The 144,179-nt window shown below is 38.3% G+C and overlaps 1 long non-coding RNA gene across 1 annotated transcript; it reads left to right on the top strand.

Moving 5' to 3' along the window:
- The first annotated feature begins 55,399 nt into the window (after positions 1-55,399).
- Positions 55,400-115,045, top strand: LOC123599417. The gene is made up of 2 exons (XR_006713200.1): positions 55,400-55,504; positions 114,966-115,045. It is a non-coding gene; the product is annotated as an uncharacterized LOC123599417 (long non-coding RNA).
- Positions 115,046-144,179: the final 29,134 nt, after the last annotated feature.

The following is a 144,179-nucleotide window of genomic DNA, read 5'->3' as shown; positions in this document are numbered from 1 at the left end:
CTTCAAATAACTCTTACTGACCCCTGGCTACCCCAGTACTCCTTCCTGCCTGGCTCCCTCTCTGGTTCATCCTCTATATTTCAACGTAGGTTGAAATATAGGTGTCTCTTAGGTGTCTCTTCTCCATGATGTGTTCCCTGAGTCCTTCTCCTGTGTTAAGTCCCTTTCCCTCTGTGTGCCCAGAGCATCCCCTACTTGATTAGCACTTGATCACTCCATGTCTCCATTTACCATCCTGTATCACTCACTGAACAGACAGAACAGTAGGAGCAGGGGATGGGACTATTTTAATACAATTATAAGTGTAGTGAACATTACTAAACACTCGCATGCTACTCATTGTGCTAAATGCCTTGGGTGGCATATCTCATTTAATCTTCATAGACCTCATCAACATGCATTAGCCACAGAATCTGATGCTGGCTGAGTTAAATACCAAAAGCAAATGGGGGATCGGGGTGGGGGAGGGCGTGGAGTAATTCACAGAATCCAAGAAAAAGTTCAACAACAAAGTTGTGGTTGGGAATCAGGGAAGTCCTGGGAATTTAGGACAGTATGTACCAGGTGCTGCCCTGTAGAAGATTCACATCAAACAATTACTACGTGAAAACATCCTAACACTCATACAAGAGGGAGGAATATTTCTGTAAAGAAAATTCTTTTCAGCTCTATTGAGGCTTAATTGACAAAAAAATTGTAATGTTTTTAAAGTGTACCACACAATGATTCGATATACATATACATTGTGAAAGGGCTCCCACCATTGAGTGGATTAACATGTCAATCACCTCATATTTACCTTCTACTCTTATATTTTCTGTTTCTGGTAAAAAAAACACTTAGGTGCTACTCTCTTCGCACATTTTAATGATACAACCCAGTATTATTAACCATAGTCATCATGTTACACATTAGATACTCAGACCTTATCCATCTTATAACTGACAGTTTGTAATGTTTACTGACCTCTTTCTTTTAAAAAAGTTTTTTTTAACGTTTATTTATTTTTGAGACAGAGAGAGACAGAGCATGAACGGGGGAGGGGCAGAGAGAGAGGGAGACACAGAATCGGAAGCAGGCTCCAGACTCTGAGCCATCAGCCTAGAGCCTGACGCGGGGCTCGAGCTCACAGACCGCGAGATCGTGACCTGAGCTGAAGTCGCTTAGGTCGGACGCTTAACCGACTGAGCCACCCAGGCGCCCCTTTACTGACCTCTTTCTATTTCCCCCGCCCCCCCAGACTCTGGCAACCACCTTTCTATGCTCCATTTCTAGGAGCTCTGTGTTTGTTCTTAGATTCTACATATAAGTGGTACGATGCAGTATTTGTCTCTCTCTTTCTGCTTATTTCACTTAGCATAATGCCCTCTAGGACCATCCAGGTTCTTGCAAATGGCATTGTTTCCTTCTTTTTAAAGGCTGAATAATATCCAATTCCGTGTGTGTGTATGTGTGGATGGATGGATGGATAGATAGATAACATTTTCTTTTTCTGTTGAGCCATTGACAGACACTTTCGGGTTTCCATGTCTTGGCTATTGTAAATATTGCTTCAATGAACATGAGAGTGCATATATCTCTTCAAGACAGTGACTTCCTTTTTAAAAGTATATACCCAGAAGTGGGATTGCTTGACCATATGGTAGTTCTATTTTTAATTTCCCGAGTTAGTAACTAAAAAATTTGTCATAGTGGTTGTACCAATTTACATTGTTTACATAAAATAGTGTACCTAGGTTCCCTTTGCTCCATATCCTTTCTGACATTTTTGATAGTAGACATTGTGACAGGTGTGAGGTGATATCTCTTGTGGCTTTGATTTGCATTTCTCTGATGACGAGTGATATTGAGTACATTTTCATGTACCTGTTTGCCTTTTGTATGTCTTTGGAAAACTGTTAATTGAATCATTTGATTTTTTTGCCATTGAGTGTATTTTTTTCCTTCTATAGTTTGGGTATTAACACCTTATTAAATTTGAAAATATTTTCTCCCACTTCATAGTCTGCATTTTTATTTTGTTAGTTGCCTTTGCTTTGCAGAAGTTTTTTTGTTTGATATAGTCCCACTTGTTTATTTTTGCTTCTGTTGCCTTTGCTAGGTATGAAATCAAAGAACTATTGCCAAGACCAATGTCAAAGAACTTACCCTAATGTTGTCTTCAAGGAGTTGTATGGTTTCATGTCTTGTGTTCATGTTTTTAATCCACATTGAGGTGGCTTTTGTGTGTGGTGTAAAATAGGGGTCTTTATTCTCCATGTGGATATCCAGTTTTCCATCACCACTTATTAAAGACCCTATCACTTCCTCATTATACATTGTTGTTTCCTTTGTCCAATATGAATTGACCATTTCTGTTCTGTTCCATGGACGTATGTGTCTGTTTTGATGCCAAGACCGTACTGTCTTTGATTACTAGAGTTTTGTAATGTTTGAAATCAGTGTGATGCCTCCAGGTTTGTTCTCTCATAAGTTTGCTTTGACTATTCAAGGTTATTTGTAGCACCGTACAAATATTAGGATTGTCTTCTCTGTTTCTGTGAAATATTCAGTTGGAATTTTGACAGGGATTGTGTTGAATCTGAAGCTTACGTTGAGGAGAATGGACATCTTAGCAATACTAATTCTCCAAATCCATGAACATCAAATACCTCTGTTTACTTTTGTCGTCTTCAGGTTCTTTTACCAGTGTTCCATAGTTTTCAGTGTCTACATCTTTCACTTCTTTGGTGAAATTGATTCCTAAACATTTTGTTCTTGATGCTGTTGTAAATAGAATTGTTTTCTTCATTTTTCTTTCTAATAGTTCATTGTTAATGTATAGAAAATGTTGGTTTTGTATCCTACAACTTTAGAAATTCACTTATTTTTTCCAACGGGTTTTTTTTTTTTTTTTTTTTTTTTTTTTTTTTTTTTTTTTTTTTTGTGAAATCTTTAGGGTTTGTCCTGTTTCTGATTAAAACGAAAACTTTCAGCTTTTCACTGTTAGGTACGATATTGGCTCTGGGCTTGTCATAGATACGTTTCATAATGTTGAAGTACATTTCTTCTATAAATAACTTGTTGAGAGTTTTGATCATAGAAAGATGTTAAATTTTGTCCAATGCTTTTACTGTATCTATTGAGGTGACCATATAATTTTTATGCTTTATTTTGGTAATGTAGTTTAACACATTGACATATTTATGGATGCTGAGCCATCCTTATATCCCTGGAATAAATCCCACTTGATCATGGTGTATGATTCTTTCCTTAAATTTATTGTTGAGTTCACTTTGCTAATATTTGTTGAAGATTTTGCATCTATGTTTATCAGAGATACTGGCCTATAATTTTGTTTTCTTGTAGTGTCTTAGTCTGGCTTCGGTGTCAGGGTAATGCTGGCCTCATAAAATGAGTCTGTAAGTATTCTATCCTCTTCTAATTTTTAGAAGAGTTTGAGAAGAATTAGTATTAAATATTCCTTAAATGTTTGATATACCAGTAAGCCGTCTGGTACTGGGCTTTTTTGTAGTTATTGGAAAATATTTGATTACTGATTCAATCTCCTTACTAGTAATTAATCTGTTTGGATTTCCTGTTTCCTCATGATTGGTAGGTTATATGTTTCTAGGAATTTATCCATTTCTTCTAGGCTATCTAATTTGTTGATATGAGTTGTTCCTAATAGTTTCTTATGATTCTTAGCATTTCTGTGCTATCAGTTATAATGTCTTACTTCTGTTTCTGATTTTATATATTTGAGTCTTCTGTTTTTTGTTAGTCTAGCTAAAAATTTGTCAGCTTTTTTTTTTATCTTTAGGAAAACCAGCTTTTAGTTTTGTTTATCTTTTCTATTGCCTTTTTAGTCTCCAGTTCATTTATTTCCACTGTGACCATTTTCATTTCTACTAACTTGGTAACAGTTTGTTCCTCTTTTTCTAATCACTTGAGGTATAATATTAGGTTGTTTACTTGAGATATTTCTTTTTTTTTCCCTAACATAAGTGTTTATTGCTATAAACTTTCCTCTTAGAATTGCTTTTGCTGCATTCTATACATTTTATTATTCTCTGTTTCCATTTTCCTTTGCTCAAGATATTTTTTATTTCAAATTTTAATTTCTTTTTGACTCTTCAATTATTCAAAAGCATGTGGTTTCACCTCCACATACTTGTGAATTTTCTAGTTTTCCACCTGTTACTTATTTCCACTTTCATACCATTGTGGGCAGAAAAGGTTATTGAAATGATTGTAGTGTTCTTTAATTTATTAACACTTGTTTTATAATGTAACATATGATCTTTCCCAGAGAATGTTTTATGTACCTTTGAACAGAATGTGTATTCTGTTGCTATTACACAGAATATTCTCCTCCTCCTCCTCCTCCTCCTTCTTCTTCTTCTTCTTCTTCTTCTTCTTCTTCTTCTTCTTCTTGACACATTTTTAAGTTATCTGTTGTTTCCAAATTTGAGTCTTCATGGAGATGAGAGGAGACTGTTATGATTTCCAAACAACTCAAGTAAGTCACTGGAGAAGCTCCAAAGGCCAAGTCATCAGGATGCAAATGACAGGAGTGTGCTCCTGGATGCCTCCATTTATTCAAGGGGAACTGGAGGCACTGGTCAGCACAGGCCTTACATGGCTAGCCTCTCTCTATCCACCCCAGTCTGGTCAACCATAACAGTCAACACAATCAATATATAGAACAGTCCCATCATCCTCCAAAATGGAATATTTTAAAAGTGTGTCATGCATAGAATCTATTCACTAAGTGTTGGTAGGTGAGGGGGCGGAGAAGGAGGATGACATATGCCACTATCTAATTGTACAACACCTGGAATATAGTAGGTGCTTATTAAGTAACTGTTGACTCATTGGAGGCAAGCTTTAAAGCTTCCCCCACGTAGAATATTTCTATATATATCTGTCAAGTCCATATGGTCTAACACGTGGTTTAAGTCCAATGTTTTCTTACTGACTTTCTATCTGGATGATCTATCCAATGATGAAAGTGGGGTATTAAATTTCCCTACTTTTATTGTATTGCTGTCTATTTCTCCCTTCAGGTCTGCCAGTATTTGTTTTATATTTTTAGGTGCCTCACTCTTGGATGTGTAACTATTTACAAATGTCATCTTCATATATATATATGTATATATGAAGATATATCAAGATATATATATATATATATATATATGAAGATATATCAAGATATATGTCAAGATATATATATCAAGAAAAGATGACATTTGTAAATATATACATACACATATATGAGCTTTTTCATTATATAATGACTGTCTTTGGAGAATTTAATATATTTACATTTAGAGTAATTATTTATAGATATGGAGTTACTATTGCTACTTTGTTAAATGTTTTTTGACTGTTATGTAATTCATTTGTCCCTTTCTTCCTCTCTCATTCTCTTCTCAATACAGAACATTGGTGGTTTTCTGTATTGGTATGCATAGATTCCTTTCTTTTTATCTCTTGTGTGTCTACGGTAAGTTTTTACTTTTGATTCCTAGTAGGTTTACATGAAACACCTTCTAGTTATAACCATCTATTTTAAGCTAATGACAACTCTGAATACATACAAAGTTCTTCATGTTTACATTACCTTCCACATTGTATGTTTTGTTTTTTGATGTTACAGTTTACACATTTTAAAAATTTATATTGAGAGAGATGGTGGGGGGAGAGCGTGTGTGAGCAGGGAAGGGGTCGAGAGAGAGAAAAAGCAGGAATCCCAAACAGGCTCTGCACTGTTAGAGCAGAGCCTGATGGAGGCTTGATCTCACAAACTGCAAGATCATGACCTGAGCCAAAATCAAGAGTCAGATGCTTAACCAACTGAGCCACCCAGGGGCCCCACAATTTACATATTTTTATATTGTGTATCTATTAGCAGATTATTGTAGTCATACTTATTTATAATACTTTTGTCTCTTAACCTTTATACTAGAGTTATAAGTGATTTTCCTACCACCATAAAAATGTTAGAATATTTTGATTTTAACTATATATTTATCTTTACCAGTGATTTTAATACTTTCATATGTTCTCATGTTACTAATTAGCGTCTTTTCTTTTAGCTTGAAGAACTCTCTTTGACATTTCTTATAAGACCAATCTAGTGGTGATGAAATCCTTGAGCTTTTGTTTGAGAAATTCTATGTGTCCTTCAATTCTGAAGGACACGTTTTCCAGATAGAGGATCCTGGTTGGCAGTTTTTTCTTTTAGTACTTTGAATATATCATGATACTCCTTTCAGCCTAAAAAGTTTCTTCTGAAAAATCTGATAGTATAAGATTAAGATTCTTTTATACATACCACATTGCTTTTCTCTTGCTTCTTTTAAGATTATCTCTTAATCTTTAACTTTTGACAATTTATAATGTGTGTCTGTATGTATTTTTGGTTCCTCTTGTTTCATACTTTCTGGATCTGGATTTTTTTTTCCATCAGGTTAGAGAATTTTTCACACATTACTTTTTTAAAAAATATTTTGAATAATAATATTTCTCTTCTACTTCTGGGACCCCTATAATATGTATTTTGGTCTCCTTGATGGTCCCATAAGTCCCTTAAGCTATCTTCCTGTTTTCATTCTTTTTTTTTTTCTCTAATTGGATGCATTCTTTCTTTCATTTGATCTGATAGTCTGTGTTCGAACCACTTGAGTGGATTTTTCAGTTCAGTCATTATATTCTTCTGCTCTATGGTTTCTATTTTGTACTTTTTTATGTTTTTATCTCTTTGTTGAAATTCTTGCTTTGTTCATGTGTTGTTCTTCTGACCTCAATCAGCATCTTTATGACTGTTCTCTTGAATAGTCTTTATCAAGTAAGTCACTTACCTCCCTTTCGTTAAGATCAATTTCTGGAGGCTTCCTTTTTTCTTTTGCTTGGAACGTTCTTTGTTTTCCTTTATCTCTGTATTGGTTTTTATACGTTAAATACAACAGCCACCTCTCAGTCTTGACAGAGAGGTCTCGCGTAGGAGATGAATCTTGTCAACCAGCCCAGCCTGGGTTTTGTTGCCTCTCAAGTCTTTGTGATTGTCCAAGCTGCTGTTTTACCAGCTCCCGGTTCCTAGGGTGTACCAAGACCCACCAGTACCCCAAAATGGAGGATCACAGTCAGCACCAAGATGCAGGCTGATTAGAAGCCAGACCTTCAGGCAGCAGCTGGGAAGGTATGCCATTAAGCTCCTTCCCGCAAGGAATAGGAAGGCAAGTGTTTTTGCCCACTTTTTCTGCTCTGAGTCCTGGGAAAATAGCTATGGCAAGTGCTCGCATGTGCACTCATTAATAACTGTTTCTTTGTTTGCTCTAGTCCTAGGGAACTCATGAATGCATGCCCCATTTGGCTATCAGAGAGCTAGGCATTCCAGGGGCCTGTCCCTCAGTGGCATCTGCAAAAGCTGGCATATCAGATGTGTAGACAAGCTCATTCTAGAGAGTGGCTAGTGATCAGGTTATATGATTGGAGTGAGCCAGAGGGAGACGGTGGGGGAAGTACCCATCAGCAATGTTGGGATCCAGGGAGGATCTTAGCCAGCAGACACGTGAGTGCTAATTAGAAAATCAACCTTCGGTGGTATCTTGTAATGGGTGAAAACTCCTCTAGGAAAAGACTGGGGAGATGGGCTTTTCTGCCTCTTTCCTCTGTACTAAGCTCTGGGAGGATAGCTACAGTGAGTGCTCATACACTCATTAAGAACTGCTTCCTTGTTTGCTATAGTCCTGTGGGACTCCTAAACACAAGCCCCATTGGCTTTCGGAGCTAGGTGTCCAGGGGGTCCATCTCTTGGATGAGAGCCTTAAAAGTTGGGGCAATTGATGTGCAGTACAAACCCTTTGTGCCTCAGAGAGAAGCTGAGGTTTAGACTTCTCTTCTGACTGTGTAGCGCTGTGCCATGGATGCAGTTGACGGCAAGGATGTGTCTCAGCCATACCAGGTTCATATGGTATTTTTTCATTTGCCTGATGTGTAAGGACCCCTCAACTGTTTTCTGGATTTCTCTCAGAGGGAACTATTCCATCTTAGGTGCACATTTCAGTAGATTTTGGGGAAGAGGGAAATTCAGAAGCTTCTATGTCAGCTTCTTGGTCCAGAGTCTATAAAGAAAATTGATAAGAAAGAATGAAGGCTAGGCAGAAGCATACTGACTATAACAACCCCATGAGGTATTCTTATTTGGTGACAACACAACAAATTCTTTGAGAGGTTAAGTAAGTTGTTCAGGTTATCGTTAGCAGAGCCAGACCTTAACCAAGTCTATTTGACTACAAAACCATGTTTGTAACCAACGTGTTACAATGATCCCCTACTCATCCTTGGACCCTCAAGTGACTGGTACAATGTTAGCATAAGGTGAGCATTCCACAAACATTCCTTGGGCGACTCAATGAAAAGATAAATAAATACATGGATACAGTTAATGGCATGTGGTCAAAAGTGGCTGAAGTTTAGGATGTGTGGACATCTGTGCGGTCTGTGAAGATGGAGGGGTAGGATGGCCCTACACTTCTCCACCCGTCTTGCTTCCCCTAAGTAGGCCTTTCTTCCCTGTGTTTTGCTGCTACATGCCATAAACCTTGCCACAGCGTCTCTTACTTCTTCTTTGCCAATAAGGCATCTGCACTTCCCGCTGGCTCATTTAATCTCATTTGTGCTGGAAGCCTTCCTAACTAGTTTGTTTTCCCAGATCTTCCACATCTGAGAACCTGAAAGACAGTTACACCTGTAAAACATTAATTATGCTGATAACACTGACTTTCACAGCTTGCTTATTGCTTAGTGTCTAATACATACTAAACAGTGCATCTTCCCAATCAGATTAGCACTAGCTATACAAAGACAGATCAAGGTTACTCCCACTTGCTCCCAAACAGTGCAAAATAAAAGTGCTCCCTTAATAATTATTTCATGATTAATTGTTGAGGTATTGGTTAGCGCACCAATAGTCTGTCTCTGGAAATCGCAAAGCTCAACTCTCTGGTTGGAAATCAATCAAACCATGATAATTTAAAGTTTGTAGACTTAGGATCTGGCCCTGCCATTGACTCACTGACCTGAACCCAGATATTTATCCATATGGTGCTTGAATTCTTCCCTATATGCTGTGTATCCTCTCTGGATGGGAATGCCAGAAGTCATGCAAAGTACTGAGAATCCATTAAAAAACACTTAAAAAGGCAACTAGAAAATCAGAATAAGCCACTGCTTCCTGAATGTCCTGGCTAATTTGTAAAAATCAGAAACACTCCCCACCTGGTCCTTTCTTCCATTTGAATGTAGAACTATAAAATGCCTTTACAATAAATCACTATGATTCACTTTGTCTTGGGCAACATCCAAAATACTGTTTATTTTTCAGTGGTTTCCTAGCTTTCTTTCAAGGGATTATTTTTCTTGTTGTGAATCGGGGTTTAAGATATTTTTTGTGTATGTCAGATGTTTTCTCTGGAGAATTTTTTTTTTATTCTCTCAGCAATACTGTACGGATTTTGACATTCTTCTTCCAAACACGTTACATGATGTTTTTAGTAAGTACTTAGAGCAAGAGGCACCAGAGATTAACAGTAAGACAATATGTGCAGAACAAAAATCAGGTGTCTCAAATTTCCTTTCTTGAGAGCAGAGATTCTGAAACTGACAAAATGAAAGGAGTTTTCAGAAGGTGTTAGGAAGTACAGCAAAATACACACACACACACACACACACACACACACACACATACACACACTTACCCTTATGAACCAGAATAAACATAGCTCTCAAATATCCTTCCACCCTAAAAACATTTTACAGGACACTGAGTGGGTAGATGTTACTGAGCATCTGTATCAAGGCAATAATTAAGGATCATCATCTATTTCCTTTCTCCACCTAGTCAGTGGTTTTAGGTGAGGTGAAATTTTAGCTGCGGTAGGATTAGAATTCCCCAGAGCAGCAGGATGAGTGTCTTAGTCCATTCGTGCTGCCATAACAAAAATACCATAGACCGGGTGGCTTATAAATGATAGAAATTTATCTCTCCCAGTTTTGGAGGCTGGGAAGGCCCTGATCAAGGTGCCAGCAGTTTTGGTGTCTACTGAGGAGCTGGTGAAAACCTACTTCCTGGTTCATGGACACCGTGTTTTCTCGGAAGGGGCAAGGGAGTTCTACGGGGCTTCTTTTTTTAAGGGCACTAATCCCATCCATGAGATCTTCACCATCATGCTGCAATCATGTCTCAAAGGTCCCCACCTCCAAATGCCATCACATGGGATAAATTCGTAAGTGAATTTGGACACAAGCATTCAGTTATAACAATGAGTTATTTCAAGATCTGGAAGATGTTAAAGTGCAGCACTGGCTGAAATCACCGATGTAAAGGATGATATTGAACAGAGTATTAGGCAAAACACGACTTGAGGAAACCTGCCCATAACTGTGAAACATCAGACCCGTCTGCGGTGTCAGGAATATCTTTGTACGTTAATACCCAGAGGTGAAAACCTTCAGGGCGTGGGCTTTCTCTTTTTAAAAGATTCTAGAGATGAAACCTTGAAGTTTTCTAGACCCTGTGGGTTTAGCTGTCAGTTTGTGTGTTTCTGTTCTCTTTTCTTCTGTCTCCTTTAAGTATAAAACCCCTGCTGCTACATGTTATGAAAAGCTGCGTTTTCTACTTTTGATCAGTTTTCATATATTGAAGCCACAGGACAAATGCAGGGAGGGTGACGTGCTTTTCTGTGTAGAAGGTAAGGCAGGAGAAAACAGAGGCATAGTCTCACCAGGCACCTTGAAGGCACCAAAAGGAAATGGAGAGTTGACCTCTCCAAACTGCCCAAATCTCCTTTGTCATTAATTCCACAAGGTAAATAAGATAGGGAGAAAGCACATATCATTGGGTGATTTGAGGGGATCATTTACTGCAGGGGTAGGAGGAACAAAGATGACAGGGTAAACTGAGGGCCTTGAGGTGCAGAACATTAGTGCTTTTTTTTTTTTAATTTTCATTATAAAGATTAGAACCAAAGCAAGTTTCAGAATTTTATGACTTTTACATCAGTATACCAACTGAATGTTTGGGGATTAAGATATGTAACATTTCATGATATATAATTATCAAACTGATACATCTTCATGTAAATATATTGAATCTACGAAGCCAGTTTCTAGAATTTTATAGCAGACTGCCAAAATTCGAAATTGCAGATAATAAATTTAAGAAGCTTAGGACTGCAGCACACATCTTTTCAGAGAGCAATGAATGCATTTCTCAGAATCATTTTTGTATCCATTATCATAATTATCTCCAAAGAATTCTGGCGTTGCTTCTGAAACACAAAACCGAAGGCAAGATCAGACAGGGGGATTCTTTGAGTGGGTTTATAAGGATAGGTTCTTGGATGGAGAGCAGCCCTAAAGATACCATAGTAGGAGAGGAAAGGGCCTCCAAGTGGCCCATGATTCCTGGTAGGGTTCCTTCACGATGGAGGAAGGGAAGCTTCATTACTTACTAACCTTAGATAAGTCAATTATCCCCTGAATCCCAGTGTTCCCAGATATACGATTAAGATAGTAATAGCTATGCTGGATTTTAAGAGGGTCAAATGAGATAATGTAGGTGAAAGTGTCATCTACCCAATACTAGATGTGAAAGAACTCAAGGTTAAATACTCTGGACTGCTGCCCCCAGAAAAGATGTGCATATTAAATAGGGAAGATAATGTATTTGACCCCGTGGGGAATCCTTTCCAGCCCACGTTGAAAATGAAAATCATTCTCCCCACCGAAAGAAAAGGCCCTCCGTTGAGGTGATGTGGACAGAATGCAAAAGCGAGAAAGCAGCAGAGACAATCAAATGGAAGGAAAAGTCATGTGTAGCTTATTTATAGCCACTGGCAGGAGTTTTCCACCTTATATTAAATGAAGCAAACCTCATTAGGGATGATGTTGATGACGAACCAGTTACTTCTTGTCTTTGAGGTCAGTAAAGTGGACTAAGCTGCTGCAGAAGAGAGAAAAACCTCTTTAACCTCTGGCATGTAGAAATGCTGAATATAATTTTTCTAAGTGTTTAATATATACTTCAGCTCAAAACCAAGAAATGAGCAGAAAAGTCCAGGTCAGGAATGTGAGGGAAAGCTGAGGCCAGATTGCTACCAGGAACTAGTTCTGGGTGTGAGACCAGACGTGGGGACCTAGTTTTGCTGCCAGTGTGTGTGCCTGAAGACGGGATCCATGAAAGGCACCTCCAGTGAGAAAGCCAAAGGAAGTTGGCCTGCCCCTCTGGTGGATAGGAGAGAAAGAGCCGTTCGTGAGAAATCTGAACCCTGCTCCTGTACCATGCATACATGTGAAGTCTAAGTTCATGATCCTCCATGGTGGAAAGACACCAAGTAAGAACTTAACATGAAAAGAGAGCCGGCACAGGAGGAACCCCTTGGCTCCCAGCACGGGGGAACACCAACCACTCTGTAAGGAGGTGGCAACCAGGAAACAGGAGGCTCCAAGGAAAAACAATCCAATGAAAAGTGCTCACGGTAAGAAATAATGCTAATAAAAATGTTCAAAGTTACATGATAAAACAAAGAATCGGGAGAGTAGACATTGCTTGGAGATGTGCCTTCCCAAGAACTGAAGATGATAGAACCATACCAAAGAGAATTTAAAATAAGCATGTCTGAAATGTTTTAAGAAAGAATGACATATAAGATATTGACAGTGAAAAAATAGCAAACCTTTGGCAGAACGAAAAAGATAATCTGGAAATTAATATAGCCGTTGCAACTCAAAAGCCCAAAGAACAGAAAAATCGATGTATAGAGTGAAAAATAGTAAATTTGTGCAGTATAAATATAGCAACTAAAAGGCAGCATAGAGGATAAAAAGAAAGTGAATTAAGAACACATGGCGCTAAAAATGAAAAGCTCTAGCATATATTTTGGAAGATTTTTGGGAGGGGAGAATGCAGAGAACGGGATAAAGTTATTTTTGAAGAATAATGGACGAAATTTTTCCTGAACTGAAAAAAAAAAGAGGCCTTTTGTAAAAGCACATTGGTCAGGTCAATAACTATAAAACATGAAAGACAAAGACAGAATCACCAGTGCAATTATAAAGAGAGAAAACAACTTCAAGAAACATCAATTGATGTTTCAAATAGTAATTTGTTAAAAGTAGCACATGGTTATCAGAAAAGTAAAATAATATTTCACAACGCTGGTGAAAAATGACTGTCCAAAATTCTATAAGCAACTAAATATCATTCAACAATAAAGACAAAGGTATTTCGGAAGATAAAAAGATTAAGAGAGTTTACTACTCACAGATGCTTACTAAAAATGCTTGACCTATATGTAGAAGAATATTGAATTAGCAAGGACACGAAGAAAAAAATGTATTGCAAAAAAAGATAAATTTATTGATAATTCAAAGTAAATTTTGACTAATAATACTAATAACTTTTTTAAGTTTTTTTTTTGTTGTTGTTTATTTTGAGAGAGAGAGAGCAAGCCAGGGAGGGGCAGAGAGAGGGAAAGAGAATCCCTAGCAGGCTCTGTGCTAACAGCAAAGAGCCGGACATGGGGCTCGAACTCACGAATCACAATATCATGACCTGAGCCGAAATCAAGAGTCAGATGCTTAACCAACTGAGCCATTCAGGCACCCCAATACTAATAATTATGATTTTGAAGGTTAAAACCAGATACAGGTGAAAAAAAACCTGGAAGATGGGGAGGATTGGAGTTAAAATATTCTACAGTTCAGGATGTGGGTTGAGGTGTTGATCATCGTCAGACATTTGCAAAATATGTGTGTTAAACGTAAAGGGTAATCACTAATATAGTAGAAATAAAATGTATTATTTCCAAGTCAGTGACGAATAAAAAGAGAATAAAGATGAAATACTCTAACAAAAGACAGAATGAAGGGAGGCAAATCAAAATCATGGCATATAGAGTTCACAAAATCATAATGTAGTCCCTACTTAATATATTAGTCAACAAAAGGTAAACCTGGAAAACAAAATGATAAATGAAAACAGGAAATGATAGACTCATATGTAAAGTCTTATAATATTGATACATGTTTTGAAAGGACACAAAACAATACCATACTTGAACACACACATGTACTAGAAGAATGTGCACCAAATTTACTGTGGTGCTTGGTTCTCTGGAGAACGGCTCACGAGAAAGAATGGATGCGGAACCAGCCCTGTTCCCTTACTGTACTAATGACCAAGTGCCACATTTTATTTGAGGCTAGAAACTGGCTCCTTACATGAGAACATATAGTATCCTTGAAAGTCTATTTCATGCAAGCATGAATAGAAAATTGCATATATTTAAAAGAAAGAGAGAGAGACAGACTCCGTGCTTTCAGTGAGTTTTGGCTTAAGTGCTTAGAAAAGGCATGAGCCTTTCTTCAGATAATGGTAAGGATCTCAGTACAAGCCTCAGCCTCCAGAGGACAGAAAGAGCAGGTTGCACCAGGAATGTCAGTAGGGCTGGGAAACCAAGCAGCAGAGGAGTTTAAACCAAACTTCTGGACCAGAACAAGGCTTTTCTTACAGTTACTCTTGCTGTAATGTTTCCCCAGCAATTTAAACAGAGGGGCTTGGTATGAAATACCTGATAAATACTTGGTATAAATACCTATAACCTAATGTACATAATGGTTTCACAGACTCAAGTTTACTTTGTCTAAGTAATGTCAGTACAAGGGTCAGAGTGCTCTAAGATGGTTTGAATTCTGGGTTGCTTCCACTTTTATTTAAAGCTACCAAGGTTAGGGTCACCTGGGTGGCTTAGTCCATTGGGCATTGACTTTGGCTCAGGTCATGATCTCTGGGCTCGTGAGTTCGAGCCCCACATCGGGCTCCGTGCTGACAGCTCAGAGCCTGGAGCCTGCTTCGGATTCTGTGTCTCCCTCTCTCTCTGCCGCAGCACCCCCCCCCCATTTCTGCCTCTCTTTGTCTTTCAAAAATAAATAAAACATAAAGCTACCAAGGTTATCAGGCAATTAAACTCATTTGGACCCACAGCACAATTTAGCCCTTGAGTGTGGAGTTAAGGCCAGTGAGCAAGGCTGGGCTGGCTGCCGCTGCTGCCTCAGAGGGGATCTGGGTCTGCTCATCCATCAAGCCTGACATCAGGCAGCGGGAAGCAGAGAGCAGGAAAAGAAAGCACGTGAACACTTAGCGACTTGGTCTGTGGTCTCTGCTAGCCCAGTGGTCACTTGTTTGGCAGTAAGCTATGAGCTAGTGCAAGAATTTTAGCTGAGATCCTGATGCACTAGGAAGGAAGGCACTGAACCCTATAGGGTACAATTCAGAGGAGCTAGATACTAGGAATTAGACTGCACACGTTACCCAAAGTGTGAGCATCAGAGTGCTGCGTAGGAGAGCCAGGCAAGGGCCAAGGGAGCCAGAAGAGCAGTGGGCCTCGGGAACAGATGGGACTGAGCCAGTCTCCTCAACACTGTCCAGAGGGGCCACCTCCACCCCCGCCCCCTCAGCCACATCAAGAAGACAGGGGCAGTTCAAGTTGATTCTCACAAGAGAGGGGACCATAACCTTGATACAGACAATCATATGAGGAGATTGTTGTGCTCCTCACTCTCCTCCGTGGTTCAACACCAGAGGAGTAAGGGCAGAGAAGGGAGAGAGAGAATGGTGAGAGAGGACACACAGAGTCCCCCATCTTAAGACCCCCAGAGGCCCAAGTCTACCCAGCACTAGGGGGAGGAGAAGAGCTTGAATAGAACTTCAATAGAGAAGAGCTTGAATAGAACTTGAATAGAACTCGAATAGCTTGACTAGAGCTTGAATAGAACATGCAGGACCGGTGATATAATTTCTGGGCCCAATGCAAAATGAAAATACTGGGCCCCTTGTTCAAAAGTATGAGGAATTTCAAGATAGCGACAGGAGAAGGGCCCTGTGTGAGTGCAGGGGTCACATGCCTGTGAAGCTGACCCTGAGAGCATGTGAGAATAAAATTTGAAAAGAGCTAACTTACAATGGAATCCAGAATGAGACTGTTTGAACAAAGAAGTAATGCTGAAAAGTCATCAAATCTGGAAGAGATGCCCTTGAGGCAGTGTATCAGTGGGAGAGGATTTTCAACAGAACACAGTTGGTAAAGATCGCTGGGACAAAAACTCACGTGTGATCCCAAGTTGCAACTGCTCATTAATCCTGTTACTGTCTAAATATATTATGCATCGGAGCTTAGCCTTCTTACAGAAAACATTACAGTTGGTCAGGAAGAAAGAGCCTGATACATACAACTTTTATAGGGAGGAAGATGGCAGACAAAAGCAAGGTTTGACATAATTCTCTCTGAAGAAATCCAAACTGTCTTCATTGAGGCTATGAGGACTTCAGAGATTTGCTCAAGATCACAGAGCTAGTAAGAGGTGAAGGTCAAATCCAAATCTAGGCCATAAACTCCAATCCCTGTTCATTTCACCTCATCGTGCGGCTCCTGGTCTCCACCTTATATCCTGTGTGCTTTGTAGAGTACAACTACGTGCAGGTTAACCAGAGAACAAACTGTACAGTTCTCATGCCATAGTATGACACATTCAGTATCAATCCTTTGGTTGTCTTCAGGAAATCCCATGAAGGTATTACTCTCCCCGTGCACCCCCTCAGCCAATCCCCGCAACGTGCAAGTATTTGTGGATCGATACGTGGGCTAGGTAGAGTCATCTCAACTATTGCAGTCAAGGTTCCAGGAGCCAGACGAGAGAAAGCAGGTAGGCTCTAACTCCTTAGAGAATGCCAGTTTTGCTAGACTTATTTCTGGCTTCGTGTACTGAAAACTAAAAACTTTTTATAAATTCAAGTCCTTAGGTAAATGTAATGAATGCCTGTGTTGGGCTTAATGGAGCTCTAGAGTGAAGTTTTAATATATACAATTAGGTTAGTTGATTTTCTTACTCCGAGTATGCAATGAAGAGTGTTTTTCATTTAGAAGATGAGGAAATCAAAGAGGGGTAACTCCCAGGATTTTGCTTTTCATTCTGCCGAGACAATCTCCTTCTCTACTCCTGGATCACAGTGTGGTGCAAAGCAAGTAAAATCCCCATAGAATCCCATGAAATTGTCTTTGTGAAGAGACTAAATTTAGTAGTTATGTAGAAAGGTAATATAGTTTGATGAGGGTGAAGGCAGTCTTCTGAGTCTCTCTGATTTGGGTGTAGTTTCACTGTAACCCTTACTAGCTGTACGACCTTGAGCAAGCTCTTACTTCAATTCCAAGCTTCAGTTACTTCATCTGTAAAATAGGGAGAACATATATATTCCACAGGGCTGTTGTTAAGATTAAATAAGACAGAATCCCTTTTCTAGCCATATCATGGACTGTTTAAAGAACTCACTATACAAATTATCTAGAAATTCTAGATAAAGTAGGGAAGCATCTGTTAAAATGCAAAGTGAGAAAAAGACTAGAATGGTAAATTGAGTGGAGCCTGGCCATCCAAGAGGGTGCTGTACCCCATTACCAAGAAATTCCCATGTGCCACCTCTGTGGAAGACAGAAGACAGAGGTGAGGCATTGAGAAGTGGGATGTGGGGTCAGAAACTCTAGGCTGGTACCGTTGAATGCTTGGGACTGGATCGAATGTAGACTGGATAAAATTTACCTTCAAGCAAGGAAAGGGAACAAAGGAAGTGGCTTGTGTCTGCCTGGACTCTTCACATGAATCTTTCTCTCACATCGTCCAGGTATCTGTTCAAACATCACCTCTTCTGTTGTTCTTCAGCCTTTACCTCACTTCCTTCTTTACATTTATCACTTCCTGTCATTCTATCTTCCATGAACACAGAGACTTTTTCTTTCCTGAGACTAAACCCCTGCACCAGGAACATAGAGAGTTCATAAAACGATTTGTTGGATGAATCAATGAACATTTAGGTTATGAAGTGAAATCTAATCTTCACATCTAGTTACTAAATAAAGTAGAAATTGCTCTAGGATGAGAATTTGAATACCTAATAATCAAATGTAATGGTAAGAATGCAAGCATTTTTACCTAAGACCAGTAAGTTCAATATCTACCCTAAGATAGAAAATACGACAAGTTTTAACAAAATGAGCTGTAAAATCTCACAAATGGGGACACCTGGGTGCCTCAGTCAGCTGAGCATCTGACTCTTGGCTTCAGCTCCGGTCACGATCTCACGTTCATGGGACTGAGCCCCTCACTGGGCTCTGTGCTGACAGCACGGAGCCTACTTGGGATTTTCTCTCTCCCTCTCTTTCTACCCCCCTCTCACTCACACTCTCTCCCGAAATAAGTTAATAAACTTTAGAAAAAATCAAAAACCAAGTAAAATTAAATCCTCAAACGTGGCAGAGGGATTGACTGAGACAGCTTGAATCTGTCCTCATGTTATTTCTGTGACTAGTCACTGACACTTGGCATTTCAAGTCACTAGTCTTGAAGGGTGCATGTAAGGGAAAAGGTCAGGAACATTCCCATTTGAGCAGTCACAGAGCTCTGGCCCTAAACCCCTCTCCTTTTTAAGAGAACTGATGTTCTGGAGGACAGGCCTCCAGGCTAGTAGAGCCAACTGATTCCGTGCAAGAAACATGTGACAAAAACATCTGCTTTGATCTGGCACGTATTTTATTATTTATTTTCTAATTTTAAAAGGTCTACCTCGCTTCCCCAAGATACTTGAAGAGGAAGTGGTGCATGTTCTCAACTCAGCTCCATAGAGATTTCCTGCTTCACTCATTGCTTTCCATACAGTGAAGGGGGTGGGTGGTTTCTTGGCAGAGTCTGCTCTTACCGGTTACTTACCCCATCCTCGCAATGCCTGTGCCCATACACATCTGCTTTCTGTCATCTGGAAGTTACTGTGTTGGGGTGGTTGTATCTTGAGAAAGATGGATGGCTGTGATTCTGATATTCACTCAAGTTTGAGAGCCACTGGACTAGAAGAACCAGCCTTTGAGCAGAATGAAGGGATTTGTGTTCTTCTGAAGCAGAAACACAGCCACGTGATGTGTTTGAGATGCATCCTCCCTGCTGCACTAGGGCTGGGAACCTCTAATTGACTCCAAACCCAGAGAAAAAGTCAACATGCTTCTAAAGAGGTGGGGCCAACCACTATCAATTGATTAGATTGGGCTAATGGGATGCTATGTATTTGCCACCTAACAAAGACTTACCTTGATCAAACTTTAGACAAGCTCCTCTGAGCCCTTTTTTCAACTAGGCCTCATCCTTGTGCTCTGTTCTTGGCCTACCAAGCCTGGTTTTAACAAGAATCTTGCAAGGTTGGTTTAGGGAGAGTCCCTCCATTTTTGGTATCTGATCAAATTCCTCATCCGCACTCATGATGTCTAAATCCTTGACCTGCCTTTAGCAAGAATTCTGTTAGATCCATTTAGCAGGAATCCCTTTGCTCTTGATGGCTCTCATAGTAATTTTCTACCTACTGCCCCCTCTCATTCTGCTAGTTGGCTATAAATTCCCAGATGTTTTTGCCGCGTTTGGAGTTGAGCTCAGTTTTATGGTAGCCTCTCTCCCTTACGGTAATAATACTGAATAAAATCTGTCTTTACCAGCTTTAACTAGTGTCCAGACCTGTTTCTCTATGATACACCTTAGCCACTGGTAAATAAAAACTCTGTCTTGGGAGACATATACTATCCATTATCTCATATTGTAGGCCAGGCTAGAAAGTGAATTTTAAATGAGATGAGGACAGACACTGAACTTCAGTGAGTCCTATCCCTCACAGCCCTAGCATACGATGAGCCAAGCCCCTTCTGTACCCATTTTTTTTTTTAAAATACCAGTTGCAATCAGAAGGTAATTAAAATTGGTGTAAAGTTTACTGAAAGCTCAGAAATAAATACTTGTGTTACAATTAGGACTAAGTCATCAGTAGCCTGCAAATTTCTAAACCCAATCGCTCATGTTCTGCTTTAGGCAGTATCTGGTTTTTACCACCATTATCCATGCCTGAATTTTGTTTCCCTGATAATTTCCATAATGATTCTCTCTGAGCACAAAATCCTACTTTGAAATAAATTCATGTGACCTACTTATTTCTCAGAGACTCTGATTACTATTACAGCATAGCCTGAATAAAAGGAAAACAACCAGATTTCCTTAAATGATGAAAATTTAATTTGGACAATACAAGAGGAAGAAAGGGGAAAAAAGTCTTTATAAGGATCCCAAAGGAGGCTCATCAGCTCAAAGGCAAATGACATTTGACTTTCTGGAAAAGGAACTGTGCTGCACTGGATGGTAATTCATTTTCTGTACTTCACGTCCTCTCATTCTCCCTCTGTAATCATTACATAAATTTTAAAGAACAAAAGGGAAAGTGACTTCCCCCCTTTCTAAATCAAAGATAAATGCCAGTTTGCTTTGGAATTAATTTCAAAGCATGGAGTACATTTTAGGTACTTTGCATTTACATCAGGCGCTTCATTAGAATTTACTTGTAAACGAGGTGAAATCATAATGCTTTGTTTTCTGAAGGTTGGGGGAGAATGAGTACTGTTCTCTGGTGAGCTGTCTAGAAAGTGTATCTGAGAGATTGGTTTCAAGCTGACATTCCTGTGAACAACCCAGAACTATGGAAGAAATGCCACATTTCAGATATGCCACAGTAGATGTTTCTGGTTAAGGGGGAGTGAGCTAGCCAAGTACAGAGAGGGACCGCTGGGGAGAGTGCTGGTGGTTCAATAGCCAGAAACGATGTGCTGATTGGAAGAGGTGATTGTTCAAGGCCTGCCTGGCCATGTACCCACAGACACAAACACAGGATACCCTCCTCAATCCACACACTTTTCAGAGTGGCTGGCTGACCCTGCCATCTGCCTCCATCATCCAAAGCTACCATGGTAGCCCCTGATGGCCCTTCACCTTGTAACACCATCACCCAGCCCAGTGCCTGGCACTCAATGGATGGGCAGCGCTTGCTTAGTAACTCAATAGTTAATCAGCTTTCAGGCCTGACCTCAAGTTGCTCCCAGCTCCAGACAGCTCCAATCTACTGCCCTGGAAATATTTCTATTCTGGGTCTCATTTCCTCCGCCAGGGAGCAAGGAGTGATAAATCGATTCCAGCTAGCTAATTCTAGCTAACTAATTTGTTACTGTTTTCAGCTACCAAAAGTCCCTCGTTCAGTTCAAGCCCACAGGCATATTTTCAGGTCAGTGGGAGAAACATTTTAGGTTTGGAGGGCCTGTTTAGGGCCCTCAAAAGTCACCCCAGAAGTAGTGCTCCTGGGGAATAAGCTGTAGAAAGTTCTCCTTGGAGGAGAGGAACCAACGACTCGTCATGCAAATGCAGAATGCTGCCCAGAGGGCAAAAATGTTTATAGTATCCAAGTTCTAAAAATAACAGCTATTTGAGCATGCAAACAGTGTCTCAGCAGGCCGGCAGTAAGTATGGAAAGAACTTATTGAGAGGTCCTCTGCTTTGCGATTTCCCTCCTTTACAAACCAGGCATCTTTTAATTCTGTATCTCAATACTTTGTGGGTTCAGAATCTAGAGTAGCTGATAGGGGAGGCAACTTTAAAAATATTAGAAAATGCACTAGCCATAAAATTATCCCAGAGTGTCTCATGTGGTGGGATGTTGGGTAAACTAAGGCAGAATGCTGTCTCATTTCTTTTGTGTTTCTGTGTGTAGCTTAACATCCAGAAGCTGTCTTAGCAAGAGGGATCAAGGGTCTAAGACATGGGGCAAGTTCTGTTTGTGTTGCAACTAAAGGCATGTTGTGATGTCATTAAATGACATGCTAATGGCAAAGCAACACAGCCAGAAATTCAAATTCCTGTTGCCTTGAGGAGCAGAGGTATTTTTTTTAATCCTTTTTAATTGACTGTATTTTTCATCCTCATTACTCATTTATTTTATAACTAGAAGTTAGTACCTCTTAATCCCCTTCACCTATTTTGCCTATTCCCCCCATCCTTACCCCCTTCTTCTCTGGCAACCCCCAGTTTTGTCCTCTGTGTTTGTAAGTCTTTTTTATGGGTTTTTTGTTCATTTGGTTTGTTGTTTTTAGATTTCACATATAAGTGAAATCATAAGTATTTATCTTTGTCTGACTTATTTCACTTAAGCATAATGCCCTCTAGGTACATCTATGTTGTTGTGAATGGCAAGATTTCATTCTTTTAATGACTAAGTAATATTCGATTGTGTGTGTGTGTATATATATATATATATATATATATATATATATATATACATACTACTTCTTTATCTCTTCAGCTATCGATGAACACTTGGACTGCTTCCATATCTTGGTTCTTGTAAAAAATGCTACAATACACATAAGGGTGCATACATCTTTTTTTTTTTTTTTTTTTAATTTTTTTTTTTCAACGTTTATTTATTTTTGGGACAGAGAGAGACAGAGCATGAATGGGGGAGGGGCAGAGAGAGAGGGAGACACAGAATCGGAAACAGGCTCCAGGCTCTGAGCCATCAGCCCAGAGCCCGACGCGGGGCTCGAACTCCCGGACCGCGAGATCGTGACCTGGCTGAAGTCGGACGCTTACCCGACTGCGCCACCCAGGCGCCCCCACATCTTTTTGAATTAATGGAGGGGAAGAGCTTTTTTATGATGGTATAGTTGATAGAAGGAAGCATATTTCACGCCTTTTTAGTTAAGAGGTATTGGTACAAATTCACCCAAGTAAATTAACATTTTCATCTGGGGATAACAAAGTCATTGTAAATTTAACCCAAATTTACTAACAGCAGGCTGCCATCACATTTTCCCTCTAAGAAGCAATGAGAATTACCACCTTTTTCCTTTTTTAATGGCAATGTGTATTTGAACTTGCTTTGCCATTTTAAGTGGCATTGATGAGCTAGCAAATGAAATTCAACAGTGAAAAATGAACTTAACACAGAAAGAAGGAAAGTGATGAGAGGTGTGGTTTATCAAGATATTCTATTTTCCCTTTCCCTAGAAAAACTAAGAAAAGCATGGCACAGGGAATGACCTTGCTAGAGATCATTGTAGATGTAAATTTCTCATAAGACAATAGAGGTGTTACTTTTTGTGTAATGTCTTATGTTTCTATCAGGAAATAACAATTATTAGCAAATATAAATGTCCTATGTATATTGCGAATTTAAGATTATTAGTTTGGGAAAGACTATATGAGTTTTCAGGAAAATGAATTAAACATTCAGCTCAAGGAAAAGACAAAAACAAAAGGAGGTTAGGCAAGATGGCAGAGCAGCACCGAAGTTCTCAGCTGGTCTCATCCCTGAAATGCAGCTAGATCAGCACCGAACTATTTTTGCACACCCAGCCAGGAAATCGATCTGAGGATTAACACAACAATCTGCATAACTTGAGCCACAGAACTCGGCAGGTACATGGTGCAGAGAGATGAACCGGGAGAGAGAAAAGCCATGGAGGGTAGGGAGCTGTTTTTGCAGAGAGAGGACAGAGAAAGGGAGAAAGGGTATGGTGCACTGGGAGAGTGCAGGAAAAACACTCCCTGAAAGGAGCTGGAGAGAAAGAAAAAGAGTGAAAACACTCACAGGGAACTGAACAAGAAATCTGTTTCCCAAATCCGTTGATGGGAAGAAAGGAGAGGGTTTCAATACCACCAGGATTCTATAAACAGTAGAGCACAGAGTCAGAAATGCTGGAGCTCAGTGCCTGGCGGTGCTCTGGTGAGGAAAAAGGGTGAATCCCCAGGAGCAGGCAGCGGAGTATGAGGGGTCCGTGTGCCACATGGGGAGAAGCAATTCCCTGCTTGGAGAGCATTTGGTAGAGGTCATATGGCCTCCCCACAGGCAAAGGGGCAAGCAGACCCCCGAGAGCAGCCACATTTGCTGGTATTGGGACAAAGATGCCAGAGTGCAGTGAAACCTGGCACCAGCTGTGTGTTGTGATTTGCTGTAATTTCTGAACCTCTGCCACTGCATGATCACATGAACATTTTCTGGGGCAAGCCGGCACCCAGCCACTTCTCAGTGAGACCCTTCCCCAGGGAGTTGGCATGGGTCCAAGCCACAGGGTTCTCTGAAGTGAGGGGTTTTGAAACACAGCCCCATCTGAGATAAAACTCCAGAGGGAGGTGCCACCTGGCTGGTTGACAGCTTGGACATGGACAGGGTAGAGGCCGGGACTGGACAGAAGCCTGAGACAAAGGAGGGGTGCTTGATTGTGGGTCAGTGAGAGCACAGAGTTCCTGTGCCAGAGATTAGGAAGCTGGGTGAAGCCTTTTCCACCTTTCCTGCAGTATGCATACATGAACCCACCCCAGTAAGCAGTGCCACCTAGTGCCACCTAGTGGAGAATGGAGGCATTACACCAAGCCCCACCCAACTGCGCCTGCAACCACATCCCCTAGAAGACCAGTACAAGTCTCTCTGCCTACTTAGTGTATGGACTATTGAATGCTTCATAGTTTGAATTCTAGGGGAAACTGGATGTAACTTCATTCAGGTTTCATTCTGTGTGCTGGTTTACTTATTCTTTTTTTTTTTTGCTTCTGTCTTTGTTTAAATTGTTTTTTCTTTTTTCCCCGTCCTTTCTTTTCTTTGTATTGCATACAGAAAGAGAAATTTTTATTTTTATTTTTTTTAATTTTTTACTGTTTTTTTAAATTTTTTTGTAAATTTTTATTCTATTTCACTTTATTTTATTCTATACATATTTCTTAATTTTTTAATTTTTTAGTTCTTTTTTTCTTCTCTCTTTTCTTACCCTTTTTTCTCTATTCTATAAATCTTCTTTCAACAAGCAGACCAAACACACCTAGGATCCAGCTACCTTTGCTTGATTTTTTTGTGTTTTTATTTTTTTAACTTTAATTTTTAGTTTATTAATTTTTTCATCCTCCAAAATGACAAAATGAAGGAATTCACCCCAAAAGAAAGAACAGGAAGAAATGAGAGCCAGGGTCTTAACACAGATATAAGCAAGATGTCTGAACTAGAATTTAGAATCACAATAATAAGAATAGTAGCTGGGGTTGAAAAAAAGCATAGAATCCATTTCTGTGGAGATAAAAGAAGTAAAATCTAGTCAGGATGAAATTAAAAATGCTATAACTGAGATGCAATCTCAAATGGATGCTGTGGCAGCAAGGATGGACAAAGCAGCGTAGTAAATCGATGATATAGAAGACAAAATTATGGAGAAAAATGAAGCAGAAAAAGAGAGGGAAACTAAGGCAAAAGAGCATGACAGAAGACTTAGAGAACTCATTGACTTATTAAAAAGGAATAACATCCAAATCATAGGAGTCTTAGAAGATGAAGAGAGAGAAAAAGGTTTATGTGAGAAAATTCTAGTGGAAAACTTTCCTAATCTGGGGAAGGACACAGATATCAAAATCCCCAAATCCAAGAAGCACAGAGAACAACTTTGTTGTTAATAGATGCAATAAAAACCAAACATAACCATGGCATATTATAGTCAAATTCACAAAATACACAGACAGGGAGAGAATTATGAAAGCAGCAAGTGCAGAAAGGTTTTAACTTATGAGAGAATACGGATCAGGTATGGAGCAGACCTATCCACAGACACTTGGCAGGCCAGAAAGGAGTGGTAGGATATATTCAATGCCCTGAATCAGAAAAATGTACAGCCAAGAATTCTTTATCCAGCAATGCTGTCATTCAAAATAGGAGAGAGAGTTCCCAGACAAACAAAAACTGAAGGAGTTTTGACCACTAAACCAGCCCTGCAAGAAATTTTAAGGAGGACTCTTTAAGTGGAGAAAAGCTGACACAAAACAAAAAAAGACCAAAAGCAACAAAGATGAGAAAGGACCAGAGAACATCCCCAGAAATTCCAACTCTACAGGTAACACAATGGCACAAAATTCATATCTTTCAGTACTCACTCTAAATGTCAATGGACTAAATTCTCCAATCAAAAGACATAGGGTATCAGAATGGATAAGAAAACAAACCCATCTCTATGCTGCTTACAAGAGACCCATTTTAGATCTAAAGACACCTACAGATTGAAAGTAAGGGGATGGAGAACCATCTATCATGCTAATGATTGCCAAAAGAAAGCTGGTGTAGCCCTACTTTATCAGACAAGCTAGATTTTAAAACAAAGACTGTAACAAGAAATGAAGAAGGGAATTATATCATGATTAAGGGGTCTATCCACCAAGAAGATCTAACAGTTGTAAATATTTATGCCCCCAATGTGAAGCATATATAATAAATTAATTAATAATTAATATATAAATTGATCACAAACATAAAGAAACTGATTGATAATAATACCATAAAAGTATGGGACTTCAACACCCCATGTACAGCAACGTACAGATCATCTAAGCAGAAAATCAGCAAAGAAACAATGACTTTGAATAACACATTAGACCAAATGGATTTAACAGATATATTCAGAACGTTTTATCCTAAAGCAGCAGAATACACATTCTTCTCAAGTGCACATGGAACATTCTCCAGTATAGATCACATACTGGGACACAAATCAGCCCTTAACAAGTACAAAAAGATCAAGATCAGACCTTTCATATTTTCAGACCACAAGGCTGTGAAACTCGAAATCAACCACAAGAAAAAATTTGGAAAGACCATGCATACTTCGAGATTAAAGAACATCCCACTAAAGAATGAATGCGTTAACCAGTAATTAAAGAGAAAATTAAAAAGTACATGGAAGCCAATGAAAATGAAAACACAACAGCCCAAAACCTCTGGGATGCAGCAAAGGTGGTCGTAAGAGGGAAGTATATAGCAATCTAGGCCTTCCTAAAGAAGGAAGAAAGGTGTCAAATACACAACCTAATCTTACACCTTAAAGAGCTGGAAAAAGAACAGCAAAGAAAGCCCCAAAACAGCAGAAGATGGGAAATAATAAAGATTAGAGTGGGTATTAAATGTACCAAATGAGAACAAACAAACAACAACAACAACAAAAACCAGTAGAACAGATCAATGAAACCAGGAGCTGGTTCTTTGAAAGAATTAACAAAATTGACAAACCCTTAACCAGATCAAAAAGAAAAAGGAAAAGACCCAAATAAATAGAATCAAGAATAAAAGAGGAGAGATCACAACCAACACTGCAGAAATACAAGCAATAATAAGAGAATATTATGAGCAATTAAATGCCAATAAATTGGGCAATCTGGAAGAAATGGACAAATTCCTAGAAACATACAAATTACCAAAACTGAAACGGGAAGAAATAGAAAATTTGAAGAGACCCCATTACCATAAAGAAATTGAATCGGTAATCAAAAATCTCCCAACAAATAAGAGTTTGGGGCCGGATGGCTTTCCAGGGGAATTCTACCAAACATTTAAAGAAGAGTTAACACCTGTTATTTTGAAACTGATATAAAAAATAAAAATGGAAGGAAAACTTCCAAACTCATTCTATGAGGCCATCATTACCTTGATTCCAAAGCCAAAGACCCCACTAAAAAGGATAACTACAAAGTTCCCTGATGAATATGGACGCAAAAATTCTCAACAAGATACTAGCAAACAAGCTCCAACAATACATTAAAGAATTATTCACCACAATCAAGTGGGATTTATTCTTGGGATGCAGGGCTGGTTTACTATCCATAAATCAATCAGTGTGATACATCACATTAATAAAAGAAAGGATAAGAACTACATGATTAATGGATACAGAGAAAGCATTTGACAAAACATAGGATTCTTTCTTGATAAAAACCCTCAAGAAAGTAGGGATAGAATGATCACACCTCAAGATCATAAAAGTCATATATGAAAGACCCACCACTAATATCATCCTCAATGGGGAAAAACTGAGAGCTTTCCCTAAGGTCAGGAACACAAGAATATCCACTTTCACCACTATTTTCCACATTGTGTTGGAAGTGCTAGCCTCAGAAATTAGACAACACAAAAATAAAAGGCATCCAAATCGACAAGGAGGAAGTCAAACTTTCACTCTTTGCAGATGACATGATAGTCTATGTGGAAAACCCAAAAGATTACACACACACACACACACACACACACACACACACACACACAAACTGCTAGAATTGATCCATGAATTAATTAAAGTTACATAAAATCAATGTAAAGAAATTGGTTGCATTTCTATACCCCAGTAATGAAGCAATAGAAAGAGAAATCAAGGAATTGTTCCCATTTATAATTGCACCAAAAACCACAAAGTACCTAGGAATAAACCTAACCAATGAGGTGAAAAATCTATACACTAAAAACTATAGAAAGCTTATGAAAGAAATTGAAGAAGACACAAAAAAATGGAAAAACATTCCATGCTCATGGTTTAGAAGAATAAATATTCTTAAAATGTCGATACTACCCAAAGCAATCTACATAGTCAATGCAATTCCTATCAAAATAATACCAGCATTCCTCACAAAGCTAGAACAAACAGTTCTAAAATTTTTGTGGCACCAGAAAAGACCCTGAATAGCCAAAACAATCCTGAAAAAGAAAACCAAAGCTGGAGGGATCACAATTCCAGACTTCAATCTGTGTTACAAAGCTGTAATCATGAAGACAGGATGGTACTGGCACAAAAACAGACACACAGATCAATGGAACAGAATAGAGAACCTAGAAATGGATCCACAAACGTATGGCCAACTAATCTTTGACAAAGCAGGAAAGAATATCCAGTGGAAAAAAAGACAATGTGTTCAGCAGATGCTGTTGGGAAACCTGGACAGTGACATGCAGAAGGGTGAACTTGGACCACTTTCTTATACCATACACAAAAGTAAACTCAAAATGGTTGAAAGACCTAAACATAAGACAGGAGGCCATCAAAATCCTAGAGGAGAAAACAGGCAACAACCTCTTTGACCTTGGCCACAGCAAGTCTTAACTGACATGCGTCCAGAGGTAAGGGAAACAAAAGCTATTGGAACCTCATCAAGATAAAAATCTGCATGGCAAATGAAACGATCAACAAAACTAAAAGGCAATCGACAGAATGGGAGAATATATTTGCAAATGACCTACCAGATAAAAGGTTAGTATCCAAAATCTATAAAGAATTTAGCAAACTCAACACCCAAAAAAACAAATAATCCAGTGAAGAAATGGGCAAAAGACATGAATAGACACTTCTCCAAAAAAGACATCCAGATGGCTAACAGACACATGAAAACATGCTCACCATCACTCATCATCAGGGAAATACAAATTAAAACCACAGTGAGATACCACCTCACACGTGTCAGAATGGTTAAAATAAACAACTCAGGCAACAGCAGATGTTGGCAAGGATGTGGAGAAAAAAGAACCCTTTTGCACTGCTGTTTGGAATGCAAACTGTTGCAACCACTCTGGAAAACAGTATGGAGTTTCCTCAGAAAATTAAAAATAGAACTACCCTACGACCCAGCAATTGCACTACTAGGTATTTATCCAAAGGATACCAGAGTGCTGTTTTGAAGGGGCACATGCACCCCAATGTTTATAGCAAGACTATCAACAATAGCCAAAATATGGAAGGAACTGAAATGTCCATCAACTGATGAATGGATAAAGATGTTGTTCATATATACAATGAAATACTACTCAGAGATGAAAAAGAATGAAATCTTGTCATGTGCAACAACGTGGCTGGAACTGGAGCGTATTACACTAAGTGAAATCAGAGAAAGACAAATATCATATGACTTCACTCATAGGTGGAATTTAAGATACAAAAGATCAACATAAATGAAGGGAAGCAAAAATAATATAAAAACAGGGAGGGAGACAAACCCTAAGAGACTCTTAAATACAGAAAACAAACTGAGAGTTGCTGGAGGGTGTTTGGGTGGGGGATAGGCTAAATAGGCAAGGGGCATTAAGTAAGACACTTGTTGGGATGAGCACTGGGTGTTGTATGTAGGTGATAAAACACTAAATTCTATTCCTGAAATCATTATTACACAACATGTTAACTAACTTGGATGTAAATTCAAACCAAACCGAACAAAACAAAACCAGGGAAATAAATTAAAATTTAAAGCTGAAAAACTAGAAAACTGAAAATAATAAAATATATGGAATCTAAAGCTGATTATTTTTTAATACTTTTAAATTAAATTTCTAGCAACCTTAATAAAAAAAATAGCAGAACACAGTTACAAAGCAAACAGAGTTAGAGATGAGTTTGAGAACATAACGAACGAAGAGATGATGAAGCATTAATAAGCAGACATTCCGTGGCTAAATTATCTATGCCCTGGGCAAGACTATAGGTTCACGCTAAAGAAAAAGTAATAACACAAGCTGATCTGTTATACCAGTGGACTGGTAGCCTGACATAAGCCTTCCTAGTCTCTCTCCAAGGAGCAGAATCCCTGAACGTGGCAAAAAACAAACAAACAAACAAACAAAACATGTTATGTTTCCATATTCCTCTGCAAGAACAGAAGCTACATAAAAGTTATTCACAAGCTCTGATGTTTTACATTTTATAAAACACTTTTGAGTGAACCATTTTGTATTTTTTTAATGAGGTAGGTATTATCATCATCCCATTTTACAGTCCTGGAAATGCAGGATTCAAGAGAGGCTATAAACTCCCCCAGGACACTTGCCTGGTCAGGAGGTCCAAGTCCATGTTCTTTGTTCTTTCACATATACCACATTCTTCCTGGTCTTGCTTCATTGTTACATGGAGAATACTTTAAAAATCTCAATCACAAGGACATTTTCATTAAAGAATGATAATAGCCAAAACTCAGGCACATTATTTGTACCTGGAAGAGGAGAAAAGTTATTTCTACAGAGAGACGATTTAACATGGGTTTGCAGCAGCAGGCGGTTTAAAACGGGTAGTTCCTCAAAAAGAATTCCAACCAAGCTGAGTGATAAGAGATGGTGAGGAAACAGACCCAGAATCTTTAAGGAAATTCTTAAAGAGCCATAGCAAAGATCTAGCGCTGAGTGTCAGCATTTCAAGTTCTTAGGGGATGGTGCGAGGCTTAAGAAACTAATAGGCATTTATTGCGGTTATCACAAGACCCCTAAATTTCTAATTTTTGTAATCATCCCTTGGTCTTGAAAGGTGAAACAGTGACTTCTTGATGGTATTGAGCCTTAGGAGCCAAGGAGAGCCTTATTGCCCGTGCCCTTAGGAAAACACTTAGCCAAGGGGAAGAGTAGTGTTACATTTCCACTGCAGCTGTGAGCAAAACATAGGAGAATGTATCACTGACAAGCTAGTGAAACAAGAAAGCTTTCAAAGACTGGACCAAAAAGAGTCCAAATGCTGTCACGGCTGAGGACTAGAGAAGCTTCGATCACCAGTGGTCACGGCCAGCCAGTCCACTGAAGCCACAGGGGAAGGTGATGTCTTTTTTTTTTTTTTTTTTTTTTTTTTGGTGGGGAAGGAGTTGTTGCAGAAGCCAATATAAGTGGCACTACAGGATTGGAATATTTCTGGAGTGTGTATTCCGTGTGTAAATTCATTTGACGTGACATGAAACAAAGCAAAGGAGCATAAGTCTTCACCAAGTGCCTGTTAAACAAGCCTGTGTGTGTGTGTGTGTGTGTGTGTGTGCGCGCGCGCACGTGTGTGTGTGTATGTGGCAGGGAACTTATGTTTGAAGTGAGCTTTTCCTTTGATAGAATTGTCAGGATGTTATAAAAGAGAGGATAATTGTGCTAGCTGTCAAAAACCTTTCTCAACAGAGCTCCAAGTGCTGAGCAATTGGCAAAGTTCAGTCGATTCAAGCCACTCAGAAAGGGAATAGCTCTAAACTCACAGGCGAGGGTGAAACCTTGATTTCCGTTCAACGAAGATAGAAGAATAATGAACATGATGTAAGCTGTAGCCAGGATTGAGCGGTGAGCAGAATGCTGACAGGACAGGAATGGGGTGAATATCGCTATTCCTGAAAGGGGGTGTAACCAGAATATCTTCCACTTCTAATTTGGTACCTCATAGCGGTAGGTATGCTAGCTACCTATTCAGGCACTTCTCTCAGTGGCCTAATGTGTCTTGTAAGTTACTTCGACTGTCAATAGCAAAACCTTGTTCCTTTGGGGAGTGGCATGCAGGACTTACAAGCATGCTTTCTCCTTAATTGAGCTTCCCAGCTTTCCCTGGATTCTGTTGAGCCACTTCCGTCGGCACCTTTCACCTGTATGTTGGATACATTTCCACTTGGGTAAAAGAGTTAAATCATTCTCCAGGCTAGTTTCTACTATGGAGGACACACTGTAAGAAGTTTCTACTATAGAGGACATACCCTCCCATTGGGTGTTTAATTCTGCTCGTGGATTCAGTTTCTTTACATTTTTTTTTTAATTTCAGGCAGATTTTTTTTTAAACCATAAGAAATTAATGCCAACAGCAAATATATAGGCTAATAACCAGAGTGGGTTAGTTAATATTTTCTGTAACACCTGAACTTTAAAGGTCGATTCAAGTAGAAAAGCTTGACAGGCCCATAACCAAGAAGGGGTTTGAACAAGTTATCAAAGAAAGCACAACCAAGGGTCCTGGACTGTGAGGTTTTCCTTTCAAAATACAGATGATTCCCTTTAAATTATAACTTGGTATAGAAAAAAAAATACCAAATGATTTCATAAAAAGTAAGATAATCTCTATTTTAGTAGAAAGAAAGGTATAGGCCAATCTCATTTAAGAAAATGCATACAGAAAATTCTAAATAAACCACTGGAAAATAAAATTAGAGGGGCGCCGGGGTGGCTGAGTAGGTTAAGCGACCGACTTTGGCTCAGGCCATGATCTCACTGTTTGTGGGTTCGAGCCCCACGTCAGGCTCTGTGCTCACAGGTCAGAGCCTAGAGCCTGCTTCAGATTCTGTGTCTCCCCCCTCTCTCTGCCCCTCCCCTGCTCAGGCTTTGTCTCTCTCTCAAAAATAAATAAACATTAAAAAAAAAGAAAAGAAATTAGAGAGTATACTAACATAATAATCTGCCACAATTAAGAAGATCTTATCTAGAAAGAAAAGAATGGATTAATATTAGGCAAGCTAATGAAATAAAACATCACTTTGATAGATCAAACAAAAATGAATCATCTCAGTAGATACTGAAAAGGCATTTAATAGAATTATTATCATTACTGGCTTCACTTCTTCTAAATTTAATTTTGGAAGTGTGTTAGCCATCTATTGCTACATAACAAGTTACCCCAAAACTAGCAGTTTAAAACAATAAGCACTTATTATCTCACAAAGTTTTTGCAGGTCAGGAATTCAGGAGCGACTTAGTTGGAGGATTCTGGCCCTGGGTCTTTCATGAGGCTGCATTCCAGGCATCAGCCAGGGCTGCCGTCATCTGAAGGCTAGACTGGAGCCAGAGTATCTGCTTCTATGGTGGCTTACTCACATGCCTCGCAGGTTAGTGCTGCCTGTTCACAGGAGGCCTCGGCTTCTCACCACTATAGGTATCCTCACAGCACGGCAGCTGGCTTCCCTCAGAGTGAGTCCTCAGGGAAGAAGCCCCAGTAACCAGGCAGAAGTCCCATGCCTTTTACGAACCCCAAAGTCACAAAACACCATTTCCATCATATCCCTGTTCGTTATGTGTGTCAGTCTTCTTCACAATGGGAGGAGACTACACAGAGGTGTGAATACCAGTAGGCAAGAATCATTTGGGAAATCTTGGAGGCTGACTGTCCAAGATAGTTTTATGCAAGAAAATATAAATAATATCTACTTTAAAACCATAGGCAACATCAGAGTTGAAATGCTAGAAGAAATTCCAGTGAAACTCAGAATAAAACCAAGACGCATGCTAGAGTCTTATTATCCAACATGTTCCAGAGGTTTTAGGTGATGCAAGAGGCAGAACAGAAATAAGAGATACATTTATTGAAAGAGAAACTTTTCAGTTATTCTCAAACCATATGGTTGGGGACACCTGGATGGCTCAGTGGATTAAGCATCTGACTTCAGCTGAGGTCACAATCTCCCAGTTTATGGGTTCAAGCCCCACATTGGGCTCTGTGCTGACAGCTCAGAGCCTGAAGCCTGCTTCCGATTCAGTGTCTCCTTCTCTCTCTGCTGCCCTTCCCCTGCTCTCACTCTCTCTTTCTCTCAAAAATAAACATTAAAACAATATATAGTTGCATAAAGAGGAAATTCATTTATGCCAACAATAACTAATTAGAAAAGGCCTTTTACTATGGCACCAAAAATCACCAAGCGGCCAGAAATCTAAACAATAAGAAAACTAAACCTTACTGAGAGGTATAAGCAACTAAAAACTGCAGGAGTGCACCCTGTTTTCTGATTGGCAGGTGTAATAATGAAAACGTTCATTGTTCTTAAAATAATTTATAAGTCTCTTGTGGGAGGCATCTTAATAAGTTTTTAAACACTGTTGATCATTTTAAGTAATACTAGGTTAGGAAATAGGTAAAATAGCCAAGTATATTCTGAAAAGGAAGAGGGGGGTTAGGAAGTCATCTTGTCACATACTAAAATACACCTTAGAAATACAATTACCAGGCTTGATACTAATGCAAAAATAAGGATATAAATCAATGTCACAAAATAAGTAGTCCAGGAATAGTCCAACACATATGAATTTAAAATAATAATTAAATTTCCAGTGCAACTTAATAGATATAAGAATTCAAAATCCTATCACAAATTGGAGAGGAAACAAAAGCGTGTTAAAAATATGGTACAGTAGTCCTCCCTTATCTGTGGTTTTGCTTTCTGTAGTTTCAGTTACCCATCTGTGGTCACTTGCAGTCTAGAAGCATCATCCTATTCCTGACATGTCCTCAGAAGGTCGGTAGCAGCCTAACACTAAGTCACAGTGCTTCTGTCATGCATCTCACTTCCTGTCATCACATAGGCATTTTACCTTCCCATATCATCCCAAGAACAAGGGTGAGACAGTGCAGTTCGATACTTTGAGAGAGAGAGACCATATTCACATAACTGTTGTGACAGTATAATTGTTCCATTTTATTATTAGTTATTATTGTTCATCTCTTACTGTGCCTAATATATAAATTAAATTTTATCGTAGGTATGTGTGTGTATATATATATATATATATATATATATATATATATATATATATATGAAGAAACATAATATATGTAGGGTTTGGTCCTATCCATGGTTTCAGGCATCTATGGGCTGGGGTGGGGAGTTCTTGAAATGCATCCCCTGTGGATAAGGGGGGACTGCTGTCTTGGCTTACTTGGTTAGAGATGTGAATAAGCTGAGCTAAAATAGAGAACATAGAGTCTTAGGAAGTAGCTCCATTCTGGGAGTTTGATAAGACCAAATTTCAAAAGATAACAAGATCCCCACTTTCAAGTCTTCCCATATTCTGACCTGCTCTTTCAAATAAATAGAAAGTGAATATGCCTGGTGTCAGGTTTTCTCCACAATTTTCAAAGGCTGGCCTTATGAAGTAACTGATTTTGATCACGTTTTCAGGAAAACTCACTTTGCCTTTGGGCTGGGGCCTGATCCCAAGAAAGGAGACAAGTTATTTTAATCTCACAGTTTCACTTGTAAAAGTTCAGAAATCTGGTTCAGGCTTTCAAACTTTGTGAAGGTTTGAATTTACTCACTCACCAAGTTAAATATTTTTCTTGTTTTGTCTCTGCCTCATCCTACCAAGGTGGTTGAACAAAAGAGAAGGGTGGGGTCGGGGGATAGACTAAATCTCAGGCTTATTTTGATTTTTTTCCCAGTATTTTGAAACATCTACTGCCAAAAGACTCAGAATGTATGCGTGTGTGTGTGTGTGTGTGTGTATTTCTATATGGCATCTAACCATAAGAAAATGGGATGTGTTAGTAGCCTTGAAAGTAACACTCATGAGGAAAGAGTTCCTGCCTAGGGCTTTCCTTTATAGAAACCCCTCACCCTATGGCAAAAGATTATAGTAGATTTGAAAATAAACACCTTTTAAATGTGAACTCCAAACAGAAACATACAGTACAAGTTGATGGATTCATCTGAGTTGAATGGATTATTCTAGTTTGTGGCTTGGTAATGTTGAGTGAAATTCACTGATTCCAAATGCCTGAGCAGTTTATCTGACTCCCATTTTCACCCCACACCCAGGTCTTGGCTCCCCTTTCATTCTGTGTCTTTCTGTCTTCATTTTACATCAGACTCAAGTAGGGATTTTCTCAAAAACGCAGAAGCCTGGGCCCCCGTTATGCAGCTAACAGGCTCCCCCAAGGGATTCTCACACGAACCAAGTTTGAAAATCACTGTTCTAAGGCATTGTCGACTGCGACTCTACCTGGAATTTTTTTTCTCCAGTTCAATATACCACCAATCCCCCTAAATTTTAGAATAGTTCAATAATTATAGATTTGTAAAAAAAAATGTTCTTTTACAAGTGTTATTGGAATTTACCTCTCCTGGATAACTTGGTAAGTGAATTATTCTCCCCGGCATCCATCGTACTGTAAAGCCCAATAGAGTCTTCAGGGTGGCTCAGTTGATTGAGCATCTGACTCTTGATTTCAGTTCAGGTCATGATCTCATAGTTCATGAGATCGAGCCCTGCATCGGGCCCTATGCTGACATCACGTAGCTTGCTTGGGATTCTCTCTCCTTCTCTCTCTGCCTCTCTCCTGCTCTCTCTCTCAGAAATAAACAAACATTTACAAAAGCTTGATACCAAATGGCTGATACTTATATACAATTTATTATGTACCCTACACTGTCTAGGTATTGTACATACCTCCTTCAATCCTCACAGTATCCTCTGCTTTAAGTAATATTATCATCCCCATTTTCAAATGAGAAACTCAGGCCATGGGGAAGTCAAGTAATTTACCCAGCAGTCATGCAGCAGAGCCATATCTAATCAAGATAGAATTGATGTATTATCAGTCTTCCGGGCTTCCGGGCTTGTTTTTCTTTTCCCATAAGTAGGCAAATAAGTCAAGATTAAAATCACACAGAGAGAGCAAGAATCTAATTGTGAATCACTTGGGCCTTTGGCAAACATTAAAAGTCCCTCAAAATCCCTGACAATTCTGCCCTATAACCAAAGATGACCTTGGTGTTGAAGGCTTACCCAGTAGGTAATTTTATGTGTCATTGTGTATCAAATTATTCTAATCACTTATTGCAATCCCTTTCTCCTATGTGTAGAGAAAATCAAAAAACAAAACTAAACAAAAACAAACAAAAAAACTCCCAAAGACCAGAAGCCACATACACATAAAAGCCTGCATTGACCACTCTGCCCCCTAAGCATTTGTTCAGGACCAACTACAGGTGTTGTGATAGGTATTTCCAGGAACACGAACGTGTGGGAACCATCTCTGATAGCGACACTGTGAAATCCTAATTGATCTGAACAATGATTTAAAGTCTGCAGCAGCCATGTCTCAGGGTCTTGCACAAGACCATGGGGAAGGCACTCATCTCTGATTCCGGGCAACTCTCTGAGCTGCTTGGGTTTATAGACCATAAGACAGGATAGAACACCCTCCCAGGGAGGACTCAGTGAGCCTCATGAGAAAGATAGTGCCGGAACTGAAGTTGGACAAAATGAAAAGTCATCAAAGTTTTTCTAGGCAGAACCTAAAACTATTTCCATTAACTTTTAATTAAACGTATTCCTAGAGATAAACAATCCTCCCTCTGTACTCTTCATTAGAAATGAGACAGAAATTCTACTGGTAGTTAGTGATGAATGCTTATACTTAACAATTTTCATGCAGTTGTACTTATTAAATTATCTTTACTCCGGCAACTGTGTCTGCTGGAGACCCGGCTGCTTTAGGTAATTCATCAGCGACACCCAAGTTACAGATTTGACAGCCAAAGAGAAGAAGCTAGCATCCTGAGACTTAGCTTTGTTAAACCTAAAACAGAAGTCTGTAGCTAATATCTCCATGAAATTTTTCTTCATTTATTTGTTAGATATTCTGTGAGACTTGGGTACACTTGGTACATTTTCAAATTTTCCTTTGCCTCATACTATTTGCATTTTTAAAACAATTTCATGTAAATATAAGTAAAGCCTATTTTTCCTATAAATGAGAAGCTGCTATGTTTCCTAATCCCTCTTTAATTAAGGACTAAAACTATAGCTTGAATGATAAGATCAGAAAATGAGAAATAACCTTTTAGCAACTCCGTGTATACAGAATAATGAGTGAATGGTTTATGCTTTTTTGTGAGTGACCCCAGAAACCCACTTAAATCAACATGGAAAAGGCTTCCCTGAATCTCTGATTAATGTTGCACTTATCTGTGGAGACAAAGATACTAGTGATTAATAAAACAGACAGCAAAGTCGTATTTTTTTAAAGTTCTGGCATCTTAGCATTTTCAAATGCTGAAATTAATCTGAGGATTGATGATGAAGAAGGTTTGTAAGGCAGTTTTAGCTTACACATTTTGTGGGATAGAATTAAAGAGAGGAACTAATCTCCAAAATGGGAGAAAGGAGTCAGAGAGAGAGAGAGAGATCATAAATTCATTGACGCCCGTGTACTTGGTTTGCAGAATGGTCCAACATCTGGGATTTCCTTGCCATTGGCCTCGATTTATTGGTTTATTTGAGTTTCGCAGTTGGAGTATAAATTATGTCACACTCACTTAAACAATACTAGTTATACATTTTGTCTTCATTCATCAAATCTTCGATAACACGCAAACCCACCACAGCTGTCACCAGCCCGGCCACCGCCAAGAGTCTGTTTTCATCAGGACACCTAACATCATACCTTGTCATCATCTCATACACTCTGTGACTGTAGAACCACAAAGATAAAATAATAATGAATTTTAATCTTCACTTTTCCTATAAAATGTATATAATACATGAGTCCTGTAGGAAATAGGTTGTCTTGTTAAGGCTTATGAGAAAGCCTGAAAGTTATCAAAAATGGGAAGTGAATTTCTTTAAAGGGGTTTCTATTACAAAGTTGGATGGAGACTTCTGTCAGACTGAAAGTGGCTTAAACTAGCGCTGGATCTATTAAATGGTGTATTTTTATGTGGGGAGGGCTTTAAAATAGAGTTAGGTTGAAAATGTAAACAAAATCTCAAGATCTCAAAACTCTTTGACTACACTGTGATCCCACAATCCGGTCTGGTCACACGTTGCTCGTGTCTAACTGGGGCCACTGTTTCCTTCCTGCCTCTGGTTTCTCATTTATATGGCCGTTCTATAGCCTGCTGTTAGGCAAATATTTCTAAAATGCCATTTATTGGGGCACCTGGCTGGCTCAGTTTGAAGAGCCTGTGACTCTTGATCTTGGGGTCTTAAGTTCAAGCCCATGTTGGGCATAGAGTTTACTTAAAATAAAATACCACCTATTAAATTTCCTTCACATGGCTCAATAATATACATTGTCCCCAGCCTGGTCTTTCAAAGTTCTCTGGTATCTTCTCTTGCCCCACAAGCAACAGCATCTCAGAACTGCCCCCTTGGGGAAGAACCATCTACTCAGGTCAACTCATTTGCTTTGTAGTGCATATGGTACTCTTGCCATTCTGAATTCCTGCATCTGTGCTCGTGTGTGTGTGTGTGTGTGTGTGTGTGTGTGTGTGTGTGTGTGTGTATGCTCTTTCCTCAACCCAGAAGGTCACACCTCTCCCCCATACCCCTGTTTGGGCCTAGCCCTCCCTCGGCTACAGCTCATCCTCTCTGGATGTTTGCATCTCAGCTGATCTTTTCTTTCTTTGAATTCCCATGACCTTTACAGCCCATGCCTGAGCGCCCAGTCCTCTTAATGCTTCCTGTGACTGAATGATTTTTTTTTACCTCCTGAGCAGCAGGAACAGTCTCTGGCATGTCTCTTGTGTTTCTCACGACACAGGTGTGATGCTGAGAAGAGAGAAAATGTACAACACCTTTTGACTAATGCCCATATAAATTACATCATATCCGTTACTCAGTAATTAATAATTTCTAATTAATTCTATATGTACTGCCTCCATAAAAATCTGCAGATTATAGACAGCTTGAACTTGTAAGAATGGCCTAGGTACCATCATGTGATGTCCCCAAATCCTCCAGCCTTGCAGAATCATCTTCCCTTCAGCATGTATACTTAGATAGCTTGGCACTTGTCCCACAAATGATGGGAAACAGAGCATTGCCACCAGTGTTTCCAGGGATTCTCAAGGAGATTATGTTTCTCTAAGTCAGACCTTATTTCTTACCTCTGTAGAATTTTCCATTTCATTTGTGGTCCCCCCTCCCCTCTCTCTTGGTTTATTTATTTATTTTGAGAAAGAGAGAAAGCACAAGCAGGAGAGGGACAGAGAGAGAGAAAGAGAGAATCCCAAGCAGGCTCCACCCTGCCAGCGCAGAGCCAGACATGGGGCTCAGTCCCACCAACTCTGAGATCGTGACCTGAGCTGAAATCAAGGGCTTAAACGACTGAGCCACCCAGGTGCCCTGTGTTTCTCTCTTATGATTGATATTTGCTTCTCGCCTTATATTATAAATATGCATGGTTTGTCACTCTTGATTCCCACAAAGATTACTTATACCAGTTTCCTGTAGAAATATTTTATTCAAAAGTTTGTAGAGGGAAGAACAGGAGAATAATATTGCAAAGCATAGGACAAAATTTGCAGTTAAATCTTAGTCTCCGATCCCTCTCAGCACTGCTGATATTCTCTCCCTTCCCACCTCAGGGGATTTCTTGCTGGCTGCTACTCATCCTCAGTCCTTGATCTGCCCCCCAGCTTGACTTCCATTTCTTCCTTCCCAGACTGCTTCTGGAACTTCAAAAATCCCACACCCACCTCTCCACTTTTTTCCCTAACCTATTCAGACCACTTTCTTCTTCCTCAGTGGAGAAAGTCATCAAGATGTTTAACACTGTTCTCTCATGAACATGAATCCTGCCATTAGCATGAAAATCGTTTAGTCTTAATAATCCTTCAAACTTTTAAAGGAGAAAATTAGTATATATGTTAAATCATTTTTCTGATTCTTTCTTCAGTATTTTCTATTATTTCAGGTGCCCAGAGCTAGTGGGCAATTACTTATTTGCGGTGAGATTAGATTGTTGAGCCCAAATTTCTTTTATGTAATGTTCAGCATTTTCCCTTAAGCTTCAGTCTTCCTGCAAATCAACCCAGGGATTTTCTCCAACTTTCAGATGCACCAAGTAATGAAAACTTAACTTTAAAGTATTTGTTGTGATGTGTTATCTGGGAAATACTCTTGATAATGGGGTTTGTTTTCTCTTGGCCCATCCAGGTCATTAAAGAGATGGGTAGCTCTTGATCTTACAATGCTTCATCTTGTAGATGTTTCTTTGACTCATTAGAAAGCCCATAAAAACTTTCTTGGTGATTAGGTAGAGGGGGGAAAAAAAGAAACGATATTCTTCAGTATTAATCAAGATATATGGCAGAACACATAGAACTTGAGGTGCCGGGTGACAATTTCAGCCACCATACATGTAAGAAAGAGTTAAGAAGCCAAATCAGTGGTAGGGGGGCTTGAGGACATTACCAAGAATTAATTAATATCAACTAGGCATTAAGTGGAGGATTCCAGAGCTGGAAGCCAGAATCAAGCTGGAGCAGGCAACTGAGGTATAGAGGTTGAAATACGAAGCAAGACCTCACTAACATTTGTAGGGCCCAGAATCAGGGTACAAATGTAGGCCCTCACATGTGTCTAAGTACTTAAAGGTTGTAATAAATCCTTGAACAAACTATTAAAAGAAAGATGTTTTATTCTCCTACCTTGACAAATGTGCCTTCCTAACAACTTGGAAGGCTAGATTTGAATTCAAAATTCTCAAACTCCTCAGAGTTCTACACTACCATATGGTGGCACAGAGAGAGAGCTGGTCCAGCTCTTGCTTCCCAATAGTTCCCTCTCTCTCCTTACCCCCAGCTCAATTCAGAAGGATGAAGAGACTTGTACACATGCCTGGGGTCAACCCAGCCTCTCGTATCCTCACATCATCCACCCACCTTGTAGTCACCCATTCCTCAGCTGTCTGGACCTATGGTTTTACATCCAGGTAATGTCTGCCTCAGAGAGACAGGCCCAGCTATGAAGCACACACATTTTTTTAAAGTGGGCTTTGGGCTGTTTGGACGGGAGATCCTGAGGTGCTGTGTACCTGAAGCATGTTGCAGAAGGAGCCTGTGTTTCCTTGACTCTGAGTACTCCTTGCCTTATGGGATGAAGTACAGCCTGAAGAAGTCAAGAACAGGAGTACCAGGCCCAAGACTGGGTCCCTCTTAACCAAATTTAATGGCAACGTTGACAAAAGGAATTGCCCATCAACCAGGAGAACTAGGAAAGCCTAGTTGAGTCAAAGGAACTAAGCATCATGGTGTAAGGCAGAGGTCCCAGGTAAATCAACTGGAAGATTCTTACATCTCTAGTGTTAACCTAAAATTGGTTCCACTCACCTGTACTCCAGTTACTTTTTAATATGGATGAGTATCACAGCTTTTAGAATCCATCACTCATTTCTTATGCCGTAAACCTCTTTCTTGTAAGGTCCTCACCAAGTTCCCCACTGGAATAGTGTCTTTCACTATATTTCCTCAAAAGGGTCTTGAGGACGTATGATGGCAAGAAGTGACCTGCAGGGAGTGAAGGAATGGTCCAAAAGAAGATATATGCTGGTCAAGTTGACAACCATAAGAGATCTATAAGACATGTAAGCATTCTCTGGAGAGTTTCTGAAATTATTGGGGAGAACTGATAAAAACACTGGTTTTCCTATAGTTATACAAAATGGAGCCTCAATAAATGTTAGTTTGGCATTAAAGGGAAGGATCCCTTCAAACATCTGGGAACAAAAATACTAAGTGTTGGCAAATGGGTAGAATAACAGGAACCTTTGCTACTGGTGGGAGTATAAATTGGTCTGGCCATTTTGGAAAAGTTGTGTATTATTTAATAAAGTTGTACGCACAGATTCTCTCTAACCTAGCCAGTCCGCTTGTGGTATATATCCTGCAGTAATGCACATATGTATGCACCAAGAACATGTATAAGAATATTGTAGTATGAGCCCTGAGCAGGAAACAACCCTAATATCGTTCAACGTTAGGTTGGATAAGTAAAGTATGCATAATCATCAACAAAATTGTATGTGGGACTGAAAATGAATGAATTACTGCAACATACAACATGGATATATCTCACAAACATGCCATTGAGTGAAAGAAATCAGACAGCAAAAAAACGCATATTGTAAGATTCAGTGTATATATAGTTCGAAAACAAAACTGAATTATATCAGCAGAGTCAGGATAGTGATTACCTTTGGGAACAAGGGGAAGGATGGCAAGTGGGAGGGACCTAAGGATGATTGGCTGTTCTCTCTTTCTTGGTGAGCACACAGATGTTTCATTAAGACACGGGTTCATATTTTGTACCTTTTTCTATGTGTATTATACTACAATAAAGAGTTTTAAAAAATTGGGGAATACAATCTGATACCAGATAGCATTATTTTGTGCGTGTTCTCAGTTTTGATCATGAGCATAGGCCTTTTTTTCCTCACTTCTGTCGTAGTAGAAAGGAGTTTGCTCCAAGGAGCAAGAAATGATTCTTATTTTTCCCCCAAATGAGGGTCATATGTTAGAAATGGAAACTTGGAAAATAAACACAGCAATCCATGGGGGCTTTTAAAAGTTGAAATCAAACATAATCAAGAAAAGTTGGTAAAACCCCATCGCAAAGAAAGCTATCTGCTTACCCCTAGCTCTTTTGTTTTCAGGGTGTTGTCTTTCCTGGTAAATTTGATTTTACAGCTAAAGTTTTCAAAACATGAAACTGGATCTCTGGGAAACAGAACAAACAACAAAAATGGGAGGCCTGGGCTGCTTCCTCCTATACCTGCCTCCCACTAACATGGAATTTTGCCAAGGAAAAACGAATAACTTCAACTTGGATTTGAAACTCATTAAAGTCCCTTCTGAACAATCAGGATGGATTTCCTCTCCTCCCCCTATAGAAAGGCAACAGCAAACAGCCTTGTCTGACAGAAACTTCCAAGAGTAGAAAATCAAAGGCCATTGGCCCATGGAGACTGGAAGAAATTTTGAAGGCAGAAAAATTGAAACTGGCAATTCTGTTGTCATGGCCAAATGAAACCTCCAGAGAGAATCGGGGGGAAAGGAGGGGGATAGAATTTTAATGGTCCCAGGAGAGCCAAAATGTGTCGAATCGTGTTCCCCATCCACAACTGGGTGGATGTAAAAGTCCTTTCCCTAAACATAGGCATAGAAATAAAAACGGAAAGAGAAGACAGCTTTAACATACTCTGGGCTTTGGAGTCGGTGTGTGATTAGTGACTGTGTGAATTTGGTGACAAACAGGCCAGCAAATAAATGGGAAGCAGTTGAGTATTCTGCAGGAAACTGTATTTAAGTTGTCATGGGGTTTTAAACCTCTCTCTACTGTTTAGTTGTGTGACCTTGGTTACTTCATCTTTCTACACCTTAATTTCTTCATACGTAAAATAAACATGATATTAGTACCCACCTGGTAGGGTAATTATTAGGATTAAGTATGTAGGCTTTGTAAGGCACTCAGCACAGATGCTTGCGCATAGCCAATATTTGGTATATATTACCTGTTTGCTAGACCATGCAATATGTAGCAGACATCATTAGATTTAAAGGCAGAAATTGGCCACGCACAAGTGTAGATGGATAGCCCTGAAGTCACTTTGTAGTCAATCTGCTCCTAATACAAGCCAAGTATTCACCAAACAAAAGGAATATTCTCCTTGAATAAAACACTCGGCAAGCTACAGCGCTGCGATTTCCAGAGGCAGGTCTTGCAACATGCAGCGTTCAGGCCAATAAATCTTCTTGAGATGACTTACCATTTCTCAGGAAAGAGAGGAAAAACTAACGAGAGTGGGTGGAAGGAAGTGTCAAGAGTGAGTGGGGGAGTTAGCAAAAGTGTAGTGACCAGAAAAGCTGCAATAAATTATTGCAAAGTAACACAGCGGCCCCAGTTGTGCTATTTGTGAGGCCTCAATGCCACTGAGGAGGACAGAAGCCGCAGGCTTTACAGGAAAGGGATAGTTTCGCAAGAGCAGGAAAGCTTTCCTTTCTTTAGGGGTGCGTTGGTAAAGATATTGGGTGGGAGTAGCATTACAAGGATTTAAAGGGGGGCAAAAGAACTGTTTGCAGTAAAAACGAAAATGCTGCACTGCCATATGCAGTTAATGAGTATTAATAAGTCATACTTTAACTATTAATTAGCAATAATATTTGAGAACAGAAAGTAAGAGATGTATGGTGGCCAATCCTAAATTGAAGGTGAAATGTGATGGTTTTTTGTTTGATTTTTGGTTGTTGTTGTTGTTGTTGTTGTTTTTGCCAGGTTTGCATCTAGGGTGGGTGTCTGGGATGATTATAATGACACAGATACCAAGTTCTGGAGTCAGAAGGCAAATCGCTGATCTGAACTAGAACCCACTTCCATTCTGCCAAAGAAGCATCCCCTAGAGTAGCTGTTCGCAAAGTGTGGTCCCTGGACCAGCAGCCTCAGCATCCCCTGGGAACTTGATAGAAAGGCAGATTCTCAGGCCCCACTTTCATAATGACTGGTTTTACATCTATTTTTAAAATCATATGGAGGGGTGCCTGGGTGGCTCAGTCAATTAAGTGACTGACAGACAATTAAGCAACTGACTCTTGGTTTGTAGCTCAGATCATGATCTCAGGGTCGTGAGATCAAGTCCCACAACAGGCTCCATGCTTGAGTGTGGAGATTGTTTAAGATTCTCTCTCTCTCTCTCTCTCTCTGCCCCTCTCCCCCGCTGGCACCCTCTCAAAATTAAAAAGAAATCATATGGTTAACTAAGAAAAGTAGTTACAAAATGAAAATTCAAGATGGCTAGCTTTTATATTTAATTATGTAGTTACCTTTACTCGATTCCTTTATTTCTTTGTAAGGCTCCAAGTTATATCTGGTTCTTTTCATTTTTACTGAAAGATTTCCTTCGTCATTTCTTGTCGGGCCTGTCCAAGAGCAGTGAATTCGCTCCACTTTCGTTTATCCAAGAATGTCTTCGTTTTCTCCTTCTTTTTTAAAAGACGGTTCTGACAGAGGATTCTTCGTTTTGTTGTTTTTTGTTGTGATTGCTGTTGTTTGTTTTTTGGGTTTTTTTCTTCGGCCCTTCAACAATGTCGTGTTATTCTCTTCTGGCCTCCGTGGTTTCTGACACGTTTGTAGGACTACAGACTCTGCCTATGAGAAGTCTGTCCTATGGTTTGGGAATAGTGTCTTTCTTCTTTGTCTTTCAACAATTTGATTATAGTGTGTCTAAGTGTGGTGGTCTTTGCATTCATCCTTCTGTAATTTGTCCAGGTTCTTGAATACGTAGATTCATGTATTTTTATCACATTTGTGAAGACTTTAATCCATGTTTCTTCAAATGTTCTCTCTGCCCCTTTCCCGCCTTTTCTCTCTCCCAAGCTTCTATTTTGTCTATGTTGGTATAATTGATGGTGTCTCAAAGGTCTGTTGGGTTTTGTTCATTTTTCTGCATTCTTTTTCTTTTTCTGCTCCTCACCCTGGGACTTTCTTTTAAGCTTTCAGCAACATACTCATTTGTGGGCGAAGAAATTCAGGTAAATTTGTCAGTTCCTTGTACTGTTTTATGGAAACCATCCTTTCAGGCCACAGAAAATATAATTTGTACAGTATCTTATTTCTCTACCATATGTTCAGTGTAATTAGATTTTCCAGATGCCTAAAAGTCTTGTTGTGAAAACTTAAAAGAAGTAAGTTTGGTTTTTGTTTATTAATTTGTTTCGCTTTTTAGACTTCACATGTAGTATTTATTTAAATATAATACTTATTTAATATTATTTAATATTTATTTAATTTATATTAATTTATATTTAATATAATTTAATATATAAATTATGATATATATCATTTAATATAAATTAATTATAATTTAATTTATAATTAACATTATTTAATATTTTTTAAATATAATAGTTGTCTTTGACTGACTTATTTCACTTAATACCCTCTAGATCCATCTACACCGTTACAGATGGCAAGCTCTCATTGTTTTTTATGGCCAAATAGTATTCCCCTGTGTATACATACTACCTCTTCTTGACCTTCATCTATCTCGATGGACACTTAGGTGGCTTCCATGTCTTAGATATTGTAAATAATGCCGCGAGAAACATTGGGGTGCATATATCTTTCCAAATTAGTCTTTTTGTTTTCTTTGGGTAAATTCCAGTAGTGGAATTACTGGATAATATAGTGTTTTTAAGTCTTTTGAGGCAACGCCATACTGTTTCCACAATGGCTGCATCAATTTATGTTCCCACCAACAGTGCACAAGGGTTCCTTTTCTCCACGTGCTTGCCAACACTTGTTATTTCTTGTCTTTTTTATTTTAGCCATTCTGCTAGGTGTAAAGTGATATCTCGTTGTGGTTTTTATTTGCATTTCCCTGATGATTAGTGATGTTGAGCATCTTTCATGTATCTGTTGGCCATCTGTAAGTCTTCTTTGGGAAGATGTTTATTTAGGTACTCTGCTCATTTCTTCATTGGATTGTTTGGGGATTTTTTTGTTTGTTTGTAATGTTGAGCTCTGTAAGGTCTTATATTTTGGGCATTAACCCCTTATCAAATACAACATTTGCAAATATATTCTTCTATTCTGTAGATTGTTTGTTCATTTTGTTGATATTTTCCATCACTGTGCAAAAGTTTTTATTTTGATACAGTCCCAATATTTTTTTCTGTTTCCCTTGCCTGAGGAGACATCTAGAAAAATATTTCTACAGTCGATAATAAAAAAAAATACTGCCTATGTTTTCTTCTAGAATTCTTACAGTTTCAGGTCTCACATTTAGGTCTTTAATCCATTTTGAGTTTATTTTTGTATATAATCTGAGAAAGTTTTCCAGTTCCATTTTCTGAATGTAGTTGTCCAGTTTTCCTAACACCGTTTATTGAAGAAACTGTATTTTCCATATTTTATATCCTTGCCTCTTTTGTCATAGATTAACTGCCCATATATGCATGGGTTTATTTCTGAGCGCTCTATTTTTTTTCCCATTGATCTATGTGTTTATTTTGTACCAGTACCACACTGTAGTGTATCTTGGAATCTGGAATTGTAATACTTCCAGTTTTTTTCTTCTTTCTCAAGGTTGCTGTGAGTGTTCAGGGTCTTTTGTGGTTTCATACAAATTTTAATATTGTTGTTTATATTTCTGTGACAAATGTTTTTGGTATTTTGATATGGTTTACATTGAATCTATAGATTACTTTGGGTAGTATGGACATTTTAACAATATTAATTCTTCCAATCCCTGAGCAAGGAATACCTTTCCATTTGTTTGTGTCTTCTTCAATTTCTTGCATCAGTGTTTTATAGTTTTCAGAATGCAGATCTTTGGGGGCACCTGGGTGATTCAGTCAGTTAAGCTTCCAACTCTTGATTTCAGCTCAGGTCATGATGTCATGGTTCATGGAAGTGGGCCCCTCCCTCATCAGGCTCCATGTTGATAACATGTTATCAACATGGAGTCTGCTTGGGATTCTCCCTCTCTCTCTCTGTCTCTCTGCCCCCCCCCCAAATAAAAATAAATCAAATTAAAAAAAATAATGCAGATCTTTCACCTCTTTGGTTAAGTTTATTCCTAGGTATTTTATTCTTTTTGGTATAATTGTAATGGTATTTTAATTTCTCCTTCTGTTACTTTGTTGTTAGTATATAGAAACATAACTGATTTCTGTGTATTAATTTTGCATCCTGAAGCTCTGCTGAATTAACTTATTATTTCTGCTGGTCTTTTGATGGAGTCTTAAGGATTTTTTGTGTATAGTATCATGTCATCTGCAAATAGTGACAGTTTAACTTCTTCCTTACCAGTCTGGATGGTTTTTATTTTTTTTTTCTTGTCTGGGTGCTGTGGCTAGAACTTCCAGTACTATATTGAATAAAAGTGGCAAGAATTGACATACTTGTCTTGTTCCTGATCTTAGAGGAGAAGCTCTCTGTTTTTTACAAATATGACGTTAGCTGTTAATTTTTCATATATGGATCTTCATTAGGTTGAAGTGTGTTCCCTCTAAACTCACTTTGTTGAGAGATTTTATTATAAACATTAATTGAATATTGTTGAATGACTTTTCTGCACCTATTGGGATGATCATATGAGTTTTATTATTTGTTTCGTTAATGTGATGTGTCATATTATTTGCAAATATTGAACCATCCTTGCTTCCCCAGAATAAATCCTGCTTGATGATGATGAATGATCCTTTTAATGTTTTGCTGAATGTGGGTTCCTAATATTTTGTTGAGGATTTTTGCATCTATGTTCATAAGGGATATTTGTCTGTAGTTTTCTTTTCTTGTAATATCTTTGTCTGGTTTTGGTTTCAAGGTAATGCTGGTCTCACAGAATGTATTTACAAGCTTTTCTTCTTCTTCTATTTTTTATAATAGATACTAAATCTTCTCTGAGAAGAATAGGTATTCTTTCTTAAATGTTTGGTAGAATTCACCGTGAATAGATCTGGTTCTGGACTTTTGTGTGTTGGAAGTTTTTTGATTACCATTTCAATTTTGTCACTAGTGATTGACCTATTCAGATTTTCTATTTCTTCTGGATTCAGTTTTGGACGATTATATGTTTGTAGGAATTTATCCATTTCCTCTTGGCTTTCCAATTTGTTGGTATATAATATTTCATACTATTCTTTTATAGTCTTTTGTATTTCTGTAATTTCAATTATTCTTTTTTGGTTCTGATTTTGTTTATTTGGGTTCTCTTTTTTCTTAATGAATCTGGCTAAGGATTTATTAATTTTCCTTATTTTTTCAAAGAACAAGCTCTTAGTTTCATTGATCTTTTCCATTGTTTTTACTCTCTATTTCATTCATTTCATTTACTTCTTTATTATTCCTTCCTTGCACTCATGTTGGGCTTTGTTTTTTCTTCTTTTTATGGTTCATTTAGGTGTAAGTTTAGATTGTTAATTTGAGTTTTCTTGTTTCTTGAGGTAGGCCAGTATTGCTCTGAATTTCCCTTTTAGAACTGCTTTTGCTGCGTCCCAAATATTTTAGAGTTATTTTCATTTTCATTTGTTTCAATGTATTTTTTAAATTTCTTCTTTGAGAACTTTGCTGACTCATTGGTTATTTAGTAACATGTTATTCAAACTTCACATACTTGTGGGTTTTTATCTTATGATTCATTTCTAGTTTCACACTGTTGTAATTGGAAAAGATACTTGATAATTCCGTTTTCTTAAATGTATTGAGATTTGTTTGTGTTCTAACATGTGCTCTACCCATGGGAATGTTTTATGTGCCCTTGAAAAGGGTTTGTATTCTGTCCTTTTTGTATGACATGTTCTGTATACATCTGTTATCTCCATCTGTGAAATGTATCATTCAAAAACACTCCTCATTGATTTTCTGCCTAGATAATCTATCTATTGTTGCAAGTGGGATGTATTATATTATGGTCATTTTCTTTCTTTATATTTGTTAATATTTGTTTTTGTATTTAATTGCTCTGATGTTGGATGCATAGATATTTATAATCCTCTTGTTGTTGATCCCATTATAATTATGTAATACCCTTCTTTGTCTTTTGTTACAGTCTTTGTTTTAAAGTCTTTTTTTTCTGATGTAAGTATTGCTATGCTGGAGGATTTTTTTCACTTCCATTTTCATGGAATATCTTTTTCCATCCTTTCATTTTCAGTCTGTATGTATCTTTAGGTCTGAAGTGAGGCTTTTGTAGGCAGCATACTGATGGGTCTTTTTTTTTTTTTTTTTTAATCTATTCTGTCATCCTATGTCTTTAGATTGGGGCATTTACACAATTTATATTTAAAGTAATTTTTGGTAGGTATTATTTATGTATAGGCATTATTTATAGATAGGTATTATTTATCACCATCTTATTAATTGTTTCTGATTGTTTTTGTAGTTCAATTCTGTTCCTTTATTCTTCTCTTGCTCTTTCACTGTGATTGGTGAGTTTCTATATTATTGTTTGGCTTTTTCTTTATTTTGTCTTATTTTTTATTTTGGTGTGTGTGTGTGTGTGTGTGTGTGTGTGTGTGTGTCTGTTATAGGTCTTACATTTGGGGTTATCATGAGGATCATATATAACATCCTGACTATAGCAGTCTATATTAAGTTGATGGTCATTTTAGTTTGAAGACATTCTCTGTTTTACCTTCCCTTCCACATTTTATGTATCGTTGTTGTAGTTTACTTCTTTTCATTCATAATTTTGTATGTCTAATTATGACTTTTTCCTTTCCACTTAAAGACGTCCATTCAACATTTCTTGTAAGACTGGCTTAGTAGTGATAAACTCCTTTAACTTTTGTTTGTTTGGTAAACTTTTTATCTCTCCTTTAGTCCTGAATGATAACCTTGCCTGGTAAAGTAATCATGGTTTATAGATTTTTTTTTTCCCCTTCAACACTTTGAATATATCATGCCACTCCCTTCTGGCCTCCAAATTTCTGCTGAACAATTAGTTGGTAGCTGGTGGGATTTTCCTTGTATGTAAATTCTTGCTTCTGCCTTGCTACTTTTAAAATTCTCTCTTCACCTCTAATCTTTGACATTTTAATTACTGTGTGTTGTGATGTGAACCTCACTGGGTTTATCTTGTTTGGAACTCGCTCTATATTCTGAATCTGGATGTCTACTTCCTTCCCTAGGTTAAGGAAACTTTGTGCTATTATTTCTTCAAATAAATTTCTGCCTCTTTCTCTTTTATCCTTCTGGGACCCCTATAAGGCAAATGTTTGTTTGCTTGATGTCCAAGTGGTCCTTTAACCTATCCTAATTTTTTAAATTCCTTTTTCTTCTTGCTTTTCAGCTTGAGTGTTTCCATTACCCTGTCTTCCAGATCACTGATCCGTCCTTCTGCATCCATTAATCTGTGGATTCCCTCTAATGTATTTTTTGTTTCAGTTATTGCATTCTTCTACTCTGACTGGTTCTTGTTTATATTTTCTATCTCTTTGTTGAAGTTCTCAGTATGTTCTTTCACCCTTCTCTTCATTCTGGTGAGCATCTTAACAATAATTGCTTAAACTCTTTATCGGGCCTATTGCTTATCTCCATTCACTTACGTTTTACTTTCTTTTTCCTGAAATTTTGTTTTGTTCTGTTCTTTCATTTGGAGCATATTCCTCTTTTCCCCATTTTTACTTGACTTTCTGTGTTCATTTCGATAAATTAGGTGGAACAATTATTTTTCCTAAACTTGAAGGAGTGGTCTTGTGTATGGTCATCCCTTGTGTGGGCTGTGTGTGTCTGGTGACTTTCTCTGGCTGGCTGAACCTGTGGCTGGCATGGGTTGTGGGGCACTCTGTGCTGGAGCTATTTTGGTGGGATAGCTGGAGCTGAAGTGTGCATTGGCCAGGGCAGTCCTGTGGCTCTCCATTCAGAGGGTGTCTTGACAGGACAGCCAAAGTGGGTGCACATGGGCAGAGCAGGTTTTAGGGCTCTACGTGGAGACAGTACCCTGGTAGGACTGCTGCTTCTGAAGCTGAAGAAGGTGTAAGCTGGGTTATCTGGGACTCTTTGCCCAGAGGGTGTCCTTGCAGGGTAGCTGGAGCCAAGGTAGAGCACAGATTGGGGAGTCCTAGGATGCTCTGAGCCGGGGACACCCTGGCAGGACAGCTGTAGCTGAAGGGGGCATTAGCTTGGGCAATCCCAGGGCTTTTTCCACGGAGGCTGCTCTGGAAGGACAGCTAAAGTTGAAGTGGATGCAAGTTAGAATGTTCTGAGGCTTTCCACACAGGGGAAAAGGACAGGACAGCTGAAGCTGAAGTGGGTGCAAGTTGAATGTCCCACCATGCTCAGCACAGGAGGTCCCCTGGTGGGGGTCTGGAGCCAAGGAAGGCATGGGCCTGAATTTCCCATGGTGCTCTGTACAGGGGACACCATGGTGGGGTGGCTGCAGCAGAAGCAGGCATCAGCTGGGAGGTCCTGGAGCACTCTTCACCAGGGGTGCTGTAGCAAGCCATCTGGAGCCAAAGTAGTACAGGCCTGGAGTGTTCCAGGGTGCTTTGGGATTGTGTCAATTTGGTATGGCAGCTGGAGTTGTAGTGAGTGCTGACCATGGGTTTCTCAGTGTGCACCACCCTGGGACCGCCTCGGTAGGATGGCTGGGGCTGGTGTAATCTAGAGACCTGGGACTCACTGAGGCAGTAAGCCAGTTAGCGTGATAAGATTCTGTTGAAGTCCAAGCCATCAAGGTGGAGGAGGAACAAAAATCATGGCGTTCACCAGCCCTTCTGACCAGGAGAGAGTTCTAGCAGCTCCTCCACTGTTTACATCTAGTTTCTCTATATTCTAGTTGCTCTTTTTAACTGAGGCTTTTTATCTTTCCCCACTGGGGTCCAGGGCAGACAAATCTGCTTGTGGCTCCTCAGTACTGTCCCTTCCACTGTAGTTCACGGCATCTGGGGTGAGGGTTTCCTTTATCTGTGTCCATTTTTCTTGCCTTCCTCTTTGTTTTATTTTGTTGTTGTTGTTGTTGTTGTTTGGTTTTTTGTTTTGTTTTGTTTTTTGTTTTTTGGGTTTTGGGTTTTTTTGGCTGTGCAGAAGCCGTTCGGTCAGCCCTCAGTTCTTCAGGAGGAATTTCTCTGTAAATTGCTGTATCTGTGGAGGAGGTGAGTTCAGGATCTCTCTGAGTTGCCATCTTGGGCCAGAACTCTCCTAGGCTGGGAGACCTAAAAAGCACTTATCTTCAAGTTTGGTGATGCATTTTTTCTGCCTGCTCAAAGCTGCTATTGAAACCCGCTAGTGAGTTTTTCGTATCAGTAATTGTACTTTTCAGTTCAAGAATTTTTGTTTGGTTCCTGTTTATAATTTCTGTCTCCTTATTGATATGTTCTATTTACTTGTACGTATCTCCCCTGGATTCCACTAGCTCTTTGTGGCTTCCTTTAGCTCTCTGAGTACATTTTAAACAGTTGCCTTAAAGTCTATGTCTATCAAGTATACTGTCTCTGCTACCGTAAGGACCTACCTCTTATTGAGCTAATCCTATCTATGACTCTGGATTGGCCTATCTCTCCAGATTTTAAGGTGTCAGTTTTCCCTGTGACCTCAGTTCTTTGATATTTAGTTTGCTGACTGTTTTTGGTTGTTTGTAAGCCTAGAAATGATGACTTCCAAGCAATCTGCATATGGAAGCTGAAAATGGAAGTTTCTTCCCATTTGTATTGTTTTCCTTTTTGTTCTCTCCATTTTTTATTTCTCTGTTTTGTTTTTTTTTCCCCTGTCTTCCATTTGGTAACTTGAAAATACTTTAAAATTACATTTTTATATCTTAGAGTGATTTTGAGAAAATCTTTCTGTATCAGTGTTTTTTATAGTTCTTCCTCTAATTATTCAATTATATATGATGAGGGGTTTTTTCGGGGGGGGGGAGGGGAGGGTGATAGTGAGGTTCATGGAGTCCAGAGCCGACAAGCAAGAAAGAATTCTTGAAGACGTCATTGGTGCAAAAAGGTGATTTTATTGAAGCTTGGGGACAGGACCCATGGGCAGGAAGAGCTGCCCAGGGGCCATGAGGAGAAACTGGTTATATACTACTGAGTTGGGGGAGGTAAAGTCCAAGGGAAGTTTCCAGTGAGATTTTCATATGCTAAAGAAGACTCAGAATACTGGAGGTCTAGCTATTGTCAAGCTAAGGTTGTTTTTCCCTCTAGCAAAACATTAACATTAAGACAGTAGAGTTCCTATAGAAACATTTTACTCTGCCAGCCTCAAGTATTTGTCAATGGACTGCAGGTTATAAGGAAATTTAGTTCTATCTGCCACTTCCTTCAGCCTTTGTTTCCCATATCACTATGGAGGGGTGATGGAGACTTAGGTCCTGCAGGACTATGATCTCTATCAGTTTTCCATTTCTTTACCCCTTTCCTTTGTTCTTGGGCAGCAAAGAGTGCCCGAGAAATATCACACATATCCCACCTGCTTGGAAGGGGGATGTTTGTAGACTGTCAGCTTGCCTTATGCTCCCTCATCAATATAAACATAACAAGTGTAATGCACAATATATATGTTATATATTCATACATACACACACACATGTTCAACCAAGCTTGTAGTACCTATATTTTTTAGTTTTCTAGTTTCTGTGCTTTATCCTTTGGCATCTTAGGGTCTTGCAGATCCTGGAGAACTGCCCCCTCCAGGGCTGCTAATTCCTAGAAAAAGTAAACGATTTACCTGTAAATGTGCCTTTCATATGCAAGCCAATTAATCCAGTGCCAACCGCCCCCACCCATCACCTCCTGTATCTAGCTCTTATACCTCTATCCTCCAAACTACTGTCCGGCTGTCCTAACCAACCTAAGATACCAGACAGCTCAAGACAGCCCCTGTACCCTAGAGCTCCCTGAAATTATTCAAAGTAGCCGATACCATGCCTTGTTATACTGCTTTGCTTTGTTTTTCCCACAGAAACTACAGTAAAGACTCTTGCCCACATTTTCCCTGCCTCCTGACCAACCATGGTGCTTCCCCATGTGACCCTGCATGATGTGCCAAGCACCCTGTTTCTAGGAATCTGTAAGTATAAAAACTTACTCTTTCACGACAGTCATGTTTGTGTCTACGTGTCTTGCCATGTCTGATTAAAACAAATGCTGGGTAGTATTAAAACAGCGGTCTGCTAGTATTGACATTTACCAGTTAGAATCCCTCTCTCTTTTTACATGTCTTAACCACTCCCATTTATATAATGTGTCTCAACTATTTCCTCTACATACATTTGAAACTACCCAGACATTACTGTAATTTTGGATTTAACCATCAGATATCATTTTGAAAACTCAGTAGGAAAATTACCCATATATTTAGTCTTTCTACTATTTTTTTCATCCTTCCTGATATGGCAAGAGTGCTTCTGATGAGGGATCAAGGGGAAGGCTGAGGGTAAAACACAAGCTAACAACCCCCCCCCCTGCCCCCCCCCAGTGTGAGATATGTGTGATATTCCTCAGGGACTCCTGGATGCCCAAGGACAAAGAAAGGAAAGACAACAAATGATTAACTGATAGACATCACAGTCATGCAGAGCATGAGTCTCCATCAGTTTACAAATGTTTTGGTAAATTACAAGAAAAAGGCAATCTTATTAATAGCCTAATCTACAGGAACCTGTAGCCTCAGTTTCCTGGAGCCCCACCATCACCCCTCCATAGTGATATGGGGAACAAAGGCAAGTAGGAAATGGCAGGTAAAACTAAATTATAACCCACAGCTCATTGGCAACTACTTGAGGCAAATAAAGAATATAACATTTCTCCAGGAATCTCCTAATGTTAATGTTAATGCCTTACTAGAGGAAAAACCACCTTAGCTTGATAATAGCAAGGCCTCAGGTATCTTAGGAGTCCTCTTTAGCATATCAAAGCCCCTCTGGAGGCCTCCCTTTTGTCTTTACCTCCTTCCATTCCATTGTATGTAACCAGTTACTGTTTACAACCCCACTGTAGCTCTTCCTGACCTTGGATCCTGTTCTGTGCTTTAATAAAATCACCATTTTTGCCCCAAAAACATCTTTAAGAATTCTTTCTTGGCCAATGGCCCTGGACCCTAAGAACACCCATCACCTCAAAACTTAATCTCTTCTATTATCATTTCCTTTCTGGAAGAAGAGAACTTCTTCTTACAGCACCTGGGAAGTGTGTCACTGCCTTCTGTTCCCCATGATGTTTAGTGAGAACTTGGAGCCATTCAAATAGTTTTTCCATAGAGGTGGAAGTCATTTTTTTCCCAAGATTGACTGTGATGTGTTTTGGTCTGGTCTGATTCTTTGGGTATATCCTATTGGGGATTTGCTTAGCTTAGTGCATCTGTAGTTTTATATCTTTTGCCAATTCGGGAAGTTTTCATCCAGTGTTTCTTTGAGTGCTTTTTGAATTTCACCGTCTTCCCCGCTCCTTCTGAGACTCCTATGGCAAAAAGTATTTGATCTTGCACTATAATCCCACAGGTCTGAAGCTCTGTTCATCTTTTTTTTTTAAAGTGTATTTTATTTGTGTCACTAACATTGGGTAATTTCTGATATTTCTAATACTGTTCTACTTTTATATTCACTGATTCTTTCATTCTGTTTATTCGGCCTTGGAGCCCATCCACTATGTGTTTTACTTTACTTATATTTTCTTAGTTTTAAATTTGTATTTGGTTATATTTAGTATCTTCTATTTCTTTGGTAAGACTTTCTATATTTTTCCATTTTTTTTCAAGAATGCTCACAATTGCTCATTGAAGCATTATTGTAATAACAGCTTTAGAAATCTTTGGAAGATAATTCTGACATTCCTGTCATCTTGTTTGCATGTATTGGTTGAGTGTTTTTGGTTTTGGTTTTCCTAATTCAAGTTTAAATTTCCTGATTCTTTGTATGACAAGCTCGTGATGTTTTCATTGAAATCAGGATATTTTAATATTGTATTATGATATTTTGGATATTTTAGGATTAAATATCTATTAATAGAAGGATTAAAACCTTCTATTTTAGCCAGCTCCCTCTATACTACATTAGCAAGAGAAGAGGGGAAAGGTGATCCTGCTGCATTACTCCCTGCTGGAGTAGAAGTGTAGGTTTCCCACTGGTTTTCTATTGACAAACAAGGGGACGAGAGTCTTCTAGTTACTGGAGTCAAGGGGTGGGAGCTTCTACTCTCTGAACAGTATCTTCAGATAACACTCTGGCTGAGAAGGTTAAGAGTGTCTCATTTCTGCTCCCCCCATGGCCTCTAATTATATCACAGGGGAATATGAGTTTTGGGGATCACTCTCATTCTCTACTAGGCCTCCTCCAACATTATCCCTGTGTGTGGGAGAAGAGGAACTTCATTACTTCTCTGAGAAAATAGAATTCCAGTCTCCCCAGTGACACCATGGGGCTGAGTGGGCCTTCAGAATATCCTGGGGATGAAAATCCCATCTTTATACTTAGCTTTCTTTCATAACACACCATGGTGAGTGTCTTGGGGGTACCTTATTACAGCATGGCAAGGATGGAAGTCTGAGTTTTTCACTCTGCCTTTGTGGGCAAGGATGAGTGGGTCTCTGCCATATTTTCTGTGGTAGTTGGCTAGAGTAGAGAAATTAATATCTAATAGTTTTTAGTCTTACTAGGCTTTCCCTTTTCCTGTTTTTTGTTTTTGTTTTTGTTTTTTGTTTTTTGTGTTGTTGTTTGGTTTGGTTAGAGAGGGCTTTTCTTTTCTGCACTTACTGGTGTTTCTGGGTTGCCAGCTACATTGGCATTTGTTTTTTAAATAAATGTTTATTTTTCCCATTAAGTTATGAAGGGTTTTTTTTTTATAGGAAAGCCCAACTTTGCTTTTTAAAATTTACTTTGGAATCTTAGGTATTTGTCATTTAAATAGCTATTAATCAACTGAGAAGGAACTTTTGAAGGCAGGGGCTGTGTCTTATTGACTTTTCTCTGTGGAGTCTGGCAAAGCACCTAGAAATCCCACAAATATTTAAGAAGTTGAATACTAATAATTCATTAAAATATATGGTGAATTCATGCAAACAGTAAATATCAACAGAGATAAAGGAGAGAAACATGGCTTCCAGCAGGGGTTTTTAGTGAAATATACCAACAAGGTAGAATTTGAGCTCCACTTTAAAGAATGTGTTAAAATTTTAGAGGCATAGATGGAGAGGAAGATCATTTCATTTAGATGTAGGGTGAAGGTAGGTTCAGACACAGAAAAGCACCAGGCATTTCGGAGCCATTTTGTAGTTAAAAGGCTTATGAAGACAAATATTTAAGGCTTAAAATGCATGTTGCAGCTGACTAGGGAATTGTATTTTATTCTATGTGCAACAGCGATCCATTGTAGGCTTTCAGGAAATGCTTCCTTAATGTGTAAACACCACAGGAGCATTATTCCATATGTGATTGATGGTACTTCATTCTATGACATCAGGCACTTACAATTGAGACCAGCTTTTGCTTCATCATCTTGCTAGTATTTTTAAGTAACAAATGCACTTTTTTAGTCTTGGATCTTATTATGAATAATGTCCTACCACAACAAAATAAACAAAAACCCCTTCATATTACAAAATTTGAATAGCCTATCCTTTATAATAAAAGCATACAAAACCTTAAAGGTGGAACAAAATCTATTCAGTATCATGTCCTACTGGTGATGTGTTATTGAATGTAATGACCTTTTAAACTTTGAAAATTAATTAGTCTCTTTTTCCTACTGAAAGCAGATTTTGAAAGACAGACAGCATATATTGGTGGTTAAAATCTTGGACTCTTCCTCCGACTGCCTGGGTCTAAATGCCATCTCTGTTACAGCCATATAAACTTGAACAAGTTATTTAAACTCTGTAAGCAAGAATTCATTCATCTAATAAAATGAAGTTAGCCATTTTATTTGTTTTCTGTTACTGTGTAAAAATTATTGCAAATAGGGTAGCTTAAAGTCGTACCTTTCTTCGAGTTTTTTATTGTGGTAAAATGCATAAAACTGACCATCTTAACCATTTATAAGTGTACAGTAAAGTGTTATTAAATGCATTCATGGTGTAATACAACCATCAGCAGCATCCATCTCCATAAATCATTTAATCTTGTAAAAACAAATGTTGTATTATTAAACAATAACTTCCCATTCCCGCATCTCCAGACAAACACTGTTCTACTTTCTGCCTCTATAATATTGACTACTTTAAGTACTTCCTATAAGTGGCATCATATAGTATTTTTCTTTTTGTGACTGGCTTCTTTCACTTAGCGTGATGTCCTCAAGATTCACCCATATCACATCATATTGCAGAATTGTCTTCCTTTTTAAGGCTGAATAATATTCCATTGTATGTATATACTGCAGTTGGCTTATCCATTTATCAATTGATAGACTCTTGGGTTGCTTCTACATTTTAGCTATTGTAAATAATGCTGCTGTGAACATGGGTGTACAAATATCTACTTGAGACCCTGCCTTTAATTCTTTGGCAATCCAGAAGTGGGACTGTTGGATCATTTACTTAGTAATTATGTTTTTAATTTGGGGGGCAACTACCATACTGTTTTCCATAGCAACAATACCATCTTACATTCTTATCAGTAGAATAAAAGGGTTCCAATTTCTCTATATCCTAGTCAACACTTACTGTTTTGTTCTTTTGATAGTAGCCATTTTAATGGATCTGAGAAGCATCTAACTGTGGTTTCGATTTGGATTTCCCAAATGATTAGTGATAATGAGCATCTTTTCATGTGTTTATTGGCTACCTGTATATCTTTTTTAGAAAAGTATTTACTCCAGTATATTACCCAATTTTTAATTGGATTGTCTGGTTTTGTTGTTGAGTTTTAGGAGTTCTCTACATATTCTAGATATTAATCCTTGTTACCAGATATAAGGTTTGTAAATATTTTTCCTGTTCTGTGAATTATACTCTGTTACAGTGTCTTTGATGCACAATTTTTTTAAAATTTTATAAAGTCCAATTTTTATGTTTTGTTACCTGTGACTATGGTGTCATATCCAAGAAATATTTGCCACATCCAATGTGGCAAAGTCTTTGTCCAAGAGTTCCTCTTCTTCTAGGAGTTTATTGTTTTGGGTCTTACATTTAGGTCTTTTATCCACTTTGAGTTAAGTTTTCTACACAGTATCAGGTAAGGGTCCAACTTCATTCTTTTGTATAAGGATATCTAGTTTTCCCAGAACCATTTGTTGAAAGGACTGTTCTTTCCCCATTGAACAGTCTTGGCACCCTCATCAAAAATCATTGGACTAGAGGATGAGGGTTTACTTCTGGGCTGTCTATTCTATTCCATTGGTCTATAGTTGTCTCTATGCCACTACCATTTTGGTTTGATTGCTATCATTTGTACTCAGCTTTGAAATCAATAAGTATGCGTCTTCCAGTTTTGTTCATTTTTAAGATTATTTTACTCAAAATCTCCTAAGATTCCATATGGCTTATAGGCTGCATTTTTCCATTTCTGAAAAAAAAATACGAAAAAGTCATTGGGATTTTGATAGGGATTACATTGAATATGTAGATCACTTGAGTAGTATTAACATTTTAACAACTTTAAGTTTTGTAATCCATTAACATGGAGTGTTTCCATGTATTTATGTCTTCTTTAATTTCTTTCAGGAATGTTTGCAAGTTTTCATTGTACAAGTCTTTCACCTCCTTAGTTAATTCCAAAGTATTTTATTCCTTGGGACTGTTTATTCCTTGGGACTGTTTTTGTAATTTCCATCTCAAATTGTTCATTGATAGTGTATAGAAATGCAACTATTTTTGTCTTTTGGCTTTATATCCTGCTACTTCATTAAATTCATTTACTAATGCTAACAGTTTTTTTGTGGAATCTTTAGAGTTTTCTACATATAAGGTCATATCTGTGGACAGATATAAATTTAATTCTTCCTTTCCAATTTGGAAATTAGAAAATTATTCTTGCCTCCTTTCTCTGGGTAGAGATTCCAGTACTATGTGGAATCATATGGTTACAGAAGGCATACTTGTCTTGTTCCTGATCTTAGAGGAAAAGCTTTCAGTCATTCACCATTGATTATATTGCTCACTGTGAGTTTTTCATATATATCTTTTATTATGTTAAGATAGTTTTTTTCTAAGCCTCATTTTTTTTTTGTTTTTATTATGAAAAAGTGTTGAATTTTGTCAAATGCTTTTCCAGCATCAATTAAGATGATCATATTGGGTTTTTTTTTTCCTTTATTCTGTTAATGTGGCGTATTACATCAATTGACTTTTATTGAACCATACTTGCATTCCAGGAATAAACCCAACTTGGTCATGGTGTATAATCATCTTAATATGCTGCTGAATTCAGCTTGTTAGTTAGTTGTATAGCTATTTTTCTGTAAATATCCATAAGGGATATTGGTGTGTAGTTTTGTTTGTTTTTTGTAGTGTCTTCATCTGGCTTTGGTATCAGTGTAATAATACAAGTCTCATTGATTGAATTAAGAAGTGTGCCCTCTTCAATTTTGGGGGAAAAGTTTGAGTAGAATTGATATTAATTCTTCTTTAAATGTTTGGTAGAATTCATCAGTGAAGTCACCAGACGTACAGCTTTCCTTGGGAGATTTTTAATTATTGATTCAATTTGCTTCCTGGTTGTAGATCTATTCACATTTTCTATTTCCTTGTGCAGTCTTAGTAGGTTTTGTGTTTCTAGGAATTTCTCCATTTCTTCTTGGTGATCTGACTTATTGGCATGTAATTATTCCTAGTGAGCTTTTATAATCCAATTTATTTCTACAGTATCGATAGTAATGTCTAAACTTTCATTTCTAATTTTAGTAACTTGAAATTTTTGTCCATTTTTATTAGTCTAAAGGCTATTCAATTTTGTTGATGTACTTAAACCAATTTTAATTTTTTTTCTACTCTTTTTATTTATTTCCATCTGTTCTGATCTTTATTATTTCCTTCCTTCTGCTAGCTTTGGGTTGTTTTTCCCACCTAGTTCCTTAGGTTGTAAAATTAGGTTATTTGAAATGTTCTTGTTTTTTAATGTAGGTGTTTATAAATATGTTTTCCCACTAGTCCCACTTTCACTTGTCCCTTAAGTTTTGGTATGTGTGTTTTCATTTTAACTTATCTAATTGGTTTATTTCTTGTTTTACTTATTTACAATTTTTATTGAGGTATAATTGGCATATAGTATTAGGTTAGGGTGTATGGCATAATGATTTGGTATTAGTATACACTGTGAAATGATCACAGTAAGTCTATTACCATCCGTCACCTTGCAAAGTTATAAATTTTTTTCTGATCAGAAGACTACTTAAGATTTAATCTCTTGGCAACTTTCAAATATGCACTATAGTATTATTGACTATAGTCAATACATTGCATCCCAGGAATTTTTTTTTAAGTTTTTATTTTAATCAGCCAGTGTTTCCCACAAACAGGGTACTCCTTAACCCTCATCACCTATTTCACCAATCCCCCCACCTACTTCCCTTCTGGTAACCATCAGTTTGTTCTCTGTATTAAGAATCCATTTCTTAGTTTGTCTCTCTTTCTTTTCCTTTACTCATTTGTTTTGTTTCTTAAATTACATATACGAGTGAAATCATATGGTATTTGTCTTTCTCTGACTGACTTACCTCACTTAGCATTATACTCTCTGACACCATCCATGTCATTGTAAGTGGCAAGATTCCATTATTTTTATGGCTAAATAAAACTCCATTGTGTATACACACTGTATCTTCTTTATCCACTCATCAGTCAGTGGACACTTGGGGTGCTTCCTTATCTTGGCTATTATAAATAGCTGCTGTAAATTTAGGAGCACACGCATCCCTTTGAATTAGTGTTTCTGTACTTTTTGGGTAAATACCCAGTAGTGCAATTGCTGAATCATAAGGTAGTTCTGTTTTTGTTTTCAGATTTTTTTTATTTATATGAGAGAGAGACAGCATGCCAATGAGCACATGCACACAAGCAAGGCAGAGGGAGAGGAAGAATTTGAAGCAGGCTCCACACTCAGCACAGAGTCTGATGTGGGGCTTTGTGCCATAACCCTGGGCTCATGACCTGAGTTGAAATCAAGAGTTGGTTGCTCAACTGACTGAGCCACCCAGGCACCCCAAGGTGTTCTATTTTCAACTTTTTGAGGAACCTCCATAATGTTTTCAAGAGTGGCCGCAGTAGTTTGCCTTCCCACCAATAGTGCAAGAGGGTTCCTTTTTCTCCACAGCCTCACCAACACCCGTTGTTTCTTGTGTTGTTGATTTTAGCCATTCTGACAGGTGTGAGGTGATACCTCATTGTAATTTAATTTGCATTTCCCTAATGATAAGTGATAATGAGCATCTTTTCATGTATCTGTTGGTCATCTGTGTGTCCTCTTTGGAGACATGTCTGTTCATGTCTTCTGCCCGTTTTTTAACTGGATTATTTAATTTTTGGCTGTTGAGTTGGATCAGTTCTTTTCTTAAAATTTTATTTAAATCAAAGTTAGTTAACATATAATATAATAATAGTTTTGGGAGTAGAATTTAGTGATCCATCACTTACACAGAACACCCAGTGCTCATCCGAAAAAGTGACCTCCTTAGTACCCATCACTCATTTAGCCCATCCCCCTACCCACCTTAGTCTGTTCTCTGTATCTAAGAGTTTCTTATGGTTTGCCTGCTTCACCGTTTTTATTTTATTTTTCCTTCCCTTCCCCTATGTTCATCTGTTTTGTTTCTTCTTTTATTTTTTTAAGCTTATTCGTTTTTGAGAGAGAAAGACAGAGTGTGAGCAGGGGAGGGGCAGAGAGAGAGGCAGACACAGAATCAGAAGCAGTCTCCAGGCTCTGAACTCTGAGCTGTCAGCAGAGCCAAACATAGGTTTCAAACCCAGGAGCTTTGATATCATGACCTGAGCTGAAGTGGAATGCTTGACCGACTGAGCCACCCAGCACCCCCATCTGTTTTGTTTCCTAAATTCCACATATGAGTGAAATCATCTGACTTTCTCTGATTGGCCATCTGGATGCCTTTGGAAAACTGTCTGTTCATGTCCTCTGCCCATTTATATACTGGATAATTTGTTTTTTGGGTGTTGAGTTTGATGATTTCTTTACAGATTTTGGATACTAACCTTTTATCTGACATGTCATTTGCAAATATCTTCTTCCATTTGGTAGGCTGCCTTTTAGCTTTGATTATTGTTTCCTTCACTGTGCTTTTTATCTTTTTTTCTTAATTTAAAAAAAATGTTTATTTTTGAGGGAGAGAGGCAGAGTGTGAGCAGGGGAGGGGCAGAGAGAGAGGGAAACACAGATCCAAACCAGGCTCCAGGCTCTGAGCTATCAGCACAGAGCCTGACGCAGTGCTGAAACTCCTAAGCTGTGAGATCATGACCTGAGCTGAAGTCGGATGCTTAACCAACTGAGCCACCCAGGTGCCCCAGAAGCTTTTTATCTTGGTGAGGTTCCAATAGTTCATTTTTGCTTTTGCTTCCCTTGCCTCCAGAGACATGTCTGGTAAGAAGTTCCTGCAGCTGAGGTCAAAGAGGTTGCTGCCTGTTTTCTCCTCTAGGATTTTGATGGTTTCCTGTCTTACATTTAAGTCTTTCATCCATCTTGAGTTTATTTTTGTGTATGGTGTAAGAGAATGGTCCAGCTTCTTTCTTCTGCATATCTCTGTCCAGTTTTTGTAACACCATTTGCTGAACAGACTGTCTTTTTTTCCACTGGATAATCTTCTCTGATTTGTCAAGGATTAGTTGGCCATACATTTGTGGGACCATTTCTGGGTTCTCTATTCTGTTTCATTGATCTATGTGTCTGTTTTTGTGCCAGTACTATACTGTCTTGATGATTACAGCTTTGTAATCCAGCTTAAATCTGGAATTGTGATGCCTCCAGTTTTGGTATTCTTATTCAGGATTGCTTTGACTATTGGGGGTCTTTCCATACAAATTTTAGAATTGTTTGTTCTCGTTCTGTGAAGAATGCTGGTATTATTTTGAAGGGGATTGCATTGGATGTGTAGATTGCTTTGAGTAATGTGGAAATTTTAACAATATTCTTCCAATCCATGAGCATGGAATGTTTTTCCATTTCTTTCTGTCTTCTACAGTTTCTTTATAAGCTTTCTATTGTTTTCAGCACACAGATCTTTTACATCTTTGGTAAGGTTTATTCTTAGGTATTTTATGGTTTTTGGTGCAAGGATAAATGGGATCAATTCCTTGATTTCTCTTTCTGTTGCTTTATTATTTGTGTATAGAAATGTCACTGTAAATTGATTTTATATCCTGTGACTTTGCTGAATTCATGTATCAGTTCTAGCAGTTTTTTGATGGAGTCTTTCAGGTTTTTCACATAGAGTACGTGTCATCTGCAAAGAGTAAAAGTTTGACTTCCTCTTTGCTGATTTGGATTTCTTTTTGTTGTCTGATTGCTGAGGCTAGGACTTTCCCAGCACCATTTTTGAAGAGACCGTCTTTTGCCATTGGATCTTCTTTCCTGCTTTGTTGAAGATTAATAAACCATTTAATTGTGGGTTTATTTCTGAGTTTTCTATTCTGTTCCATTGGTTTATGTGTCTCTTTTTTTGCCATACCATACTGTTTTGATTACTACAGCTTTGTAATATAACTTGAAGTCTAGGATGGTGATGTTTTCAGCTTTGCTTTTCTTTTTCAAGATTGCTTTGGCTATTCAGAGTCTTTTGTGTTTCCAAACAAATTTTAGGACTGTTTGCTCTAGTTCTGTGAAAAATGCTATTGGTATTTTGATAAGGATTGCATTAAATATGTAGATTTCTTTGGGTAGTATAGAAATTTTAATATTTGTTCTTCCCATCCATGACAATGGAATCTTTCTATTTGTGTCATCTTCAGTTTCTTTCATCGGTATTTTATAGTTTCCAGAGTACAGGTCATTAACCTCTTTGGTTAGGTTTATTTCCAGGTATCTTATTATTTACAATTGTATTGGGGTTTTCTTCATTTCTCTTTCTGCTGTTTCATTATTGATGCATAGAAATGTAACATATTTTTGTAGATTGACTTTGTATCTTGCAACTTTACTGAATTCATCTAACAGATCTAACAGTTTTTTGGGTTGAATCTTTCAGATTTTCTATATATATTATCATGTCATCTGCAAGTAGCAAAACTTTTACTTCTTCCTTACTGATTTGGATGTCTTTTATTTCTTTTTATTTGAGTGTCATGGTTAGGGCTTCCAGTATTATGTTGAATAAAAGTGGTGAGAGTGGGTATCTTTGTATTGTTCCTGCCCTTAGGGGAAAGGCTCTCAGTTTTTCCTTATTAAGGATGATGGTAGCTGTGGGTTTTTCATATATGGTCTTTATTGTATTGAGGCATATCCCCTGTAAATCTACGTTTTGAAGGCTTTTGTCATGAATGGATGTTTTAACTTGTCAAATGCTTTTCTGTGTCTCTTGAAATGATCATATGGTTCTTCTCCTTTCTCTTATTTATGTGATGTATCATGTTGATTGATTTGTGGATATTGAGCCACAGCCATACTTGCAGCTCAGGAATAAATCCCACTTGGTCATGGTGAATGATTTTTTAAATATATTGTTAGCTTCGTTTTGCTAGTATCTTGTTAAGGATTTTTGCATCTGAGTTCATCAGAGATATTGGTCTGTAGTTCTCTTTTTTTTTTTTTTTTTTTTGGTCTGGTATCTTTATCTGGTTTTGGTATCAGGGTAGTGCTGGCCTCATAGAATGAATTATAAGTTTTCCTTCCTTTTCTATTTTTTTGGATAGTTTGAGAAGAAGAGGTTTTAACTCTTCTTTAAATGTTTGGTATAATTCATCTATGTGGTCATCTGTTCCTAAACTTGTGTTTGTTAGGAGTTTTTTGATTACTGATTCTGTTTCTTTGCTGGTAATTTTTCTGTTCAAACTTTCTATTTCTTCCTGTTTCAGTTTTGGTAGGTTGTATGTTGTATGTTTACAGGAATTTATCCATTTCTTCCAAACTGCCCAATTTGTTGGCATGCAGTTTTTCATAATATTCTTTTATAATTGTTTGTATTCATGTGGTATTTGTTGTTATATCTCCATTCTCATTTGTGATTTTATTTATTTGGGTCCATTTTCCTTTTTTCTTGAGAAGTCTGGCTAGATGCTGTCAATTTTATTGATTTTTTTCGAAGAAGCAGTTCCTGGTTTCATTGATCTATTATTTTTCTTAGTTTCTGTATCATTTACTTCTCTAAACTTTATTATTTCCTTCCTTCTGTTGGTTTTAAGTTTTGTTTGTTGTTCTTTTTCTAGCTTCTTTAGGCATAAGTTAGGTTGTTAGAGATTTTTCTTGCTTCTTGAAGTAGACCTGTATTGCTATGAACTTCCCTCTTAGAACCACTTTTGCTTCATCCCATATGTTTTGGATTGTTGTGATTTCATTTTCATTTGTTTCCATGTAGTTTTTTATTTATCCTTTTGACCCATTCATTGTTTAGTAGCATGGCATTTAACTCCCATTTATTTGTAGTCTTTCCAGATTTTTTCTTGTGTATGACTTCTAGTTTCACTGCACCATGGTCAGAAAAGGTGTGCAATATTTCAGTCTTCTTTAATTTGTTAAGGATTGTTTTGAGGGATAACACGTGATCTCTTCTGTAGAATGTTCCATGTATACTTGAAAAGAATGTGTACTCTGCTGTTTTAGGATGGAATGTTCTGAATATATCTGTTAAATCCACCTAGTCAAGTGTATCATTCAAAGCCACTGTTTCCTTATTGATATTCTGTTTAGATGATCTGTCTTTTGATATAAGTGGGGTGTTAAAATCCCACTTTTTATTGTATGTTATTGTATTTTTTTGTTGTTGTTGTAATTTTATTGTATTGCTATCAGTTAGTTCCCTTATGTTTGTTATTAACTGTTTTATGTGTCTTGGTGCTTTCATGTTGGGTGCATAAATACTTATAATTGTTTTATGTTCTTTTTGGATTGTCCCCTTTATTATTATTTAATGTCCTTCTTTGTCTCTTGTTACAGTCTTTGTCTTAAAGTCTATTTTGTCTGATATAAGTATTGCTACTTTGATTTTCCTTTGACATCCATTTGCGTGATAAATGTTTCTCTGTACCCTCACCTTCAATCTGCAGGTTGTCTAGGTCTAAAAAGTGTCTCTTGTAAGCAGCAAATAGATGAGTCTTGTTTTTGATCCATTCTGTCACCCTATGTCTTTTGGTTGGTGTTTCAGTCCATTTACAATGAAAGTAATTATTGACAGGCATGCATTTATTCACATTTTATTATTAGTTTTGTGATTGTTTCTAAAGATTGTCTCTGATCCTTTCTTGTTTTGCTCTCTTTCATGGTTTCCTGGTTTTCTTTAGTGATATAGTTGGATTTCTTTCTCTTCATTCTTTGCATATATATTAGTGTTTTTTGATTTGTGGTTAACATTAGGTTTGTATAGAACATCTTCTGCATATAGCAGTCTCTATTAAGTTGATGTTCACTTAAATTGCAACCCATTCTTTACCCTTATCCTCCCCACATGTTAGGTATATGGTGTCATATTTTACAGCCTTGTATGTTGGGAGTTCCTTGACTGATTTTTTTACTGAAATATTAATTTTTACTGCTTTTATGTTTCCTACCTTCATACTGTCATTTTTGGTCTTTTCTTGGTATTCAAATTCCCCTATAATATTTCTTGCAAGACTTGTCTAGTGGTCACGAAGTGCTTTAGTTTTTGTTTGTCTGGGAAACTCTTATCTTCTATTCTGAAGGATAACCTCACTGGATAGAGTATTTTTGGCTGCAGATTTTTCCCATTTAGCACTTTGAATATATCCTGCCACTGCTTCTGGGTTGGAAAGTTTCTGCTGAAAATTCACTGATAGCTTTACGGAATTTCTTTTGTATAGAACTGTCTTCTTTTTCTCTTGCTGCTTTTAATATTTTTTCTCTGCCACTATATCTTGCCATTTTAGTTACAATATGTCTTGGTGTGGAACTGCTTCTGTTGATTTTCTTGGGGATTCTCTGTGACTCCTGGATCTGGATATGTTTCCTATCACACATTAAGGAAATTTTCAGCTATTATTTCTTCAAATAAATTATCTGCCCCCTTTTCTCTCTTCTTTTTCTTCTGGGACTGCTATAATATGAATGTTATTACATTTGGAGCCACTGAGTTTCCTAAGTCTATTCTTGTTTTGCATAATTATTTTTTCCATCTTTTGTTCACCCTGACTACGTTCCATTGCTCTGCCTTCTAGGTCATTAATTCATTCCTCTGCTTCTTCCAGCCTACTGTTCATTCCATCAAAGGCGTTTCTCATTTTGTTTATTGAGCCCTTTATCTCTGCTATGTTATTCCTTATCTCTGTGTTAATGATCTTACTGATGTCCCCTATTCTTTTCTCAAGTCCAATGAGTATCCTTATGATCACTTCTTTAAATTCTCCTTCAGGTATGTTACTTATGCCTGTTTTTCTTAGACCACTGGCCATAGCCTTGTCCTGTTCTGTCATTTGGACAAATTCCTCTGTCTTCTCATTTTGTCTAAGTTTCTGTGCATGTTCCTGTATGCTAGGAAAGCCAGCTACATCTTCTGTTCTTGATGGCTATGACTTTATGAAGAAGATGTCCTGTAGTGCCCTCAGTGTAGTGTCCCCCTCTCCCCAGGGCCTGGCGCTTCCAGGAGTGTCCAGTGTGTGCTGCTTGCACTCTGTTATTGTGTCCTGGCCATTTTATCCTTCAGGCCAGCCATCTGCAGAGGCTCTCTTTGCCAGTTGTGGGAATCGTGGGGCCCCTGTCTTGAATGTGGCAAGTTTTAACTAGTTGTGCTATGGTCTGCTTATGAAATGAGACCTGTCACTGCTGCCCCCAGAACCAAGGCTTCTCAAAACTCCCTGGTCAAGAGATTCAGTATTGGCAGGGATTTGGGCTGATTTTCTGGGAGAGAAGGCCTGACTCACTGGAACTGAGGCCAGCATGACTGGGAAGGTGGTGCTTCCAGTGTGCAAGGTTGGGGCTTGATGTAAGAAAGTTAAGTAGTGAGTGTTGGTGCTGTGCAACTTCTTGCAGGAGGCCCTGTGCTTATGCTGAGGGGCAGGGGAGGGAAATGACATCTGCCAGTTCTTTATTCCTGGAGAGGTCTCTCTGTGAACACTGCCTCTCTGGGATGTACTCTGAAATGAGCAACTAACCTCTCCACACTGTGCCCCAGGTACTCTTCAGATTGCTGTTTCTATGCTGTATGTCTGTAGGCTGTTTGCCCTCCCTTTTCTCCAAGAGCAGTCCCAATGTCCTCCGAGCTGTCTTAGAGCTAAGCGTGCTGACCTTTAAAACGCCAGGCTTTAAGTCCCACCGGTTGCAAGAACTGATGAAATATGGGTCCTCTTGCTTTCCAAGCCAGTTTCTGTGGGGATTCCTCTTCCCTGTGTGCTCCCCTACATGGTAGTCTGTTTCTTGCCCTTTTCCTCACCCATGGTTACCTCCCCACCTCAATGGCCACAATCTGTTTCTCTCCCAAACCTTGCCTCCACATTTCCTACCTTCTTCAATGTGGCCTCTTCTCAACCTTTAGTTGTAGAGTTTGTGTTGCCAGTCTTCAGGTCGATTTCTGGGGGTTTTAGGATGATATGATAATTATCTATTTGTATTTGTGGGACAAGGTAAGCCTAGGGTCCTCCTACTCCACTGCTGGCATCTCCTCTCCTCATGAATTATTATTTTATAATGGACAGTTTATACCTCTTGACTCCACCCATTTTACCCACCTTCCCAACCCTTCTCCACTCTGGAAAATACTATCCTGTACAATATATCTGAGTATTATTTTTTTCATTTTGTTTGTTCTTTGTTTTGTTTTTTAGATTCCACATATAAGTGTAATCATATGATATTTGTCTTCGACTTATTTAACTTAGCATACTTTCAAAATCCATGTTATCAAAAATGGCAGCATTTTGGTTTTTTTTAAACTGAGTACTATTCCATTTTGTGTGTGTGTGTGTGTGTGTGTGTGTGTGTGTACATCCCACACCTTCTTTAATCATTTGTCCATCAATGGACACCTGTTTCCAGCTCCCATATCTTGGATATTGTAAATAATCCTGCAGTGAATATAGAAATGCATCTATTTTGTCCAGTTAGTGTTTTTGCTTTTTTTCAGATAAATACCCAGAAGTGGAATTACTATATTATATGGTATTTCTATTTTTAATTTTTTGAGGACCCTCCATACTGTTTTCCATAGTGGCTGCCTGAATTTACATCCCACCTACTGTGCACAAGCATTCCCTATACTCCACAAGACTCGTTATTTCTTTTTTTGTCTTTCTGATAATAGCCATTCTAACAGGTGTGAGGTATTATCTCACTTTAATCTTGGTTTTTATTTCCCTGGTGATTAGTGATTATGAGCACCTTTTCATGTACTTATTGACCATCTTGTGTGTCTTTGTTGGAAAAATGTCTATTCAGATTTCCTACCCATTTTTAAATCAGATTGTTTGTTTTTCTTCTTTTGAGTTGTATTTATTCTTCATATATTTTATATATTAATCCACTATTGGATATGTAATTTGCAGGTATTTTCTTCCATTGCATAGGTTGCCTTTTGGTTTTGTTGATTGTTTCTTTCACTACGACAAAGTTTTCCACTTTAATGTAATCCCATTTGTTTATTTTAGCTTTTGTTGTCATTGCCTGAAGAGACTGTTCACCTTAAATAATGCTAATATCAATTCAGAGAACTTACTGCCTGTGCTTTCTTCTAGATTTTGTAGTTTTAAGTTTTACATTGAAGTCTTTAATTCATTTGAAATTTATTTTTGTATGTCGTATAAGATAGTAGTCCAGTTTCATTATTTTGATTGTAGCTGCCCAGTATTTCCAAGAAAATTAAAGACACTGTCCTTTCCCCATTGTATAATCTTGCCTCTTTTGTTGTAAATTAGTTGACCACATACATATGGATCTATGACTGGGATCTCTGTTCTGTTGATCTATATGTCCATGGTTGTGCTTGTACCATACACTTTTTATTACTATGGCTTCGTAGTATATCTGAAATGTGGGATTGTGATACTTCCAGCTTTTTTCTACTTTCTTAAGGCCACTTGGGCTATTTGGCGTCTCTTGTGGTTCCATACCAATTATAGGATTATTTGTTCTAATTGTGTTAAAAGTACTATTGTTGATTTTTATAGGCATTGCATTGAATCTGTAGATTGCTTTGAGTTGTATTGACATTGTAACAATATTAGTCCAAAAGCATGATAGATATTTCCATTTGTTTGTGTCATCTCCAGTTTCTTTCATCAATGTCTTATGGTTTTCAGAGTATAGGTCTCTCATCTCCTAGATTAAATATATTCCTAGGTATTTTATTCTTTTTGATCTAATAGTAAACGGTATTGTTTTCTTAATGTTTCTGCTACTTCATTATTACTATATAGAAATATAACACATTTCTATGTATTACTTTATTGACTGAAATCATTTATTAGTTCTATTAGTTTTTTGGTGGAGTCTTCAAGGTTTTCTATATATAATATTATGTCATCTGCTAATAGTGACAGTTTTATTTTTTCTTTTGATTTGGATGACTGCTACTTCTTTTTCTTGTCTGATTGATACAGCTAGACTTCTACTATTATGTTTCTTGTCTTATTCTTGATATTAGAAAAAACGTTTTCAGTTTTTCACAATGGAGCATGATATTAGTTGTGGGTTTTGCCATGTATGACCTTTATTATGTTGAGCTTTTCTCCCTTTAAACCCTCTTTGTTGAGAGTTTTTATCATCAACAGATGAACTTGTCAAATGTTTTCTCTGCATTTATTGAGATGATCATATGGTTTTTAACCTTCATTTTGTCAATGTGATGTATGGCATTCATTGATTTATGGATATTGGACCACCCTTGCATCCCTGGGATAAAACCCATTTGATTATAGTGAATCATCTTTTTATTTTCATTGTCGAATTCAGTTTGCTAATATTTTGTTGAGGATTTTTTTGCATTTATGTTCATCAGGGATGTTGGCCTGTAGTTTTATTTTTTCTTTTCCTTTTAAATTTTTTTTCTTTCTGTAGTGTCTTTGCCTGGTTTTGTATCAGGATAATGCTGGACACATAGAATTAATTTGCAAGTTTTCATTTCTCTTCTATTTTTTGGAAGAGTTTGAGAAGAATAGATATTAAGTCTTTGATTCAATTTCATTACTAGTAATTGACTTGTTCAGATTGTCTACTTCTTCTTGACTCAATTTCAGAAGAATTTATGTTTCTAAGAATTTATTTCTCCTAGGTTGTCCAGTTTGTTGGCATATAGTTTTTTGCAGTATCATAATTCTTTGTATTTCTGTGGTGTTGATTGCTACTACTCCTCTTTCATTTCTGATGTTATTTATTTGACTCCTCTCTTTTTTCCATGTAAGTGTGGCTACAAGTTTACCAATTTTGTTTATCTGTTCAAAAAACCAGCTCCTGGTTTTATTGATCTTTCCTGTTGTTTTATTAATCATTTTCATTTACTTCTGCTTGATCTTTATTATTTTCTCTCTCTACTGACTTGACTTAGTTTGTTCTTCTTTTCCTAGTTCCTATAGATGTGACATTAGATTGTTTATTTGAGATTTTTCTGATTTCTTATGGTAGGCCTGTATCACTATGAATTTACATCTTATAACTGCTCTTGCTACATCTTCTAGATTTTGGAAAGTTGTGTTTCTATTTTCATTTGTCTCAAAATATTATTTTTATTTCCTTTTTTATTTCTTTGTTGACCTATTGATTATTTAGTGGCATATTGTTTAGTCTCTGTATGTTTGTGTTTTTTCCAATATTCTTCTTATAATTAATTTCCAGTTTCATATCATTGTGGTCACAAAAGATGCTTGATACAATTTCATTCTACTTGAGTTTATTGTGACTTGTTTTTGACCTAACGTGATCTATCCTAAGTCCATCTGGTCTAATGTGCCCTTTAAGGCCAATGTTTCCGTATTGATTTTCTGACTAGATTATCTATTGATGTAAGTGTGTCATTAGAGTCCCCTACTGTTATTGTATTACCATAAATTTCTTCTTTTCGTTCTATTAATATTTGCTTTCTATAGTTAGGTGCTTCAATGTTGGGTGCATATTTACAAATGTTTTATCCTTTTGTTGGATTGACCCTTTTATCAGTATGTAACACCCATATTTGTCTCTTACTATAGTCTTTGTTTTAAAGTCTATTTCCTCTGATGTAAGTAGAGCCGTCCCAGCTTTCTTTTGGTTTCCATTTGCATGAAACAGCTTTTTCCATCCCTTCGTCTTCAGTTCATATGTATCTTTACATCTGAAGTGAGTCTCTTGTAGGCAGCATATTGATAGGTCTTGTTAAAATCCATTCAATGTCTTTATGTCTTTTGATTAAAGAATTATTTCACTTACATTTAAAGTAATTCTACATAGGTTAGTACTTCTGCTATTTTGTCTATTGTGTTCTGGCTGTTTTGTAGTTCCTTTCTGTTCCTTCTTCTCTTGCTGTCTTCTCTTATGGTTTGATGACACTCGTTCGTATTATGCTTAGATTTCTTTCTCATTATCTTTTTTTTTTTTTTGTCTACTATTGGTTGTTACACTGTAGTTACTATGAGGGTCACATATAAGAGCCTGTATATATATATAATAGTGTATTTTAAGTTGATAGCAACTTAATTTGAGCGCATTCTAAAATACTACATTTTTACTCTTCCCACCATGTTTTATATTTTGTGTCCTATTTTACATCTTTTTATTTTATATGTCCCTTAACTAATTATTGTATAGTTATTTTAATACTTTTGTCTTTTAACTGTCATCCTAGTTTTATAAATGGTTAGTCCACTGCCTTTACTACATATTTACCTTTACCAGTGAGAATTATACTTTCATATGTTTTCTTATTACTAATTAGTGCCCATTTTTTAGAGCATAAAGAAGTCTCTTTAACATTTCCTATAAGGCTGGGTTTAGTGGTGATAAATTCCTTTAGCTTTTGCTTCTTCAGAAAACTCTTTAACTCTCCTTCAATTATGAATGATAACCTTGCTGAGTAGACTATTCTTGGTTGGGAGCTTTTCCTTTAAACACTGTGTATCATGCTACTCCCATATGGCCTGATAAGTTTCTACTGAAAAATCACCTGATAGTCTTATGGAGGTTTCCTTGTATGTAACAAGTTGTTTTTCTCTTACTGCTTTTAAGCTTTTCATATTTAACTTTTAACTTAAATTTTTTTTAAGTTTACTTATTTATTTTGAGAGAGACACAGAGAGACAGAGAGAGAGACCACAAGCAGGGGAGAGGCAGAGAAAAAGGGAGAGAGAAAATCCCAAGCTGACTCCACTCCATCAGTGCAGAACCCAATGAGGGGTCAAACTCATGAACTGTGATGTCATGACCTGAGCTGACATCAAGAGTTGGACACTTAACCAACTGTACCACCCAGGTACCCCTTAACTTTTAAAAAAAAATTTTAACGTTTATTTATTTTTGAGAGACAGAGCATGAGCAGGGGAGGGGCAGAGAGAGAGAGAGAGACAGAATCCAAAGCAGGCACCAGGCTCTGAGCTGTCAGCACAGAGACTGATGTGGGGCTTGAACCCACGAACCATGAGATCATGACCTGAGCCGAAGTCAGACACTCAACCAACTGAGCTACCCAGGCACCCCATAACTTTTTAATTATGTCTCTTTGTGTAGATCACTTGGAGTTTATCTTACTTTGAATTCTCTGGGCTTCTTGGATCTGGATGTCTGTTTCCTTCCCCAACTTAGGGAATGTTTTAGCTATTATTTCTTTAAATAAGTTTTCTGTCCCGTTTTTTCTCTATTCTCTTTCTGGGACCCTAATGACAGATCTTGCAAATGTTAATTCATTGATGTTTTCCCATAGGTGCTTTAAGCTATCTTCATTTTTTAAAAATTCTTTTTTCTTTTTGCTGCTCCACTCGAGTAAGTTCTGTTGCCCTGTGTCTAGCTTGGTGATCATTTCTTTTGCTTCATCTAGTCTGCTGATGAACCCTTTTAGTATATTTTTCAGTTAAGTTATTATATTCTTCATCTCTGTGATTTCTGTTTGGTACTTTCTAATATTTTCTTTGTTGAATTCTCACTGTGTTCATCCATTCTTCTCCAAAGTTCAGGGAGCATCTTTATGACCATTAATTTTATCTCTGTCAGGTAAATTATTTACTCTATTTCATTAAGATTTTTTTTCTGATGTTTTATCTTCATATTTTTGAAACATATTCCTCTGTTTCCTTATTTTTCTTGACTCTCTGTGTTTTCTTCTATGTAGTAAGTAAAATAGTTACCCCTCCTGTTCTTGAAGGAATGGCCATGTACAGGAGATAAAATTTATCATTTAAGCTTGTCCTTACTCTTTGTTGTCTCCAAAATCTTTGTAATTGTCTATGAAGCCTGATTTCTTCTTTATAGATTCTAGTTGTTGCGGGTGTGCCAAGACCTGCCAGTGTTCCAAATGGAGGCATCTTATCCAGCCCCTTGTTTCACATTTATTGGAAGCCAGTCCCTCAGACAGCAGGCCTTAAAGTTTGCAAATAACTATATTTGTATGGGACTGTAATTGTAAATGCTGCACATCTCCAAATAGGTGGTCTGGAGATGTACCTTGGGCAACACTGGTAAAAACTGGGACTTCAGTCAAGTTTATAAGCTCCTTTCTGGGAGGTACTGCTGCGCTGTAGTAAGTCTGAGGTTGAGCACAAACATGTCACCCCTGGCCTGTGTTTTTTGAGGATACCTCCATAGCCTCTAGATGTGTGGTACCCCCTAAAGCCTGTTGAAGCTTCAGGACAAGTAAATAGGCCTTTTTTTGTGGAAAGACTGGGAGTCTGCTGTCTGTGCAGTGCCCCAGGGATGGTAGCCTGGCGAGAGCCTTCTCTCTGGTTCTTACAGTCCCGGGAGACCCAGGAATGCATGCCCCTTGATCACCAGAGCCAAACAATCAAGGAGCATCCCTGTGTGGACTTCATGTACCTGCTGGCTTTAGCAAGACACCCAGAGATCACAGTGCTAGGGCATACCCCCTGGCTTCAGCAAGACACGAGAGAGTGCAGAGCTAAGACATACCTGCCAGCTTTAGTAGGGCAGAGAGAGAGAACAGGGCCAAGACATGCCTGCTGGGTTTAGTGGAGCAGTGGGGGAGTGTCGGACCGGGGTGTACCTGCCAGTGTTAGCAAGGGAGAGAGAAAGAGCACTGGGCCAGGGCATACCCACTGGCTCTCTTGAGGTGGTAGGAGAGCGGACTGTACAGACCTCTCAGTATCAGCAGTGACACAAAAGTGACACCCACCCGTACCTTCATCCCCAAAGAGCGTCCCAGCAGTCCCCTATCTCTCCAGCAGATGCTTTCAGATTAAAACATGAATCCACGTCACGTAGAGTCTAGGCATTTGTCACTGATGCTTTTGTGCTGGCCCCCAGGGTGAGCGAATCTGTACATGAGCCATTTAAGAGCAGTATCTGTGTTCCCCACAGCCTCGTGTATCTCTCAGACATAAGTCCCATTGGTTTTTAAAGCCAGACATTTCAGTGTATCTCTCCAGTGTAGGTCACAGGGTTATGGTGCCTGATGTGAAGCACAAACCCCTTGCTGTTTATGGAGGAGTTCCAGATTTGTGTCAGCTCTCCTAATTGTAGTTGTCATGCCAGAAGTTTTTGGGCAAGAACTTGTCTTTGCCTTTCCTATCCATCTTGATCTGGCCCTGTTAGCATTAGTGTTTAAGCTAGTTTTCAGGTCTGCTCTAGAGGGAATCGTTCCATATGTAGCCGTAGATTCAGTTTTTCTGTGGACGTAGATGAGTTCAGGATCTTCCCATGCCACTATCTTGGGCTGCCATCTCATCTCTAAGTGTGGCACTTTAAAAAATAAAAAGGGGGAAATGTATGGTAGCGGAGGCAGGTCTATATTTCAGATGTGATGCCACAGAGTATATAGTTTTCACTATATCTTGGTCTTTCCAGCTATCTTTTTTAGACCCTTTGTAGTTTTCTTCTGAGTTTGAGATATACAGTAACTTACAAGTGCATACATTACCTAAGGGTCAGAAAATACAAAACAATGCATTAAAAGCCATGAACGTTGTGTGGTGGGCAAATTTATTCTTTGGTATCTTCCCAGTTCCTTCTTAGTGTCTTCATGGGAATGGTATTATTGATATCTCTTATTTTTATGAGCTATTCTTCTCTCTTTGAGAGAAGCTCATTTTTATGAGCTTTTCTTCTCTCTTTGTCTCAATCCAGTTGTAAATTAATTCTGAATAAGTGTCAGCTGAAAAATTTTAAGATATTACCCATACCAATTGACTTATATTTTACTAGAGGACTCTATAAATGTCTTGAAGGAAAAAGATTAAACATTTTAACATAAATAAAAATCTTTCTTGGTCAAAAGAATAAATAAAGTCTTTAGTGATTGAAATATAGACCCTTTGAAAAGCCATGTTTGGGGTTGAGAAGCCTTCCCTAGGCCATTAAACAAGATAATTTCATGTGACACAGCTAATGTCCTATTCCTTTCATCAGCAAATGCATAATATCCAGTTCATTCAAGGTTATTTACTGGACTATGTTCTCTGGAATAGTCATAACACATTTGTATCCATTTTCTGAAGGACACTGAAAAGCAGAAGTGTGTCCAGAGGAAGTTCATCAGCATAGTAATGGGACAGGAAACCATTTCAATCAAGGATTACTGAAACCTTTGATAATATTTAGCCTAGAAAAGCCTCAGTACAAGCATAATAACGCCTAAATATTTAACATATAATCATATAGAAGTGGGAAGAGATTTATGCTCTGCTGTTTCAGAGAAGGCCATTGAGAATAAGAAAGATATTTTAGAAGACAGTTTAGAGCGGCCCATCAATGGAATGATGAAATGGAACTGGATATGCCTCACCAGAAGCATTCAAATAGAAATAAATGAAGGATAATTAGTCAGGAATGATAAATAAGTACCATATGCCTTAGGGAAATGTTTAACTGGATGCCCTCTAAGGTTTCCTCTAACCGTTATGATTCTGTAAGTCCAAGATGTACACATGAATTTTTATCCTGGAAGCAGCTGTATTTTAATGAGAAAAATCAGGTTTTGACATTTATGCAAAATAAATTATTTTACTTCCAAATGTTACATAATACACAGACTGCATTTCTTCTACCCATGCTTTAACATACTGATCACTCTTTATACAGCAGTCAACTGGACCCCTGCATAGTAGTAAGAGATCTTGTAATAAGACTCAAAGTGTGTGTTTTTGTTACATTTTATGCAAATATTGTATCAACATTTTCAAGGAGAAGTAAATGTTGTAATCCTATTGTTTAAATCATCTCTTACCAAGAAAAAATAAGTTCTTTATTCTTCCATGAACTAGCCTATGCAGACAATTGTAACACCAGCTTCACTGCTGGGCAGTAATATAGTGAAAACCAGAGTGATGCCAAAATAATAGGAATTACCCCGCAGAAAATTTTGACAACTTGAATCTTACAATATATTCAGTATCATGGCTAGTAGTGAACTACTGTGTTCCTAGTTATAAGATAAAGTAGGCAAGCTGAGGTTGAGTTACTGATTACTGATTTGACCTTAATGAAGGAAATACTGGCTATCACGATAGATGGTGGCTTCCCAGTAATTCTGTGGATCATTGTACATTTGACTAAGTAACATTTGTCCCTGGTTTTTTATACAGTGTTGTTCCATCTAAAAAAAATTTTTTTTTTTAATCTGTGTAGACCTTGGGTTAAAAGCCTCCAAAAAAATGTAAGGGTTGAAATCAATTAAGTTTATATTGTTTAGATAAAGGTTTTCTAAGTGTTAAGCAAGTTGCTATATTTTAATTGTTGGCCTTGTTCTTATACCGAGAAGCATAAATAAGCTTTTCCCTATCTAGCAAGAAAAAGGTTGTTCTGAAATAAAATGCAACTATGGATAGTGATTTCATCAGAACATTTTGACATCATTATGTCTGCGAGAATGCATGTTTACTAATCTGTCAATTTCATCTCTGGAAGCTGGGACTAAAACCTGCAACCTGGACTATGAACTGAGTTGTTTTTAACTTTTTAGCTGAAAGATAATGCATATTGTTTATGGCACACTGCTAACGGTTCCCCAGAATTTTTTCCCATAGCAATTCAATTAATTTAAACTGGGCCTGTGATCATCTGTGTATAAACTCCATTTCCCAGCTTCCCTTGCTGCTAGATGTAGCAAATGAATAAGTTCTGTAGGGCTGGTTTCTCAATGATAAATTGTTTAAGCAGGTAGTTTTTTCAACCTTGGCAATTAGGATATAAAGAGTAGACAGGGCTTAATGGAAATGACATTTGTGTCTTTTACTTGCTAGATCCCAGAATAGGTGTGTAAGCTCTTTTAAACTAGTGTTGTGATACTATACTATGGTCGGTTCCCCTAGAGAATGTTTTAAGTTGTGGAGTATGAAGGAACGTGGTATATGCTTCATCCATGTTACTTGCTTTCAAAACACACATCACGTGCCCTCTACATCCCAGGGGCTAAGACAGAAACAAGGCGGTGCCCTAATTCTCCCAGACTGATAAATTCAATACCCTTGGAGGTTGTGAAGCAATAAAATGGAAGCCCTGAATAATAACCTGGGTCTCTGAATGACCATGTGGTACAGTCACCCCAATAACAAGGATTTTAAAGGGCATTAGTGGATAATTACAGCTGATTAATTATAATTAACTGGCATTTGCGTATCCATTTCTCTCCGACAATAGAGTAGGTAGGGGCTTCACCCAGCACAAGAGCTGGTTATTATCTCAGAAGGTGTAGAAACTGTTCTCTTGTTCATTCAGCTCTGACTCTCTGCTCATGCTGAAAGATCACGGGCATGTAACCATAGTAGTTTTCTTCAGTATGGCTACATTTGATATAAGGGCTACCTGGGTAAGTGATTTAATATATTTAGGTGCAGCCATTCATTCATTCATTTGCAGAATCCAAAGCAGTGGGGAAAAGTGACTTTTAAAACAATTTGTCCTCTAAATATATTTTCCTAGAACATACAACAGTTTATTCCAGCAGCACAAACAGGGAATGGGGTGGGGGAGAGAAAGTGGCTGGCTCATGAAGGAAGAATATTTTACCACGGACATTGTTTAGAATTGCCAGTGCGTTGTGATAATAAAAACAGACAGACTTTTAATCAGTTTTATTGTTGGTTTTTAGTTATCTAGGATCAATTATCTCTTTACTGCCTATGCCAGGGAGCTACTATCCCAGTAGCCCACCCTTTGTATACCACTGACTTATCTTAATATGACTGGATTCTGCACAACGGTTTTTCAGAATATCTCAAACCCCTCAAAAGATGAAGTTGACTTTTTGTGGCATCGGATAAAACAAACTAATCTAAACTAAAAAATTATTCTCTGCAAATACCTTTAGTCGACATTGCCAATATCATGTCAATGTCCCCTTACTCATTGTCTTAGAATTCCGATTGCCATACCAGAGTAGCATAGATTGGGTTGCTTAAAAAACAGAAATTTATTCTCCCAGCTCCGGAGGCTGGAAGCCCAAGATCAGGGTGCCAGCATTCCTGGTTCTGGACAGAGCTCTCTTCCTGGCTTGCAGACAGCCACCTTCTTGCCATATCCCCACAAGGCAGAGAAAAAGAGAGTTTTCTGTGGGCGGCGGGATGAATGAAATATATAAAAGGAATTAGGAGTACACTTACTATAATGAGCACGGAGTAATGTATAGAATCGTTGAAACTATTGTACATCTGAAACTAACAGGACACTGTACGTCAGTTATACTTCAAGAAAAAAAGAGACAGAGCTATCTGGTGCCTTTATTATAAGGATGCTAATCTCATCATAAGGACTCCACCCTCATAACCATCCAACTCTAATTATTTCCAAAGGCCTCCAAACCATCGCATTGGGGATTAGGCCTTCAACATATGAATTAGGAGGGGTTGGGAGGGGCGACACAATTCAGTCTTCAGTAGCCATTTACCATTTCCATGCATGCCCCCCCAACTTCCAACTTCCCTTTATTCCCCTAGCCCCAGGATAGTAGTTGCTTCCCACGGTTATTTCTATATTACTTTTTGCTCTCAACTCCCCTATATTAAATTATCTTTGTTAAAATAACATATACAGTTTCTGTTTTCCTCAGCGGACTTTAATAGGTAAAGCATTAAAATGGTGAATCAAAAAGTTTAAGTCATTCAACAGACAGACTTTTTCTTAATGTTTAAAAGAAGTTAGGAAAGGCGCTTGGGTGACTCAGACAGTTAAGTGTCCAACTTTGGCTCAGGTCATGATCTCACAGTTTGTGAGGCCAGCGTCCCTCTCTGTGCTGACAGCTCAGAGCCTGGAGCCTGCTTTGGATTTTGCGTCTCCCTCTCTCCCTGCCCCTGCCCCTCTCACACTCTGTCTCTGTCTGTCTGTCTGTCTCTCTCTCTCAAAAATAAACAAACATTAAAAAAAAATTTTTTTAAGAAGTTAGGAAAGATATATCATCTCCCACAAATATATGTTTAAAACTATTGCCATGCAGTAAGTTTTAATGAAAAGAACATTGAATTTAGAAATCAGAAACTCTAAATAGAAGATCCCATTTTTTTGGTCAACTTTAGACTTGTCAACTAGTTCTGAAACCCTCATGAGGATATGATAATCCTCCTTCACAGACTTGAGATGCAGTTTGCATCAGAAAACAGATACTAAATTTGCCTTGTAAACTGCAATTCATTTTGAAATAAAAGTTATTCAGTTATACCTCTAAGAATTAAGAATTCTCAGCTTAAATTTTAAAGGTTATTTTTTTAAAGCTTTAACTTAATTTTATGTAAATAATTTATTTTTGCAGGCTCTTTAGCCACAACAAAACCATATTTACCTATATTCATATTTGCTTTTTTACCTGTGGAGATGACACCTGTTAACTCACCATCAATAAAATTTGTGCCTCTGTGTATTTGCTAATAGTAGGTAGATAGTTGCTTTGAGCCACTGAAGCACATCAAATCAATTCTGATTAAACCCTTGACTTGAGAAATAAAGGATGTTTAAGTGAAGTTATTGACTCTTATTTTTCTTCCTTTCAATGATATTTTTGGTGATTTTTCTGTCATTTCTGAGCATATAATGTTAGATTGTTAAATCCTATAAATGACCACTTAAACTTTCTCCCTTTCTAAAAATAAGGACTTCGTGAATCATACTTATGAGTGCAGAAGAAAACCAGTGGTCTTGGAATTGAAAATCGAAAAACAACCAGGAGGCATTATCACTTGGATGTCTCACCAGCTCAGACCCAGCATATTGTGAAAACAACCTGTTATTCCTCCAACCAGAAACAGCCAAGATAAAGCTATTTTTGTCTCTCAATCATTCACGTGGTAAATTCAGAATCAGCCCTTCTCTGGAAACTCTAGCTGCAGGCAGTTGCCAAACTCAGTTATTTTTCACTTTTTCTTGTCTGCCATATGTACTTCTCTTTCCTTTCTTTCATCTCATTGCCCAGCTCCCACCCTAGCTTGATGCCTGCCTGCTACAGTGAATTCCTTCAACCCCTAACCACATCTGTCCTTTCCACATTCCAACGCAATTCATCCTCTACTGCCAAAGTGGTTTTCCTGTATTCCTGAGGTCCTTAAGAAAAAGCTCTGTCGAATTTTCTTTAATAATTTCCATCCTAAGTAGTTCTCTTCAGAGAGAGAGGGGAGAGAAAGCACTGCCTTTAGATTCAACAGAGTTAGGGTGGCCTCATATCAGCTATACCATCATCTCTCCTACCAGACTCAACACAACGTGGAAACCAAAGACTGTGTGAAATACACCACCTCTCTGCACCCACCAATTATCAGGCAGAGTAAACAGAAACTTACATGTGTGGGAGCTTCACAGTTCCAACAATTGGAAGAGTTACCATTTCTAAGAAACCCGTCCTTTGTACCTGAGACTTTGGGGTTGAGAGATTACAGTAGACTCCAAAGAGCTGGAGTTAAGATAAATGTGTTCCAACACGTGACTTCCGATTCTTAGTTTACAGGTTTCCATACTGTGGGAGTGGGTTTTGTAAAGATCACTATCTGAGGAAGTTCTAGAAGATAACTTTGTTATTAACTTTGTGACTATAATTTATACAAAAAAAAAAAAACCCTCATTTTCTTCAGAAGCCAAATAAAATAGCTATGTGCAGTTTGGAGGGCATGAATGGCAATCACTACCTAATCTGTGGGTCTCACATATTGATAATCAAACAATAAATAATCCACACAAGAATGTTTATTTTTAGTCATTGCAATTGTACTTTCTACTTTGAAAGGGAAGGAAATGCTCATTCCAAATATTTATCAAAATATAGCTTGTTCATGTCTAATCATACTGCATTTTTTTCAAGTTTTTATTTGAATTCTAGTTTGTTATACAGAATAATATTAGTTTCAGGTGTAGAATTTAGTGATTCAACTCTTCCTGCATTTTACTTTATTTTATAATTTTATTTTAAATTTCTTTAATGTCCATTTATTTTTGAGAAAGAGAAACAGTGTGTGATCAGGGAAGGGGCAGAGAGAGGGAAACCCAGAATCTGAAGTAGGTTCCAGGCTCTGAGCTGTCAGCACTGAGTCCAACGCGGGGCTCAAACTCAAAAACCGCGAGATCATGACCTGAGCCAAAGTGGACGCTTACCTGGCTGAGCCACCCTGGCACCCCTACATACTGCATTTTAAAGTAAACCATCAAGGGGCACCCGGGTGGCTCAGTCAGGTAAGCGTCCGACTTCGGCTCAGGCCATGATCTCGCGGTCCGTGAGTCCAAGCCCGGCGTCGGGCACTGTGCTGACTGCTCAGAGCCTGGAGCCTCTTTCAGATTCTGTGTCTCCCTCTCTCTCTGACCCTCCCCCGTTCATGCTCTGTCTCTCTCTGTCTCAAAAATAAATAAACGTTAAAAAAATTTTTTTTTAAAAATAAACAATCGAAACAAAGGGCAAAATGGATAAATATATGGCCAAGGTGAAAACCTATTTCATGTTTGAGTTTTGATTTCTTAGAACCATTTTGGGAGGAAAACCCAGAATCTTATGCTTGTTATACATGTACAATACAACTTTGTGATTCCATAGAGTACAATAAGTGATCCTCAATAGTTTTAAAAAGAAAAAAGAAGAGAAGGAAGGAAAGAAGAAAAGAAAAATATAGGGAGGGAGAGAGGCAGGCAAAGATGTTGTAAAGGAAAAACAGACAGTAGATCTGTCCCCAAAACAGATTCTATTATCCCATGATTCTAAGGACACATCTTTTTACATTTCCATATATCTCCCTTTGATTTCCTTGTTCCTGACTTTTTCCAAGTTCCTTAAGATCTGTTACTCGGTACTTTGGTCTAAGAAGTAGATCTTCCCGAGTTAGAAGGACTTCCAAACTGAATTTAAAATTGCTTTAATTTCTTTTCCAAATGTTTACAGCATGAGTCTTTATAAAATCTTCTTATTAAGAAGAAAATATTTAAGTTGGTCTTTTCTCAATTGTGTCATAAAACTGAGTTCAGGAGCATTTCTCAATTAAGAATATGCCTTCTCTTAGTCTTATTTATATTTAAGCAGGTTCATATGTTGGAGACTTTCTGATTGGGTGTATTTATACTATTATATTTAATTTTTACTCAAAACTTTGGAATCAATTAAAATAATTAAATAAAATGTGACTAATAGTAGAAACTTTGGAATTCCTGAAGGCTTTGGGCAATCGCTTACTTAGTTCTAAAGTTTTTGAAAAATCTCTTAAGAAAGAAAGAAAAGGAATGCTTTTGAATCACCACTTTTTTAATACAAAACTTTTTGGTGCAAGGTTTTATAAATAAAACCTTGGTGATTCTGGTTTTGTCCCCTTTGTATCTAGCTGAAAGAAGTGGAAGCAGCACATCTTTGTGAAACTACACAATTTTTAAATTTTACAACTATTTTGGCAATCTTACCACCCTTTTGTACTCCACCCATGGGCCCACTGAGTAAGCAGGTTGGACCCACTCTCCATGACCATAGCAGATTGACTTTTGGAAGAGCTAGAAATCTGACCCAAGGGTATGTCCATGGGCTGGCCAGCATCTACAACAGGTGCAGCCTGGCTCAAAGAAAAATAAAAATAAAAATAGTGGGATCAGCCACATTCTTCTCTGAGAGAACTGAAGACACAAGGAGGTAAGTTTCTTTAAAAAAAATTTTTTTTGTTAACATTTTTATTTATTTTTGAAAGACAGAGAGAGACAGAGTGTGAGCCAGGGAGTGGCAGAGAGAGAGAGAGGGAGACACAGAATCCTAAGCAGGCTCCAGGCTCTAAGCTGCCAGCACAGAGCCTGACACATGGCTCTACCCCACGAACCATGAGATCATGACCTGAGCTGAAGTCCAACACTTAACCGACTGAGCCACCCAGGCACCGCAAAGAGGTAAATTTCTAATTAGAAAGCTTAAGCATCGAGCTGAGGCACATTGATGACAACTCTGGGATGGATAAACCTACTAACTTCTGATAATGGATTAACATGAAATACTCCTAATCACTCTTACGTTAAACTCCATTAAGAGCCAATGAGAGAAGCCTTTGGTAAACATAAGTAAAGACAGATAATAGGCAAATCAATACATGTCATAATTCATAATTGAATTTTAGAGCACATTATCGATATGCTTTAAACTTTAAATGCTTAGATCTTCCAAATAATTACATTAGATGTGAGATGGCAGTGTCTACCACAAGGTAGATTCTCAATCATTATTTTTTTTTTATCGTTTATTTATTTTTGAGACAGAGAGAGACAGAGCATGAACGGGGGAGGGTCAGAGAGGGAGGGAGACACAGAATCTGAAACAGGCTCCAGGCTCTGAGCAGTCAGCACAGAGCCTGACACGGGGCTTGAACCCACGGACTGCGAGATCATGACCTGAGCCGAAGTCGGACGCTCAACCGACTGAGCCACCCAGACGCCCCCTCAATCAATATTTTTGATTGACCCAACCAATGACTAAATAAGCTATTATCCAACAATCTTTGCCACGAATAAATAATAGTTCCATGTTGTAGAATAATTTCTACATTGTCCAAAACTTTTACAGGCCGTTCATACTTGTTCTCATATCATTTTTTTATGTTTCCATAGAATGTTCTATATCCTTGCAAAACGTCTGTGTACCAGTATCATCAGCATCACCAGGAATATTGTTAGACATGCAGAATCTCAGGCCTGACCCCAGCTTGACTGAGTCAGAATCTGCATTTTGACATCTCCAGTGATTTCTACATAGACTGAAAGGTGATGAGGATAGCTGTAAGATAGGGAGGTTACTCTTACAGAGATTAATCAGTTCAGTGGTTCTCATCTCTAGATACAACAGAATCACCTAAAATCCTTCACTGATGCCCAGGTTCCATTCCATACCAATTAAATTAAACTCAGACCCACCAAGTTAGGTAATGAGAATTGAGTCCCCACATTGTGATACATGGTGACATTGTATGCATATACATAACTTATCATGTATCTATCACTATCTCTATCTCTATCATCCCCATTGGTGTAAATGAAGAAGGGAGAAGTAAATTAAAGAAGGGATGTTACTAACGAGGGAAATGCTGATGAAAAAAACTGGTAGCTTGGGGTTATGATTTAAAGAAGATAAAAGGTAGATTGACTAAAGTAGAAATGATCAATGGCAACATAAAGAGATTACAGTGAAGGAATATTTATAGAAATTGCAAAGAGGTAAAGCAATTGATTTGAGTTGGGAAGTTACTATTTATAAAGCAACAAACAGAAACCAGAGATAAAGACTCATTGTTGAAAAATAAATAAAAGCAAAGTACTAACTGCATTAAAGGTCAGTTGGGAGTTTTCCCGTACTTAGACTAAGTTAAATGGTTTGAGGATGACTTTAATTACTTTAAAAATATTTTTCTTTACCCTGGTTTTATAAGAAGAAAAATTTACATTATGAAACATTGGGAAGGAGAAGAAAGTGGAAAAAGGGAAGCATAAGGTAGACATTATTCCATAATTCAGAGAATTATATTTAACATGTTATTGTATGTCCTCCTAAGAACGCATCTCTGAATGCGTGTATCGTATCTCCTTGGTCTTGGACACCTTTAAGACAAGTTACTGGTTTAACAAGATTTTTCCTGGGAGAACAATAATGTACACATTTAAAAGTGCACAAGATTTGAACTAGGTTGTTTTTTTAAGTATACATGATGCGTTCTTCTAAGCCTTTTAGTCTAAGTATGGTTATAAGTTGCTTTGAGCCATCAATAACTATCACTGGCAGTGTAGTGACACGCTGCTTCTCATACATAATCCATGCCTGTGACCGTTTCTTCTTTATCCCTTATAGAACTGAAAATATAACTTTGAGATATGTTGAAAAATATCAGGACCTTTCTATATTTCCTGTTTGGTTTTGTAAAGGGAGTCCTGGTTTTCCTTTCTTTAGCTGGAATACATAGTTCCTCTTGGTTGTCAGCCAGAGCTTTTGACATGTAGATATTCAGGCCTGAGTAAAAGCTCTTCACCACGCTTGAATTAGTGATGCCACCACTCTTAGCTTTGAAAATTTTAAGACCAAGATCAATGTCTGTAGTCTTTCATGCCACTGCCTGGTGTGTGACCAGCCAAGCGCATGACAGGCAATCTTCTGCATACAAAAAAATTTTTGGTTTTGAAGTATGTACCTAGGATAATTTTAAGGCATTAAAAGCAGTAATTTGCAATTCAAATTTATGTTCAAGATACCACTTCTACTACTCCAATAAAGATCACCCAACTGAGGTGGCAATCAGATGAACATATCTGTTCGTAATTTTTTATTCTGATTTCTGATTATTTTAGGTGCATTTTTTTGATCATCTAAACCCAGAGTACTTTATTATTTTGTTTTATCTCAAATGTCTTCGATGATTAGTGAAACTGAACAAGCTTTAGGCTTATTGGTCATTTGCATTTCTACTTCTGTGAATTGTCCTGGAATGCCCTCTGTTCATTTTTTCTTACTCTGTAAACATTTTGTATTTTTTATATGTGTAAACCTTATATATTAAGGAAAGTAGCATTTGCTTATCACATTCAAGGCATATGTTTTCTTAATATCTTGTTTGACTTTTAAACTTACATATGTGTGTGCATACAAAATGTACAATAAATCCATTTTTTTGCTAGGATTCTTTCACCAATTTTATATTTGGGAAGTTCTTTCTCTAAGATCAGATAAAAAGATTTAATATATTTTGTTTTTAAAATGTATTTGTTTTAAAAATGTATTTTTGTAATAGTTTTATAGTTTATGTGGATTTCTTTGATCTAGCTGTAACATGATGTATAGTATACAAAGATTTATTTTGACTGAAAGGAAATTATTCTTGTAATTCATCCCCCTCTGAGCGATTTGATATTTCACTTATTATTATATTAGGTTATAAAACCTAATTATATATAAAAAGGTATGTTTGTAGATTTTAATTCTGCCCAACAGATCTCTATGTCTTTTCTTATGTCAGTAGGAGATGATTTTTATTATTGTGGCATATCAGTTTTGACAGTATTCAACGGTAATGAACATCACTGCTTAAGAATTCTTTTTCTCATTCAATAAGAACTCAAAGGATTGGTAGCCCATGAATGATTTGGCTGCTTATGATACCATTAGGAGCTCTGAATTGTTCTCTCTTCTTGTTTCAACAAGCTTAACAATGGCTACCTACTACAACTCTAGCCCCTACTCAGTTGCATGAAGAAGGAAAAAAAAAGAATGAGAAAATAATTATGCTTTGGGGTCATCTTTAGCTGCAAGAAAGTCTAGAAAGTTTTATGATTTGTTTTAGTTTTTGTTCACTTGGTTTGCTTTTATAGCCTCTATAAGTAAAAGTAGACATGACAAAAACAATTGAATTAGCAATGAGTAAGCCAACATATAGCATATGTTGCATGTAGCTTTATACTAGGTTTGATATCTTTTAGGATAAATGTCCTTTTACTCTTTCAAAATTTCATAACTTTTCTTTGTTTATCCTTCCTCTTGGACTGTGGAATTAAGATGTCAGATTTTATTAGGTTTGTGATTAGAATTCCTCACTCAAGAATATGGTATGTCTTCTTAAGTATCTTTCAGTAACATTAAGGCCCATTGAGTTCTTGTTAAGTTAGTATTAGAAATTTAGTGTTCGGGGGTTGTTTTGTGAAAGTGACCTCTTTTTCAATGTAGCTCTTAATTAGTTGCTAGTTGAATAGCTATTGTTTTGAGGTTACTTATATGTAGATATACAACTATACCCTTATTAGCTATGATTCTTTTTCCTTGATTTGATACTTCTTTTCTTTTCCAGATTTGCTATGTAGAATGTTTTGCTTAAGATTATTTTTGACATGCATTTGGAACATGGGCATCTTGCTTTTAAGTTTCTTATCATTAAGTGTAAATGTTATCAAGACAGTTATTCATATACTGAACTAGATTTCAAGCTTAAAGAGAAAAATCATGTGATGGTTCATTTTTCATGTCAATTTTATTGGGCTAAGAGGCACCCAGTTTTTGGTTTACTGTTATTCTGGATGTATCTGTATGGGTGTTTCTGGATGAGATTAACATTGAATTGATAGAGCGAAGCAGATGCTTTACCCAGTGTAGGTGGGCCTCATCCAATCTCTTAAAGGGTTGGATAGAACCAACAGACCAACGGGCACCTGGGTGGCTCAGTTGGTTAAGCATCTGGCTCTTGGTCTCAGCTCAGGTCATAATCTCTTGGTTTGTGTGATCGAGCTCCAGGTCAGGCTCTGCACTGACAGCATGGAGCCTGCTTGGGATTCTTTCTCTGTCTCTCTCTCCCTTCCTCCCTCCCCCCGCCTCTCAAAATAAATAAATAAACTTAAAAAAAAAAAAAAAAAGAACCAACAGGCTGAGTAAGAGAGAAGTTGCTCATTCTGTCTTCATACTGGCACACAGGTCCCCTTGCCTTCAGACTCTGGCTGGAACTTACCCTGTTGGCTCTCTTGGTTCTCAGGCCTGGGCTGGAATTATATCATCAACTGTCCTGAGTCTCTAGTTTGCTAATTGCAGGTCTTGACACTGCTCAGCTTCCATAATCATGTGAATCAATTGCTAATGTCTTTCTATACACTAACAATGAACTATTTGAAAGAGAAATTAGGAAAGTAATCCCATTTATGGTTGTTTCCAAACAGTAAAACATTTAGAAATAGATTGAAACAAGGTAGTGAAAGACTTATATACTGAAAACTGAGACCTTCATGAAAGACACAAGTAAATAGAAAGATATCTTGTGGTCTCGGATTGGAAGAATTAATATTGTAAAAATGTTTATACTACCCAAAGGGACCTACAGATTCAATGCAATCACTATCAAAGTTCCAATGACATTTCTCACATAAATAGAAAAAAAAGTATCCTAAAATCTGTATAGAACTGCAAAAGGCCCTGAATAGCCAAAGCAGTCTTGAGAAAGAGAAACAAAGCTGAAGGTATCACACTCCTTATTCAAACTATATTATAAAGCTATGGTAATAAAACAGTATAATACTGACACAAAACAGGCACATAGGCCAATGGAACAGAATAAAAAGCCCACACATAAACCCCAACATATAGAGTCAACTCATTTTTGACAAACGTGCTACAGAATGAAGAAAGGATAGGCTTTTCAGTAAATGGTGTTGGTAACCTGGATATCCGTATGTAAAAGAATGAAACTGGACCCCTGTCTTACACCACTCACAAAAATTAACTCAAAATGGTTTAAAGACTTAAATGCAGACCTGACATAATAAAACTAGAAGAAAACAGAAAAAATAAAAAGATCCTTCACATTAGTCTCAACAATGATTTCCTGGATAAAACACCAAAAGCTCAGTTAACAAAAGGTAAAATAAACAAGTGGTATTATATCAAGCTAAAGAGCTTTTTCACAGAAAAGGAAACAATAAGCTGAAAGAGCAGCCTATAAAATGGGAGAAAATATTCACAAACCACATATCTGATAAATACCTGAAATATACAAATAATGCCTACAACTCAATAGCCAAAAAAAAAAAAAAAAAAAAAAAAAAAGGCAAATAATCCAGTTAAGAATGGGAAGAGGAGGGGCGCCTGGGTGGCTCAGTCGGTTAAGCGTCCGACTTCAGCTCAGGTCATGATCTCGTGGTCCGTGAGTTCGAGCCCCGCGTCGGGCTCTGTGCTGACAGCTCAGAGCCTGGACCCTGCTTCCGATTCTGTGTCTCCCTCTCTCTCCGCCCCTCCCCCGTTCATGCTCTGTCTCTGTCTCAAAAATAAATAAACGTTAAAAAAAAATAAAAAAAAATGGGAAGAGGAACTGAATAGACATTTTCATACAGATGGCCAACAGGTACATGAAAAGGTGTTCAACATGACTAATCATCAGATAAATGCAAATCAAAATCACAGTGAAATATCCCTTCACACCTGTTAGAATGGCTATTATCAAATAGCAAACGTTGGTGACAACGTGGAGAAAAGGGAACCCTTAATCACTGTTAGTAGAAATGTAAATTGGTGCAGCTGCTCTGGAAAACGATACAGAGTTTCCTCAATAAATTAAAGATCGAACTACTGTATGACCCAGCAATTCCACTTCTAGATATTTACCTTCACCCCTATGTTTATGACAGCATATTTATATTAACCAAGATGTGAAAAACACCTAAGACTGACAGTTGAATGGATGAAGACAATGTGAAATATATATTATATACTGCATAACGTTCATGACTGAACATCCAGTCATGAAGAACAAGAAAATCCTGCCATTTACTACAACACGAATGAACTTTGAGAGCGCTATGCTAAGTGAAATAAGCCAGACACGGAGAGACAAATACTTCACGATTTCACTTAAATGTGGTCCTAAAGAGACTGAATTCATAGAAATAGTAAATTGGTGGGGAGGTGGGTAGAGACAGGAGAAATGGGGAAAAGTAGTCAAGGGTGATAAATGTCCAGTTGTAAGATGAATGAGTTCTGGGGATGTAATGTACAGCGTGGTAAATAAAGTTAACTGTACAGTATTACCTACTTGAAAGTTGCTGAGAATAAGTCTTAAAAGTTCTCACCATGCACAAAAAGAAAAGGTAACTGTATGAGGTGACAGATGTTTTCACTAACCTATTGTGGTCATCATTTTGTGATGTATGTGTATATTGAATTATTACTTTGTATGTCAGAAACTTACAAAATGATATATGTCAATTCTATCTAAACAAAACTGGAAGGGTATACAAAAAATAAAACCAGTGCTACACCTACTTATACATCTTCAACCGAGTTCAAATTTTCCCGCTAATCCTTTCCAGCCACTTTTGTTTTTTCATTTTCATGCTCTTTAAATGGTTCTTTAAACTTGTAATTTCTGCCATAGAACATTCAAGGACAGTGTTCTGTGGTCCTCACGGGTAGGCTTTGGATACAGTCTTCTTCTGTTGGAAACTGGGTGTTGCCCTATTTTTTCCAGAATTTATTGTTTTTGAGGAGCACTCTGAGGCCAACTTGACTTGCTTTTTTTTTGTAAGTAATCTTAACGTGTTTTCCTAATTGCTTTTAGGATCTTTAATCCTTGAAAATTCCACCAAAATGTCTTTTTATCGTTGCTTTTCTCATAACAGGAAGTATAATCTCAATTTTTAGATGAAGATTTTATTTATTTAGATCTGTAAAGCTTGCCTCTATTTATTTGATGATTATTTCTGTCTTGCATTTCATCTTCTAGGATACTTATATCCTGTAGTTTGGATATCTTAAAATAAGCCTTTTTTTATATTTCTTTATTTTGTTTCTGGGAGGATATTTCTCTTTCAAAAGCTTAATTGTTTCAGTATCAAATCTATTATTCATGTTCTAAATCAGTTTTCCATTCGTTAATTGTATTTCCCATATCCTATTAAATTGTGGATTATCCCTTAATTATGGATGATTGTTTCAACTTCATTGATGAAAAATTCTCTCAAATCATGTTGAAAAATATAACTCAAATGTTTTCTATGATTTTTGCCTTCCTTTTGTTAATTATATCTCAAAATGAGGTATACCTTGCAATTCCTTTGAACCACAGCATCTCTTTAGTGACACCATGATTTTTCTCTTCTTTTCCTTAGAGAGGTGAATGCCTTTTTTGGTATTGTGTATCAGCTAGTGATTACTGTATAACAAGAGACTTCAAACATATTGAATTAAAACAGTAATCATATTTAGTTTATCATTCTATGGAACAACAATTTAGGTTGGACCCTACTGGATGGTTTTCTTTCTTCCTTTCTTTCTTTCTTTCTTTCTTTCTTTCTTTCTTTCTTTCTTTCTTTCTTTCTTTCTTTCTTTCTTTTTCTTTCTTTCTTTCTCTCTCTCTCTCTTTCTCTCTTTCTTTCTTTCTTTCTTTCTTTCTTTCTTTCTTTCTTTCTTTCTTTCCTCTGGTTTGTATTCATCTCCCTTATGCATCTACAGGCAACTTCAGGTCAGCTTGGTGGCTCTGATCCTGGAAGTTGACTGACTATTATCTAGGATACCTCAGATATCCTCAAATGACCTCTCATTTTCCAACAATTTCACCTGAGTTTGTCTCATGGCAGTATAAGGGGTCCAAGAGGGAAGAAGAAACAAGAAAACACCTTATCAAATCTCAGCTTGCATCAAGTTTTCTACTCGTTAGTGAAAGCGAATCAGATGGCTAAACTCATATCAGAGTGGAAAAGGACTACAGAGTTACAGGACAAGAGTGTACATATAGGAAGATTATTATTTGAGACTATCAGCATAATCAGTATACTAAATATTGCCTCATATTTATGTAGATGTTGAGCTAAAGTCAGTAAGGGATTAATTGAGACCCATGCAAGTCTCAAGAAGAGACTTGAGGCCTAACCAGTTTCTGTGGGTAAGGAGGTATAGATAGCTATAGTTGAGATATTTTGTCTTCCATCTACCTTGCCTCCCCATGACTCAGTTTCCTGAATGCCTTCTCAGTATGATATCCGTACATGAATTGAACTCTGGTACACTTAGGGCTGCTTAACTTAGCAAAGTAAATGTTAAATTTATGAAGGCTCCATAGTCTGTTCTTACCAATATTTCTAGTGGTAGCCAAATATCAGTGGAGGCCTGCCAGTACCTCCACTCCACCCTACACTTTCTTTCTAGGACGAGAGGATGGTACGTGAGGTCTTTATAACCTATATATTGCTCATTCAAATTGTATATTGGGACAAAAGTTACAGATGTCCATGATGTTATTTTTCATTTCTATCTCTGAGGCACGTTTTTCCACATTTGCATGTTCCACGGTAGTTGTTGCTGTTGTTGAAGTATAGTTTGCATGCAGTGCATAGATCTTTCATGTTCATTTCAGTGAGTGTTAAGAAATATTTATACTCATGGAAGTATCACCCGCAATCAACACACAGAACTTTTCCATCGTTCCACGTAATCAGTCTTTCTCCTGCTAAAAAACCATTGACTTCTATCACAAGAAATTATTCTGCTTCTTCTTAAAGTTATAAAAATGGAACCAGGCTCTGTCCCTCAACATAATTCATTTGAGAATCATTCATGTCATTGCATGTATCATTAGTTTGTTCCTTTTCGTGGCTTGGTAATATTCCAGTATTTGAATATACCACGATTTATTTATTCATTCTTCTGTTGATGACATTTGGTGTGTTTCCAGTTTGGCGCAGGCATGAATAAGGCTCCAAGACATATTTTCACATTAGCCTCCTTGCTTCTGTTGAATTTCTAAGGAATAACTGCCTATAATTCAGCTCTGGGGGGATCTTCCAGTCTTAAAAATGGAATAAAAATATTCAAAATACCTTAGCATTGACCATTGATTTTAAAACACTACTACCATCAATTTCAAAAATAGTACTTAGTGCCCATTAAAAATGAAAAATATGTTTATAGAAAAAGTATTATTTACTCAGTAAGCATTAATAATGACAACCTGAAGAGATCTCTATGGTGTGTGTGTGTGTGTGTGTGTGTGTGTGTGTGTGTTTGTGTGTGTTTTCATTCATTCATTCTCAATCCTGTCAGAGATTGTGTCCCTTCCCAGTTCAACATTTTAGGAACAAAAAACAAAACACTCATTTATTATCTCTAGAGATAATATGAAGCTGTGGCTAGAGAAGCAGATAGCTAATATAGTGGGTAATAGTATCAAATTGGGGACAATATGTATAATAGTAGGGGCAAATTCTGCCAGAGGGGTTTGTAAAGGTGATTGCAGAGCCATATAGGAACTGAAACTTTTTCAGTAGTTCCCCAATTGGACTGCAGGGGTTGGAATAACCTGGTTGGATAAATAACGTGGGAGAGATAAAAGGATGTAAGGAAAATAATGCTTTAAAAAAATTACAATTTACTATACCCCCTGTAATTTCCCCACTGGAAATTACAATTCAGTAGGTTAAGGATGCAGTTAAGAATCAACATGTTTAAGAAGCACATCAGGCCATTTTTTAAATTTTTGTAACGTTTGTTTATTTTTAAGAGAGAGAGAGAAAAAGGGGGGGGGGGCGCACAGAGAGAGGGAGGCACAGAACTTGAAGCAGGCTCCAGGCTCCATGCTGTCAGCACAGAGCCCGACATGGGGCTCAGACTCATGAACTGTGAGATCATGAACTGAGCTGAAGTCGGACACTTAACCAACTGAGCCACCCTGGTGCCCCAAGAAGCACCTCAGGCAATTTTAAGGCATTTGTTTGGATGATAATCTAGTACTCTCTGAATTGGATGAGTTCTAAGGCCCTGAAAACTGAAGGCACTGTATTTGTATTACTAGTTTAAATGCCTCCTGGTGTCCTTGAATTATACCGGAGCCAAATGTTATCTTAGGTATGCTGAAAAGAATTTTGCAATGTTGTGATAATACTTCTTTCAAAAGACAAGAGGAACAACATAGAGGACACAGGTAAGGATAAGGAAGATTAGAGATGATGCCAGGATAGAGGAATTGGGACCAAGAAAGGATGATGACAAAATAATTCCCAGGAGTTTGGCTTCAGCTTTTATAAATTCTCAAAGTTTCCAGATGCAGAAAATGTGAATGACTTTCCTGTCGTTGTTTGAAAAATGGATAGGCATTTGTATTAAATGGATGAAAATAGAGTGAAGTGTAGATTCTGTGCCAGCAGTTTAAGCTGTAAAAATGTAATTCGCCCAAATTGAGATACATTATCAATTCCTAGTTTAATAGCGATTCAGAATTAAAGGCCATTAATCAGCAAGTTTGGCACAAGCAGATGTATACAGCAACAGTAATTGGTTTCAAAAAAATAAAGAATCTAAACATTAGTTATTGTTTTAATTACCCAATATGGGATAGGGCATGTGCTAGGCAGTTTCCTTAACTTGTATCTATTCTTTACAGTAGTCCTGCAAATTAGGTGTAGAGTTTAGAATATCAGTAGAACAATATCCTAGGAGGAAATCTGGAAACAGGATTTTAGTCCAAGCTGTGCCACTAATCGAGTGATCTCCATCTTATATAACTACTTAATTCTGAATTTAAGGTCTGCAGCATGAAGAGGAACTTCAGGCTTTACAACAGTGTATAAGAAGGATCGCTTAGGCTGTGCAGTTGTAACAAACAATCCCATTATCTCAGTGCCTTTCAGAAAACACATTTTTCTCTCCTACAAAATCCACCGTGGATTTGGCTGACTCCCTGGATCAGCTGTTGTACCGCTAGTGATTCAGTCATGCAACCCTCTGGTTCTACCCTTTCAACGTGAGGAAGAGAGACTCAGAAAACCTCTAGGAGCTTTTCACTACCTCTAACCGTAGGGACTTCCCATTTCTACTTACTTGTCATTGGATAGAACAAGTCACATGGACCCCCCCCCCCCCGACAGCAAGGTAGCTAGAGATTAAGTCTTCTGTGTGTTCAAGAGATAAAAACAAGGGGCACCCAGGTGGCTCAGTCAGTTAAGCATCTGACTTCAGCTCAGGTCATGATCTCGCGGTCCATGAGTTCGAGCCCCGCGTCGTGCTCTGTGCTGACAGCTCAGAGCCTGGATCCTGTTTCAGATTCTGTGTCTCCCTCTCTCTTTGCCCCTCTCCCATTCATGCTCTGTCTCTCCCTGTCTCAAAAATAAATAAACATTAAAAATTTTTTTAAAAAAAGAAAAGAAATAAAAACAAGGTTTTCTAGAACTAGCACATTAAAAAATTTAAAAAAAAAGAAATAAAAACAAGGTTTTCTAGAACTAGCACTAGTGAGGCCCACTATAAATTGCCTCTTTTCTTTAAGTGCATCAGCATATACAGCCTTGAGAATACTTGGTTAAGACACTTTGATTTCAACAGTTTATAAATGAGTAGGGGAAAATAGCCTCGATAATAATTACCCAGGTTCTTTTCATCAGTTACCTTTGATCAGTGATTACCATCATCATCATCATCAACAACAGTCAATCTTTAGACATTATGACAATACACTAAAAGCTTAATTGAAGTAATAATAACAATAACACTTAGGGGCACTTTGTCCAGGCATTAAAGCTAAGTGCTTTAAATGGACTAAAGTATTCCAGTCTCACAACTCTATGAGGTATGTGTTTTTGGAATTCTCTTTTCACAGCTGGGAACAAAAATGTAACCAAACATTTACAAATGCTTGGGTTAAAGAATACACAAATATTTTTAATTTTCTGAGGAACCTCCACACCGTTTTCCAGAGCGGCTGCACCAGTTTGCATTCCCACCAACAGTGCAGGAGGGTTCCCATTTCTCCACATCCTCACCAACATCTGTTGTTTCCTCTACAACCCAGTAGTAGCACTACTAGGAATTTACCCAAAGGATACAGGAGTGCTGATTCATAGGGGCACATGTACCCCGATGTTTATAGCAGAACTATCAACAATAGCCAAATTACGGGAAGAGCCCAAATGTCCATCAACTGATGAATGGATAAAGAGGTGGTGTATGATGAAAAGATGTTCAGCGTCGCTCCTTATCAGGGAAATACAAATCAAAACCACACTCAGGTATCACCTCACGCCAGTCAGAGTGGCCAAAATGAACAAATCAGGAGACTCTAGATGCTGGAGAGGATGTGGAGAAACGGGAACCCTCTTGCACTGTTGGTGGGAATGCAAATTGGTGCAGCCGCTCTGGAAAGCAGTGTGGAGGTTCCTCAGAAAATTAAAAATAGACCTACCCTATGACCCAGCAATAGCACTGCTAGGAATTTACCCAAGGGATACAGGAGTACTGATGCATAGGGGCACTTGTACCCCAATGTTCATAGCAGCACTCTCAACAATAGCCAAATTATGGAAAGAGCCTAAATGTCCATCAATTGATGAATGGATAAAGAAATTGTGGTTTATATACACAATGGAATACTACGTGGCAATGAGAAAAAATGAAATATGGCCTTTTGTAGCAACGTGGATGGAACTGGAGAGTGTGATGCTAAGTGAAATAAGCCATACAGAGAAAGACAGGTACCGTATGGTTTCACTCTTATGTGGATCCTGAGAAACTTAACAGGAACCCATGGGGGAGGGGGAGGAAAAAAGAAAAAAGAGGTTAGAGTGGGAGAGAGCCAAAGCATAAGAGACTGTTAAAAACTGAGAACAAACTGAGGGTTGATGGGGGGTGGGAGGGAGGAGAGGGTGGGTGATGGGTATTGAGGAGGGCACCTTTTGGGATGAGCACTGGGTGTTGTATGGAAACCAATTTGACAATAAATTTCATATAATAAAAAATAATAATAAATAAATAAATAAATGCCAGTCCATTGACATCAGTAAAAAAAAAAAAAAAAAAAGAGGTGGTGTATGTATATATACAAGACAATACATACAATAGAATACTACTTGGTGATGAAAAAGAATGAAATCCTGCCGTTTGCAACAACATGGATGGAACTGGAGAGTATTATGCAAAGTGAAATAAGTTAGTCACAGAAAGACAGATGTCGTATGTTTTCACTCATATGTGGAATTTGAGAAACTTAACAGAAGACCATGCGGGAAGGGAAGGAAAAAGAAGTTAAAAACATAGAGGAAGGCAAATCATAAGAGACTCTTAAATACAGAGAACAAACTGAGGGTTGATGGGGGTGGGGCATGGGGCAGCAGGGAAGATGGGTGATGGGCATTGAGAAGGGCACTTGTTTGGATGAACACTGGGTGTTGTATGTAAGTGATGAATCATGGAAATCTACTCCCGAAGCCAAGAGCACACTGTATATAGACTGTATGCTAGCTACTTTGACAATAAATTATTCATAAATAAATAAATAAATATTTAAAAAATAAAAATGCTTAGGTTAAGTAACGTATCCATATTTAAAGCATTAGTGTATGGCAGAACCAGACTATGTCTGACTTCAAAGCTCATGTTCATAAAGAAGTCATGCTTTGTTTTTTAAACAAACACAGAAACTGGGGCTCAGAAATGCATGTATCCTGTCCAGTGTTGCTCACCCTAAGAGCTGTGAAGCTAGAACACCTTCACCCTCTGGGGTTGAAATATTTATCCTACATTTTTTCCATGCCTGATTCATTTAAGATAAAACAGGGTGCTGCTGAAAATAGCCTCTAAAGAAGAAGTTCATCTGTTATATTTACTTAATTCACTTTTGGCTGCCAGCAGCTTGGCCATGACTCTTGGATCTACAGTTTTCCCCAAATTTGGGGGGTTTTGTGAGTTTTTTTTTTCTTTATGCCTACTGTATTGAAGCACACATACAGTCCATTCAAGGGCACATCTCTTTTGACTATAGCACACACACACAATCCTTAGAGTACAAATCTCCTATTTTTAAAAACTGCAGAACCTAATTTTTTGGTCTAGGTGTTTCTGCCTGCGAGGCAACCATATCACCAGTTAGTAAATGTTTGCTGAGATAAATGGAGTTTGAATTATTCAGTTAGAATTCAGTTGAATGCATTAATAAAAACTTCTTTTGTGTTAGATCTGAGAAGATGTTAAAAAGTTATTCTATGTACCTATTTTTCCATATTCAAGAACAACTGGAGTGAAACAAAAGAGAGGACAAGAGACTTAAATTGCTATTTATGAAATTCATGAAATTTATGAAATTACTAGAGGAGTGGGACTCTAGATATATCCCTTTGCTTTCTGTCCTTCAGAAGAACATCTCCTGTTTCCCTCTCTTCACCTTATGAAAATTTTCCTTGGATATCTTCAAAACAGTACCAGAATAAGATTTATAAAGAAATGTAATTACAGCCTAAAACACTAAAGCTATTTTCCCCTTCCTTCTTCCTTCCATCCTTCCCTTTCTTCCTCCCTCCCGTCTTTCCTTTTCTCCTTCTCCTCTCTCCCCATTTTCACCTTTCTAAAATTGACACTTATGTTTTTCAATTAAAAAAATTTTTTTTTATTTTAAAGAGAGAGCATGAGGTGGGGAGAGGGGCAGAGGGAGAGAGACAGAGTCTTAAGCAGACTATACGCACAGCATGGAGCTTGATGCAGGGCTCGATCCCATGACCCTGGGATCATGGTGTGAGCTGAAATCAAGAGTTGGATGCTCAGCCAACTGAGCCACCAGGATGCTCTACACTTATTTTTTTATTTTACTTTTTTTTTTCTTTTAGCAACTACCAAATAAAGTATGAGAGTTGTGCATTCATCTTTGGTGATGGAGGAGAAAATCCAACACAGTAATACAATATGGAAATAAAATGTGAAATTTATTGTTTTATTGTATCTGAAATGTTCCTGAGGTAGAAAAAAGTTTCCAAAGTGATTTTAAAAATAGTTGCAATGTAAGTTCAAGTATGCCATCAGTTTAAGGACTTTTTTTTAAAAAAGGGAAATTTTGGGGCGCCTGGGTGGCGCAGTCGGTTAAGCGCCCGACTTCAGCCAGGTCGCGATCTCGCGGTCCGTGAGTTCGAGCCCCGCGTCAGGCTCTGTGCTGACAGCTCGGAGCCTGGAGCCTGTTTCCGATTCTGTGTCTCCCTCTCTCTCTGCCCCTCCCCCGTTCATGCTCTGTCTCTCTCTGTCCCAAAAATAAATAAACGTTGAAAAAAAAAATTTTTTTTAAAAGGGAAATTTTAAATAGAAATAGGAAAATAAAAAGAAGGAAATATGAGAAGAAAGAAATGAAAACAAAATGATGGTAAACATGGTCGACTTAGGGGTAATTTTAAATAAATATTCTAAAAATAATCATAATATTGATGAACAGGCATTACAAACAAGATGGAATTAAATCAGAGCATCAGTAATGTGAGAAAATACCTAAGCTAAAACAGTCAAGAGTCTTGCATTGTTTAGGGGAAGGGCAGAGGTGTTGAGCATCTCATAGAATCCCAGATGCAGAGGAAATAGGAACACCAATCATCTCTGAGAATGGGCGTCCAGAGGGAGCTAAGAGTGGAGATGATAATAAATGTGTATCAGGAGCACTTAACTCCTCATATTTCCTTCTTTCTCTCCCACAGCTAGGTAACTACCCTTTTCTAGTCTGACAGAAGACTGGAGATTACTCTCTGAAGAGACTGAACCAGAGGTACACTAACCTTGGGGACATTAGACCCATTAAGTGCAGAAGTACTATGTGGCAGTAAGAAGAAAAGCAAAGTTCACATACTAACCAGGAAAGCCCTCAGTTCCCTCACCTCAAGCCCACTCTCGGGCAAGAAATTCAAGATCTACTTTCAAGGCAAACTGACCAAGAAAATAGACCTACCAATAACTGATACTTCAGATACTTGACCCAATGGTCCCCTAAGGAAAACCTTTAGTTCACCACTCGCAACGTCCCTGCCCATAAACAAGAAACAGGAAGCCACTTGGTAAGCAGTTTAACAGTTACTTAAAATGTTAAACATAAACTTTTCATATGATCCAGGAATTTCACTCCTAAATACCTACCTAAGACAAAAGAAAACCTGTGTCAAAGACTCAAATGCAAGTGTTCATACGGCATTAGTATTCATAAGAGCCATGAACTGAAGACAATCCAAATGTCTATCAACTGATGAATGAAAAAACAAAATGCAGTGTATATCCATTCAATGGAATACCATTAAGGAATAAAAAGGAATCAACTACTAGCTAAAACATGAATTAACCTCAAAAACATGCTGGTGAAAAGAAACAATGCAAAAGACTACATATTAGATGATTCCATTATGTGAAATGCCTAGAAAATGCAAATCTTTAAGGACAGAAAGTAGATTAATCGGGAATGAGGATGAGAGCAGAGGTTGACTAAAAATGGGCACAAGAGATCTTTCTGAGGTGATGGTAATGTTCTAAAACTGGATTGCGGTGATTATACAACCCGATAAATTTGCTAAAAATCATTGAGTTGTACACTTAAATTGTACAGATTTTACAGTATGTACATTTTGCCTTGATAAAGATGTTTAGAGAAAGAACATATGCCATTCATTAAATAAGAACAGGGCACTATGAGGTAGAAACAATAAAAAAGAACTCTTAGAAAGTAAACATGATTTTGAAAATAACTCTTTTAATGTAATAGATGTTGGAAATTGAAGTCCAGGGAATCTCCTAGAATACGGAACTGAAAGCCTGAGATATGAAAGGTGAAGAACCTAATCTAGGAATTACAACTTCTGACCAACAGGTGTTCTGGATACAGAACGAAAAACATAGGGAAAATTGTAAAATAAAGAAGCATGAAAGTTTTTCCAGGGCTGAAAAGAGGCATGAGTCCTTCACATTTTAAGTCTACGGAGACCCAAGAAGAAGGAATGAAAAAACAAACCACTCTCCCTAGACAAATTACCGTGACATTTCAAAACATTAAGGAAAGGGTATTAAAATTTCCACAGTGCGAAACACAGAAAATGAGAAACAGATGGGCATCGGTTGTCTCATCAACACCAACTGCCATCAATGAAATAATGGCATATAAGTTCTGGGAGAAAATTATTTGAAACCTGGACTACTAGATCTCCCCAAGTTTCCAACGAGAGGACAAACAAAAGCCTTTTTAGCTATCAAGCGGCTCAGGACATTATCTCCCATACAACCTTTCTGAAAGGAAGGAAGGTAAAGAGTGAGAAAGTCGTGGGATACGAGAAATCATCAACATGACTGAGGAGCTCAATGAACATGTTCCCCAGCATGACAGTTATACAGAATGTCTAAATAAGCAAAGGATTCAAAGTAAAGAGGGAAGCCACTGGACTGAAAGAAGAAAATAATTCTTATTAAGAAATGATGAAAATAAACACAGAAATGTTTCTACTCTCAAGAGGTGAGTAAAATAATTAAAACAGCTAAGAAAGCTATAAAATATGTAAGGAAGACGTGTCAAAATACATTTCAAAGTAAGCTATGGCACGATTTTGAACAACAGAAGTGAAGGAAAGAAATTCCACTTAACTTGGATGCTTTGAATTGTTTCCTTCAAGTGACATCGCAGTCAGGACATTGTACCCACCGATATATATAATATATAATGCTAGCCCTCTATTTTGCATATAGTTATAATTTTGCAAATACTATTATTTTTTCAACCTTAAGAGAGAATTCATTGAAAAAAACTGCAAGTGTTTGACGTAGTTATGAAACAGTATAAACTTCATTAACCTTGACTATACGAAAAGAAAAGAGGAAAGGAGAAAGGAAGTAGATACTACTCTCCTCATCTAACATTGTGGGAAGCTGAGATACTATATTTAAAGTTGGTGGAACAAGAAATGTAAGTTTAAACATGACATGTAAAGTTACAGAGAAAAGCAACAGGACTGAAACACTAAGTATCAAAAATTGCAACAAGGAGATAGAAACTTGGATGAGTAACGGAGGCAGATCCTCGTCTTTCACAATGAGGAGTTGTGTGTTGAATGTAAAATCACGCAATAGTGATTTATTATTTGGAATATAGGAAGATAACCCCCTTAAAATGTTAAAAGTGTTTCTCTTGATTATGCAATCCCAATTAAAATCCCAGAAAGTTATTTAGGGGATATTGAAAAACTTTGTCTAAGGTTTATACGGAGAGGCAAGAGACTCAGGATAGGCAACACAATATTGAAGCAGAACAAAGTTGCAGGACTGACCCTAGACGACATCAAGATTTACTATAAAGTGACAATAATCAAGACAGTATGGTATTTGCGAAAGAGACAAACAGATCAATGAAACACAATAGAGAGCCCAGAAATAAACCCACATTAATATATTCAATTGATCTTTGACAAAAGGAGCAAAGACAATACAATGAAGCAAACATCTTTTAAACAAATGGCTGGACCAACTGACCATCCATTTGCGATAAAAAATAAATCTAGACACATACCTTACATCCTTCACAAAAATTAGCTCAAACTGGATCATAAATCTAAATGCAAAACACAAAAGTAATAGACTCGTAGAAAATAACATAGGAGAAAACCTAGACGATTTTGAGTACAGCAGTGATGTTTTTGACACAACCCCAAAGGTATAATCCATGAAAGTAATAACTGATGAGCTGGGTCCCATTAAAATTTAAAACCTCTGTTCTGTGAAAGACAATGTCAAGAGAACAAGAATATAAGCCACCACCTGGCAGAAAATATTGCAAAAGACACATCGACTACAGCACTGTTTTCCAAAATATACAACGCACTCTTAAAACTCGACAGTAACAAAATAAACAACCCCATTTTAAAATGAACCAAAGACCTTAACAGAGACCTCACCAAAGTAGACATACAGGTGGCCAGTCAGCATAGGAAAAAGGCTTCACATCATATGTCGTCAGAGAAATGCAAATTAAAGCAACAAAGAGATACAAATACACACCTCTTAAATGGCCAAATCCAGAAGACTGACAATGCCAGATCTTGGTGAGGATGTGGAACAACACGAACTCTCACCAGTTGCCAGTGGGAATACCAAATGCGACAGCCACTTTGGAAGACGGTTGGTGGTTTCTCACAGAACTCATGCTCTTGCCATAAAATCCACCAACTGCAGTCCTTGAAATTACCTAAAGGAGTTGAAAACATATCCACATAAAAATCTGCACATTGATGTTGATGGCAACTTTACTCATTATTGTGAAAACTTGGAAGCAAGCATCATATTCTTCAGTAAGTGAACAGACAAACTGTGGTACAGCCAGACGATGAAATATTAGCGCTAAAAGAAAATGAGATCGCAAGCCATGAAAAGGCATGAAGGAATCTGAAATGTATGTTACTAAATGAAAGAAACCAATCTGAAGAGGTCACGGACTTTCTGATTCCAACTACATGAATCAAGACAGTAAAAATAAATTAAATAAATAAAATAAAATAAAATAAAATAAAATAAAATAAAATAAAATAAAATAAAAATCAGCGGCCACTAGGCATGTGGAGTGAGGAGTGGAAAGGGGAAGGAGAAAATAGTGGTGCACAGAGGATTTTTAAGGCAGTGAAAATATACTATATAATATCATAACGATGGACATATGTCATTCTACTTTATCCAAACCCATAGAATGTGCAACACAGAAAGTGAACTGTAATATAACTTATGAGCTTTGGGTGTTTATGGCATGTCAGTGTATTTTCATTAATTGTAATAAATGTATCATTCTGGTGGTAAGGCTATGCATGGGGGTATTGTGGGAAATCTCGGTGCCTTCTCAATTTTGCTGTGAACCTAAAACTTCTCCACTGAAATTAAGTCATAAAAAATAGATTTTTTAAAAAAAAGTGCATGTCTTTGACAACTAAAATTAGGACTAGGGCTAAGGAAGGGCTTCTAATTCTTTAATACATGGATTCATTCAACAGAACCTTATTGAGTACCAACTATGTGCTAAGCCTCATTTATTATTTTAGTTTAACATTGTGAATATATTACCTTAAGAAACATGAAAAATTGGAAAAGCTAAATAACATAAAAAATGAAAACAAGTGGCCAATGTAATTTAGCATTCATAGTATGAAAACCTCTTCTATAACTGGAAATGTGTTGAAGACCCATCTTTATGTTGTTTCATAACATATAACTTTGATTCTAGCTAAATTACTACTTACATTGCTTTGTCTCTGACAGGAAAGATGCAAACTAGAGCATTCATGTTTAACCATACGTTGCACTCTTTGTCACTTTCTTTGTTCACTTAACACGTACACCTAATCAAGTGTTTCCGAAACCCAGAGCCTAGATCAAGAGCGGGAAGTCTTATGGTCTAAGATTTGGATGGGGTATTTGTGGATTATTTACACAATCATTTACTTCTAAAAATAAGTGAAGGAATTTTATAACTATAGAATGAGATTGTTGACAGAGAGGAAAGAGGAAGTAGAAATTATCTAGAAGAGGCAGTTTTTAAAATACCCACAGAACAGCCCCCTGCCGTGTTTGGCTTGCTGCAGTGCAGGTTCTGATAGGTCACAGGGCAAATCCAGCTTTTTGAACGATGGCTACTTGAAGAAAGGATCGATGCAACGTGCTCTCCGTATACATCCAGGAAATGCACAGCCAGGAAGACATTTTCGATGGTATGCATTAAGAAAGACATCTGGGGAATTCTTCCACGAGGAACAAGATGGATTGGATCTTACCTCGGGCTTCCTCGTGTCCCACCTTTCCCAATTTCTTCCACGTTTATATCGCGAAATTCCAAGAAGGGCATGAGATACCATGACAATAAACAGTCTGCACAGCAGAATCCCTCCCCCGCAGCAGTGAATAAAATGAAATGTATCTCTATGAGGTCTGTTTATGCAGTTTTCCTCAGACGTTTCCTTGGCAGAACTGAAGTGTAGCTTGCCTTTTCATGACTTAGGCTCTCCTGTAAAAATTATCTTCAATATACACTCCTTTGTATCTCTACTCCTTTGTATGTATGTATGCGATACATCCTCCTTTGTATCTGTAAACCATGATTCACTAAAAAACCAAACCTCTCCCCCAAATCCCCACCGTGGACTCTCCTCCCCAGTCACCTGAGCACTTCATGTTCATTTTATTCTTCTCTTTGTCTTGTAGCTGAAGAAAAAAAATAGGAAGTTCTGTTTGTAGGACGTTCAAAATGATGTAAAACATCAAAGTCCAAGTAAGAAAACTTCGTCTAGGGCCGGAGATCGATGCATTGCATAGATAGTAATAAAGCAGGAGGAGCTCACTTTATGCAATAGAGTTGTATTATACCGTTTATTTCAATGGTTTTAGAGAAAATACGCTGCTCCATATCAGGTGCAGGGAATCTGCAATTACCTTATGGAAATAAAATTCTAAATTAAGATTAGATGACGAAATGAATATTTGAGCCATTAAGCGAATAGATACAGTTACTAACTGTAGTAGAAAGAGATAGAGTAGAAATAGAAAGAGAAGCAAGTATTTTTTTTTAAATCAATGGGTTGATTTTCTTATGTGTAATTGACACACAATATCCTATGACTTTCAGGTGTATATCCTAGTGATGCAATACTTAGATACATTATGATATGATCCTCATAAGTCTGGTTGCCATCTGTCACTGTACAAACCTATTATGATATTATTCATCTATATTTCCTACGCTGTATGTTACATCCCCATGGCTTCTTTGTTTTATAACTGGAAGTTTGTATCCCTTAATCCTTCTCACCTATTTTATCTGCTGTTGTCTAGTAATCAACATTTTGTTTCCTGTGACCATGAGTTTGTTTCTGTTTTGTTTTAGATTCCACATATAAGTAAAAACATATGGTATTTTTCTTTCTTTGTCTGACCTGTTTCACTTAGCATAATGCCCTTGAGGTCCACCTGTATTTCACAAATGGCTGAGTAATATTCCAGCATGTGTGTGTGGGGGGGGGGTGCGGGGGGTACACATATACCACAACTTCTTTATTCATCCATTCATCCCTCTTTGGATGCCTAGGCTGTTTCCATATCTTAGCTATTGTAAATCATTCTGCAGTGAATGCAGGGGTGCGTCTATTTCTTCAAACTGGTATTTTCATTTTCACTGGAGACATTCCCAAAGGTGGATATTCCCACCCACATGCTGGATCATATGGTAGTTCTATTTTTAATTTTTTGAAGAACCTCCGTCCCGTTTTCCACAGATGCTGCACCAGTTCACATTCCCAATCAGAATATATGAAGGTTCCCTTTTTTTTTACATCCTCACCAACACGTTATTTCCTATCTGTTTTACACATGTAGCCACTATGACAGCTGTGAGGTGAAATCTCATTGTGGTTTTGATTTGTGCTTCTCTGATGATTAGTGATGTTGAGCATCTTTTCATGTGTCTGTTGGCAATCTGTGTGTCTTCTTTGGGGAAAAAAAATGTCTATTGAATCTTCTGTCCATTTCTTTTTAAACAGGTTGTTTCTTTTTTTTTCTTTTTTTTTTTTTTTTTTTGACATTAAGGGATGGAAGCTGTTTATATATTTAGATATTGACCCCTTATCAGATGTATAATTGGTAAATATTTTCCTTCATTCAGTAGGTGGCTTTTTCATTTTGTTAATGTTTTTCTCCGCTGTGCAGAGGTTTTGGGGGTGGATATAATCCCATTTATTTATTTTAGCTTTTCTTATCCTTGCCCAAAGAGATTGGTTCAAAAAAATATTGCTGAGACTGATGTCAGAGATCTTACTGTCTCTGTTTTCTTTCAGGAGTTTTATGGCTTCAGGTCTTACATTCAAGTCTTTAATCCATTTTGAATTTGTTTTTGTATATGATGTAAGATAGTAGCCCAGTTTCATTCTTTTACATGTCCAGTTTTCCCAAAACCATTTATTGAAGAGACTGTCTTTTCCCCATTGTATAGTCTTACCTTTCTTATCATAGATTAACTAGTCATATATGTGTGGGCTTATTTGGGGGCTCTCTATTCTTATGCATTGATATATGTGTCTGTTTTCATGTCAGTACCACACTGTTTTGATTACTGTAGCTTTACAGCATAGTTTGAAATCAGGGAGTGTGAGAATTCCAGCTTTGTTCTTTATCAAGATTGCTTTGACTACTTGGGGCCTTTTGCAGTTCCATAAAAAATTTAGGATTCTTTGTTCTAGTTCTGTGAAAAAAAAAATGCCTTTGATATTTTGCTAGGGATTGCATTAAATCTATAGATGGCTTTGGCTGGTATGGAAAGTTTAACATCAGTCTTTTCAATCCATGAGCATAACATATCTTTCGATTTATTTGTGTTATCTTGTTTCTTTTATCAGTGTCTTATAGTTTTCAGAGTATGAGTCTTTCACCTTGGTTACGTTTCATTCCTGAGTATTTTAATCTCTTTGGTGCAATTGTAAATGGAATGATTTTCTTAGTTCTTGTTTCTGATAAATCATTAGTAATGTACAGAAATGCAACTGATTTCTAGATGTTAATTTTGTATCCTACAACTTTACTGAATTCACTTATTACTTTTGATAGTTTTGGGTGGAGTCTTAAAGGGTTTACAGGTATAGTACCATGTCATTTGCAAATAATGATTTTATTTTTTCCTTTCCAATTTGATTGCCTCTTTTTTTTCTTTTTGTTGTCTGATTGCTGTGGCTAGGACTTCCAGTACTATATAGAATAAAAGTGGTGAAAGTGAATATCCTTGTTTTGTTCCTGATATTAGAGAGAAAGCGTTTAGCTTTTCAACATTGGGTATGATGTTAGCTGTGGACTTGTCATGTATGGCCTTTATTATGTTGAGGTCCCTTGTATCCATACCCACTTTCTGAGAGTGTTTATCATATATGGATGTTGAATTTTTTCAAATAATTTTTCTGCATCTATTGAGATAATATTATTTCATCCTTTGATTTATTAATGTGGTATATCACATTGATTGATTTGTGAATGATGAACCATCCTTGCATCTCTGGAATAAACCCCATTGGATCATGGTGTGTGATCCTATTAAAGTATTTTTGAGATCAGTTTTCTAATATTTTGTTGAGGGTATTTGCATCTATATTCATGAGGGGTCTTGGTCTGTAGTGTGTGTGTATGTGTATGTGTGTGTGTGTGTGTGTGTGTGTGTGTGTGTGGTGTCTGTCCAGTTTTGAAATAAAACTCAAAAAATGCATTTGAAAGTATTCCATCCTCTTCAATTTTTTTGGAATAATGTGAGAAAAATAGGAACTAACTCTTCTTTAAGTATTTGATTATTTGGTAGAACTCACCTATGAAGCTGGCTCATCCTAGATTTTTGTTTGGAGAGTTTTAGTCCTAGATTTTTGTTCTGGAGAATTTTTTAATTAGTAATTCCATTGTATTACTTGTACCTGGTCTGTTTAGATTTTCTATTTCTTCATGATTCAGTCTTCAAAGGTTGTGTGTTTGTAGGAATTTAACCATTTCTTCCAGGTTGTCCAATTTGTTTGCATGTAATTATTCATGATAGTTTTTTATGATCCTTTGTGTTTTTCTGGTGTCAGTTGTAACTTCTCTTTCATTTCTGATTTTATTTATTGGTCTCTCTCTCTCCATGAGTCTAACTAGAGGTTCAATGATTTTGTTTATCTTTTCAATGAACCAGCTTTTAGTTTTATTGATCTTTTCTATTGTTTTTGAGTATTTCAGTTATTTTCACTTTGGTCTTTATTATTTCCTTTATTCTACTCACTTGGGTTTTTGTAGTGTTTATTTATTTATTTATTTAGAGAGAGAGAGAGAGAGAGCAGGGGAGGGGCAGAGAGAGAGGAAGAGAGAGAATCCCAAGCAGACTCTGCACTGTCAGTGCAGAGCCCAACACAGGGCTCAATCTCATGAACAGTGAGATCATGACCTGAGCTGAAATCAAGAGTCAGAGTTGGACACTTAACTGACTCAGCCACCCAGGCGCCCCTCCTTTCTTCTACTGATTTTGGGCTTTGTTCTTCTTTTGCTAGCTCATTTAGGTATACAATTATATTGTTTATTTGAGATTTTTTTTTTTGTTTCTTGAGGTAGGTCTGTATTGCTATCATCTTTCCTCTTAGAACTGATTTTGCAGTGTCCCATGGATTTTGGAAAATTGTGTTTTCATTTTTACTTGTCTCAAGGTATTTTTTGGTTTCCTCTTTGATTTCTTCATTGACACATTGGTCGTTTATTGGTATGTTTAGTAAACACATGTTTGTGTTTTTTCAGTTTTCTTCTCTTGATTTCTAGTTTCATAGTATTGTCAGAGAAGATGTTTGATATAACTTCAGTCTTCTTGAATTTATTAAGACAATCTGTTCTGGAGAATGTTCCATTTGCACTTGAAAAGAATATATATTCTGTAGTTTGGAAATGAAATGTTCTATATATAACTATTAAGTCCTTCTGGTCTAAGTGTCATTTAAGGCCAATGTTTCCATATTGATTTTCTTTCTGGATGATGTATCCATTGATGTTATGTGTTAAGGTGTTAAGTCATTTACTATTATTGTATCATTGTTAATTCCTCCCTTTAGGTCTGTTAATATTTGTTTTATATATTTAGGTACTTCTAAGTTGGGTAAATAAATATTTACAAATGTTATGTCTTCTTGGCTTAATCTGTTTGTCATTTTGTAGTGCCCTTTTTTGTCTTTGTTACAGTCTTTGTTTTGAAATGTCTGATATAAGTATAGCTATCTCAGCTTTCTTTTCATTTCCATTTGCCTGGAATATCTTTTTCCATCCCTTCTCTTTCAGTATGTCTGTCTTAAATCTGAAGTGAGTCTCCTGTAGGCAGCATAGAGATGAGTCTTGTTATATATTTATATACTTATATGTATTTACATATTTAAATACTTGTATATATAAATTAATATATAATATATTTTTAATATATGCTTGTATATTTACATGTATACGTGTGTAGATACATGTATATGTATAGATATATAGATATAGATATATATATATGTAGGTAGATAGATAGTGGTCTATTTGACTTGATAATCACTTATGTTTTATATGCATTCCAAAAGCAGCACATTTTTACCTCCCCTCCAATTTTATATTTTTGACATGATATTTTGCATCTTTTTATTTTGTGTATCCCTTACGTACTTATTGTGTTTACAGCTGATTTGACTACTTTTGCTTTTTAATCTTTATACCAGCTTTTTAAATGGCCATCCACTGCCTTTACTATGTAAATGCTTTTACCGGTAAGATTTTTTTCATATATTTTATTCTTAGTTATGACCTTTTTTCCACTTAAAGAAGACCTTTAACATCTCTTGTAAGTCTGATTTGGTACTAATGTACTCTTTTCATTTTATTTGTGTAGGAAAATCTTTACCTCTCCTTTAACTCTGAATGATAATCTTGCTGATTAGAGTATTCTTAGTTTTAATTTTTTTTTCCCTTTCATCTCTTCAAATGTATCCTGCCACTCTTTTCTGGCCTGTGAATTTTTTTTTTTTTTTTTTTTTTTTTGAAAAATAAGCTGATAGCTTTCTGGGGTTTTCTTTGCATGTGACTCTTTATTTTTCTCTTGCTGCCTTTTAAGGCTTTTGTTTTTTACAGTTTACATACTATAACATTTATGTGTTTAAATTATACAGTTCAGTAGTTTTTAGTATAATTACAGAATTCTTTTTTTCTTTTGAGAGAGAGAGGGCATGCTGCACCGGGGCCATCTTGACAGGACGCCTGGAGCTTGGGCGTGGTGTGGACAGGGGGGCCCAGGGCACACTGCACCAGGGCTACAATGGCAGGGGGAGGGGGTGGTCAGCTGGAGCTGGTATGCACCAGGGACCCAGGGTGTGCTGAGGTAGTTCTAGTAGACTGGCTAGAGGGACTCTGCTCCTATCCCACTATCAAGTTAGAAAGGAACTAAAAAATGGCCACCACTAGTGTCTTTGACCCCAGAACAAGTTCCAGCAATTCCCTGACCTTTTGGTGAACACTCTAGGATTTGTAAATGGATTTCTTTCACTTATAGTCTAATTACTCTTTAAACTGTTCTTTTTTTGCCGTGCTCCAGGGCGGGCAAGTCTATGCACAGGTTACCGTGTTGGGGTGACCTCCTTCTCTCCTACTCTTCTGTATGTGTACTGATGTTTATTGTTTGTTGTGCAGAAGCTGTTCAACCAGTCCTCAGCTCTTCAGGAGGAATTACTCTCTATATAGGTGTAGATTCATCGATACAGAGTGTCCAGAGGAGAACTTGCATTCAGAGTCTTCTTACACTGACATCTTGGCCATCTTGGAACCTCTCCAATGGGCTGATTTTTTTTCTCACTGTGTATCCCCTGCATTCATGGTGGTCCAACCCTAGAATACCACATAGCTATAACAATAGAAGGACTTATGTGAGAGTTAGGAGTAATCTTCACTTTCTCATATTGAAAAGGACTGATTTGGGGGATTGGGTATTGTGTTATATTACAATCATCTAATTTAATATGTCAAAGTAGAGGGTTAAAGTCAGCCTAAATCAGGAACCAACTGTCAAATAGTCAAGAATTTCGCAAGCTGGTTGTTAAACTGTCGATAACTTGAAAGCAACCATAGGGGTGGTATTTACACCACAGAGAAGAGTAAGTGCTATAAAGTGGGTCCTTTTTTTTTCTTCCCAGAAAGCCAATGTATCAGCACACGACTGAGCACCAATGTCATGTACAACACATGGAAGGAAATGAGGATGCTTCAAAGGTAGTGTCTTATTCTTCTTGAAGCGTTTCCACTCTATCTAAATAATCTATCCACCTATTGTATGACAGTGGCAGAGTGTTATTATTATTATTATTATTATTATTATTATTATTATTATTATTTCTGTTTTACATATTTGGAAACTGAAATAATGATGCATAGTAATTAATAATGCAAAGTAATTCCTATCAGGATAAAACCAGGCCTAAAGCCCAGGCTTTTGGATTTGCCACAATATTTGTGCTATTCTGGTTTTGAGATACAGCATCACAGGACTGTATTTTTTGCAATTTAGGACTTCCAATTAATATTAAGAGATACTATATTTTCAAAATTAATAAAGGAAACAAATCATGAGAATTAAATATGCCATATATCACTTAATGAGGGATGGTTGGACATGAGAAAGTTTGAAGATACGGTAAATATTTCCTACAGATATATTTATTTGTCAACATTAGGTGAATCTTCTGCTGGTTGCTTTTGGGTATAGAAAAAAGATATCAAAGAAATGGAACACGTACATGTTTCCCTGAGAAAGATTATTTCATTATAATTAGGAATCCTGAACAGACATGAATTGCTTAAGAATGTTTACAAAGCAAAATAACAACAAAGGAAACGCATTTTGCTCAAACTGGAAACCTATGCACTGAGGGGTTGATCAAAGGAGGCCTCCTGGAGGGAAGGAATTTTGAGGTGTGTTTTTCAGGAAATGTCAGCTAAAGCCGAATTGATGAAGGGGACAGGAAAAGATATTGGCAGCTGGTGTGCTAGAATAGCTAAGCAAGGACTTCCTTCCCCAAAGTATTTCCAGCCTTCTGGACATTGCCCTAGATAATGATACCTCTTCTAGGAATGAAGAAAGGAAGCTCAAACCAGACAATATTATTACACCTTTTCCAGTCTGCTAAGACAACAGAGGTTGAAAAATTAATAACAAAATTGATTAAAGCCTAGGATTTTCATTTTCCTTTCCACCACTTTCCTAAGTCATTCCAGTCATTCCTTAGTCACTTCCTTTTGACATTCCAGTAGATAAATCACTGTATCAGGTATAAAAATATCTGAGAAAAATTTCCTATTATTCTCTCTGAAGCTACATGACCATCTTGTGTTAACAAAATTAACAAAAACCTAGCAGGGGCACCTGGGTGGCTCAGTCAGTTAAGCATCTGACTTCGGCTCAGGTCATGATCTCGTGATTCGTGGGTTCGAGGCCCACGTCGGGCTCTGTGCTGACAGCTAGCTCAGTGTCTGGAGCCTGTCTTCAGATTCTGTGTCTCCCTCTCTCTGTCCCTCCCATGCTTGCTCGCTCCCTCTCTCTCTCTCTGTCTCTCTCTCTCTCAAAAATAAATAAAACAAAAAAAATTAAAAAAAAAAAAAAACCTAGCAGACAAACATCTAAACTCATAAACCAAATGGATTAGGGGATGGTGATTTGCATTACAAAAAGAGCCTTTTGTTTTATAAAAAGATTCACCATTGTTTTATTAATTTATTTAAGAGCAGTCTATATTTCAGGCCCTGTAGACACAAGGTGGTGTAACACAGGATCCACCGCCTCCCGGATCTCAGAGTGTACGAGAGGAGACCAGCGTGTTCTGACATAATGATAGTCACATTCAATTGTTATAATAGAAGTTCAAATACCATAGGAATACAGTGATCAGGACAGTTAACTGTTACAGATGTTGGGCACGTTTATAAACAGAAAGTGTTGATTCAAGTGGAAATGAATGGGTTCACCAGACCACAAAAGGATAGCTCTCCTAAAGGATGACACAATAGAAAAGTAAGCAAGTATTTAAAAAAAAAAAAAAAAATCCATGTGTCGCCATGGTTTCCGCTGTGTTCATGGTGTTCCAATCAAGAAGACCACTTCGATATAATAACCAACGGGTTCACGGGATATTAGGAATAATCCTCACTTTGTGTCACAGGAGGAAAAGGTGGTTGTTGTGGTTATGATCAGAGTGGAGAAACTGAAGTTTCTGGACACAGATAGCTTAGGTAGAAGCGACGGGAAATCACTGAGCATTTTTAACAACAAGAATGGTGTGTTCTGCTTTCTGATGTTTTAAAAAGATCATTTCAGAGATGATAAAGAGGGTGGATTGAAAGATAGCATGCTTCAAATCAAAGCTTCCTTAATCACGTTTAAAATGTAATTTTATTTACAAGAGTCCTGTGCGCATAGAGCAAATGCCCAACCCAGCCCCTGTAGCAAGTGGGTCACACCTCAGGTATGTCAGGTGACATCCAATAAAGCACAAAAGTTTTAGTGCCACGAGCTTCTATTTTTCGGTGGCACAAAGCAGTTCTGCTTAGAGCAAGGGTCCCAACTTTAAGCCTGGTAAACTGTGATTGATCTTGTACCATCCACACCATAAATATTTTCAAAGTATCAACACACTGACTCCGAATCGTTCAGACGTATAACTTCCCACTTATTTATCTTCCATTTCCCGACCAAAAATATTAAGGTTTTTGAAACCTTAAGGTAACTTGTCTTTTCCTTTGCTTTGAGATATGGCCCTTGAAGCTGAACTACCGGCAAAGCTGGTGTAGAATTCAGTTCATCCTTGGAGATAAACAAAAGAAAACTTACAAGGAGATTTCTCAAAATGAGGACAGCAACACATAGGGGTAGGCTCTACGTATTTTTCCGAGGAATTTCAAAGTTGAGCTTAGAGTCTGCCTCTGTTGGCTAGCGTCCTGCTGAATGAATGATTTTCAAATCTAGAAAAAAATAAAATAATTAAAGAAAACTGCTTCTGAGGGTACTGTAAAGGACTGAAGGAAGCCGCGATTGTTCAAGTTAATGTTCTGGTATAGCCAGAGATTGTGGCAGGCGGTTGTTTTATCCTTGTGTTTTACATCATCTTAATTTAGAAATCATCTTTTGGCATTTATGACCCCAATTCTCCTGTATCAGTATAGCACATTACTATCCTCTTTTTCATTTTTTACTTTAAAAAAAAGGTGAAAGACTTCTTAAAACTCAGTCTCAAACTTCAACCAAAGAATCCAGGAGAATGATGCCCTACCTGCCATTTATAAATAACCAGGTAGATCGTATTGTAAGTCAGAGAGCCTGAAAATCAATTAACTCTATTCCTTTCATATTTTTATCTGTTGTTAACAGATCTTTTGTACTTTCTTAGCCAAGGACAGGAGGAAGAATGTCTGGCTATGGCAATTTATCTAGTATTGACTCAGACTGTAGACTGCTGAAAATTTTTCAGCCATTGGCTTTTAGAAAAATAGATCTATCTGTAAGGCCGCTTGCATTTGTGAGTTCATTTCAGTCACAGTTTGATTTATCACAGCTCAATTGATGTTAGGCCATGACTAATTCCTTCAAAACCTTAAAGCTACTGCGCTTTTATTGCACAAGAATTTAGGAGACCGTCCAGACGCTAGGTGGGTAATTTGCAAATTGTCAATCAGTGGTGTTGAGGGTGATGGGAAAGTAGCCTGGTCTGCATAATTGTTCAAAGAATCATCTAAAAACACTATTTCAATGCTTCTTATTGGATCAAGACTAGATTCCATACCCTAGGATCCAATCCATTCAACTTACAGACCTCACTAGATCTCTCTGAGCTCCTCTCCTGCTCTTTCCTGGTGTCAACTCTCTCACTAGCTTGTACCCTATGGCTTGCCTATTCCAATATTATTTCGTACCTTTGTCTTTGTGGTTCACATCCACCCTAGAATATTCTCTCCATTAAATTAAATCCTTGAGGCGCCTGGGTGGCTCAGTCGGTTACACGTCCAACTTCGGCTCAGGTCATGATCTCACGATTCATGAGTTCGAGCCCCACATCGGTGCCAACAGCTCAGAGTCTGGAACCTGCTTCAGATTCTGTGTCTCCCTCTCTCTGTACCCCTCTCCCACTTATGTTCTATCTCCTGCTCTTTCAAAAATAAATAAACATTAAAAAATTTTTTAAATGAACTAAATCTTCAAATTTATTCAAGACCTGGAGTTTAAAAGTTCACCTTAGCAAACATATGCCATACTTCAAAGATACCTTGGTACCCACAAAGGCAGAAAATATAATACCCTAAATCCTTTGTTATGTATTTTTAGCTCTTTCATTCATACATCATAGGACTTTATTGCTGTAAAGGACTCTAGAGGTTGTTTACAGAAGGGGATGGTGAGAACCAGAAAGATGGAAGGATTTTTCCAGTTACATAAAATGGTACAGTGATGACTGATACTTCTGAAGAGAGTCTGGAGACTCAGTGATATCATGAGATTAACTCATAGTCATCAAAAGATGGCTGACTTGTGTTCATTACAGCCTCACCGTTAAATCTGAGTCTCAGAAAACAGGCATTCCAGGTAATTCTGTGTGTCATCTCCCAGTCCTTCAGAATAGGTATTCTTCAGAGCATCATATTATGTTCTCACTCCACGAGCAAACAGAATCTGTTGTGTTTTGGAAAGTTTCCACAGTTGTTTTGTGTGGATTAAGGTTCCTCTTCCACTTTCCCATAGCAACCATTTCCTTTCTCAGAGCACATATCTACCATTTTTATCATTGAATTGAACTGTAGTTACCAATTATTATAATAATGATATTATAATTGGATTATAAAATCTTGAGGGCAAGGATGGGGATTGTTTTGTATCATTGTATCGCAACGTGTAGAACAATGTCTTGAACGCAGAAAGGATGGTAAAATATGTTGAATGAACGAATGAACGTTTATGCCTTTTTTTCCAAACTTAAATGCATAGGCTACAAGACAAGTTTTAGTTCTTGTTCGCTTAAAGCAGTCATTTAAAGCTTAATCAAGGCTTTTAAATAAAAATCTACTAGAGGAGCACCTAGGTGGCTCAGTCAGTTAAGCGTCCAACTTTGGCTCAGGTCATGATCTCACAGTTCATGGGTTCAGGCCCCGTGTTGGGCTCTGTGCTGACAGCTCAGAGCCTGGAGCCTACTTTGGATTCTGTGTCTCCCTCTCTCTCTTTGTCCCTCCCCTGCTCATGCTCTGTCTCTGTCTCTGCCTCTCTCTCAAAAATAAATAAATATGTAAAAACATTAAAAACCTACTAGAACATGAGTCACACATTTAAATGCCTATCGATGCAAACAGGGAACACAAATGAACACAGCCAGGCCGGGTGTGAGAAATACAATACTACAGTATGAGCACAATGATTAGAAAATGATATTAATAATGATTAAAAATGTGGCAAAGAACCTAAGTCTCAACTAACCTGGCTGATTCTTACCATGTCATAATGGAAACCCAATGATTTTTACAGAGAGACTAAGGTTGAGATTTGAATGTAAAATATCTCCAGGTTAAAATATTGCCAATCCATTCATTTTTCAAGAAAAACACTGTGTGGACAAAACAGATCTTTCTACGAGCAGCCCATTAGCCATCAGTCCTTAGACTTCCGGTCTAGAATCAAAGAAATGCATCTAGAAGCTCTGGAGGGGTCATGGAACCCAGTACTCCCCATCTTCCTTGTTGGGAACGCCTGGGGTATGTGGACAGCATCGTGCTCCAAATGTGCCACCGTGAGAGTCAGAGGAACAGAGAGCCCTTTACTCCAATCCAGGACCTACAACGGCCAAGAAAAGATAGCGCAGATATACACTGCTGGCAGGCTCTGCACCTTGACAAGCCAGTAATTGGCTTGACATTTTTAAAATAGGAAAGCAACGAGACTTACGCACTCTAAATTGACCATGAAATGCTCTCGAAGCAAAATTACCACCAAGCCTATCTGAAACATCTTCCCAGAAAAGTAGGAAGGGGGAGGACTAGGCTGGGGGAAGCCACTTTCTTAAGCTTACAGATGCTGCTTTGGCTACGTATTTACGCAAATTCTTCCAAGAGTGGTGTGTAATTTGATTGAGATCTTTTGTATATCATACAGAGGAGCACATGCGCAAGGAGGGGCTTTTTCAGAAGCGTGGTATAGTTTAGAACATAGTACACTACCTGTTACACAGTTTACACAGCACGCCATGCCTTCATAAGCCCAAACGGTTTTCAACTACAGAAAGTCAAATCTCCTACTTGTATGGGAACTCATATATTTTTTTAGATAAAGACAAACAAACAAAACCACTCAGGCAGCTAATGCACACACGCACACAGACGTCCTGAGCTAGGTAAATAGCATTGTTTTGTTAAAAACAGAACCGCACCAAACTGCCTTGTGTGTGGATGGGCCTAAAGGGGCATTCAGTCAACTCCAAGTTTGTTGATCAGCCCAGCGTGAAATGGAGAACGCTGGCTGTCAGAAATAGCATCCCATTAAAGGGAACTTGGAAAGAATCTACCGACCGTGGTCATGTTCGGCCGGCTAGCACTGCGTGCTGCCATCCCTCGCTCGACAGCCTTTTTGAGCTCCTGTGGTGTGCCAAGGCACTGCGTGGACGCCAACGCTCATCTCTCACCCTGTCCTGCTTCCATGTTGCTCCAGAGACATCCATTTTCAAGATTAGGTACTCCAGGTACGCGGCTCCTCAAAGTGCAAAATATAATCATTTCGAAAATGTTGATGTTTTCTCTGAGCCCCCTGGGCGTTATTTGACAAACAAAACAGAGGGTCTCAGCCCAAGCCCAGAGAACAGATTCTTTTCATGCAACAGCCGAGCTGGGACTCGAGTCTCAGTGACTGAGTTTCTGCTGACCACGTGCTTTCTGCCATTCTACCAAGCGTCTCTTCCCTAGCCACCGACAGCAGTCATTTGGTTCCCAGCTGGCCCGTTTCCAGTTCTGGGGTTGGCTGGAGATACGAGAGCGTTACACTAAAAAGAATTCTCAAAACTTGAGTCAAATATCCTAGCTCGACTTTACCTTACGCAACTCACTTCACCTTTCCTGGACTTGGTTCCCCTTCTGTAAAACAATTAGATGATATCTGCCCTTCTAAGTGCAGAGGACTGTAATGAGAATCACAGCAATTTACACACGCGAAATCAGAATGTAGAATTTATCCACGTAGAAACAGACCTTCTTAAGTCAGAATTCCCTATCAGTATTTATTTGGTTTTGCTCACTCCAAGATCTTAATGATTAATTGTAAGTTGGAAGACTCAAATCTAGCTATATAGAGCAGGGCATTCTTTAAGATGATAGAAATAACAACAACAACAACAACAAACTCCTGTCATTGAAAATGATCAACTTTGCTCCGGAATTAGAGTATACCATTCACTTTCCATATTTATATACAGAGAACTGGATTCTGGTATCATTCTCTAGTTTACTCCCACTGACGAATGGGTAGTAACCTTATCTAGTAGGGCTAAAAGATCATTCTAGTCTGCTCTAGTCTTCATCTCTGAAGTTACAAACCTAGGCATCATCGCTTACTCCCATAACCCAGTCCCGTCAATTCTGCCTCTCCTTTCTCTTCAATCAGTAGACTCTGCCCCAGCTCAGTCTGAATAGCCTTTCCTTATCTGGATTATTTCCCTGACCTCCACACTGGTCTCCCTGCTCTAGGCTGCTTCTGCTCCAATCTTTCTATCACACAACTATTCTAGTTTTCCTCCTAACGCACGCATTTGACCAGGCCATAGCCCTGCTCAAAACCCTTCAGGGACCTTCCATTGCCTTTAGACGTTAAGACTAAGCTCCCTACCTGGCTTTCAAACCCCTCCAGCTCCCCTGCCTCCTTTCCTGTTTATCATCTTAAACATGCCACCATATCCCCTTTTGCTTTTAGGCCTTCCCATGTGCTATTTTTCTCTCAGCCTGTGATGCTATTTTTTTCCCCAATCCTGGTGACAACATGTAACTGAGCAAGATCTGATTCATCCACTTTATTTTATTTTAACATTTATTTTATTTTATTTTATTTTTTATTTTACTTTATTTTATTTTTTAACATTTATTCATTTCTGAGAGACAGAGAGAGAGACATAGCACAAGCAGAGGAGGGTCAGGGAGAGAGGGAGACACAGAATCCAAAGCAGGCTCCAGGCTCTGAGCTGTCAGCACAGAGCCCAATGCGGGGCTCGAACCCACGAACTGTGAGATCATGACCTGAGCCGAAGTCGGACGCTTAACCAACCAGGCGCCCCACCCCACCCCCGGCAGTTTAAATTTCATCCAGTTTAAATTTCACTTCCTCACAGGACCCTGCTGAACCCCCAGAGTGGGTTAGAGCACCCTTCACTTTCCCTCTAGTAGCAGTGCTTTATACATTATGGTGACATGTCTGTCCTCCCTGCTAGACTCTGAGAACCATCAGATGGGTGGGATCTACTTCATTGTAGCACTGTATCCACCCTGCCTAGCATGGTGGGGAACACATGCCAGGGTCTCAACATCTACTGACAGAGAAGTAAATGACCGAGTGAGTTAATATCTCTTGCCATTATCTACCCCCGCCCCTTCCCTCCCTTAGTCTACCTCTTGCATGCTTTAGTATTTGCTTCTTTTCCGGGGCTTTTATTTATAATCGCGTATAGTTTTTAATTTTGCTGATGTTTGATGGATAGTCTGTAAGTACTGATTTTGTTCGCTGACTTCCCTTCATAACTATACTTCACCAGACCCTCCACTTCTCGAGGAGTGCTGTGAAATATTAGTCCTCACTTCTAAAACGAGAAGGGGTGGGGGGGTATATATCTACTCTTGTTCAAAACCTGTAAGCCATTTTGGTGAATGAAGCACGTTTTAAAGCATACTTCACTAAGTAATACAGTGCACTTCCACAGGGCTATATTAAGAAATTTATAGGCCCCAAACAGTCTTAAATCTTGAATGCACTGCTCCACCTAATTTGAGACAGACTTCTCAAATTCAATACAAAACTTTGTTGCAAAAGTTAGCAAGGATTTTTCTAATTTTGCTTTTGGAAAGATTTTCTAACAAGTGAATTATTTAATTCGCAATTAGCTATGATTTTCAGCTAGTGATCATTCATACTTAGGAATATTTGTGAAATGACAAAAACCGAATCTCCCTGTTGTTTTCAAATTAAATTTGGTAGAGTTTTCATTGTTTTTCCAATGTGTAGTTTTCATATTTCAGAGGCAGTAAAAAATTGTAGGACTTAAAATACTTTAAAGGCCCCTGAAAAGTGGGTAGGCATTAGTTATTATGCTTATAGTGCCCAATGGATCAAATGACCATATGGTTGTAGATATAAATATAGATGAAAGTACACAGAGGAAATAAAAGGTCTGGGATTATATACAATGAACTGGCAACGGTCAATTCTAGGAAGGGAATCGGGATTGGAAGTGGAGGGTTGAGGAACACTAGCTTAATTCATAATGTCTGCATATTTCACAGAGAACATATTCCTATATTTGTGTAAAAATACATTTTGAAAGATGACTTCGTATTTTTTAAATTAATTATAAAGAGAAGGCTGGAGTAAGAGATGTCATAGGCATGAAAGATTTTTAAGTAGGTATGGGTATTTTTAATGATAGAAATATTTTTTTTAATTTTTTGAGTTTATTTATTTTGAGGGAGACAGAGACAGTGTGAGTAGGGGAGAGGCAGAGAGAGACAGAGAGAGAGAGAGAGAGAGAGAGAGAGAGAGAGAGGGAGAGAATCGCAAGCAGGCTCCACACTGTCAGTACAGAGACCAATACGGGACTCGAACCCACGAAACTGCAAGATCATGACCTGAGCCGAAACCGAGAGCTGGATGCTTAACCAATGGAGCCACCCAGGTGGCCCTAATGATGGAAATCTTTTTAAGCTGTTTTTACCAGGATGTAACATATTTAGGTAGATGAAATAGTGTTGCTTTTATACAAAACAAGTAAAAAGCCTCCAAGATAGCTGTCCAAGAACTTCGATATAGTATCTGACCATATCAGGTATTCTTGGAATGGATAATTTGACATATAACTTTTAAAGTAAATCTTCACATGGCTCATACCTGATTTTATAGCTTCTAGACATGCATATTGGAAAAAGAAATTGATTTGAAACTTCTAGTATTAAAATGATGATACTTCAGTGGTAAAAATAAAGGGACCATGTTTCATGAATGTTGTTACTTAGCAGTAGTTTGTTATTTAGTATTTATTCTAAGACTGGAGTTAGTTGCAAAGCATTTCCTAAGGATACTAAACCAAGCATATGTTACCACGGAGGAAGGTGTGGAAATTTTACGTAACACGACCTCATTCTCTCAACATATATTTTATTTTTTTTAATTTATTATGTTTGAGAGAGAGAGAGAGAGAGAGCATGAGCTGGGGAGAGGGGCAGAGGGAGAGACAGAGAGAATCTTAAGCAGACTCCACTGCCAGTGTGGAGCCCACCATGGGGACAGGGGGCTCCATCCCACGACCCGGGGATCATGACCTGAGCTGAAATCAAGAGTCAGACACTTAACTGACGGAGCCACCCAGGTGCCCCTCTCAACATCTATTTTAATGATTACCTTCGCTGACATTTGCAAGCAAATATGGGGCATTTAAATATCAGCAGGAAAAGTGCATTGTGTGTTTTTTTCTTTCAGTATTTTATTTCTGTAATTAAAATTAAGTTGACATATGTCGTATTAGTTTCAGGTGTGCAATGTTTGACGACTCTATACATTTCTAGTGCTCACCATGATAAGCGTGGTTACTCTCTGTTATCAGACAATGTTATTACAATATTATTAAGTTCCCTGTGCTGTGTTTTTCATCCTTATGACTCATTTATTTCGTAACTGGGATTTTGTACTTCTTAATTCCCTTCACGTAGTTTGCCCCTACCCTCTGGCAGCCATCAATTCTCTGTGTTTATGAATCTGTTGGTTTTTGTTTACTCTGTTGTTTCGATTCCATATGTAAGTGAAATCACGTGGTATTTGTCATTTTCCACTGAGACCTCCTTCACTCAGCATGATATTTTCTGGGGCCATCCATGCTGCTGCAAATAGCAAGATTTCATTCTTTTTTGCGGCCGAGTAGTATTCCATTATACATATATACCGCATCTTCTTTACCCATTCATTTCTCAATGAACACTTTCGGTTGCTTCCATATCTTGGCTATTGTAAGTAATGCTGCAGTAAATATAGGGGTTCATTAGTGTCTTCATTTTCTTTGGGGAAATACTTAGCCGTGGAATTACTGGATTGTATGGTAGTTTTGTTTTTATTTTTTTGAGGAACCTCCATACTGTTTTCCACAGTGGCTGTATAAAATATACGTTCCCACCAACAGCGCATGGTAGCTCCCTTTTCTGTAAATCCTCACCAAGACTGGTTATTTCTTGTCTGTTTGATTCTAGCCATTCTGTTTCGTATGAGGAGATATCTCACTGTCGTTTTGATTTGCATTTCCCTGGTGATTAGTGATGTTGAGCATCTTTTCATGTCTGTTGGCCATTTGGATGTCTTCTTTGTGAAAATGTCTGTTCAGGTCCTCTGCCCATTTTAATTGGATTATTTGGCTTTTATGGTGTTGAGCTGTATGAGTTTTTTATATATCTTGGATATGAATCCCTTCTCAGACATATTATTTGCAAATATCTTCTCTCATTCAGGAGGTTGCCTTTTTGTTTTGTTAATGGTTTCCTTCACTGTGGAAAAGCCTTTAGTTTGATATAATCCCAATAGTTAATTTTGCTTTTGTTTTTCTTGCCTGAGGAAACATATTCAGAAATATGTCACTAAGGCCAATGTCTAAGAGATTACCAGCTATGTTTTTTTTAAGAGTTTTTTTGTTACAAGTCTTACCTTTATGTATTTAATCCATTTTTAATTTACTTTTGTGTATGTATAAGGAAGTGGTCCAGTTTCATTCTTTTGCATGTAGCTGTCCAGTTTTCCTAACACTTTTTTATTGAAAAGACTGTCCTTTTTCCATTGTATATTCTTTCCTCTTTTATTGTACATTAATGGACCGTATACACATGGGTTTACTTCTAGGCTGACTGTTCTGTTGGTCTATGTGTCTTTTTTTTTTTTTAATTTTTTTTAATGTTTATTTACTTTTGAGACAGAGAGACAGAGCATGAACGGGGAGGGGCAGAGAGAGAGGGAGACACAGAATCGGAAGCAGGCTCCAGGCTCTGAGCCATCAGCCCAGAGCCCGACGCGGGGCTCGAACTCACGGACTGCGAGATCGTGACCTGAGCTGAAGTCGGACGCTTAACCGACTGAGCCACCCAGGCGCCCCAGTCTATGTGTCTTTTTAACTGCCAATGCCATGCTGTTTTGTTTACTATAGCTTTATAGAATATCTTGAAATCTGGGATTGTAATACCTCCAGCTGTGTTCTTTCTCAAGATTGCTTTGACTATTTGGGTGGGGTCTTTTGTGGTTCCACACAAATTTTAGGATTATTTGTTCTGGTTCTGTGAAAAATGCTTTTGGCATTTTGACAGGGATTGCATTGAATCTGTAGGTTGCTTTGGGCAGTGTAGACATTTTGACAATTTTAATTCTTCCAATTCATGAGAATAGCGTATCTTTCGATTTATGTGTGTTGTCTTCCGTTTCTTTCATCAGTGTCTTTATACTTTGCAGAGTTTGAGTCTTTCACCTTCTTGGTTAAATTTATTTCAGGGTATTTTATTCTTTTTGATGTGATTGTAAATGGGATTGTTTCCTTAATTTCTTTTTCTGCTAAAAAGTGCGTGTTTTAATGCATCCAAGAACATTCTGTTTCACCCATTCAGACAAGATAGTATTATTTTAAATGTCATAGTTTTTATATAGTCTAACCCAGTAAAAAATATTTTTCTAATAATCTGGCAACCACGTAATGGTTTTCCTTTATTAACTAATTAAAAATTTTTGAGGTTTTTTTTTTTAAATAGCCTTCTTTGGTCCTCAAATTTCCTTGGCGCTTGGACATTATTTTCAAATCTAAAATCTGAACTGACCATGATGAACATGAGGACAATTTTGTGTTCCATTTTTTAGTGTGAGGAAAATTATTTATTATCCTTTTATTTCCAAGGAAAAGTCTACAGAAAATGTTAATTGATTCCTTCTGGCAATATTTGAGAACTGGTAAAAGTATCATCCTAAAAACATGGAGGTAGCAAACAATGTTAAAGAAAAAAAAAATGTTGGAAAATCTTAAAGCCTAATTTTCCGAGCAGACATATTATGAAAGAAGAACATGGAGCATTTATTGTAAGGATAAGATACAAGAACAAAGAAATACATAAATCAGTGAGAACAAGATCATCAAAATGTAGGAATATTCAAAAAGTGGCAAGCAGTAAGAAATTAAGCAGTAAGAAAGTAAGCATTATTGGGGAAAAAAAAAAACAGGAGTGACAACAGTAGATGTAAACTGGAGCTGTGAAAAGGAAAATTGAAGAAATTAAGACAATTAACAAATTGCAGTTTTTAGTAGATTGTAGCACTTAGATAAGGAACAGTCTTTTCAAAAAGAAAGCTGTTTTTAAATTCTGATTCTGTTAACTTTGTGACTTGAACCAGATGCTCCGTAAAACCATTCAGCTCAAATGATCAAGTGGAAAATTACCTGCTTTCCAACAGGAAGCCTTGGTCATCCAACTTAGGAACTTGGTTCTATTTTGGCATTGTATCAGTATTTGAGGTAATGTAGAAAAAAGCGGTCAAATTTGAGATAAATTCTGAGCCATCCCAGGTGGGTGTTCTCAGCTGGGTTTAGCCAAAAGCACCTTGACGTTGCTCTGCTTTGGGTTTGGATTTGGCAGAGCTAGGTATTTTGTGACCTCAGATCTGCCTCTCTGAAGCCTAATGTTCATGCCATTCCAATTTCCCTCTTCATTTTAGACTGCCTGAAATGGCCCTCTTTTATTTTGATTAGGTCTTAACTCGTTTTTAAATGTCCTGGAGACAGACGTAAAACTGAACCCAAACATCGAAGTCATATGTACAGGGCCACCCAGACCCCCTGATGGGTCTTATAGGCCTGTGCCCAGCTTGGCAACTGATACATGTTCCAGGCGTTTCTCCTTCAAAGCCCCAGAAAGCAGTAAACTCCCTCTAGATTTTCTAATTTTCAGTGTGGAGAAGATGAATTTTGGAGGAAATAAAAATGTTTTCCAGCTCCTGACGTGAATATATTAATGAAATCCCAACTTCAGCATCTGGCATTTGGAGGCCAAGGAAATTACTCCACGTCTGGGAAGTCCTGGTACATAGCCCAGTACCTGGGGGGGGGGGGGGGGGGGGGGGGGGGTTGAGCAGGCTCAGTAAACACTCCCAGAATGAGATTCAGCAAAACTTGAAGCTTATTACCTTTCCTCTACCCTCCACCAGATCTAAGAGAACATTTAAAAACGGATCTCAACACTGCCTGATGCTGCTGAAATAAGGTGGCTATTCAAGTTATTTTAACTTACAGAAGTTTCAGTATGTCAAAAATATTATTGCTATGATAGCGAGGTTATGAAAAATTAGAGTGGCTAGTTGACTGTTTTTCTTTAAATCCATCCTAAGTCTTGGACTATGTTCAAAGGCTTCCTTTTTTTTCTGGGTTCACCCAAGTGAACTTGACCAGGGGGCACTGAGCCATGTGTGGAGTTTTTTTCTTGTTTTACCTCCCCTATGGCCTTCTCATTTTAATCACCCAAACAGGCCAACGTTCAGTTTCCCTTTTCAGCTGTCTTTGTGGCTGTAAAACAGGGAAAAATAAATAAAACATACCTCTCACCGTGATTCCAATTTTATATTGCTGAGTTCACTCAGACGGACTTTCTGAGCATGGCACCTGTTGGCCCTTTATTAGGAAGGAATAGCCCTCAAGCCTTTCTCCTGCCCAGTGATTTGTTTGGCATCTACCCTGCTCTGGTGTCCACTCATCTTAGATTTTCCAGAAGAGTCTCAGTTTTAAATATTGTGTTCTTCTGTTGTTTTAAGACGCTGAATGTGAAGGGCCACCCCAGAACTCTTCCTGGACCCAAATATCTGCACAGGAGTTACGGCAGTGTGCGGTCAGGCACTACTTAACGGCAGTCTTCACGATGATCTTTTCCCATGGTGGTCTAGGTTTGGTATCCCAGGGAACCAAGCTTTTATCTTGGTAAAAGCTGAATTAGCCCAGCCATTTCTGCAGTGGGTCAAAGGATTGTCTGTTAGCAGATAGAATCCTATAGAGGGGTGCCTGGGTGGCTTAGTTGAGCGTCCGACTTCGGCTCAGGTCACGATCTCACCATTCTTGAGTTTGAGCCCTGCGTCGGACTCTGTGCTGACAGCTCAGAGCCTGGAGCCTGCTTCCGATTCTGTGTCTCCCTCTCTCTGCCTTCTCCCCTGCTCATGCTCTGTCCCCCCCCCCTCTCAAAAATACATAAGCATTATAAATTTAAAAAAAAAAAAAGAAAGAAAGAACCCCATTGTACTCACAGCCAATCACAGATATTCTTGGAGTGGATAGAATGGTTTAAAATATCTCTTCACTGTTCCCAGATGAAGCAGAAGCTTTCTCATATGGGCCTCCAGAAGTCCCTTCTTTCTTGATACCCTTTCTTCCTTCCCTTCCTACCCTCTGTCCACCCTCAATACCTCCTTTGTCACTGACCCTGTGTATGAGCTCTGGGAAATCCATCCCTACTTTCAAAGGTGGAATGGCGCATTCTCACTATCTTCCTAGCAGATCCCTTTCAAAACCAACCTATCTCATGCATAACACAGATGTATTATTCTGCTAGAAAAATCCCTCCTTGGCAGAGGTGTGGATGCGCAGGAATAGAGGTGGTGAAAAGTTCCTTTACCACAGAGGAATAACGAGAATTTAGGGAGGAGAAAACATTTTGCCTAGGAGACCCCACTAATATATATTTTTAAATCATGGTGATTGAAGGTGGCACATTGCCTATCAAGATAATGGTAGCTAATATCACTGAGTGCTTTCCTTAAGATAGACACTGAGCCAAGTGCTTTACTTGGGTTATATTATTTAATCCCCAAAATGACTCTACATAGTAGGTGCTGTTTTTGTTACAATTTTGTTGATGGGGAAACAGATTAGGAAGATTAAATTGCTTCCTTAGAATTAGACAGCCCTGACTTTTGGTTCAGAAGATGCTGTGCACTGTCCACATGATAGTTACTTGAGTGTAAGAGTTAACCCTAGACTGAATTAAAAGGACCTGGAAGTTAAAGAGTTTTATAACCACCCACCACTTGTCTACACACCCTCGCATAGAGATTAGAAGAGTGATCCGCACACATTAAGTACTAACAAATGTTTGTGAAGTGTGTAAAGGCATAGCAGGACTTGCACAGGTGAGTGAAGGCATGTAACCACAATTTTAATTTTTTTTTCAACATTTTTATTTATTTTTGGGACAGAGAGAGACAGAGCATGAACGGGGGAGGGGCAGAGAGAGAGGGAGACACAGAATCGGAAACAGGCTCCAGGCTCTGAGCCATCAGCCCAGAGCCTGACGCAGGGCTCAAACTCACGGACCGCGAGATCGTGACCTGGCTGAAGTCGGACGCTTTAACCGACTGCGCCACCCAGGCGCCCCATGTAACCACAATTTTAGAGCGATGGCCAAGTGTTCACTCTGTAAGGTTACACATATACAAATAAGTGAAGTATAGCAATGACGGGGAACATATTTAAAAAGAGACATGGAAGACCTTAGCCAGCAATAAAAACAAGATAAATATCACCCTGGACCAGAAGTGGAATAGAAATGCAAAATTGTGAGCTGGCTGAACCCAGAAGCCCACCAGGCTCTGGGTCTGGACACGGGCAGTGGCTACCAGGAGGCAAAGATCTGCGGGGTAAAGGGAACTGGAAGTTCTCCATCACATACAGGGCAGGGGCCAGGCTCGCAGCATGAAGGCAGGGCCTGAGGTGGGGCTCTCCTTGATCAGAAAAAAGAGACTAAACAACGAAAGCAAGCTCATGTGGCAAATGTCCTTCCTCCTGGAGCTCTGGTCTTCAGAGAGCTGAGGATCTGAGAAAGCAGCATGTTGGTTCATGGAAATTTGAGACAGCAAGCCAAGTTGCCTGCTGGCTGTGCAAAGGGATCTCCTATCCCCAATATCACAGCAGAACAGGCATCCAAACTACTCTTACTCCTCTTAATTTAGAGGCTCAGAGGGCCAGGATAAGGCACTTGAAAATCCGTTAGCCTGAGAGAGAGAGAGAGACCAAAATACTCTGGAATCTAATATTTAAAAAGCCGACAAAATCGACCATATACACATTCTTACAGAATATTTTATGGACTCAATTTTATAGACTATTTAAAAAAAATTTTTTTTTAACATTTATTTATTTTTGAGAGAGACAGAGACAGAGTGTGAGCGGGGGAGGGCCAGAGAGCGAGGGAGGCACAGGATCTGAAGCAGGCTCCGGGCTCCAAGCTGTCAGCACAGAGCCCGATGCGGGCCTCGAAGTCACGAACCGCGAGATCATGACCTGAGCTGAAGTCGGACGCCCAACCTATGGAGCCACCCAGGTGCCCCGATTTTATAGACTATTTTTGACAAAGCGTTTAAATAAGTATGCTAAATGTGTTCAGGAAGAAATTGAGGCATTCCTTCTTTTAACAAGAAAAGGAAAAAAACTCCATAAAACAAAAACAAGGAAAAATGAAACAGGTACAATAGCAAAGAAAAACAACCAACTCAGACATGAAAAATGTAGTATCAAAGTGAAAATTAAATAGGGTAAATGCCAGAAGGGACAGAGTTGAAGAGAGACTAGTTTATTTGGACAACAGTCGATAGAACACAATCCGTTTTTCAGCTCACATCACAAAGAAAATACCTATTAGGTCTTGACCTTTACTTCCTAGAGGCAGCCTAACATCTATGATACGTGGCTTTTAGTCTACTTCAGACCCTTCCAGTCTTAGTTTAGCAACCATCCCTGATGAGAGCTTTCCAAGAGTAAATGCATCCCGTTTTTGTATATTAAGGATATTCAGTCACTGTGAGTGTATGTAGCCCCCTTTGCTGCAATCCTAACGCAATGAGAAGTGACTTGCCCCTTTCACTCTTCTCAAGGACATTTTGGTGACCAAAGATAGGAGTAGAAGATCCTTGAATGATTCAGTGACCACACCTCCCTGTTCTAACAGATCCCAGAGTGTGGTGGACCCAGTCTGGAAGCCCCATCAGCCCAACATGCAAAGGGACACATTCTTCAGTGAAAGAACGTCTATCTCTGTTGCCGGGAGTTGCAGAGGAAAGAGTTTGGGGATTCAAGGAGGTGTCGGTTACCTTGTCTGAAGAGAGAACCGGGGCTGATATGTTCTGTGCAGTCCAGGGCAAACTTAAACTCCACAAGAAGGGTTGTATATGTGACTCTGAGGAAGTCCCATCCCTGGTTGAGTTTCTAGGTGCGTGGGGGATAAGATGCACCCCCCAAAAAGGTACCTCACCAGGCACTGTATTCTAGAGCCGTAGTCCCTGCTCGAGAAGCTACTACTTTCTGACTGGGAAGGCTTGCAGCTGAGGGTGGCACGCCTCACCTGGGATAGTAACTACCCTCAAAAGGAAACTTCTGCTGGAAGCATGGAAACTAGAAGTACACTGGGGACCTGAGGCCACAGAACACAACGTGTGTGTTGAGTTTTCTTTCGGTTTATTCAGGCTTTTAAAAGTACCGTGGACGGTCTACTTGCCGTCTGGAAGGTTGATGGTCGCCATTATTGAGGATTTGAGTAGAACTAATATTCCCTGGGGCCCTTAATGCGTGGACGTATTTTACACAATGCTACAAAAGTAGCGGTGGCACCTTGAAAGCAGATGAAAGAGGCACTTGATTTGGAGCGTACTCTTAGTGGTGGTTACATCGAGGCGTGTTTCCTGTTCCTTGACTCTGTAGAGTCTCAGACTGAGCATCACCTCTTTCTGGTTCCCCTACAAGGCCACGATAGATTCAAGGTGTGCATGCTGGTCTCTGGAGGCATGTCTCCTGTCCCCGCCCACATCTGGTCTGCCCAGTCATCTCCTCTGGTCAAGCTTTCCTTCTGCCCTTCAGCAATTCTCACCTCCAGAAAACTCTGCCGCCCCGCCTTCCTATCTGGTATAACAATTCCTTTTGATTTTTTCCCGTCTCCATCATTCATTTCCTTTTGTTTCCCTAGAAACACAGAACCGGAAGACACTGTAGGGATCATCTAGTTCAACATCCACATCTTGCAGATGAGAAAACTGAGGCCCAGAGAGAACGAGTTATTATTTTGTTTTAGTGAGCCCTGGGAAAAAAAGATCCTTGAAGAGGAGTCTGGCTCTTCTCAGACAGCTGGCAATATTTCTAGGACTTTACGTCAATAGGGTTTCTCAGAGTGGCAGACTCTTCCTGCAGCCCTTGAGAACGCCCCAGAAGCCCAGCACTACAGGTCATTCTGAAAGTATCTGCTCTCTCTCAGGAATAGGCTGAGTCTGTCTCTGATCTTTTTGGACTCTTTGCATCGTCTGACCCCGTGTGCTTCTTCCTCAGGTTCCTGATAATCCTAACGTCATCCAGAATGTTCTGCCTCCAGCCTGACCCGGTTCTTCATCTCATTGCTTCTGTCAAATATCAATCTCTTTGCCATGGAATTTGCCTACTGACGCAGCAGCTGATTGCATCATTCTGCTCCTCATGAGTGTCTTTTGATGCCCCCTCGTGACCATGAGCAGGGAGCAGGGGCTAGGTTACATTGGGATCAACCCAGCCCCCAGCTCCACAGTGGTTGACACATCCGTTGCACCTGCGTCCCGTGCCTGCCAAGACATAATATGCTGAGGAAGATGTTTGCAGATTTTAGGGCTGATGAGGATGAGACTCTCAGAGAGTTCTTGCTGGACATCTGTGACCCAAGGCTTCTCCTTAGGGGGAATAAAGTGAGACAAACTCAAATGGCCTTAGAACCATAGAATGTTAGTTCTGAACTTGTAAGTAAGAGTTAATCGAGACGGTGGGGCGCCTGGGTGGCTCAGCTGGTTAAGTGTCCGAATCTGGCCCAGGTCACGATCTCGCGGTCTGTGAGTTCGAGCCCCGCGTCGGGCTCTGTGCTGACAGCTCAGAGCCTGGATCCTGCTTTGGATTCAGCGTCTCCCTCTCTCTGCCCCTCCCCCACTCATGCTCTGTCTCCCTCGAAAACAAACATTAACATTTTTAACGAGTCAATCTGGACAAGAGCCCAGTGGGTATCAGATTTAAGAAGGATTCACATCATTTTAGGAGATGATTAAAAACTCAGACTTGGGGGCCCTACCCACAGAGAATATTTACTTGGTCCACAGTAGAGCCCAGGAAAGTGGCTTTTTAATAAACGCAAATGATTTTAATTTGGAGCCCCTCAATATGCACACCTCCTGATGTTGCAAATAAGAAACTGAGGGCCAGGACCTGTTGGTCTCCTACCCAGGTGCAGCAGGCTGAGGCTCCCCAGCCGTGCAGAGAGGAGCTCTCTATCTTTGATCTCGTGCCTCTACATGGCCAAGACTCTTCCCCCGGTGGACTGTTCTCCCAGAAAAACTACCCAGAGGAAGGAGGAAACCTAAGGACGTGAAGGAGAGTGACACAGAAAAAGAATTGGAAAAGCAGTGGGGACGGCTACGAGGGCTTCGCCCTTTCCCCCAAAGAAATTGCCAAGCCAAAGCACCCAGTCAACTCTGGGGAAGCAACCATCAGCCACCTACCAACCCATTAAATGCATGGTCAGTCACTCGCCCAATGAAACACGACACAAGTGTCTACTGAAGCCTTTCTGCCTCCCAGCCTCGCCTTCCTCCTTCTCCATCGCCCTGTTCCCGCTCTTCTTCCTTATTTCACTTCCCTAAGTGTAGCGTGAAATACGACGTTGGAGAGAGAAATTAATTCAAAAGTTGCATTGTGTACACGATGTCCACCTTATCTGACTGTTTCTCCTCAAGAGTTTTAAAAGGTGACATCATGCAAATGCAAATATGTCAGGGTGTCCTCTAGTCCCCGGAGGCCACCAGGAGTGATCCAGCAGCACAGTCCCGCCTTCTGGGCATGCCTCACACTTCCTTTTCTCAAAGTGATGCCAGGGGTGGGTTGTTGCACCTGCAGAGAGTGTCGAGGAGGAGGCGGTAACGGTTTTCTGGCAGAAATGCTTTTGTGAAAACGATTTCATCTTTCAATCTGAGTTCCTCTTTAAAATTAAAACAGCCATTCAGCTCGTTTGCACCTAGTATACAATTTCAAATTACACCCTCTTGCAGCTTTCCCAGTGCTTGCCAAGACCTCACAGATGAGAGGATGTTTTATACCTTCAGTATCAGTTTTGTTCCACGCACACACATTAATCACCAAATGCCAAGAAGCGGCAAATATACGGGCCAACACAGGCAGCATAAATTACATTTTAAGGTGCCCAGATAAGAGCAAAGTCAACATCTCCGTGTACCACCTCAAATCTCTTCTGGCATTAGACAGCGGTATAAATTTGAAGCTATAAATAAAAGACATTTCTGCACTCGTGTTATACTAACATCATAAAAACAATCCACCTTTTCCCCCCTTTGGAATGTGCCTGAATTTGAACCAGAAGTCAAAATGGTTTTGGAGAAACACAGAAATGTGCAAAATAAAAGCACATTTAAGCCAGGATTTATTATTTTTTTTTTTTTAATCGCTAAAGGAAAGCCATCATCACACATTGCAGCTGCTTGAGAGTTCCAGTCACACTGTGACAAAAATTCCTGGGTAAATGATCGTCTCCACTGTGTTGAATAATGTTCCACATGTGGGTTTACTTAACATGTTACAGTTACAGTGGTGATCATTCCTGTAATGAGATATCTGGCTACGAGAAAACAGTGGTTGGAGCTCTAATGATAAAATAGAAAGAGTGGCCCTGCGTGGGTTTGGAAAACCCCACATGTATGTGTATTACAAATGTCAGTTCTCAACATATGCCAGATGAGATCTGGACCTCGCTGCTTTTGAAAGGGAGGTGTCTCTCCTGGGAGATCCCCACCAGATACGAAGTGAATGTTCAACAGATGATGGTAAAGGAAGAAGCATTCATCTCTGTACAAACTGAGCAGACACTTAGGAGACATGGCTAATGACTAGATACCTCTGGATTTTATGGAAACTTTCAGTGGAAATTAAGTACTACTTAGCGTGCCTTACTTAGGTATTGAAAGTGATTTTATTTTGGTTTTGTAGGAGAAACGTTATTTTATTCATAAAAATATCATGCATCATTTCGGGGCACCTGGGTGGCTCAGTTGGTTAAGCGTCCGACTTCGGCTCAGGTCATGATCTCACAGCCTATGAGTTCGAGCCCCACGTCGGGCTCTGTGCTGACAGCCCGGAGCCTGGATCCTGCTTCGGATTCTGTGCCTCCCTCTCTCTCTCTGCCCCATCCCCGCTCGCACTCTGTCTCTCTGGCTCTTAAAAATAAATAAACATTAAAAAAATTTTAAACCAACCCCCAAATCATAAGCTGTGCATGCAGCAATATTCCAACAATTCTGGGCAAAAGGTATACAACCATATGACTAAAAATAAGTATATTGACATCACTAAATATAAAATGCAATAAATTTGCTGAGGAATAAAGTTCTACACCTTTCCTGTCATACTGTAAGTGCAAATAGCAATTTTGCCTTCCAAAGAAGGCTGGCGCCTGAAAAGCCAGCCATAATATAAAATATATGTGAATGAATTTTCATATAGGACTCTGGACAAAGTGAATACATCACACAGAATTCAAAAAGGTGGCAAGACACAATAAATTAATCGAAAATAATTCATAGACACAGAGCCAAAGTACACATAAATAATAATAATAACTGATTGAACGCTTTAAATTCCATAATGAATTTGAAAGAATTCCCAAAGTCACATATATGCATGCAACAAAACCAAATAGTTCCCTGACTCTGAGTAAATAATAGGAAACAAGGGAAAACATGAATCCTACTAGAGATTACCTTGAACTTTTTATTATAATGATTCGATTGGCTTTAAGATCTAGTTTATTTTGAGGCAAATAGATGTCTCGAATGTTAGCAAAATAACACCATATCTACTTCTTATCAGTTATGTGGCTTCAGGTTTGCTATTTTTTGTTTAACAAACACCTCCCCTGCATGCCAGGTCCCACTCTGAGGAGTAGTACGTCACTACTGTCCTGATGTCCACCCGCGAATCTCGGGCGTCTGGCCCGACAGTTGGCCAGGAGCTCATTGGATATGGGAAAAACTTGCTGTGTTGGGGGGGAGGTTGAGGGATGTGTGACCGCAAAAAATCCAATATATTTGGATAACTGTAGTAATGGCTGATAGATTGCCATGTTTTTATTTTAATTTTCTCTTGGGCAAAAAGGCAACAGCTGTCAACGTTTTCCGTTTTGGGGTGAAATACCTGTAAATGTTACTAATCCAGGACCATCAGTTGATTGACTTGGCCAGAGGACTAGGGGGCGTGACTGTTAGTGTTGTTTTGCGCCCCAAAGCAAAACACCCTGGCAGAACTAACAATAAAGAGGCAAGATAAGTAACGTTAAGACAGAAGGGGAGGCCGGTGCTGACGAGGCGCCTGTGGTCCAGGACATAACGGTGGCAGGGAACAAATTGAAACAAATTGAGTAATGAAGGCTACATATATGCCCGAGGATTAATTATATTGAAATTGTATATCCACTTAATCTCTGTCTCATAAAACAAGGAATTGCACATTTTAGAAAATTTTCCATTAAAAATGAATTATAAGGCTTAAAAGGTTTAAAGGTATCTGAACACACTCAGCCGTCCAGAAATTCTTAATTCCCTAAGCACTCTGGATTGTGGAACACTTTAAATAAAATACTGTGTAGATTGAGTTGGATTATATGTCAACAATGTCTCCTTTTTAAAAGTCACTTCTCCTTTTTCACCTCCTCACCTCCTGTCTATACACCGTGAGCGGTTGTTTGACAAACATAGTTTTTCAACTTAGCATAAATTTCCCTTTTTTTTTTTTTTTTTAATCACAAACTCTTTTGTTTCAGTCTCCCTTCTGTCTTTCTCTCTCTCTTTCCTTTGGGAAGCCACATTCACAGTGCAGACAAAATGTCTGCCTATTGAACGTTCTTTATTACAAATTACAAAGTATGTGCGGGACACATTATAGAAGGAAAAGAAGAGATTCCTACACTCCGGCTCCCTGCTGCCCTCTCAACACTAATCCTCAAATTTGAGCTTGAAGACACCCTTCACCAGATGAGGTGGCCTTCTCTGGCCTTCTGGCCTTCTCTTCTTTGCTGGCTGGAGGCAATAATGGTGTTGTGTTATTTTCTCCTAGTTCCAGCCCAGGGCTTGTCCCACTACAAAAAGAAATTCCCCACCCTGCCCCAACTTCCTTTTCTTACTGATCGTAATGTGTCCAGAAAGTTCTGCTTCCTCCTTTGGGGACAGGGAAGTGAAGTGGGTGCTAGGAGGGGAGCTGGATGGATCTTGCTTGTTCACAACATAATGAGGATGCATGAATATTTCAAATACAATAATTGTACTTCCTCAAGGGGAAAGCCCCTAAAATAAACATAAAGCATTAATAAGAATCAGATCCCGTTTGCTTAACCACAATATGGTTAACAATCCAGATGTGAAATATGGAATTTAGAAACACATGTATTCAGAACTAATCTCTTTTCCTTCCTAAACATTCAGATTGGCAAGCTACAGAATTTAAACACCTTCTTCAGTCTCCCCGTGGCTATGATTATGAAATTTCCAACAGTGCTATAAATATGTAAACAGAATGCTGTGAAAAAAATGACTTCTTTTGCATACAAGTGCATTCAAGATGTCTACCATAGAATTTTCTTCAAACCCGAAACAACGCATAGCAGTGTGCAGGCTATTCTTTTTCCTATTTTAGGAGCCGTGACGCGAGCACGCTGACCTGGTCAACCAGAACTCAAGGACTCCACCTCACCTTTCTGAAATTTCCTTCAGTGTTCCCTGGTGGCCCCTGGGAGCTGGTCACCTCCTGGGAAGAATACACTGGCAGTCTGTGCAAAACTTTGTACCAAAGACCTTCTGAACTTTGCACAGAGCACCCTCACTGAAACACACTTACTTGGGTAGCAGCCTCCCTGTAATTGACATATAATTCCAGTCAGAGCCAGCTGTAGCCAAAATTGTGACCAGGCACAAGTTGCTTCTAAAACATTCTGTACGCTTTGCCCTTTGGTGACCTTCAGTACTCCCATTATGACAAAGGAAGTTTCGAAGAGTCAGTGAAGTTGATTTATTTATTACAAATAAAAAAATCAGTGGTCCAGCTCAAAGCATGCTTATGGAGAAGTGCTAAAGAGCAGTTTGGATGTAGAAATAAATTAAAGAACGATTTACATCCAAGCCAAAATCCATACACAGACCTCTGCCTAAATGTAGAGAAACTTTAGGGCTTACGAAAAAACTGAGGTGGGGGAAACAACACTTGTCATGAGAAAGCTACTTCAGTCGTTTTTCAAAAGGCCATGTGGTTGAGTTAAAAACCCATCAAGTCAATGAACTATCACTTTCTGAGTTCAAAAAATGACACTTTTATTTGCTTAGTTTTCCTTACATTTTAGTGCTTTTAAACTGGAAATCTGTCCTTCATTTTTTTCACACTTAAAAAATCCACCTCATTTTCCAAATCTTTGCCTCTCCTCTTCATCCCATCTACCTGCACTTAATTCTTCCCCCTTTCACAACAGCCTTAGGAAAGGGAAGAAGAAGAAAAAGGATTTAGAGCCGTAAGTAAAATTTTGATAACGGTTTCATCAAGCATCTGCAGCCAGAAATGACAACAAATTGAGGGTTTTCAGATACTCTACACAGCATCTGACACTCTGAGAAAGAGGAGTGCTGACTAATCTACCACTCATTGACCTGGATTGCGCACTTAATGGGAACTAGAGGCAGAGGTGACCCAGTTATCAAATGTTCCAGAAGCATTCTGATGTTAAGGTTCTGGTGTTGGGACTCCTGCACTTGTCCTGCCTCTGACCTTCCCATTAGCCCTCTCTAAGCTCCTCACTCTGAGCAAGCCCTTCCCCACTTTTTCACAAATATTTATTGAGCAACTGTTATATGCCGGGTACTGTTCTAGGTCCCTGCCTTCATGGAATGTATATTCTAATAGGGAGAGAAAGAGGGAGAGAATAGCATCTTATTATCCCAACAGTTAAGTGATATCAAAAAAAAAAAAAAAAAAAAAGATGTTATGAAAGACTGAGTGACTTCAAGTATCAGAAGGGCACTCAGAGAAGGCCCGGAAGGCCATTTAATATTACATGTCAGCTACCTTCCCTCTGAGGTGCTACAGCTCGGAAGCTGTGTCTTCATTTCTGTCTGAAGAGATGAAAAACTTTTTAAAAGAATAGTCAAATATGCAATAATATGCAAGTATTTGCACTTGGAATATAAACGCTAAGAGAACATAAGGAAGCTGAGAAATAAGAATATTCTAGACAGAACTATTTGGTGAAGTTTTGTAAATGGCCTCCATTCTAAAAATATAACATCCTTGACCCTGCCCCCTTTTGCCCCATGGACTGAGAAGTTTGCTGCAAACTCACCAGGGGAGACGTGGTGTCTTTGCAGGATCCCCAGGAAATGCTGCCACACCAACTTCTGCCCCTAAGAGACATGGTGCCCTATGAAGGGATGAGATGGGCTGTAGTCCAAGGGCGATGAGTGACAGAAAGGCTGTCAGAGACTTGGTGAGATCTAGTCATAACCTTGCATGGAGACCAAATGGCCTGAGTGTTCCCCTTACTTGAGAGTAATATCGTTCCCCAAGAGGAGAAAGGTTGCTTCCTTCGGTTATTGAACTCTGATGATGGAAATGTGGTTCCAATTTGTTTCAACTATGCTGTGTTTCCAGTCTTATATTATACTTGACGTTAATTTTTTCTAACCTTTTTTTCTTCTTTTTGATCCTGAGCAGCTCAGAAAGTGAAACATAGCTGCAATCATACAAGCTTAATGTGCTGATCCCACTCTCTATGGCATCTCCTTTCTAAAAGTCTAAAATCTGGGCAGAGTGGGGGAAGGGCAGTATAGGGGGTATTTAGTGAGCAGCATTACAAGCCCACCATGCCCTTTCCCTCAGTACAGTGCATTTCACAGACCCTCCCAGACCTTGTCATACATCACGACCCTGATTTAGGACAGAGTTGCTAAAAAGAAAGGGTTTCTGTTTTCATTTCATCATTTGTGTTGATACATCCTTTTGGCTTTTAACAGAAAAAAAAAAAAGAACAGGCAAGATTAAACTTCTATCTGGACCTTTATTCTTAAATAGCTTTTGGATTTTCAAGGTAACTGTTTTGATGCCTAATTTTCATTTTTTTTTTCCTTGAGAACCTTAAACATTTTTTTCCTTAACTGGAATATCTTAAAATAAATGCAAAGTACTTTAAGATGTTGCAGAGAGAAAATCTACATAAAATATTATAATTGTTTATCAGTTTGCAGGATGACCCTACATCAGCAGTTTTCACTTTTTAATGGTGGTGGAAACCATTTTTAACACTGAATCTTACATGAACTACCAACATATACACTTGATCTTAGCCAAAAGGCCGAGAAGCGATTGGAGTACCAACATATAAAGTCAATAAAACTTGATTATTCTCATTAAAATGGGACCACACTTTATAGGTGGCCATATTGGTTACCCTGAATATGATTATTTTTTTGATGTGTCCAGCATTTGATTTTTGCTTGTTCATCTCCAAACACTACCCAGAAAATTTAAAAGGCACCATATTCAACTCATTTTCCATTTCTCTTTTTATGCCCTTTTATGAAAATAGAAACAAATTACTGTAATAAAGTTGTTTTGAAAAGACCCTAGAAATTTTACCTGGATCTGCTCTTAGCCTTCAGTTGTTTTTTTTCTTTGTCTCCTAATGTGTTAAACATTTACTCCTTCTACATTCGAGGCAGTTAATTGTCTAAACCGACCAGATTAAGACAGCATGGCTAAATGAAAAGGACATGGGCTTTGGGGTTCTCCCAATTCAACCAATTATTGTGTTAGCCCACTGTGCCTCAGTTCCTTCATCTGTCAGTTGGGGATAATGCCTAACTTGCAGTGTGGTTGTGCAGTGTGAGGCTCAATGGGATGACTGATATGAAAATGTCTATCCTAGCCCTTGGCCCCAGACACCTTGAAGTGGGAAGTAGAGGGGGCAGGGGTGTGGCTAATAAGTTTTCTGTGGCTTAACCATAGAGTGCAGGGTAAAAGCCTGACATCTAGTGGTGAGAGTGGTAGTTGCACCTCATCTTTTAAGATTGAGTCTCCGAAGTTCCCAACTGGGACCTGCATCAGAATCGCCTGGAGAACCAGACCCTCCTCGCGAAGATCCTGACACTGCAGGTCGAAGCCAAGATCAGGAAAGATCTAGTTTTAAGAGCTCCCCAAAATGATTCTCATACCACCTGCTAGCCATTAGTTTGAAGTCACTAACCTGAAGGTTCAGAGAAGAGAGGCTGGTAGGTGAGAAAGGTCTTTATTTTAAGCTTTTCATAAAAAGAGATCTTATGCCTGCAGGGGTGCAAAGTACTTTACTAAAGAGTGGATTTCCAGGTGTGCAAAGTCAAGCAAACCTAATTCAAACTGAGAATGATCTCGTAGAGAAAGAGCACTAACCATTGCTCCTTCCATATACATACATACATTTAAATTATGTATTTAAATTATATATTACACATATAATTATATATTACACATATATTATATAATTGTATATTATATATGATATAATATACATATTATATGTTATACATATATATTATACACATAATATATAATTTATATATAATCTATAACATACATATACGTATAATATATAATTTACACACACACACACACACACGATTGAGGCAAACCTACCAAAAAGCATTACTCTTAACATCTTGTTACAATTTATTGAGAAACACAGAAAATTAACTGTGGAATTTCTACACATTTGACAAGCATTTATCCAACAAATAGTAATTTACCATCAGCTCTGTTCCAAGAACCATGTTGGCCCTTAAGGATATACGTTGAATAATAGTGATCCAGTATATTTTCCTAGAGATCTCATGGGCTACTGGGGAGATGAACAAGTAATCAGGCTATTAAAATGGCATCTTAAGAGTGTTAAAACATAGAAAGGAAAGAAAGGTATGGAAGTACGTAAAGAGCCATCTGTATTAGTTTTCTGTTGCTGCTGTAACAAATTACCACGACCTTAGTGGTTGAAAACAACACAAATTTATTACCTTA

The sequence above is a fragment of the Leopardus geoffroyi genome, chromosome A1, assembly GCF_018350155.1.
Source record: "Leopardus geoffroyi isolate Oge1 chromosome A1, O.geoffroyi_Oge1_pat1.0, whole genome shotgun sequence".
NCBI classification, from domain to species: domain Eukaryota; kingdom Metazoa; phylum Chordata; class Mammalia; order Carnivora; family Felidae; genus Leopardus; species Leopardus geoffroyi.
The sequence above is the reverse complement of the archived record's forward strand: the minus strand, read 5'-3'. Positions and strand labels throughout refer to the sequence as shown.